This window comes from Falco rusticolus, chromosome 4 (genome assembly GCF_015220075.1).
Source record: "Falco rusticolus isolate bFalRus1 chromosome 4, bFalRus1.pri, whole genome shotgun sequence".
In the NCBI taxonomy this organism is placed as follows: Eukaryota; Metazoa; Chordata; class Aves; order Falconiformes; family Falconidae; genus Falco; species Falco rusticolus.
The window spans coordinates 66,943,263-67,061,993 of NC_051190.1; the positions used below are offsets into that span (position 1 = coordinate 66,943,263).

Consider the following 118,731-nt stretch of genomic DNA (forward strand, 5'->3'; position numbering starts at 1 on the left):
GTCTAGAAAGGTTTCTCTGTGAGCTGCAACCTACATCAAAAAGTTTATTTTCATGAAGAATCTATTGTTTATCAACATAATGACTTCATGAACTAACTCAAAATTCTAAGCAAAAATAATCTAATCCTTCAGTCTCTGAAGCACAGCATCCTCTGTTGCTATACAGCTTTTTTAGAATAAGATACATAGCGGTAAAGTATTATTTCCTGGATTGCAGTTACAAAGAGTATTCTACACTTTCTTTGGAAAAAGAAGGCCATATAAGAATTTTTTCGGTCTTTTAGCATTTTTCCCTCTTTTCAAGCTTCATTGACAGGGCTACAGGAAGTTTTGTAGCAAATACCTTTTATACCCTAGGATGTGTGGCAGCTGGGCTGGCTGATGGACTTACAACTCTGCACATTTTTCAGATGTTTCCTTAACTGCTTTTTAGGAACAGCTATTTTTATAGACCTTTTGTTACTTCTAAGTTGTCCACACTTTATGGAAATTTCTTCCCAAATGAATACGAGACAGTCTCTTCACTACTTCTGACTCGTTCATTTCTGTCCTTCCCATTTAATCTTGTGCTTATTTTCAGTTTCCCTTCCCTCTCTTTAAATCTGTCCATGAAAGGTTATTTTTACCATATTTTAAAGTGTAATGTCATTTTTTCTATCCTCCCATTTTAAAAATATTTTTATTTATGTACTTGTATTTCTTATCTTTCCATTTCTTAAAAGTAGTTTGTTGGTTTTTTTTTTTCCTTCTCATCGCTGTAGTTCTTTGTAGAGGCTTTTTAGTCCACAGTAGGAGTAAAAAATATTTCATGATGCTGAGAGAAGTGAATTTGCTTCTTCCTGCTTGCTAGCCTGCAAGTTTCCTCTCAGTCATGCGGGTTTCCTTGGCTTCTCATTAAGAAAAACAAAAAAAGAAACAAGAACTATGTGTTCTTGGCTTGTCACAGTATTTTATTACCTTGAAGGACAGAGATCAACTTGTTGGGCATAAAATGAAAACTTTAGAACAAGCAGCTTGGGTTTTTTTTCTTAAATAATTTTTATTTGGCATCACCTGTCAACCCTTTCATGTTGCTGAAATCTATTGCTGTCTTTGAAAAATCAGTCAACCTAAGCTGGTACGAAATCAGTTCAAAGAGATTTTTCTTACTTTATGATTTCTTAGAAGCTTTTGAAAGTGTCATCTCAAAAGAAGGATAATAAATACTTAAAATATGTTCCTACTCTCTTCTATGAAGCAATAATAATGGATATAAATTCTGGCCTTCTAAATATCACAACACAACAGCTATGTTGAAAGAATATTAGGAGGTTGAGAAATCACATCCTGAGAAGTTAGAAAGTGCCAACCAGCATCATTTTGGCTTTTGTGCACTTACACATGATGATACCGTTCTTAGTTAGGTGTGTCCACCCTTTTTCTTAAAACAGAACAAAGGTTGACTAACTGAGCAATTACCGTGTACTTGCTTTCTCTTTATGGTTAGGTGGGTGATCCACCACACAGACCTCTGTTATTTTGGCTTCTGGATGACCACTAACCGTAATGGATTCTCATCTTCTGTGCAAATGAAGTTGTAAGGTTTTGACTTGTAGTCTGCAAATATATTTTATTGTAAGGGGAAAAAGGAAAATAAGCGTCCTGGATCCATTCCATGATTTGAAATGGAATGTGTTCCTGTGTGCAACACCAGTCTGCTTGTTGTCCATAAATTTGATCCTTACTCCTAGCTACTCCTGCAAGTCCATCTTCTCCCACTTCAGCAGACTGAAGTCTATCATCTACTCCACTTATGGATCTCTGCCCAGTTTCAGTCTCCTTGTGCAGGCGGTTTTAAGATAAGATCAAAATTGTTATCTGAAAACCTCCATTTGGCTATCCCCTAACACTGCTGGTACTTGAACTCTAAAGACCTGGGATTCATCCCTTTGAGGTAGCTGTTGTGGGCTCTTACAGAGAAGAAATAGGAACTTATAGGGCATCAGAGATCCATTTGAGACTTTAGGAATTAAATTGCTGCCCAGACTTCTCTGACACATTGTCTTAACACCCGTCCACCCTGAATTTTATGCAAAGGTGTTTCTTAGTAACATAGTAACTGCTGTTCCAATTGCTGGCAGCATTGGTTTCAGATTATCTTCTCATCATTCTGAGCTGTTTCTTCTCAGATCTGCTCTGTTCCTTGGATTTTTTTCACCCATATTTATTTTACTTGCTTGTTCTACTTAGTTGATCTGGATCTTGGCTTCTTTACTATCTTAATTGGCATTTCTCCTTCCCCCCCAAAAGCAGTGTTTCAGCATTTAAAGATTTGACAGGTTAATGATGACAAAAAGGAATCTACTTAAACCTCATTATATTTTTCAACTTCAAAGAGTTTACCTCATATTTATTAATGTATCATCACAATGTTTAAGTCAGAATTATCACTGCTGTTTCAAAGCCAGGGAACCCAGATGCAGACATTAAAACCTAACCGTCTTATATATTTAACAGGTACAAATAGCCAGCAGGAGGCTTAATCTGGGGGAAGCAGGAGAAGTCTGGTACTTAGAGTTTTTTCAAAGCCTGTGATTGGTGTTGTCCAAGTTCCCCAAACTATTTGAGTGTGCTCTAGTCCAGTGAACTTAAATATCTTAATCACCTTTAAAAAAGCATAGTATTCTCAAAGGCTGCTGTAGTACTCCAAACTTGACTATCTAAACCAAAACTAACCGAAAACATTCTCTACCTGGTCTAAACCAAACTAGTACCATGCAGTAATACTTTACCACATTTGGGTGGATTTTCTCTAAATGTGATGTAAAATTCCTCCACGTACGTGCAAGAGAGAATAGCAGACTAACAATTAATGTTCTAAAACTTCAAGGATTATAGGAGGGAGGGAAGTATTACAGCTGTCTGTTCAAGCTGCTCTGCCCACAAAGGCTTCAGTTCAAAGCATTACAGAAGGCAGTGGTTCCCCCCTTTATTACATTGTATTGGCATTTCCACTTGCACTGATACATGGCAAAAGCATTACTGTACAAACACCTCTATTGATTTAATTCTGAAGATAAACTACATTGCTAAATGTGAAAAAATTAATATGCACTTTAATACTATGATTTTTTGTAGCCAGCTTATTACCCTAAACTACTAATCCTAATTCTAAGCTGTGCACGTTAGTGTTGTACATCATAACATTCTTAATCATGTAGGTACAGTCTTCAGTTTATTCTATGTGATAGTCCACTACCAGTCTTATAGTTACAGATGATGGAGGAAGAACGTTCTCTACATAATATTTATTCTAAATCATTACCAATGCAATCTTTAAAACAGTGTATCTTTGTCCATCGTAGGCTGTAAAAGAGAGAAAGTAATATCTTCATCAGGTATCATAGCTTTCATTTTTTTCTATTGTATTAATTGTTCATTGGTTACTAAGTTCTGTTTACTTTCAATTTGAAGTATAAACTAATTCTATTTCTTTGCTTTTAAGAAAAACTAATTCACAAAAGCCTGTAAAATAGAAGTGAGATCACCAATATACTTTTCCGTAAAATATTCAAGAAAACAGTACTTCAGAATATCATAACCTAGGATGTTAAGGTGCTACTCCACATGAAATATTACCTCCAACAAGTTAAAATGAATTATTTTTCCCAGTATTGTTTTAAAACTCGATATTCCAGATTGACATTAATTACTGCTGCTACAAAGTTTCTACAGTTTATGATGAAGTGAGGTTTGAGCAAAATTAATATACTCACTATGAGAAATAACTGATCTTTTCTGTGAATACTGAAAACAGTCTATAATGGGAGTTTATATTGTTGTCAGATCTCTTTTCTTTTTCGCCAGCAACAGATAAATCCATTGTAGTATTTTATTATATTTTTAAATGAAAACTAATAGCTGGTAAAAGCACAAACACATTTGCATATCAGAATGAATATTTTGTGTCTCTCCAAGTGGCATGTAATACATCAAGAACCATCGTATGCTAATTTGGTCTCCTTTGTGGTTCAGAAAGGCAGCGCACGCTGAATACAGTAATGGTTTTGCTTAAGCAACAGTTAAGACTTGTATGACATCAAAAGGAATTATAATTATTTAAGACCACTTGGAGGATTCACCTTTAAATTAATTGTATTTTATAGGTTCTGTAACTGCAAAACACTTCAGCTTTAGTAGACACAAAAAGGTGAAGAAGTACGTTTAAACTTCAGTTCCTGTTATCATGAATGACTTTTAAATTAAGTATTCTGAAGCACAGGAACAGTTATTTCAGATACAGAGACTCCAAGTGGAACACATGACTGAAGGACAGTATCGTATCATAAATGTACCTTGGTTCTAAAATGACTTTGTGCCAGTCTGTCTGTTATATCACTGCACATTTCATTTGCCAAGGTGAAGTTACTGTATTCATAAAACTGTGCTTATGTTCAAGATAACTAATTCACTTACATTTCCATGAAATTTGAGTTAAAAAAGAGCCTGAACTTTTAAGGTTTTTTTATTGTTTGGGCTACACTGGAAAAAGTTTTCAGGGCATCTACTTCCTTAGCTGTCACTTTCTGGTGAGCTGCAGAAACAGATTGGCAGAAAACCGCACATATACTTTAAATATATTTCTAATTGTTAGCATACTGTATAAACTTACACTGTTCAAATTTTAGCCTTAGGTACATGTAGAGAAATGTGGATATTTGGAAGGCATTACATATTCTTTGTATCCTCACACACACAGACCTTTTTTCGTTTTGCCATTTTTGGTGCTTTTGGCCTTAATACCACAGCAGCATCATGATTCTAAGCACATGATAGCAACACCTATCAGAATTGAAAGCTTAGCCGAACCCCATTTCCCCCCTTTCGCTTGCTCCCACTGCTCAGGAGCTGTGCTAATGCTATTCCACAGATTCTTTGTTCCAGCAGTGGATAGGGTGTTCCTGTCATCCCCTTTTTCCAGCAAAGGGCTACAGCACAACAGAACAGCTGTGCTGAGTGCAGGCTTACAGGAGATGGGGGTGTCCTGGCAGAGCACATGTGAGAGAGGAGGTTGTGAAGATGGAGACAGTCCCACATCACAGGATGATACTGGAAAAGGAGTGGCCCCAGTGCCCAATAATCTTGAAGCTGTGCAGGAAGAAGTCCTTTTCTTCCCCATAAGGATCATCTTTGTTGAAGGACAGATGGCTAGAAGAAGGAAAAAAAATTCCTTTTTTTTCCCCCTGAATGTCATATTTCCCTCTTCTCACCTACGTATTCTATACTTCCCTTCTTTTTCTGTACCTTCTCATCTCCCTCCTGCCCAGCCTGCTATTATCTTATTTCTGTCACACATTTAGATCGGAAAAGACCCTTAAGATCATTGAGTCCAACTGTAAGCCTAACACTGCCAAGTCCACCACTAAACCGTTTCCCTAAGCAGCACATCTATACATCTTTCAAATACCTCCAGAGATGGTGACTCAACCACCTCCCTAGGCAGTCTGTTCCAATGCTTGACCACCCTTTCAGTGAAGAAATTTTTCCTAATATCCAATCTAAACCTCCCCTAGAGCAACTTGAGGCCATTTCCTCTTGTCCTATCACTTGTTATCTGGGGGAAAAAAAACCAGAAACAGACACCTCCCTGGGCACACTTCCAGCTCACAGCCAGACAGTTGTTGGCCAACCCCCCCAGGCCCTTTTCCGTCAGGCAGCTTTCCAGCCACCCTTCCCCAAGCCTGTAGCATTCATTGCCTGGGCTTGTTGTGACCCAAGTGCAGGACCCGGCAGTTCTCCTTTCAACATACATGAACCTCATGCAATTGGCCTTGGCCCATCGGTCCAGCCTGTGCAGATCCCTCTGCAGAGCATCCCTGCCCTCAAGCAGATCAACACTCCCCCCCCCCAGCTTGGTGTCACCTACAAATTTACTGGGGGTGCATTCAATACCCTCATCCAGATCATCGATAAAGTTATTAAACAGAACTGGCCCCAGTACTGAGCCCTGGGGAACACCACTTGTGACTAGTCACCAACTGGATTTAACTCCGTTTACCACCGCTCTCTGGGCTTGGCCATCCAGCCAGTTTTTTACCTAGTGAAGCACATGCCCATTCAAGCGAGTTTCTCCAGGAGAATGCTGTGGGAGATGGTGTCAAAGACTTCACTGAAGTCCAGGTAGACAACATCCACAGCCTTTCCCTCATCCACTAAGCAGGTCATCTTGTCATAGGAGATCAGGTTAGTGAAGCAGAACCTGCCTTTCATAAACCCAATGCTGGCTGGGCCTGATCACCTGATTGTCCTATATGTGCTGTATAATTGCACTCAAGATGATCTGTCCCATAATATCCTATCTAAACCTCCCCTGGCACAACTTGAGGCCATTTCTTCTCATCCTATCACTTGTTACTTGGTAAAAGAGACTGACATCCACCTCACTACAACTTTCTTTCAGGTAGGTGTAGTCAGTGATAAGGTCTCCCCTTCATTTCTCCAGGCTAAACCACCCCAGTTCCCTCAGCTGCTCCTCATCAGACTTGTGCCCCAGACCCTTCACCAGCTCCGTTGCCCATCTCTGGACACGCTCCAGCCCCTCTGCGCCCCTCCTGCAGTGAGGGGCCCAGAACTGAACACAGTATGGAGGTGCGGCCTCACCAGTGCCCAGTGCAGGGGGACGATCGCTGCCCTTGTCCTGCTGGCCACGCTGTTTCACCGCCTTGGCCACCTGGGCATACTGCTGGCTCGTGTTCAGCCAGCTGTCCTCCCCTCTGACCCAGTGCCTGCAGGTCCCTCACACCCATTTCCCAGAAGAACTCCTGTACTTTCCAGAGACTCATTTTTCTAGTCTGCCTCCCCAAAATCCCCAATCCCACCACCCCTAACGTGCAGCATGATGACCATCTGGTTTGGGGCTAGCTGGGAGCCCTGTTCCCCCCACACCGAGGGCTGGTCGGGAAGGGAAGGCCTCGCTTGAAGCACAGTGGTGCCTGGGGAGCCCGCCCTGCAGCGCTGTGCCCCAGGGGCTGCGGGGCTACGGCCCGACGGAGCCCGCCGCCCCCAGCATCCCGGCCGCCGCCGCTGCTTTCCCGCCAACACCCCCTGCCCGGCCCCGCACTGCGCCTGCGCCGCGGGCGGGCGCTGCAGCGCCGGCCGCCCACACGCACACGGCCTGCCCGCGGGCTGTGACGCCACACCGCGCCGTCGCCGTGACGTGGCGGAGGCGTGACGCAGGCACGCAGAGGGGCGCGTTTGTAAGTTCCCTTCCCCTCGTGGCGGCGGGGGTTGCGGCCTGGGGCGGGCGGCGGCGGGGACGGCGTGGGGCGCGCTGCACCCGCTCCCTCCTGCCGGGCCGCGGCGGCGCGGGGCTGGGGAGGTCGCTCCCCTGGCGGGCGGGAAGCGGTGGCGGCGGGGCAGTGGCTCCCGGCGGCAGCCCAGTGCGGAGGTGGGCGACTGCCCCGGCCCGGCTCCTGGCGAGCCCGAGGGGTCCCTCGCCGCGCCCTGCCGCTGGGCCTCCGCGCCCCCGGGGCCCGCGGCTCGCCCGGTCACGGGGCAGCGGATTCCGCGCCCGCGGTGCAGCCGCGCCTCCGGCCGGCGGGGGGGAAGGCCTTCTCCTGCGGCGGGGTCCGCGGGCCGCCGAGGTGCGTGGGGGGCCCGCGTGTCTCCCGCCGCCGGAGGCCGGGGCGGCGGTGCGGGGTTGCGGGGGCGCTCGGTGCGGGGCGGCCGCGGAGGCGGCTGCCGGGCCCGGTGTGAGCGCGGCGCCGGGCGGGCGCCGGGGGCAGCTGTGGTAGGCGGCGTCTGGCCCCCGCCCGCACGGAAGCAGCGACAGGGAGTTAACGGCGGCAGTTAGCGGATGTGCTGTGTAATAAAGATCTGCAGAAAGGGTGTGTATCACTGGCTTCTGCAAATCGTGAAAGTTACTTCTACAGTTCACTACACTTCCCCTTCCCCCCCCGTGGCCGTAAGATGAGGGGTGGCGGCCGATGCCCTCAGGTTTTGTGGCGCAGAGCTGTGGGAGCGGTTGGCTGGTGTGACATCACCCGCCAGCGGCAGGCAGAGCTACGCGCTGAGCTCCTGACCCTTAGACCTTAGCGCGGTTTCATAAACCTTCGTGCTGCTTTCATAAAAGTGCAAATACGTTGTGCCGTCCTCCTTAGATTTGGGCAGGAACCTGGGAGCCGAAGGGGTTCTCATTTGCTCTCAGGCTGCAGCAAACGGGTGCAGTGTTTGTGCATAGCTGGTGCTGGGGCCTGCCAGTTTATGAACCCGCTAGAACGTCTTATATTGGTAGTAATGTAACAGCATATCACAAGTTTTAAGTGATCTGACGTGGCTGGTATTGGCACGATGTGGAGGGAAGTGTTTGAAAGCAGCTTAAGAGAGTTTTGGAAAGACTGGTAAAGTCGCCAGTGTGGCAGATTTGAAACAATGGGAGGGATTGGCTTGTTTATTTTGTCCGAAAGTCATGCTCTGTTAAATGACTTGCCTAGTTCTGTGCCTGAATTAAAATTGATGTGATACACGATACATCTTACCTTTCATTGCCAGTCTTTTGCTCTTCAATTTACACTGCCTTGTGCTCAAGTTTCTTTTTTTCCCCGTTAACTATATCTCGTTGAAGCTTTTTAATGTGTGTGTTGTAGTCTCAGTTCACAGTCTAGCCCTTAAATGCTGTGTAGGTTAGCAGACTTAGTTTAGAAATTATAGTCTTGAATTTGCATATTTGAACCTGTAATACGCCATTAAAAATGGCCTTTCATATTATCATTCCATAATAAAAAGGAAAGAGGAAGATAACGTAAAGTAAACCCACAACTCCCTTGAATCACAGTAGTTTCTGTGTGAGGCTTTTTGTTTTCTCACAGGGCATGCAGCAACCAAAATACTGAGCTGCTTCCCCCCTGCCCCTCCAACCTTATTGTAGCTAGTTATTTTCAGCACTAGTTAAGTTAATTTCTTTTTTGAAGTTCTTTTTATGCAAAGCAAAATATGTATTTCAGGGTTGAGTGTATATTTTTTTTCTGCTTCAGTAGCTAGAATAATTGGATTTTTTCAGACTTGATGTTCATAAAAAATGAGAAAGGAAAATGAAGAAAAAAGCTTACAACAGTTAAGGTGTATGTTTAATTTTTTTTTGTGACATGATGTAATGTTCTTAGTGTTTAATTAAAAAATATTCTTGGGTGTTGATAACTGGAGGACCAGAAGAAAACTAGCACTGTGGTATGGTTCAAATGTTTTTAACTTTTGAGCAGGCTGTTAAAAGTAATAGATTGTGGGGTAACTGAAATTTTGTAATTAAAATGTTTATCAAAGCATTTATGAAGGGGATACTAGTTTCCTTTGTATGATTCTCTGATCTCATTTGTGACAATATCAGGACTAGCAATGACAGTAACAGCATATGATGAGGTATTTCTGATTTTCTTACATGAAAATTTATATATATATATAGTGACTGTTATACGTACATGTTTTTGATACACAGATTCAATGATTATGCTGCATTAGATGGAAGGAGTGTTCCTCATTTGTGGCTTGGGGTGTTTCGAGGTCTTTTATGTGCAGAGGTAATATGTTATTTGTGGAAGTGCTTTAATGTTTTAAATGTCTGTATGAAACTGGTGATGGTTTCATGTATTTATTTGTACCTAAAGAGGTGGATGTTGTCAGGTCAAAGTGAAATGATCAAATGGTGAAAGTACAACTATGATCTGAAGTTGGCTGAGAACTATTACTGCAGTTGCAATTATAGAAACTTTGAGAGTTTTAAAAGTACATGGTAAAATCAAGAATGTGTGGATTTTATCAGTTATTTTAGCAATATTTATTCAAATATCATATATATTTTATGGTAATTACAGTATTTTGTAATTATCATACAATAACTAATCTGTTAATGTATGGTAAGCCTCAGAGGATGTGCTGTTGTACTAAGGCTAAACATGTTTTAGTAGGTTTATTATTTATTTATCACTTTCTAAAATGTATGCCTGTTTTGTGTTTAATATGATTTTCTGTCCTTTGCTAAATATGTTTCCTGAGGTATTGGAACTTTCTGTTTTTTGTTTTCCTTGAACTAGGAATTAAGATGGATGAAATATTTTATTGGCCATAGCAGCAGCAGGATGTATAAGGTGCGTATGTTGAAAGAATATAGTTCATATCCTTGCAGTATATTTTAATTTTTGATTCTATGTCTGTCTGAACACAGAGAAATTACATATGGTAAGCTAGGGTTTTTTTGGGGAGACAGATAAAGGTAGTTGACCTGCTTTCAGTTGTGGTAAGCTGCTACATGTTTAACACAAGGTTACATGAGTAGATGCAGACAGCCTTAGGTAGCTGTTGCATTTTAGTTTAGCATCCTTTAATGGAAATTTTACAGTGTTTCCTTTCTTTAATGTTTGTATGCTTTTTCTTTTGTAAAACTGGACTGAGAAATTCCCATGAAGTGTTTCAGAATCTTTTCAGTGTTCTGGTTAAATGTGATCAAAGAAGAAAAAGATTCAGTCACCATCTATGTACCTCCCTTTTTACATTTGAGTTGCTGTTTGTTGGTTGCTTTGTTTGTTTGAAGTTCTTTAACGTCATTGAGGGATGCACTCCAGTGGGAGTGTACTCCAATGAAACAAGTTGTTTTCAGGATTTCAATAAAAGATATTAGTGGTTCAGCAGCAGTAAGAGATTTTTCTATGTGCATCCTCACCTCCAGTCAAGTTAAAATGCTGTCCTTATTTGCTTAGACTTAATGCTTCATGTTATCATTATAATTCACTTACAGAGATCCACAACGTGTTTTTACTTTAAAAGATTTTTTTAAACAAAATTGAAAACAGGAGTATATATTTTTACAAGACTAACAGTGGCAAATAAGAGAACAGTGATGCTTGAAGAATAGTTCAGCACTTTCTCATGAAGTGTATTTGCATGTTGTTTTTATCAAAGTTGGATGAAAAACTTCTTCAGAATGTAATGATTAAAAATAGTATGTATAGCATGGATCTGTAATGATTTTTTAATTTTGTAAATAAAAAATTGTGATGATTTTTTATGTTTTCTCTTGCTGGTATAACAAAGAGGTTTTTTGTCAAACGTCAGTTTAAAATGGCATTTGGAGAATGCTGTCGTCATTGTATTTGTTCAGTGTTACTATTGTTTTTGTCACCTTTCATGAAAACACACAGAACAACTGGGTAGAAACCATCCTGTTCTTCGCGTGATATTTGCTAATTAAGTGTGTCTTTGACTTATTGTAGTACTATATTTGCAGGTAATGTTTTGTCCTTAATAAGCTGATTAAATCTAGTGTAAGTAATATTCAAGCTTTTTTTTTCAAGGACCTGATTTCATGGATATTTATAGCGTAATTAAACGTAGGAAATGTTATCATGGTTTGTGGAGCAATACATCTTAATCTGATAATTCTTCCTAATTAATATAAAAAATGTAATCAAAACACCATAAACCTAACTGTGGTAGAACTGTACTGTGTATTAAATAGGGATGTGAAAGTGTATAAATTAAGGAGAGACTATCTTTGGTTTGTCACTTCAGTGTGTTACCATTTTAGGAAAGAACTATTTCCCCACCTAAACAGTGAACTATTCTTTTTATCGTTGGTTCTTTCTTGCATCTTTTTGAAAGACTTACAGTACTGAAAGTCTTGCCTGAAGGGACACTAGCTGGTGTCCTGATACCAGAACCGGCTTAGTATGGAACTGTCAGTCTACTTTCCACTGCAAACATGGAAAGGGAGGATACGTAGCTCAATGCATCTTACAGAATTGTAATGCATTGCGGTCACTTTATTTGCGGTTTATTTTTTTGCAGAATGATGAGGGTTTTTTTCATGGGATCATGTAAAGGGTAAAATTATGCGGTACTGTGTAGTTAACATATATTTTTTTAAAGTTGGACTTTTTAGAGGCTGCTATAGGATATTAATTTCTGTATATGTGTCCTGCTGTTTCATTCTGTGGCTTAGCCCTTTATTGCTTTTCAGGAAGTCTGAGCCCAAGATTGTTGGTTTAGGAAAAATGTCATGGTTAATGCCAAGAAGTCGTCTTGTGCTGAGATAAGCTTCAGAGCTGGACTATCCCAGCCCTGCGGAAATACCTCTGTTACAGCAAGTCACTGCAGAGGCAGGGAGGCTGGGTATTCCTGTGGCTTGTTTGGGTATTTCCTGGGAGAATCAGGTGCAAAAGAGATGGAAAAGCAGCTGAGAAAATTTGATACGTATAGGGATTGTGAGGGAGAGAAACCACTCCTGGCAGACTTACTAGGACTTACCACTGAAATTGCTTTGGTATCTTCTAAGTTAACAGTTTCATGGAGAATTTTTGCACTTTGATTTTGGCTGGCAAATCAGTCAGAGCAATGTTTCAGTGTCTTCTGCATGAAGCCCTGTGTCATCAGTAACTGAAGGCTGAAATGTCTATAGGAAGTATTTAATGGCTTTACCCCACCTAAAAGCAGAAACCAAACTAAACAAACCTTTAAAAGGTGGTGTTTTACTTTTTTGGTGCTTTATTCATCTGTTGTAAGGGACAATTTCAAGGGATTCTTTCTTCTCTTCTAAGGACCTTTCTCTAGGGATGACATTCTGAAAGTGACGCATGGTGACAAATCACATCTTAGACTGATGTATGTTGTATACATGTGTCTTCGCCACTTCACTTTTTATATATATGTTTGTGGTTCTTTTGGATGAACCATAGAAAATAGGCATGTTCCTGTTACTTATTTGTCTAGTTTTGAGCACACTTCAGTTTTCTGCATTTCATTGATTTTAAATAGTAATGATAAAAATCTTAATTTTAATGGGGTTTTTAGCCTCCCTAAGTGAGGTTACAGTCTGTCAATTTTCTGTGAGTGCTTGTAATCTCAGATTTCTATCAGGCTGCTGTTTCAGTGATGTAGTGCTACATACACTAAGACATAAGCTTTTGACAATTCTTGATGTTGCTCAGCTCACTCAAAACAGAACAGGTGGTGAAGAATTAAGGTGGATCCATGGTTTTAGGAAGCAAGGCGATAAAGTTTAAATGCAGGCATTCAGTCCAACATCAGTCACCACTAATTGTATGCACTGTCCTAAAGGTAGAAATACATGAACCCCCAAAATACTGTTAGGGAATCAAAAAGGATCATTCTATTAAAACTGGCATAGTTCTGTTCTGTATATAGGCATACTTTGTGCATGGTGAATCAAGCACTTTGAAGTTATAAGTCTACTAGTAAAATGTCCTAAATTATTAATATGCATGTTCTGTGGGTTTTATTGCTTTTGTCATCAACACATTTTTAGGCTTTACTGAAGAAGGAAAACAAATTATCATTAGATTTAGAAAGAAGGGATTGTTCTGTTATTACAGGGCTGAAACTGAGACCACCCAGATGCCTTCAGCTGTTTTTTGTTATTTTCACAAATAGTTTGTTCTTTTAGCAGAGTGTTTTAAGCACAGAGAGTTGGGTCAATCACACTATTGTGTTTTTCCTTAAATGGTAGTATTGAGCAAACTTTACAATACTGTTTATGATCAAGAAAAAAAAATCTTAGACTTTTGATTCTCTTGGTTTTTAAGCTTTCAGATAAAAATAACAATAGGCAGCTGTGATTTCAGATCTCAGAATGCACCTTTTTCACGGAAACTTTGTCTAGTTTTGACTGCATGTGTACCCCTTAAGAGTCAATACGGTATCTGTTGTGTTTTATGGTATTTCAGTAAGTTAATTCAGGGATATTATATATTTTCTGCAGTTCTGGTAGGGTTAGTGGAATGTAGAATGTTGTCTTCCATATATACACTTGTTGCATTTTCTGCTAAAGTCTTAATTTTTCAAAGGGCAGGTCTGCTGTATTACATTACGAATTTGTTCTTGTACTGAAGCATGCTTGGTGCCTCATAGGAGGCCTAGAGGTGAAAAGTCCACATGATCTGCAGTTTAGGGCAGTTACACTTGCTTATTCTGTGTTTATGTTCTCATGTAAACCAGTGATTTTTTTTCTGGGAAGGTACCTTGATGGGCATATGATGAAGATTTGCAGACTGTAGTGGGTGAGATATGAGGAGAAAATTATGTGGAAGGATAGAAAACAAAGACTACCTGGCCCAAAATGATAAGTCTTCACATGTTCATAGTGTCACATATTCAGAGTTAGGGGGCTATGTGTCTCAGAGTCTTACTTCTGAGAGCTCTCTTAACTTCTGATACCTGTGTTTGTACTTGCAGTCTGAGTAAACAAAGTGTGATGGAGAATAGCATGGGGAATAAAATGCTATAGTAAAAGTCAGTATCTTGCGTATCAATATAGCATGCTGTCACAGTGTATGTGGTGCAGATTGCCTCCTCAAAAGGGATGGTGTAGAGTAGAGGAGATTAAGAAAAAAAGCTAAAAGAGTGATCTGCAGGGATGGAAATTTGCTTGTATAAAGAAAAATTGGAAAATAAATATTAGATTGTTTAGCCTTTGAAAGACAATGAATATGATGAAGTATAACACAAGTACACAGAATGATGAATGGTTTGAGAAAAGTAATTCAAGAGCTTTTGTTCTGTTGGTTCATGCTGTAAGAGTAAGGGGGCATTCTGTGAAATTAGGGTGGTAAACTGAGAAAGGGAACTTGAGAAAGGATATATTTCTTAATAAATTGGTAAGACCGAGCTCTGCTGTCTAGGGCTAATTTTAATTGGGAAAAATTGTAATAGAAACTGGATAATTTAGAGTGCAAGAATATTTACATAGGCTCAGGTTACCTTTTTTCCTGAAATAATTTAATCTCTCATCTTTTTGTCAATTACAAGATTCTTCTTTTCCAGTAAGTTTTAATAAAGCTCATCTAAAACCTGTGTCTTGATGGTGGGAGTAAAGGAAGAAAGTTTGCCATAGTTTGTTTACAGGAGAAATGGTTACAATGCATCGCTAATTTGTTTGCTCTCAGTCCCTGTGTTAGGTTATATCTACCTGAAATACACTCTAGGTAGTACGTTTAGTGCTCTTGGTAGTATCTACTGTTTTACTTGGGTTTTATTGTAAGTGGAGACATTGAGGAAGAATTTTTGAGGAGTAACGTCAGGGTCCTCATCAACTTGGAAATAAATTATATAGGGCAGTTGGTTTTGTGACTTGCCACTGTTCTGTTCAGCTTTTGATTTTTCTGTTGCCTGGGCTCATGCATTAAGTAGGTGTTCCTGAGTAATTTAATCCAAGTTAGTACACAAGTTTGTTCTGTACCTAAAGTGATGGAATATTTAGGGAGAGTGAGATGAGCTAACAGTGGCCTTCTGTTTCATCCAGCCAACTTCCAGCAAGTATGTAAGAAGTCATAAAAAATAGCAGTGGGGGTATCTTAATTAAATGAGCATGCTTGACGCTCTGCCAGTCTTTGCTCTTGGCATGGTTCAAGTCCTAGAAACTGTTTGCTTTCAGTCTCTATCAAACTCAAATTGAAAACTGTGATAAAAGCATCAAAAGCAGTGTTCAGCAGAAAAAGACTACAGAATCAGCTTTTGCTCATTCCCACTGAAATGCCCTTTTTACTCTGTTTAATGGAGGCTGCAGTTTTCACTTTTGGTGTGTTTAGCAACAGATTGACTTAAATTTGTTGTATTTGGCTCTAGAACAGCAAAGAGCAGATGTCAGGGAGGTGCTGTGGCAGGAATAAAAAAAAATCGGAAGGCTTATGGGAATTTGGCGGGTGAGGGGGAAATCTTCCTCCTTTTTTTTCCCTGCTAGAATCCATATTATAACATCTAGAGTTGGCATTCAATTCAAAACTTGCCATGTTGCAAGGGCTGGTGCATTGACGCAGGCATTCTTTCCCACAGATCAAATTGTGGAAGCAGAGTTTATTTATAAAGTAAAATATGCCTGTGAAATTATAATTGATTCCTTAATTATGGAGAACTTGCCTGAAAGATGGTAGCTTAGTGACCTGTGGGACATTTTCCTGGCTTAGAATAGCCACAATTTATACCGAAACATTTTTTCTGTATGATTCTTAAAAATGGAATTCCTCTGTCAAGGCAGAAAAACTTCAGTAACTGAGAAGTACTCTTGTTAGGGATGATAAGCCTAAAATAATGGTCAACATTTAAACATTATTTAGGGTTGGAACAGCTAAAAAGTAAGCTTTGCTATTCAGGGATTGTTGGTATTTGAGAAATACGCATTTAAAAGGCACCTTTACATGTTGCCAGTCTTTGCATAAGCAGGTGGGTGCCAGATGTATGTGCAATCCTGGAGAAGTTTGTTGCTTTGGTTTATTTCTTTTCACTTTTGTAATGAGCAGAATGCTTCAAAAGTTAGTGGCTGCTTTTCATATTTTAAGGCTGGAAGTATTTTTACCTTGATAAAGGGGCCATTTCTGAAAACACCTTGTGTAATTTTTTAGTTAGTGGAATGATTACGTGTTTATCTTTCTCACATCTTTTTTTTTCACTCATCATCTGCCTGCACTTCAAGAATATATATTGCCACTGTGTAGTTTTTAGATTATAAAAACATAAATGTGATGTAATTTGTAGTAGTTTTGATTGCAGGTTGCTATATGTGAAAGTTGTGCCAGTTTATCTGTTGTCTTATATGTATGATGATGTACTTAATACTTTGTTTTGGTGGTTTGTTTTTTTTTCCTGTGATGAAAAAGTGTTATTTATGCAATAATCTGGAGGAGAGGACAGTGTTCTGCTTTTCCTTGAGACGATGTTCCTTAATCTTCTGTTAGTGTTTCAGAAAACCATGTTGCCTCCTGCTTTAGGTCTTCCTATTCTAGTGGTGATTGTAGTAGCTCATTTTCTGGAGAGACAGGATTTGAAATAGAATATATCTTACTGTGCACTTAATCCGAATATCATGGGAAAAGCCTGAAATTTTTTTTCATAACTAGTGTACTGGGATAAGTTGTCAAAAGCATCACATTTGTAAGATATGTAATGTATGTGCTCTGTTCTCAGGGCTTACAAAGTCATGACTGGAGTATGCTGTTCAGATTTGAGAATAAATCTTCCCGTATTTTTTGTGATGGAACAATGTAAATGCACTGCTAAAATAAAACATGACAAACTAGCTTGCCTGTTAGCTGTAGCATGATGAGTTTCTTGGTTAGGTAGCTCATTTCAGTGGCTTGAAAGCGACAAGCCTGGAAATAATTGTGGTCAGAGCTGCTCCAAGAGGATTGAGTGAAGCCTTTTTGATTTCCTAAATGTAAAGGAAGCCAGGTTTAATCAACAGCTGCTGTGAGAGTTATTCAGACAGTGAGTAAGTCCAGTCCAGTGCGGGATTTTGCACTTCTGACCAGTTTAGGGCATGTTCTTTTTCTTAAGGTGGGATGCTGAAACTGTAACAGAGTTTGGTGTGTTTGATAGCATCATTTATATCTGTCTTGTACTTAATTTCTTCCAGGTATATTTCACCTGGCTTTCAAATTCCTTTGTTTACTGTGGTGTCTGAAAGGCTTTGTGGCCACGCAAAAAATATTTAGAAAAACTGATAAATTATGGACTCAGTATTTAAAGACTTTATTATAGGTAATTTAATCATAAGTATTTGTAAGGTTTCTTTCACATGGTAAGATTTCACTTTAAAAGAAGCATGAAACTGTACATTCCATTTAGGCTATATCAAGATCTGCAAGGATCATACCAGTTTTAGGTATTGTTTCCATGTTTTCGTGAAAGTTTTAAACCTGCATTTATGTACTAGCATGCTGTGAAGGTAGCTGTGTATTGCAAGGAGAGCTGGTTTGGGATATTATTAAGGTGTAATTGGTCCAATTCCCTGTAAAAGTTTTGAAACCTTTTAAAGGTGTTTTTGGATCTAAAAATCTTCAGACACTTGGTATATAATATTAATATTCACTGGAATGTGAATATTTTTTCAGTTTTGAGACACAAAAGCTTATTTTCATGTTTTCATTAAAGCAGAGCAAATTTTTGTTTGTTGTTAAAATCAAACTGCACTTACAGAAATGCAGATATTTTTGAAAGATTTAGCTGATCAGCTTTTGAGAAGCAGAAAGATTCCTTAGAGTAAGAATACTGCTAAATAAGTCGATGGAAACTTGTGACTATAGAACTGATTTGTTCTGCATATGTCTCTTCCTGTTTCAGGAAAGCTGTTCATTTCAGAAAAAACCCAAAAAAGTCAAGAACTATCAAATGTTGATTACCGAAGTTGTAAAGTAATGGGCTTTAATTGGACCATCAAAAATGCAAGCCAAGGAAACAGAATAATGTCTTGATGGCAGTATCTAATAATTTGAAAAGCATCTTCCCCCTAGAAAACAAAAAGTAAAAAATAGATCATCATCATCGTTTGAATGGTGGACTATACCAATATGCTATTGCAGCTGCCCTGTCTTACCAGGGAATTAGGACAGGCAGAGTATCCCAGGTCTTATTTAACTCTGGGAGACTCTGGTGATGGAAGAAATAATAATCTTTGACAGTGTAAGCCTTTTTTTTGTGTAAGTGAAATTATATCTTAAAATGTGTGCAGTTCAATAATGAAAATGGTTTACTTGAATTGTCAGTTTATAACATTTCATACATGAAACACTAGAAAGACCATTTCCAAAGTGTTTATTAATAGTTAAAATTTAATAAAAATGTATAGGTTAGTACTGGTCAGCACAGAATAACCATGCACGCTTTCTTGGAAGTTATTTACAAAGAAGAATTTCAGGTTTCCTTTAGCAGTCTCTCTCCGGTGCTCGTCTGTGAATGGTATAGTTACCTGATAATTCAGTCTTTGGCAGTTATATTTAGAGACCTGCTTTATATTGGGAAGGAGAAAATGGTTAACGTATATACTTGCAGTTAGGAAGAGACTGGGTGGGAATATTAACACACAAGTTGACTGACTGTATATGCCCCCAAAAGAGGAAGTTTTAATTTTCTGTTGAAATCTAGTTGTATTACAAACAATTTTATTTAGAAATAATAATTTTCAAAGCTTGTATCTTTGTAATTCACCTTTTCATTATAAAGTGGGTTCACAGACGGAGAACATGACATTCTTTATGTTCAGGTTTTTAAAGTTAATTGTATTTCTTCCTGGAAATAAGATGAATGCTACTAATCTCTCCATTAAAAAACATTATTACTAGTGGTACATTACTGGTTTTCAGATATAAATTCTGAAGATGTTCTGTAAAGAGTAGATGTGGACAGGTGGAAAATGTTGTTGATTTGCAAAGGAATCTTGTATTAGTGTTGCACGCTGTCATAAGCCACTGCTGCTTCAGGGTCCCCCAGATGTATCAGTTACACATTTATGTAATGAAAGGAATGCTCAGCTTCTGACACGTTGCCTACACTTGGAAGGTAAGGGAAACACTTCCCAGTGCTGTTGCCATCAATTCATTTGCATGGTAAGAGTCCTTGAAGTTAGCTCCTGGCTTCTAACAGACCTCAGAATGGTCAGTTCGTCTTGCTGAAAGAAAGGATACGGTTTTATGCACATTGGAACTGTCATAACTCACTGAAAAAGCAACAGCAGTATCACTGGGAGTGTTTTTGCTTTACGTGTACAAGTTGATTGAAGACAGAATATCTTGCAACAATATAGAAGTATTTTTCTGTCTGATCAACAGATGTTACATGCTGCAGAAAGATTTGTGTTGAGTTTATAACCATAGAAAATATAGTGGCTCATCTACTATTGCAGTTCTTTTGGCCAACATCTTGTATGGGTATTGTACTGTTGAATATTTGATTGCTGTGGAGACAGACAAATCTAGAAGTGACTTTAATCTCAGAAGAATGTGTATTGACTGGGAGAGTTAGTTCAGTTTGTTTTTGCAAATCTCCCACCCTTAGAAGTGAGATTAAGTTTAGTGCAGGAGAAAATGGAACTTTCCCTTTGTCTCCAGAATGAGGTCATTGGTGCTTGTCTCTTTTCAGCCTCCATCTCAGTAAAATAATAGAAAATATAATAGTTTCATATTTCATTTATATCTCCTGAAGAATGGGAGTTACAGTTACTTGTGTAGGCATAATGTCAGCAATGACTTTTTGGCCTTCTTGATTGTTGCTTCTTTACTGTACTGTATCTGCCCTGTTTGCATACCCATGCTTGAAATTTTCATGTGCTGCTTCTGTATTTTATTCTCTCTCTTTTTTTTTTTTCTCCTTTTTTTTTCTTCTTCTCTATTTTATTTATTCAGTGATTCCACTGAGCAGGTAGCTGGGTAGGCTTCAGTCATGCAGGAGTTGGTTGCATGTGTGGTGTTAGTGATGGCAAAGGCCCACCTTAGATGTGAGGGTAAGGAAAAGGAAACAATCCAACGGAACAGATGAGAAAAGGAAGTGTGATAGTAAAGGAAGATAGAAGGGAACATCTGAGTGACAAGGTGGAAGAAGAGAAGCTAAAGTGCTGGTATGGAGGTGCACTGCAAATATAGTACGTGATGCTGCTGCTCTGGTTCATAATTTTGAGAATAACTAAAGAAGTGTGTTGTTTAAAAAAAGAAAATAATTTATTGAGTTTTTTAATCACAAAAGCATCTTTCTGTCTCATTTTCTAGGTAGATCAGATATACTCTAATACACATTTTAGGGGAGCTTATTAGTTTTGTTTATGATAATGAGAATATACCCATCATACTTGTAATAAAAAAATTAATAAAACCAGTCGTGTTTTGTTGCTATATTGCTCACATCTTGTCTGATCAGGGTTACATGCTAATACTTCACAGCGTTATCTGTTGGTAGGTATATAAAGGACTACAATATGCCTTAGTGGGGAGCTTAAAAAAAGTCCCTTGCTTCATTAAAATAGTTCCCAGGTCTGTGTAAAGAGCATGCACATATGATCACTGTTTGCTTTCCAAAATGGTACTTGAAGGCTTTGTAGCCAGGTTGAACTACAGTTAAATTACTCAAATTCCCTTGTGTCCCTAGAGAATAAAATTGTTTCACCAACAAATACATAGGGTAGCTTGAGCCCATTCTGTTGAACTATAGGGTTTATTTCAGAATTTGGGAGATTCATTTTTATGGAATAGATAACTGAGAGAGTTAGCATTCTTGCTTGGATAATGCACTGTTTATTTTGGAATGGAGTTTCCCATGACTAAATAAGAACAAGATGTTTGACCACCTTCTAGGGAGGAGACTGACTGGTCAGCATAAAACTAAAAGAAAAAATTCAGAAGAGACAACTGACCATTCTTACGTGGTGTTTGAAATGTTCTCGTGTTTCTTCTGGGCTTTAATTATACTGCATATACATGGCAAGAAGAAAGACCAGAGGTTTTGTTCTTTTCTTGGAAGTATAGCTTTATCACATCATTGGGAATTTATAGTCTAGTAATATATAGTGTTTTTTCCATTCCTGCATTGTGCAATTGGTTTGTACAGCCTCATAGTTTGGCAGCCAAGAGCTTGCTTTTTCATGATTTTTTTTGGCATGAAAGGGTTACTGTTCACATTTCCTGTGTAATTCCTTCTGATCTTGCTGGGCTGTAATTACTTTCTTGATGTTAAACATTCCCAGGCTCCTATAACCTTCTAGCCTGCTTGCACTAGCCAAGTTTGTCCCAGGTGATCATGTGGGCGAACCTCCTGTTTTTAAGGATAAAAATCTCTCCTTCCTGTGTAAGATAGGCTACATACTCATTCCTTTGCTGTGCAATCCCAAGAGAAATCTTTTTAAAAATAATAAGAAGGTAACACATCGCTCTTTCAGTCAGATTTAGCAGCCAAATAGATGACAAATCAAGTGTGTGGGTTTAGAATTTGCTGAATCTTGATTGAATGACTGCAAGTTCACATTAAAGATTATTTTTTCTTAATACATTTGGAAAATAGGTTATGATATAAAAAAGGCAGATTTTGACTGTAGCTTCTTACTTTTGACCATATAATTGGCAAATCGTTTTAAGCTTGCTTGAATGTAGAACTACTTAGTTGAGCCTCCAGGTTGTTGGTTTTTTTTTCTTTTGAATTCTTTGCAGTAGCTGCGTATTTTACAAAAACTGAGAGGATATTACTCAGTTCTCTCTTTCCCACGTAGTTCAATTATGCTGTGTTTCTTCTGATTTTCAGCTTGTGTATAAAAGCAGTAAACACAAGGTATTATTTTCTTTTTAAATAGAAGTGACTGCATACTGCTGAAAAATGTTGGCTTCAGAGGTGTGGGAACTAAAGTGTTCTGTTCTGCAAAGGCACTGGAAGGTCCTATGTGCCACCGCTCAGCTGCTCTTCAGCTTTAATCTGGGGGAGCCACCTGTAAGAATGCAAGTGAAGTTTGCTTTCCATGACCTTTATGCTGTTTTCTCACAGTGCCAAGAAAGATGCGAGATGGTGGTGGCAGGGGTTTTTTTAGGGTGTGAGGAGTGGTAATGTCCTGATACATTGACATTGGTGTGTGTGGGGTTTTTTTTGTTACTGACAGTGTCAGTACAGTACTGTACTGGAGGTTCTGTGCACCATGGGTTCAAGAAGTAGCCTGTATTTTGATACTTCAGTCAAGAGCAATCTCATTAGTTTATTATCCCGTTACAGATAATTTTTTTTTTTTGTCATAATCCTAGTTTTATTACCTCATGCATTTAATTGGTTGCTTTGTGAAATTCTCAGGCTGCAAGTAATTGTTTTGTTTAGCTGTGGTATCGTGCTTGCAACTGAGATACTCAGAAGCCTTCCCAGTATTTGACTGACTGAAGTCTTGTGAATGCATAACTGTGTTTAAGCTCAGTGGGATTATACTTGGAAGAACATGTTGTGTAGGTAATAAATGTTAACAGTTTGAGCCCTTTTCTTAGGGTAATTCTTTTGCAATACCAATGCCTGTGCTTTATAAATAGAAGTTAGAGCAGCTGGTGTGCATGTTGTTAACTCTGCTGCTATGCTGTTGAAGGATAGGAAAAATATATTTTAATGAAAATGTCTTTTTAGTTTGTATCAGGAAATCTTGAATTTGATGGCTTAGTTATAATGGGAATGTGGTCAGTATGCTACTCAGTTCTTAATTTCACACTCTGTCATATAATTGGGAAAATGGCTGTCAGGTATGCCTGGTTTTTTTGTTGTTGAACCCAGAGGTTCTTACCTGGGATATTACTCAACACACAGAAATCTGGTGCTGGCATAAGGTATTTATACAGTAGTCATGTGGGAAAAAAACCCCAACACCATGAAGCACCAAGTGATTATAGCTTAACAGACAGAAGACGATAACTGCTGATATCTTGAAATTAAATTGTCATTTTATCACGGCCTGCATGTGGTCTCCAAGTACCTGAGATTTTGTAGGAAAGCTCATATGAAGAGGGCTTGCCTAATGCATTGAACACATTGCAAGTGTCCTAGACTTCCTGTGCAATGAGGTGCAGCAGGGTAGTGCTTTAGTTAAAGCTTTTTTCAAAACAAATTTCTTTTGACTTAGTTGAAAGTGAGTACAACTGTATTGGAGCCTGTTTTCCATCTAATAGGATGTACAGGTCATCTTTCCTTTCTCTTTAATTTTGTTCCTGCTTAGATGAAGACAGTGAGGAATTACAGGTTATATCGTAATTAAAGGTAACCGGTTTCAAATTTACTTTGTAAAGTGCTTAGAATGTAACTGACCTGGCTCTCCATTATAAATTTCACCTTTGCAGTGGAAAATACCCTGAGTAACAATGAGCAATGAATTTTCTTCCATGAAAAGTACATGGTTTCAGAATCCTGTGCAAATTACCTCCTGCTTTTTGTGTAGAAGGCATGTTACAGGATGTAAGCTGATGCTGTTGATCTTGTGTGTGTGTGCATGTTGATCTTCTGGCGGTTTAACTTAAAACTCTTTCATATTTAGATGTCTCGAATGTACGGGAGGCAAGGTGATGCATGTAGCTGTGATGCAGGGTAGAACTGGACCTAATCTGAAGTGTATGTAGTGCAGAGAAAGTAATTTTGGTTTTAACAAGTTGCTGTAGAATTAAGGAATAATTTGAATTAGTGAGCTTTTAAGCTTTCAGACAATGTAGTCAACTGTATTTTTATATTCAGTTCTACAAGTTCTCTCTTTGAGAAGACATGTAAATTACTGTTATGACAAAATGCATAAATATGTCTAGGATTTGATAGTAATTAATTCATTTCACTTATCTAAGGAAAGATTAGGTGCCTCAGTTTGAAACTGGCTATAAAAAGTAACATGTAAACAAATTTAACACACATCAGGTGTAATAGCACATTTCATAGAACTGCAGACACTTTGTTTTTAAATGCAGTGGTTTCTCACTTTCAACGTTCATAAACTGAAGTTTAGTCAGAGTGCCTCTTGACTAGAGTTTTAAGGGCAATTTTTATGTCCCTGGCTTGCTTGCATGACTTGAACAAGTATTAAGTACTGCTGAAATGTTGATTAACACTCCAATATGTTGTTTACCAGTGGTGTGCAAAAAGAATGATTGACTCTCTGAGGTTTCTTGGATTTCTTGTATCCTCCATGCCATGTATCCACTGATGGGGGAATCTCTGAACACATGCTGGTTGTGCAACTGTCTTTCAGGATCTTTCTTCTAGATACTGGATTTGGCGGGCTACTTAGATAAGTTTATGACTTCAAAATAGTTTTGTATTCCATGTCAGCTTTTTTGTGGACTAAATTTCATCTTTGATTCTTATTATTTACATACACATTACATACATATATATTTATATGTAAATATATTAACACTGATGGTTTTATTGGAATTGGCAATAGTCTTAATTCTTAGGTAAGTATTAAGCGTGCATAATATCTTTAAATTATGGCAGTCCTTTGTAAAGTGACTATGTATGTACTGCATTTTAATTTCTTCTGTCTTCCTGTGTATTTATTAATGCTTACTGACATGATGTGCATATTTTTGCTATTACTTATTCTTGAATTTATTTACCTATTTTAATTCCTATTGATGTTCTATATTGATGATTTAGGGAGAAAGAGGGTTGAAAGACAGAGCAGAAATCCCAGAGATGAAGAGGGACAAGGTGTGAGGATACTATGGTAGGCAGTAAGAGGTTTTAGAAATCAGTAATATCAAAGTTATTAAATCATTTATTTAAAAAGCATAGATGTTGGAAAGCAAAATTAGTAAGTTGAAAAAGGATGCACCAAAAGTAATATGCTCTTGTGGGTACCTATTATGGAATCGTCAAAAAATTATTTTGGAAAGGACTATTGGAGGTAATCTGCTCAAATACCCAGCTTAATACAGGGCTACCTTCATAGTTAGGTGAGGTTGTCTAAGGTCTTGTTTGGTTGAGTCTGGATCACCTCCATGGAGGGATACTACACAGCCTCTGGACACCTTTTTCCAGTGTTTGACCACTTTAACTGTGAATGGTTTTTTTTTCTAATACCTTGATTTCCCACTTGGCAACTTGTCTGTATCCTCCTGTTCCTCCTCTTTTGTAGCCTGAAGGACAGTCTGCCATCATATTCCATACACTCTCCTGTTTTAGGCAGGTGAAGACAGCAGTGAGATTCCCACCTTAGCTTTCCTTCCTACAGCTGAACTCCTTTTAAGTATGTCTGTGAGGAACCCAATCATGAGCACAGCCTTCTAAGTGCGGAATAGGCGGAAGTGTCCGATTCCCTCAGCTTGCTCTTGTGTATCTATGGAAACTTTTCTTGGCCTTTCACTTCCCTTGCTAGTTGCAATTCCAAATGATCTTTGGTTTGCTAATTCTATGTACGTGCCCCCAGGCAATGGTTCTGTATTCTTCCTGTTAGAGCTGCTGCTTTTTCTACCTTGTGTATGCTTCTTTTGTCTTGGAGCTCAGAGTACTGTGTTAATCTGTGTTGGCTTCTTCCAACACCTGCTGCATGTCAAAATGCTGGACCATTCTTTTACTTTGTAGAGGTTGACCCTGAATATCAACCAGTTTTCCAGAGCTCCCTTATGTTTCAAGGCGGCCCTTTCAAAGGGGTCACAGCAGCTAGCTTTCTGAATTAACAGAAATGTTTCCTCAAGTCCAGGACTGCAGTTTTGCTATTAGTCTTGATTACTTTTCTCAGGATCTTAAGATTCACCATCTACTACAGGTAAGGCTGCCACCGACTTTCACATTCCTGACCAGTTCTTTCTTTAGCTTCCCTGTCACTGTGGAAGACTGTTAAATCATGGCTGTATTTTCCCTCTCAAAACCTGTAAGCCCTCCTATAAAATACTGGCAACATACAGTAGGGTGGAATGTTGAAAAATTAGGCAATGCAGCTGTGGTTTCCTGTTCTTGGTAGGAAATAGGTTTTTTACAACACAAGTGTTAGAAGAATTAAATGCTCTTCTGCCTGTTGTTGCCTGAAAATGAAAGTATTTGGCATAAAAGTACAAAAATGTTCTTGAAATGTTAATAGAAACACATTTCTTAGTTTGTCAAAAATGTGTATGAGGAAGAGAAGAGGAATGGAACAGTTTGTCAGACTGTGCAGTTGCTACTTGAGACAAAGATTATTCTTCTGTTACACTACCCAGTCAGAATTTCTTGGTTTGAGCACTGCCTGTAAGGAGAAAAAACAGATATCCTGAGTAAAACTGCCATCTTTCGTTTAAAAACTGAAATGGGTATGATTTATGCAGCTTAAAGTTAGATAATACTCAGCTGTCAAAACAACTGTGCATTAAAGACTTGGCACTGAAAATAGTCATTTCAGGTTAGATTACATCTACCACTATAATGAGTTACTTGGTAGACTTGCCCTGGAGCTGGTGATGTGCACAAACTTTTTGGTTTCTGAATCATACCCACTGAGAAAAAAATGATTTGTTGTTTATCTGAAATAATTGAAACCAGTGCATGTGTTCCTACTTGTTAATGAATTGCAGGTGCCATTGTTTTGTTCTGGAAGGAGGAACAAGAAGATTAGGGTACTGGGGTGATAATTTTTCCACTTACACCTAATACTTAACAGTTCCTTTTTTTGTTTCTGGATGATTTATATATTTTTGAAAGTATCTCTTTTCAAAGTTCACAAAGCATGCTTTCAGCTTACACATGCTCACAGAATTTTTACTAAATAAAATAGTCAGTGATTTTTGAAGGGGAAAAACCCCTGTAAACACCCTGGCTCTTTCCAATTTATTGATGTTTACGGTAGTGTAACAAACAAGATCCCAGGTGTCTGTTATTTTTGACCATTTACAGAAAGCATGCAAGTTCAGTGATGAAAATAGCTTTTTTGTAGCTGTTACTGACTAGTTAAAACATTTTCTGTGCCCTGTAGATTAGCTAAGCCTGTCAGGCATGTTTTTTTCCTGCGTTTATGTTCAGTTTTACTGCCTAGTTCACCACATTTAGATACTACTATTTAGCAAATGAGGAAAAGTGGATTAAATATAGTGATAGATATGCTGGGATTTTTTTCTGTGCCAAGAGACAATGAAGCATCACATTTTTAACATTTGAGATGAAGTACACCCCCCATTTTTTAAGTTCTGTCTGTATGTTTAAGGCTTTTTAATTATATGATTTTAGATGGACAGTCATGAAAATAGAGAACTTCAAAATATATTTCACAATTTGAAAGGGATTAGGAAACAGGAATATACTGCATCTTTACTATACATGTGTTTCTCCTGTGTAGAAAGAATTCTGTTCTTGTCATCTGGTCTAAAAGTAGTTTTATTTTTTCTGTGTGATCAGCTAAATGTATATAAATATTGTCTAAATTTGTTACTTATTGGACGTTTCTCTTACAAGTCCTATCCAAAACTTTGCATTTCAGAAAATTAAAGCTCGTTCCTCCATCTTATTAAATGAATGTGGTTTCCAGTCTGTGGATTTTCAGCATCTTTAAATACAGTAGGTATTATAGCTATTGCAGTGGACGGTTTTGCAAATACTGACAAATTATGTATGCATGTAGCCTGAGATACCAAAAAAATGAGTTACCTATTTATCTTTAAAAATAACTGTCAGGAATGGAAATACCTTTTTTTTTTTTTTTAGATTAATTAAAGGACTGTCATTGCCATTACATCTTTCTATTTTAAGGTTAATTCAGTTCAGGTTTGTAGCATGGTCATTGACATTTACATGCTATGGATCATGAGGCCTGTATGCAGTAAGTGAATTCACACAGATCAGAAATATCTGTAAAAGAAAGGTAGGAAATGTCTAAGGGAGTTATCACTGTTAATTTTTCTCTCTCTGGCTCCCTTCCAGTGCTCTCAAAAAAAAAAAAAAAAAAAAAAAAAAGTGGTTGGGCTGGATGAGTGAATGAATGTTTGATGCAGATGATGATGCAGGTTGTTGGCATGCACCAGTATGCATGTAAATAATAAAAAGTTTACAACACAGATCTTAAGTTATTTCACTATTAGTGAAAGGCAAATGGACTTTACAGAGAGAAAGTGAATGTGATAGAAGTAATATGCAGGGTTTTCTGCTTCACTGCAAGGGAAGCGTTCATTTTAATTTTTACAGAAATGCATTCACTAATGTTCTTTCCTTATTAAAACTCTTATCTCAGTCTTAGGGGGTATCTTGTTCTTTGTCCAGACTTGTATATTTTTGCTATTAAATGCTAGTTTTTGAGAGAAAAAAAAAATCACAGCTTTGTAATGAAAATGTTAGTGGACCCAAATAACTTGTATTTTAAAACATTTTTAATGAGCATTTTACTGGGGGACCTCTGTGAAATCTAAATTGTCACAACAAAATCTTACAGAATTTTCTGTGGTCTTGTATATTAAACATTCTGTTGTCTCCTTTAACAGTTCTCACAAGTCAGAAGACAAGTAGAGTGCTATTGTGCCAGTGTTTTAACAAAATACATTGGAGGATTTTTGTAGTTGAAATTCAGATCCTAGAAAGTAGTCCCTTAAAACTCATTTTGTATTGAGTCAGGGAAGGTTAGGAGAGTTCAGCCCACTGCATGTACAGGGAGTTTGTGCTGATAAATCAAGTGGCCACTGCTCAGTTTACAAAGCTTCTAAAATACTTGTTTGTGTATGTGTGTGTGTGTATATATATATATATGAGACAGTTTTCTAATGAGTAAAAGCCGTGTTATTCTGGTTAATTCTGTACAGGTTTTCTTTCTGATGCATGTAGAATAAATAGTGCAGGTGTGTTAGGAACAAAACTTTGTGACCTAACTTTGCATATTAGGAGCCAAGAACAAATTCTGCATGCACGTATCTCCTACTTTAATCTTTAGAAGAAGAGCAAACTTTAAAAACAAGGAATACTTGAGCATAAGAATCAGACTAACTTGACAATTGCTTGCTGATTTAGATACTCCCAGAGCAATTAATCTCTTAAGAAAGATGATTTGTTTGGTTAAAACAAGGTAAAAAGGGGAGTGAAATTAGCAATACAGTTTAAGGAATGGGGAGCTGTTGATGGCAAGTACTATGTGGCTTGGAGACAGTTGGTTAAGGAGGTAAAGATATTAATAAAAATCTGTGGGCAGTAGGGTACAATAGATTTCTTTAAATATAGAGGGTGTTCTTGATGGATACAAAAGCTTAGTAACGATAGAAGTCCAATAATGGCCAAGGATGATAACTTTCTGATGTGCAGGAAAAGGCATAAATATTCAATAAATATTATGTTCTGTATTCAGAAAGAGACTGGATTATGCTTTTACATCTCACCTCCTCCATCATTAGTGATGGAAAGAACATATTATTGCTGTACCAGCAACTATTAATGTTAAATGTTTTTAAATCTGCTGCACTGACACCTACAGATACTAAAAAAAAAAAAAAAAAGCTTTGAAGCTATATGAATTATTAATTTTGAGTTTTAACATATCATGGAACAGTGGAGAAATTCTAGAATGCTAGAGGGGAAGGGGAGCTAATGTGCCCAAATTTAGAAAGTATAATACAAGCACCTTGAGAAGGCAGATAGTAGTATGCTGTCAGTGAAGATTTAAAGAATTGCATAATTAATGCTGATCCAAATGGGCAAGTCAGACCTTGAACTGCTGCGTGTGGTTACTCTGTGGGACAGCTCTTGCACTTGCCTTCACCCTCATTGGGTTTCACATATTCCTGATAGCTCTTTCCTCCAGCCTGTCTAGTTTCCCTCTGAATAGAGGTCCTGCCCTCCAGCTCCTAATTTTGTATCAGTTGCACACATGCTAGGCATGCACTCTATTGCATTATCCAGGTCATTAATGAAGATGTTAAATGGTGTTTGCCCCAGGATTAATCCCAGAGGCAATACCACTGGTAACTGGTTGCCAGTTGAACTTTAAACCACTGATCACCGCCCTCTTTTAGTCTGACAGTCCAGCTGCTTTCCCATGCACCTTATCATGCACTTCCCAGAACATGTCTCACCAATTTGGCTGTGAGAAGACTATGGGAGACTGTGTCAAAGACCTTCATAAAGTCAAGATGAATGACACCCACTGCCCTCACTTTATCCACAGGACTAATCATCTCTTCACAGGAAGTATTTAGGTTAGTTGGGTATGATTTACCCTGGATAAATCTGTGCTGGCTATTCCCAGCCTCCTCCCTGTCCCTCAGCTGAAAATGGCTTCAAAGGAGGCTTTGCTCCATAACCTTTCTGTGGACTGAGATTAGGCTGACTGGCCTGTGGTTCCCCTGTTCCTCTTTCTTGCCTCTCTTGAAGCTGGGTGTGCTATGTGCCATTTTCCAGTCTTTGGGTATCTCCCTTGATGCCATGACTTTTAAGAGATGCTAGAGTGCATCCTTGCTCTGACCAGCTCCCTCAGCACTCATGAATACATCCTTCTGATCCTATGGATTTGTACATGTCTGGTTGTATTCTGTTACTGAACTGCATCTCATTTACTGTTGGTAACATTATGTTAGTACCTCAGCCTTTTCCATGCCTTCTGTCACCTGGTCCCCCTCTCCATTAAGCATTAGGCCCACGTTTTCCTTAGCCTTTTTTTTTGTTGCCAGTATACTTGAAGAAGTCTTGTCACCTTTCCCATCCCTTGCTAGTTGCAACTCCAGGAGAGCTTGGCCTTTCTTACTGCTCAAGCATGCACAGAGAGAGTTGTCTCAAATAGTTAAAATTCCACTGAAATTTAGAGACAGTGAATATGACTACCAAAGTTTGAATCTGGCCATCATGTAGGAATTTGTGCCACTATTAAAAAAGAATAGACATTTGGTTGTTTAATTATCTTAAGTGAATTCTAACTTCAGTGTTAGAATTTGAAGACTTGACATGACTTAAGCTGTATAGGTGTCCCACAGCATGTTTTTTTATGGGAAATTAATGAGAAAGTACTGTGTGTCAAACCACAAAAACCTAGTTACTTTAAAAGCTTGGTCATGCTTAATTGTTTTTCTCTTGAAGTACTAATTCAGTTTGGTCTTGCTTAGTTTGAGATTTAACTGAATGAATTAGGAATACAAATATCCTTAGGAACAGAAGGCAAAGCTGGAGGCCCGTAGAGGAAGAAGAATGTTCCCAGGGTTAGCTTAGTCTGTGCACCACAGCTGGTTGCTGGACAGTGGCCAGGAATAATTCTGACATGTTTATTTCACATTTTTTCTCCGTGAATATGTTTTGAGGACACTTCATTAAGTGTGTCCGATAGTCTTTGAAGCTCTATGCATTTCACATTTTTCAAGCAACAAACAGGGTGCTGGATACAAAAATGAAAATTATATCGGCAAGGACTATTTGCACAATGACAACACCACAAGATAAGTGAGTGAAGGCAGTTAGACTTTGATTTATTCTTTTTTGTATGTTTATCTGTGTGAGGGTTTTTGCGCTGACAGTAATAAATCCTGCAAAAAAGGTATCATTTAAGTAAATCATAGAATATGGATATACACTATGTCTTGCAAATGTTGTCCTGTTTACTGCGTGGTGAATGGCATACCAGTTTGAACAACAGCTGCTGTTTTATGTTGTTTCTGGATGCTAATCAATCAAACAATGTCACCAAATCTAGATAAGTCTATGGAATATTTTTTTCTCTCTAAATTTTACAATTGGTATTAAGAAATGTGTTTATATTAGATTGTCTAGAAAATATACTTTGTAATGTTCTGATCACTCTTAAATTATATACCAGTCACTTTGGCCCAGCAGTTCCTTTGTCAATTGGGTCAGATCTCCAGGAGCTCCCAACCAGGGAACTGGGACATTCGGTGCAGGAGAATCCATTGAAGCATTAACAGCCCTTTCCCAGAAAATGAGAGGGATGTGACTGAGCAAAGAATGTGGGTGAACAGCTGAACTTCTCTGCTGGGGTTTGTATGAAATAGTTAGGGCACAGCAGCAGCAGGGAGGGAGGAGGATGCCTCCTCTGCATGTGCTCAGCACACAGCTGGGCGATGGCTTCTCTTGCTGCAGTTATCACAAGGGTTCTACAGCTGTAGTCCACTTGGGCTGTGGAAGTTGAACTGCCCTTAATTTTGCAAGCTAAATTTGACTGTGTATTGGGAATTCTTTTTATCGACAAGTATAAAATTTATGCAGTGTTCTTTAAAACGTAAGGTACTTGCTGTGGCAGAATTTATATAAAATGTGACCTTTTCATTTTTGCACTAAGTCTGGAACTCTGTGTTTTAGGAGGATCTTTCAGTGAGACTATGTTCTAATTTGTAAACTTAATATCTGATGATTCTTTCAGTGTAGAACTGTTTATTGTATGCTTCGGAGGCAGTAAATGTGGAAGTCATATAGGATTTCAGTTACTTACACCAGTCATTAGATTTTTATGGATTTTTAAGTGTGACCTGTTAAGTACATATTCCTTTCTCAACTTTGTGGTGCATAGGATCATATTTGGGAAACACAGGATATAATTCATAGTTGGGCAATGTTTTCAATGTTCAGCATCATTAAGAAAATCCAACTGGTTACATCTCTGGTTTTACAAGTATATGTGTCCTTAAAGTGTACTTTAAAAAAGCTCTCACTCATGCTGGAGCCCACCTGGACCTCTCAGCATTTTCCTCTTGGGAGGAATTGGCCTCCCTGGGACTGGACAGGTTAAAATCACCTTTACTGGCCCTGGGACTAAGTGGCAGGACTCTGGAAGAGCGTGCTCAGAGACTTTTTAGCACTAAAGGCAAATCTCTAGAAGCACTTGATCCTTCCCTGTTTGCTAAGAATCTAAAGACAAAAGGAAGCAAAAGAGACACTGAAAGAAATAAAGATCTTGCGTTCCTGGAAGCTCAGATTTATGAGTATGCTGAAGTTCTTGGGGAACAGAGACACCTTACTCATGAGAATGTGCAGCTTAAGCAAGCATGGACAGTGGAAGAGCGGGAGGAGGAGTAGGAAGAGCAGATCAGTGAGAGTGAAGATGAAGAAAATGAAATAATTTTTTCTATGTCTAGCTATCCAGAAGAAAAGGTCCTTAGCCCTGAAACACAGCCTAGGTTATCAATGTTAGAGGCAGAGTTTGGGGGCAGAATCAGTGTAGCCCCAAACCCGTTGAAAAAGTTCTTGGTACAACATCTGATTAGTTATCTGGTATATTTTTTAGTACAGGGCAATATGCAAGGACCAGCTGTGTCTTACAACAGTTGTGAATTCTTATTCTGCAGAATGTACAGGTTATTTTTGAGTTCAGCTGAAGAAACTAGGTCTTTTTCCTTAAATGTAAGAAACTAAATATTTCAGTGTATAATTTGTATTAAGAGCTTTTTTGGTTGAGAGAAATTAGGCCTTAGAATCTAGTTTGCTTTGATTGGTCTTAGGCATTGGGTGGCGTTAGGGTTTTTTTGGCACTAATACCCTTTTTTTCTTCCTTGTTTCTTTACCTTCGGCCTTAGAAATGTATGTGTTACAGGTGAACCCCCTTGTGAGGGATGTTCTCTTAAAAGTCGTTAGTTGATAGGCGATTTGAATTTTAACATCCTGTATATATAAAAAATATAAAAAAAAAATATACGAAGATAAAAAAAATAGTAATTTACATTAACATATACAATACTATATTGGCCTACATCATTTATTGCTTGATCGGGCAGTTGAAGGTTTCCCTTCCCGCTTTGTCCTTTATGCCATGTAATAGTAAGTTCCTTTTATTTATTTATTCATTCATTTATTTTTCTGTTCTTGAATGCTTGTTTTGCTTGAGTCTGTTAATAAGACACATTGAAGTAACTTTTTTAAAATGCAGTATGTTTTTTGTATGAGGGATTTTGCTGTACAAACATTATAGATGTCAGAATGTAGCTTTCTGACTGAAAGCAGACTTCTAAAGACAAATTCTTACAGAAACAACTGTAGATGATGCTCACTTTACTTATTTAGCACCATGGCAAAATTTAGTATTACACCCAAGTTTGCAGCTGTGAAGTCAGAAATAATTCCATTATTTGAGTCAGTATTGCAAAGGCAATTCCCTTTGTGAAGTTTGGAGTGATTTTTCTTTTTGTCTTCTTGCTTTTTGTTTATGTTGACTAGCTTTCTTCTAAGTCCAATGTTAACAACATGCCCAGACTTTATGAAACTAATAAAACCCCTGTACAGAATCCTTCCTGAATGACACGGTAAGTTTTATCTGAGGGATTCAGATTAATGTCCAAATAACCCAAAATACCATAGTCAAAATAGAAGAAGTGATTAAGCGGGATTGATTGTTTTTTATTTAGTCGTTACGTAATGTAAGGGTCAGCTATGATTCTGAGAAGACTTTAGTGCCACATGTCAAACTTAAGTCAGTCAGATTGTGCAAGTAAGTGTGTCATACTCTTGTCTTAATCCTTAAATCATTAATGGAATTTCTGGGGCTGTGTTACCTGAGACATTCAAATACATTTGATTGTGTGAGTTCTGAGGTATTAAATATCTCAAAAATATGTTAGGACTACCACATTAAGAACATAGAACACTTGCTTTCCTTTCAGCATTGCAGTCCTGGCTGGTTATTTCTGTAGTCTAAACTGATAATTAACAGAATGCTAAAACTTCATTTTCACCGGAAAATTGTCATTACGCTACCAGTAATAGCTTATTCCTCAAATGTCAAAGTTGAGGAAGATGGAAAAAAAGCAAGTAATGTACAAGGAAGGGTTTTTTTGAGTACCTTTTTAGCTAAATCTGTAGTGTGGTAAGAACATTGCAGCAGGAATTGCTGGAACCATCTGTCCCATGTACATGGACCCAATGTTTCCGTGATTTTTCAGGCTATCCTTTGTTGTCAAGTGGTAAATATAATTTGATTTTTGAAAGGCATTTGTTGAGGTTGGAGGGTTTCAAGATGCATGTGGACAAAGCCGTAAGTCCAGTGTTGACCCTGCTTTAAGCCGGGAAGTTGGATGGCATGACCTAGCACAGTCCCTGCCAACGTGAATGATTATGGGAATAGCTGCGTACACAATTGCAGATGTTTCTCTGATGCTATGAGGTTTTAATATAACTGCAATGAAATCTCTCTTTAGTATTTGTGATATTATTTATCTGGAAAGAAAGCTAATGTACTGCAGCAGATACATAATGAAAGATAAATAATGTGTTCTGTCCTTATTAGACAAAAGCGGTCATTAATTATGAACAACAGCAAAATAAAAAAGTCTCACAATTTAATCAGGCATTGCAAACTAAAAATCATAATGGTGTACTGCAGTTCCACTATGAATGACATTACATATTGCTAACAGATTTGTAGGATGTATAGATTCTGTCTTATAAAACTGCATTGTTGAGAAACGTGGCAAAACTTCTGAGCAGCCTGGATCCTGGCAATAAATTAATGCTTAGTTTAGGACCAGGATAACATGGCAGGTGAGGTGGAACAGGAATAGAAGGAATTACACAGTTTGAATTTTGAAATAAATTTTAGAGTAGTCATTGCCAAGTAAGAGTTTTAGATGTTTCTTTTTCTGGGGTTTTGTAAAAATACTGAATGAATTTGAATTTAAATTGTAAGAACTATTAACAACATAGATTTCATGTAGTGTCTTATAAAAATTAAATGAGTAGTTTGTATTTTCCAGAATTATTGTTTCCAGCTGCCCTTAAAATCCAGAAAAAAATGTAGCAATTTGTACTGGTTCATCATTTCACAGTTACTTTCACAATGGTAAGATCCAAGACTGTATTTTAAAATCCGAAGCTTTGACCTTTTAATACAGAATAATAGCAAAAATGTCTAATACAGATGTGGAACTTATACAGGACTCCAATTTGTGGAATTCAAAACAGTACTACTGAGAAGGTATTTACTAAGGAAAACAAAATGACAATCTGTCATTTCAAATTTGAAATTTGGAAAAAAAAAGATGGGTTTTTTTGGCATTCTACGAATTGTCTAATATTAGGTATAGTAGCAACCGTGCTGTTCCTTGCTCTTCTTTTTTTAGTTCTTCAGAATGGAGTTGTTTTCTCAAATGGAAAATAGTTGGGATTATTTACAGTTGTAAAAACTGCTCAACTACAATTTAATACATTGTTGTAAAAACTGCTCAACTACAATTTAATACATTGTTGTAAAAACTGCTCAACTACAATTTAATACATTTAGACTTTGTAAAATGAAGAATCCATATTGCTCCTTAACCTTCTCTTCTCCCAGGTGTACTTTGGAGAACCTTAGCTTTTATAAATTTTTTTGCAGGTCCTTGAATTTGCTCTCTTGGAGATACTTAGAGTTGTAAAACGAGAAGTACTGAGACTGTATGCTGGGTTATGTGCAATAGTAGAAAATGTGTGGAACATCCTCATTTCTTGCAGTGTGCGCGCTAGTCTTTTTTCATAGAATTGAAAAACCTTAGAAGTTAATATCAAAAGATTTATCTCCTCATGAAAAGCAATCACTTTTCATTTGCTTTTAATTTCAAGTCAAACTTGAAGTTGCCCTGTGTTGTTTCATAAATAAGCTTTCATTATCAGCAACATGTTACTGAAAGTAGCATAGAACCTGTCGTGTAGGCACAGTTCCACTCTGACAGATGGGCATAGTGCGGGCATGCCAGCCAACCATTCTATACATCACCTAACAGAGTATGAGGGGAAGAATTTTTGTCCAGGATTGCCACTGTGGCATTCAGTGCATGTAAGGCTTGAAGTTCAGGAAATGCACTTGGACTGGTCCATCTCATAGGATGACCAAAAATTTAAAAATAGCCTGGGTTTTAGGTTCTGCTGGGTTTGTACTGGGAAAAGTGACCAGCTGCAATGAGGCTTCTATTTCTTTTTGGCTGTGTGCTGAAGTCACCTAATGGGCTCAGCCAAAAAAATTCTGCCATGGTCACACGCTTCTCCCTGCTTAATTACCTAAGTGTGGAAGCATAAGCAGTATGCAGTTTTTAATGTAAGAAAGCTGTTGTTTGTGACTATGTGCATTTTTCTGGATATAGAATAGGAGGATGAGGATCTGCTGATGTAAGATGGAATCCTAGTGTGAAAATATTATTTAAAACAGAAAACCCTGAGTAAGAATAAATCAGACTTTTGAGACTAAAGATTTGGATGGTGAAATGCAGATATTTTTTTTGCAGGTTTTTAGAAATGCAAATCGGCTATTGCTTGGTCATTGGGGTTTGGGGTTTTGCAGGGTTTTTTATTTTTTAAACAAATTGGCTTAATGCCTTGTGCTTGATTTTATAAAGTAGCCAAGCACTGCAGGCTTTTGGCAAATATACTTGCTTGAACAAATGCTTTTGTGTGTTACACTAGTCTGTCTTTGTCACTTTTACCTTCCTCAGTATTTTTGCATAGCTGCAATGTTTCAATCTTGTGTTTCAAGTCTGTCTCAGCCTTTAAATACCAATGGGTTTTGCGAACTTTACTGGAAGTTATGCTGATATGATTCATTCATGTTTTTTGGGAAACTTGGTTTCATTTGAAATGTTTCTACATTTTGGGAAATGTTTGCATGGCACTGTCATTTACAAGATGGCACAGTATGTGAAAGAACAGGTGTGAAAAATTAAGTCAATAAAATTGCTTTTGAAATATAAATGGATGTTCATGGGCTTCTGTCAGAAGAACGTCTTTTCAAAACTTTTTCTTTTTAGCTGAATGTTTTCCTTTTGAAATGAAATGATGTAATAATATTTGACTAACACTTCTCTGCATGCTTAGTTTTAGACCAAAATTCATAATTAAGCTTAATATGAAATACTAAGATTTGATTTAATGCTTTCTTCCAGTACCTGAACTAATGTCCACTACATTATAAGGTGCAGTTGCCATTGAGAAGCCTTCTTCTTTTAACAAAAGTACCAAAAATAAATTCAGTTAGGGTCGTAGTGGTTTAGTTTAATACTGTTATGATAATAAGTACTATAATTACTTTCAGATAGTTCTTTCCCAGAGGATGCGATTTTTAGTTTTGATGTCTGCTTAAAGCATGAGAATGACAGTAAAATTAATGTCATAACCTTTACAGCCTGTTTGTCATTTATTGTGTAGTATCCTAAAGGATTTTGTGTAACATCTGAAATAAATGTCTTAGTATGGACAAGCATCAAATTAGGTTAATTGGGTTCACCTGATATTCAGATTCAGTCTGTCTATCAGGACACCAATTTCATATAAAAGTCCTATGGGTATCTTTCTGTGAAAATTGCTTTTGAATTATTACATGTATGTGCTGTGCTTCATTCTGTTGTTTAAGACCAATTTGCAGTGTATTCTTTTTCCAGTTTATTTGATAGTTTTTCTTCTAGTTGGAAATCATTTATCTTTTCATTTTGTGGCAGCATAAGGAGAAGTACAGGCATGATAGGGATTATTTTGTGGCATTAAGATAAATTTCACTTTTTAATTTTGTCTACTTTGCTTGAAATTCTTGTAATAGACCCCATCTTTGAGCTTTCAGCAGCAGACTTCAAGAGAACTGTTTTGAGTTCTGGAGTACTGTGCCTTGAATGATTTTATTTATTGTCCTGTGGTAGAGAACTGAGCAAGACAGATTTTAAGATTATATAGAATTTTAGAAGTTGTATCATTGGGAAGGCTCTTTGGAGAAAGAATTATGATAATGCCAGATAGAAATAGTCAGTATCATCTTCTGTATTTGGAAGGAACCAGTATTGGGCTCAAATATAACCAAAGAAGACTGTAAGAATGTTTGCCTTCTTCAGTGCTCAATAAAAACAAAGGGACATCCTGAATTATTAGTGGTGTCCGACCTAAAATTTGTTCTGGATATGAGAATTTAGCTAATAATTTCTAAGGTTGGCTCTTTTTTGAACATGAACGTGGCTTTTTATGGGAAGTAGTCATGACAAGCCAGATTTATAGTCAAATGAAAAAAAAAATATAATTCCGCTGAGAACAGGTATAGTTAACTTTATAGATGTTACATCCTTCAACTTCTGTACTGTGCCTTGATTCACAATTTCAGAACTTTTTGATAAGGCTGCACTTTGTTTAGGACATGCATCGAATGTATGTAGATATTAAGTATCTGCTAATCTTGTTAGAGCATAGCTGAAAGATGTCAGAAATGAGAAAGGAACACCAATAGTTGTACTTCTAGTGAAGTTGTGGTGGGACTGGTCCTAAGAATAGACAGTGGTCAAAAAGACAGTATCATTGTTGATAATTTCGAAAACAGTGCAAAATGTAGACAGGACAAAGTTACGTGGTTTGCTTTGTGTTTGTATTCAAAGAAAACATGCTTTAATACAGTCATACATATTAATGATGGATAGAAGAATCTGAAGGGGTGATAAGAAGAATCTTGCGCTGACTTCAAAGTCTTGAGCTGTTCAGTTTCCAAAAGGGAAGGTTACTTGATTAAATATCTGCAAAAATAAAGGATGGTGAAAGGTTCTTTGGTGTAACAACAATAAAAAAAAATAATTAATGAATGGCTAGAAGATAAAAAGTTAATTTGAGAAATTACAAATGACACTTTTTTTTTTATTAGTTAACAATAGCAGATCAATATACTAGCCTGTCAAATAAGTACTGTATTTTCTAGATCAAGACCATTATCTTACTGTATTTAGGGTTGAATTCAAACCAGAAATACCTCTGCAGAATGTTTGGATTTATATGGTCCAGTTTTCTGTCCTAGTGTTGGGGTTTGTGAATGCTCAGAGGAAGATGTAGAGCTTGTATTTCCACATGATATTTTAAGAATTATTGATCTGTATCCTGAAGTCTGGTTTACTTGCTATAATTCTAAGAAGAATTAGTAACTGTAAGTGAGGCACCCTCTGAAATGATCTAATGCTCCCTACAACTGGGAGGGATCATTAAAATCTGTAAGTGACTTCTGAATATTTAATTTTGAGAATTTTCATTTGAACACCATTTCTTACATTGTTTTTACAAGAATACTCATTGCTGTAACTACTTCAGTATGTTTTCAAGTGTTGGATATTCTAAAGTGGAAAAAAATTTCTGAGTTTGATCCTGTAAAAATACCTTGTTGAGCAATATGGCCTTAAAGAAGGATGCTTTGCACTGTGGGTGACAAGTTGAAAATCCATGCTGATTCCTAGAAGTGTTTTGCAATTCCAAAATTACATCAATGTGATCTGTTCTCTTCTTGTAGGTTACGAGGGAGTTTTCTATATGTCACCACAACATGAAACTACATGTAGATGAGCCGACATATGTTTGTATCCTGGGTCTGAGGGATCAGAGGTTGACTGCTTAAGTACCACGGACAGAGGCTCTTTGAGGCAGCCTGGGATCTGCTGATACCATCGGCAAGCCTCTGCCAGGAGGTGCTGTGACATACGTCTTATTACCTATGGCTCAGCATAGAAGATACAGGTACCAAAAAGCCTCACCTGTCTGCTGTGTGAGAGGTCTCCTCACAGCAGCCACACTCAATTTCCTTTTATGCTTTGGTGTTCAACTTCCTGGAAGTGGGATTGGTTTTGGCTCTTTTGTACTTTACTGCTGCCCATAGAACCATCTCCTTCTTGGAAGATCACCGTTGCTTTTTGAGAGTCATTTGCATGATAGTAAAGAAACATGTTCAAGACTTACTTTTGTGTTTGGCAGTTGCATCAGAATTTGCCCTAACTATTTTTACGTTTGTCCAAAACCAATCCTTTAGTGCTTCATGTGCTCAGAAGGGGGCTCTTGAGTGCATGTCTGGAATATTCTTTGTGTAAGATTCTACTGGCTGTTAAGTTGGCCAGGAAAGTAAGTAAACTCCAGCTGGCTCTGCTCATGGGAAATGTTATTGATAGCACTGGTATGAAAGCCTAGATCCAAGTAAACCCCCAAGTAGTTGGAGTCCCATCTGTGTCAGTCAGTGGACTCTTCTGTTACCTTCCCAAAGCCTCCAACTGCATCAGGAGAATGATAGTTCTATACCCAGTGTGACTTCTAACATGTCAGTGGTGGTCAGCCAAATGAAGTAATTATGCATCCATTCCAAAAGCTAAACCATTTTATGATAAACAAAATCTAAGTGGATAATAACACAATTTTGTATTGTCATTGTCATATTATACTGTGTCTTTCTTACTTGACTGTTGAATTGTGTTTTACCAAAGCTTGAGCAACACACTCTGACTGCACTGGAAAGAAATGGCCAGCTTTTAAGTTACTGAGTAGCCACTTGATGTAATGCCATTTTATGTCAAAGATTATGCATCAGATTTTGTGATAAATACCACTGTTAAATTCAGGAGAGGTGGCAGTGTAATATTTGCTTCACAAATGCAATCGAGTATCTTCATTGTAGCATCCATGGAAGATTCTGATTGTCAGTCAGTTATATAGGATCCATACAGTCACATTTTTGAAAGAAAGTGATTCCTTAACCCCAAATATTGTCATATTGGAATTCATGACATGTCCTTTTTTCTGGCTTTAACAGGGGGTTTCAATTACAAAAAGCCTCAGTTAGTTGTGTGATCCAGAGAAAGGCTTGGTTTAAAAATCTGGTGGTATTTTTGCATGAGGTATGGGCATACTGGGATCCATTCTGAAATATAATTTGGGAAAACTATTGCTGCTATTCTGTTTTTATTTATTTATTTATTTATATTTAGTTTCTGAAAAGCTATCAGAACTTCTAAATATCTGTATTTCTTCTTCCCAGGAACATCATTCTAACTACTAAAAGGCATAATGCAGAATCCTTTAACTTTTTCTGCAGGTATAGTATACTTTCTATACTTTTTTTGAGAAATAAGATACTTGTGAATCAAAACATGGAAGAAATTTCATCATCATTAATAAATCACTGTATAAATTGTCTACTATTCTACTCTAATATGGTTTTTAAAAAAAAGCCATTATACTGTCGCATTTATCACTTTAAACAATCGCAATAGCTAAAATTATTTTCTTAAGACATTGCTAATTACTGTTACCATCTATAGTTGAAACTTGAAATGTATAAATTTGCTTCTTGTTTGATTCAGCAGAATGAAGTGTTAAGGGCTTATTACTATATTTTAGTCCTCATATAATTGAAAATCGTTGTCATATTTGACCCTCATATAACTTGGGGTCAAATCTAATTGCAAGTTAAGACTACAAGACTAGCACAAACAATAAAATAAGTATATTTCTAAATATAAACTTAGATTTTTAGATTTTAAGTGCCTTTTCTCCAGCATTTATATCCTTACACTAACATTTTTTAACTCTGTTCTTCTATGTTTTCTCTCTTCAAAAGTATTCTTTTGTTGATTTAGTTTTCAGTAGGGTTAGTGTCTTGAATTTTCCCCACCATTATTAGTAAGGATATTTGGACTGCAACTATGTATTCCCAAGCCTCTAAATCTGTAGCCATAACTTTAATTTCCTTTCCCTTTTGATCTGTGTCACAATGCTAATGTTTAAATAGGATTTTTTAACTTGAATGTCATTTTTAATGATACTTCTTAGATGTGAGTGAATGGTTGATGGATATGACATAAGCTGTAATGGACCTTTCAGAACCATTGCAGGTTGTCAGTTAAGTTTCCATTGTCAGTACTTATGTTAATTAAGGAAAGCACTATATATTACTTAACTTGAAGCCTTGAGCTTTTACTGTCATGTAAGTTTATACTTTACCTGTTTTGTGAAGACTGAGTATTTTTATGGTACTGTAATAAATCTGAGGAAGCTATTCCAGAAGGATGTCATGCAAATTGATCTTAGTTGATGAGTTCTGGGTCTAATGGGACTATTCTTTCAAGGGAGACAGTACTTACTGTTGTGTAAAGCTATCCACCTTGCAGTGTGCTCTACGTCCATAAGCTTATGACTGAAATACTTAAATTGAGGCTTTTAAGCCTTTAAATACGAGTTTTCCTTTAAATAGGAATTTGACCACTGTTACAGTCAAGTGGAATGTGTTATCTTTACATTAACACCATTTCTGAATAATAAGAGGAGAATATAGACTGTGAAGCTGTTTGCAAAATTAAAACTGATGAATCATTTGCTTTGAGGTTTTTTAAAGACTTTTTTTTTTTTCCTAAACAAAAATCCATTCCAGTCAGTAGTATCCTGTTAATCAGCTTGCACCCAGAGTGAATTTTAAGTGACATCCATGCTGTAAACTTTGGAAGGGAGGGTTCATGTTAGAAATCATAACCAGATTGTGACAAGGAGCTATAGTAGAGTGAAATCGTGGTATTCTACAAATATACTAGTCTCAGTATATATATTTATTCATTTGCTATCACTCTTTTTTTGTCCTCATATCAGGTGTCACTTTAAATGTGTTATGGCATTTGGAAAATATTGAGGCTATTAGCAATTTATAATGATTTATGTACAACTATGACATTTGTACATTTCTTACAAATATAAGGATTGAAAATAAATGGTATTGGAAGTAGAACCTATCCATCAGTTCCATTCACTATAGCATTTTTGTCAGTCTTTCTATACTTTGAAAGTGCTTGTTATTTTTCAGTGAAGTATGGAAGTAATGGTTAGTGCAAGTTGAGTGACAGCATAAACCCTTCACTGCTGCCATTTGTCATGTCATAGCATGTATTTTCTGTTCTGTAATTTGAGACTTACTCCTTCAGGGCATCTATATTGTTATCAATTTAAAATATTTTATGAGAAAGGTGATTATCATTTGTATAACGAGCAATTGTTGCTCTGTGTTCAGATGTACTTTTCTGAATAATGTGAAATATTTAATTACTGAGATCACAATTTTTTCCTAGAATTATGAAATTATCATGGAAGAATCATGTTCTGTCACTCATACTCAAGCTAATATTCGCTGTTAAGCAAGTGCTGGGTTTTTTTATGGTGCTCCATAATGACATAAAACACCAGCATGCCTTAAGGAATTGAAATACCTTTGGCACTGTCAGATTTCTAAAACATTTTTGTTAAGATGACTCTAACATGAAATAATTGCGTACCTTATACAATTATTGTGCAAAATAAAAGGCTGTGCTAGTTTATTTAGGAATTTATTTCATACTTTTTTTATCTTTTTAAAATATACAGTGGAAAAATATATCACAGGCTGAAATCATAGTTTTGCTCCTTGAGTATATTTATTCTCATTTTTTAAAAAATCATACAGTTCTTTAAAAACTCATTGTATAGTTTAGTACATTTTGTATCCATGTTAGTACCGGTCATTTGGTGCTGGGAGATCTCAAACTTCAATTAGCCATGTAAATGTGTTCCTTAGCATCAACTCTCACTTTGCTGGAACCCCTGCTGCCTTTATATCATTAACATAAATGCAGGTGCAAATAGCATTTATGTACTTTGATAGAAAGCAGTTGGAGACATTTCACTGTGGGACATGACACTTTCAGATTGTGTACATCTGTTCAAATAACGTATCCAAGCCAGTGACATGAATGCAAGGATAAAAACATCTGCCCCTGAGACCATTTGCCATACGGCAGATGCTTACATCTTTATTTATGCAGATGGTTTGTGTGATGAGCTGAGCAATGATGAAGGTGAGAAAGTTTGACAAAGATTTCAGGGTATTGCTTGGGATGGGAAAATATGTTTGTAACAGCGCTTCATTTTCAGATGTCTGCCAAAAGAAGAACATCTGTTATAAATACTGATGTTTTTAGTAATATGGATGTGTTATTTGGGGCATTAACTAGATCAACACAAAATCAGTAAAGGATTAAAAAACCACCCCCACTCTTGCACAAAAATTGTACTGCAGCTATATAAAAGATACTAAATAGTTTAATAGAAGTAATTACTTTTAACAGAAAGCTAAGGCTCAGCTGCTTTGCTTGAAGATGTTCTCAAGCTTATACAAAACATTTAATTGACTGTGAAGTTTGCAAAGGTATTTTCATATCTGAACGTGAAGCCGTTCAGAGGTTGCATGCAGCGCTGTGAAAGATTTCATGACTTAGGGGATTTTTCAACAGAGGCCGTCTCCAGCGTTGCAGAATTAAGAGACAGATCGTTTAGCCTTTTTGTTGTTTGAAAATTACTGTAGGGTAATTGACGTGAGTCACAGATGTCAGCTGAGCTGGCACGTCAAGGAAGGACCAGACCGTGCCCCGGCGCGGCCGTCCCCGCCTCGGCGAGGCTGCCCGGCTCCGGCGCGGCCAGAGGCAGCGGTGACGGGCGCCCGACTCCCCCTGCTGGACTCCGCGCCAAGGGGCTCTTTGTCTGCCAGCACGCGCCAGAAACACGTGAATTTAATTAGAGACGTACTGATATTTCAGCACACGGCAAGTTAGGGGTATCATCTATGGCCTGCATTCCTGTTGAGCACATTCCTGTTTTCATTCCCTCCTATGCTGGCACCCATTAGAAGTGTTTGCTGATAGATCATTTATCAGCCGTGTATTCAGTCAGTTCCCTTACAGCACATCCAGGACCTTCTTTTGAGAACCGGTGCTACCTTTTAACAATAAGTGGCTAGCGCAGCCAAGCTTAGCAATACCAATAAGCATTGCAAATAATTGTAATTATGCACAGGGGGAGGAAAAACATTTAGATACTGTAATTTAAATTGTTTTCTGCTACATCCTACTGCTAGAAAGGCCTAGGTATGTTCAGATTCAGCAGTAGGTGATAATTTTATATGTTCTGAAAGCTAATGTCTTCCTAGCCAGGACCATAGTCTTTGTGAAGATGTTTTAGTTTTCTTATGCTACACAGGGCTGTGTCTGTCTTTGAAAAAATGCACGTATCTATTTGAAGTACTGTGGAGATCCTCTAATCTTTACTTTTGTTTTAAGCTGTAGTGGAATTGTCTACAGGTGACGAAGTTTTGCATATCTCAGCCAGAGCTGCAGAGTCCTTTTTTGAAGAAATTTGGGTCATGAAGAAGGAAAAGGTGGAACAGCTTGAGCAAAAAAAAACCCGGGATAGAGGTTCCCCATTCAAAAGTTGGATCACTTAGGTCATTTTCAAGAGAAATGAGCTGTTTAAAAAATCCCTCAGAAAATACTCTCGCAACTATCATCTAAATCCAATAATGTGTTCTGTATTCTGGCTCTCTCTTTCTTTGGGGAATGATACACCCTGTGTATAGTTCATACTGGAAGACTCAAAATAGGCCAGGCCAAGATTGACCGTCTTCTGATCCTCTGCTCATCTTCAGTGAGGGAGTACTTTCCAAGGTTTGTACTACAGAAGTCACCATACAGATGTTTTCAATGCCTCAAGTAAAATATACTTGCTTTATTGAGCCAAAGTGGTGAATTATTTCTTTGTTTTCTGTTGTATACAGGCTCTCTTCAGAAAGAAAGTGCTCTAATTTTCACCAAAAAGAAATGATACTCTAGAAAACAGAATAACAGTTTTTCTCTTCTGTTGTGCTCTCTACTTGCACATCAGTGTTTACAAAAAATAAATTTTCGGACTAAGAGGCATAATTCCCTTACTGCAGTCAGACATACGTGTTTTCTCTCCCATGGAGGGAAGGGAAGAGGGTTGACTCTCAGTGAAACAAAGATAGCTTCTGTTCTCAGCTTGTTTGAAAGGGGGGCAAGAATCTAGTTAGAAAATGCTTATGATATATTCATAAAATGGTTCTACTTGACCTATTTGTGCTGCATAGTTTCTGAAGAATTCTGCCTTCGTTTTTGTAGCAGACTTGGTCATTATTGTTTCCTGTACTTAAGGAAAAAATAAGTCTATTAATTACCACTTACATTAGGCATATCAAGATTTTGTCCAGGTTAATGTGATCTTGATAGACCTTTTAAAAAGGACTTTATATAGACATAGACTTTACAGTGAATGAATTTACTGTTCAGGTCCGTATCCTTCTTGAAGCTCACTAAAATAAATATCAGCTGGCAGTTCTCCCAGAGAAGAATTTTTAAAAATGCAATTGCAATCTTTTCTTTTGAATCTTCTGTTTATCCCCACCTTCTAAAGTGCCTAATTTGTATTTGCAATGCCATTGAAGGTTTATGAATTATGAGTTTGTGACCAGTGGTTCCGTCACCTCCCTTCAGCTATTTTCTGAACAATTAGTTCCCCCAAGTGGCTGAGTCACTGAGGCCTTGCTTTGCAAATCTCCAGGGATGGTGTCCTCTAGGGAACAGAATGACTGGGCAAAACCTATGGAAATAGAACACTGGATTTGCAGTGATACCGAAATAATTTCCATTCTACTCAACTGAGTCCTGTTGGAGCAGCATGGTTTCTAGATAATGCCCACTTGAAGTTCAACATGGTTGATTGCTGAAACTAATAGAGGCATATAGAAGCTGAAAGAGAGTCTTTGATGATCTATCTAACCGTCTCTCTCAGACCTGAGTTCAGTGCTCAGAGAGAAAAGAACCAATGTTTTAATCTTTAATAGTGATTTGTGTGGTTGCAGAGGCCAGGCACTATCTCAAGCCCATAGATTTATCAGCATAAACCTTATTCCTAAGTTCTCTTACTGCCATAGTGGGGAAAAATCTGAGATTTCTTCAGCTGTAAAGGTGGACAGAGTTATTAGTGATTACAGATGCTTTATGTCTAGTTCTGTTTATGTCAGTTTTCATTTCTTGATCTGAAAATATTTTCATCTGCTTAAAACTTATTATGTTAACCTTAATATGAAATGAGTAGCTTACAACTTGAAAGACTGTGCCTTCAAAAAAACCGAAATCTTTTAGTTCATAAACACTGCATGAGAGGTGTTAAGAGAACACTTGGATGTGCTAATAGATGTATTTTATATTCATTGCAAAAGAGTGTTTAAAAATCTCTTACATATGTATATTTTGACTGTAAGGTAAGACTTCCAAGACTTTCTTCCTTTATACAGTAGCACAGAAGTGGCTGTTTTTATAGGAGGTTGTGTTAAGCCTTGCATTGCCCACATGCTATATAAGATGTTGCTTTTTGAATATTGATTTACCCACATGTAGCTAGTACATTTGATATTACAATTCAAAAAAGTTACCTCAAAGCTGTTGGCCACTTGTTATTCCCTATAGGAATAGTATTTAATGCATATTTTAAAAGTTACTTCTGTTGGGACAGTACAGAGATATGTGAAATCTAAATGTGTGATAATTGCAAAATGATGTCTTAGATTGTTATTGTTGCTAATGCTGATACTATGCTATTTAGATGCCTTGATTTCTTGATGTGTTAACTTTTGTTTAACAGGTCTGCTTTTGCATGGGTGTTGTTTTATGTTAGACTTTTTAAGATACTGGAGCCAAGATGCTGGTGAGATTGTGTTGTCAGAAAGAAGCCTTAATTGCAGAAAGAAACCTTAAATAGAATCATAAAGTCATAGAATAGTGTGGGTTGGAAGGGACCTTTATAGGTCATCTAGTCCAGCCCTTCTGCAATGAGCAGGGACAGCTTCAAGTAGATGAGGATGCTCAAAGCCCCATCCAATCTGACCTGGAATGTTTCCAGGGATGGGATGGGATGGGGCATTAACCACCCCTCTGGGCAACCTGGTCCAGTGTTTCACCACCCTCATCATAAAAAAATTCTTCCTTATGTCTAGTCTGAATCTAACCTCTTTTAGTTTAAAACCATTAACCCTTGTCCTGTCACCACAGGGTCTATTAAAAATTCTGTCCCCTTCAGTCTTATAAGCCCCCTCTAATTATTGAAAGGCTGCAGTAGGGTCTTCCCAGAGCCTTCTCTTCTGCAGGCTGAACAGCTCCGACTCTCTCAGCCTTCCCTCGTAGGGGAGGTGCTGCACCCCTCTGATCATTTTTGTGGCCCTCCTCTGGACCCGCTCCAACAGGTCCATGTCTTCCCTGTGCTGAGGACTCCAGAGCTGGACGCAGCACTCCAGGTGGGGTCTCACCACCATGGAGTAGAGGGGCAGAATCATCTCCCTCAGCCTGCTGGCCACACTTCTTTTGATGCAGCCCAAGATACGGTTGGGTTTCTGGGCTGCAAGCACACATTGCTGGCCTATGTCCAGCTTTTCATCTACCAGTACCCCCAAGTCCTTCTCCTCAAAGCTGCTCGCAATCCCTTCATCCCCCAGCCTGTATTGGTATCAGGGGTTGCCCCCACCCAGGTGCAGGACCTTGCACTTGGCTTTGTTGAACCTCATGAGGTTCACATGGGTCCACTCCTCAAGGTTGTCCAGGTCCCTCTAAATGGTAACCTGTCCCTCAGGCATGGCAGCTGCACCACTCAGCTTGGTGTTGCCTGCCAACTTGCTGAGGGTGCACTCGATCCCACTGTCTGTGACATTGGTGAAGATACTAACCAGTGCTGGTCTCAATGTGGACCCCTGAGGGACACTGCTTGTCACTGACCTCCCATCTGAAAACTGAGCCACTGATAACTACCTTCTGGATGCAGCCATCTAACCAATTCCACATAGTCCACCTATGAAATCCATATCCCTCCAATTTAGAGAGAAGAATGTTGTAGGAGGCCATGTCAAAGGCTTTACAGAAGTCCAGAGAGATGATAGCACGATAATGAAGCGACTCCTATGTGTACTTTCAGAAAACAGAGGAAGCAATCTTGGAAATTGGGAATCCTGAGTTACCCAACAGTAGAGATGATTAATACTTTTTCTCCATTCTTTCTTTTTTATTGCACAATTATATTAGGTACTCATTTTATGAAAAGTAGGTCTGTATAAACTTCAGGATTTATCAATATGTGATTGATAGTGCAATTTGGATGTGTGGGGGGAAAAAAAGACTGAATTAGACAGGAAACTGAAGAACTTCCCTGAATATGAACCATGTATCCATGATCTTGGATTACAAGTTGCTATTAAGTTATTATTATTACAAGTTATTATTAAGCTATCTCTCCAAAATAACTGTTTATGTCAAAAATAGTTTTAATTTATTTTCACACTGAAAAACATTGCTAGGGATTTTAAGGTTGAATGTCTGCTTTAATGGGAGTCCAGTTAATGTCAATAAAAACATTTTTATTGTGTAGCTTTGTTGTTGTAATGCTCTCTTCTGCTAAGAGTCTTTTGGAGACTATTTAAGGAATCCAGGAAGCATCTTACTGCTCACAGAATTTCTTGAAATGCGTTATATTCCTAATCCCTTAAGATAATGAACTTGCACAGACTTCCAAGCAAAGAACTTTCTAAATGATAAAAAGCTTAGTGCACAACTAGCAAAACCCCATTGATGCTCAAATCAGAATTAATTATATATAGCTTTAAAAAGATCTAATATTCCCTTTTAGAATTCCAACAAACTGTTTTTACCTTCCTCCTGTGGTATACCAGAACATCTTTTCTAAGCATATTTGTATGTTCTGTATTTTAGTGCTTGTGTGAATGATGTACTGTGATTTTCCAGTCCTGCATTAGAATGCTTTGTTATATTGTTTAATTTTCTAAGCTATTTTAATTCCACAAAAGGACTCCTATGTAGACATAATTACATTACTATTTAAATAATCAAGTACTAAAAAGCTAAGAAATGCACGATATGAGATTATCCCTGTGGCTTAAATGCTTCTCCTTTCCAAATCACATGTAATAGTAATGTTCGTTACCCATTTTAAGTTTGCATTTAATTCCCATATCCCACCCTCTTTGGCCTAGACACTTTCCAAGTCTCGTTTATAGTTCTCTTGTCCTTTTCCTGCTTGCCCTCTGTATATCCTAGTTTCTCTTCCACACTGTCAGCTCAGCAGTTAAGAGACAAGGAGAGGCCATTCCTTTGTTCTAACTTGGGTGTTTGGACCTAAAGCTATAGTTTTAGGAAAAATGCAGCCCAGCCTGAAGCAAAAGCATGTTCACTAGAATGTAATCCTTGGGAAAATTAGCTGCTTAAAGTATCTGTTGAACACGTGCCAAGAGCTTACAACTTTGCTGGATTTGGGCAGCTTGTCACAGACAAAAGAGACGTTGCTGTGTCAAATATCAAGGTCTTTGTCTATGCACAGGTGTGTTACTAGATTCTTTTTTTTTCTGTTTTTTTGTTTTTTTTTTTTTTTAAATGCAGACATACCAGGGGATGGCAGGCATTTTCTGTTGAAATTAATTTTAGAGAATTATCTGAGGCAAATACCCAGAACAGAACATTCCACCCAAGTAGTTATTATTAGGCAAAGAGAGAAACAACTGCAAATTAATTGTTATAATGCATAGAGTTGGGCACTCCTGATTTGTAGGTTTTATGCCCAAGCTTACCTCATATAGATATGTGGCAAAACTAGTTTTGAACCGAGAAGGCCAGATTCAATTTTCTAGAATATCTGCGGTTCTGTGGTTTGCATGGGATTATGGAAAGTGTAAGTCATCATAGAATGTATTCCCTCTATTTAAAAGCCTCACGAAAGCTACTGAATCTTCATCTTCCTGAGATTTTTGTTTTGGTGCTGTTGACTGTCTGCCATGACACTGAAGCTAAAGCATCCCATCTGTTTACCACATTAACCAGCTTTACTCAATTACTAAGCTATCACCTTGCATTTGCTGTGTAATGTATTAGATTTTAAAACATTTTTTGAGGAGAGAAAAATGGCAAAGAGCAAAAAGCAGTAGCTTTCTTAATGCATTAACTGGAAATTAATGTTTTTATTGCCTTTTTCTGGATTTTTGTTGGTTTTGGGGGTTCTTTGGGGTGTTTTTTGTCCTGGGATCTATTTATAACTGACTGAAGCACTTTTGCAGGTGGTGTTTTTTTGCATGCTAATCCTGCAGAGAAACATTGTGTCCAACAAAGTATGCTGGGTCAGCAAAAACAAGAAACTTGTGCTGGAAAGGCAGTATCCACAGGTATTTGGTGTGTATGGAGATTTGGCAAAATGAACAATTAACTGTCATTGACAGAAATAAATGTAGTATTGTCTGTTAGAAAGCTGTACATTTTTTTTTCTTTCCCACAGAAGAGATATTCTTCCTTTCAAAATCAGCAAAAGACTCAGCAATGTAAACATGCATTTTATTAATGATATTTCATTAATCTTTTTCATCAGTATTCTCTCTTTCCCTTCAAAACAAGATAATCCTTTTTTTTGTGTTATTTTCTGTCACTTGTCCAGTCGTACACAAATTAAACGCATACCTACACAAGTGAGGTCGTCCTCCAAGGATTATATAAAAAGTTAACACTATTACGCAGTGGTTTCTGGAATTTTGGTGGTTTATTTTAATGTTCAAAATAGACCGGATTAATGGGGAAGATTAAATTACATCTGATGCCTTTTACAGGGTCTGAGTTCAGCAGTGTTACGTGCTTTACCTAGGGAACAGACTGAAGGAGGTATAAAAAGAAGGCAGAACAGATTGGAGTAGGGCAGACTTGAATGACTTAGGAAGGAAGGGGAACCATGAATGAACAGCAGCCCCATGGGAAGACTTTCTTTCCTCCAGGGGACTCTTCTCAGCATGGCTATGTCAGAGACTTTGATGCATCATTGATTTTTTTTATTGGGGTATTACTGTCCAGTCCTCTACAATTTTAAGGTTGTTTAGAAGGGATGAAAGCTTACTACATCCTGCAAGTTACTCAGTGATTTGATACTTGCAGGTACTAGCATGGTAACCTTTTTATTAAAAGTAATAGTAACCTTTTTGCTAGCATGGTAAATATTTTAACAGAGATTTTTAGAGTAAATGGATTGAATTGCATTTGATGTAACTTTGTGCATAATTATTTATGTCTACCTGATGCCCCAGCTCCATGCCTGTTTGAAAGACTGAGAACATAGCAACTGAAAATGAGCTTCACATCATTCAGATATTAAATCTGATGTTTTCATTTATTTCCTTTATTCTTAATGAAAGTATTAGAGAAAGAAAAAATACTGCATTCCGCTGAAGGACCTGTAGACTGACTTGCAGAAAGAATGTTGTCTAAAACCCAGGACCATCCTTAGAAATGCTTATTGCAGAGCCTCCCTTGACTGAAAATTCCCCTTCTCAGATACAAGACTTCATGTGTTTGCACAGGCGTGAAGGCCTTCAGGCCACAACTGTCAAGTCAAAATGAATCCTTTGAATTGGAGACAAATAATTTGGAAGTTATGGAATAGAATTGGAATGTCCCTGAAAGATGCATACTACGTTTCCAGGTGGCCTTCTGGTAGCCAGACAGCCAGAGCATATTCAAGTCCTTTGGTGTCAGGGTGGCAAAGACATGAATTACTATAGCAGTTTCTCTGTGCAAAGGAAACTGCTGAAACTTCACAAAGTATAAATGGAAAAAATAGTTTGGTCACTGATGAAGCACACTCTTGTTAAGGTCAGTAGGACCTTCAGTCTGTGAATTGACTGGCTGCTTTTTCCTGATCTAAGATGCTAAATAGGTTTCCACCAGTTCTTCCAATTAACTTTTGCAGTCCACGGGCAAAATCTTAACCAAGTCTGAAAGATCATCAGACAGATAGTCTGCGTCTAGCCCATCTTTGTATTTTGACACAGCTGCTTGTATACAGCAGCTGTGTTGGATGAGAGGGAAGTAAACAGTTAAGTATCATTTGCTTACGAGGGGCACTGCAATGAGTATTTCTGCACTAAACTATCTAATGTAAATTTGAGGAAAGAAAGAAAAAAAAAAAAGCTGTACTAAAGGCTGATACCAAGCATAGCTTGCCTGAAAGACATACTGATGATAAAACTGCGCTAGTTGGAAAAGGAGTGTTTGCATAAAATTCCCTTCTCAAACAGTTACATGAATGCTTAGTATTGTGTTAACTGCATAAGAAGAATATTGATCTAAATGGACCTTGTTTCAAAGAGCATTTTGTGGTTCATAGTCATGAAGGTTATGGCTTCTAGAATGGTACTTTTTTTGTGGAATGCTGAGAAAAAATGTGGAGAGCTTTTAAGAAAAGTTATTTTACTGCCTAATTTTGCAGTAGGCAAGTCAGTGTATTTGAGAAGCATATGCTTATTTTTAAAGCTAGTGTCATGCATTATTTCTACAAATATTTCCTTCTAACTTCAAATTAACCTTTTTTTTTGTGATGCTTTGGCTGCCATTTCTGCATTTTTGTGGAGGTGACATGTCCACAGTAAAAATTCTGGCTTTTCCTGAACTCATATAGTTTGCTGCCGTTGGTTGGAGAGTGAGTGCCTTATAACTGCTGAACTGCTGGCTTTCCTAAAAAGTTTCTGCAAATCAGTGAATGAGATTTTGAAATAAAACTGGAGAGGTACAAGCCAAATGTGAGAAAAGATGGAAGCTGCTTCATGTTGAATATTGGGGCAAGCTGAGTAACTGCTGATTTGCAAAAAGTTTATAATGTCGGTTTATGTTAAGCGTAATCTGGAAAAATGAGAGCAGACTCTGTCCCCTAAAAGAAAAATACACTTGTCCTCTCATCTGCTGTATTTAAGCTGTACAATTTGACCTGTAACTAGCGTTGGAAGTTCAGGGCTGGTTTGTTTAATGTTTACAATACTTCACATCATTTTATTGTAATTCTTGGAAGTACTTAAAAGTGCTTCCTCAAAAGCAGCAACAAGAAGATACCCTACACGAAACAAAAAATAATCTGAGTTAATATCTGAATTAGTATTCCTAGCAGTTGAAATGATAAAGGTTTCTATACTTTTTATATATATATAACGATTGTAGATTGTAAAAAATGGAAGCTCTTAGTGAGAAATAGTATGTGCTCCTAGCTTTTGTAGAATAAAAAGGGCTGTAGGGAGATAGAATTTTAAACCTGCCATGTTTCTGTTTTTGTTACGCAAACTCTGTATGCCTGGCTTTATCCCTGTGTATAGGGATCTCTTTATATTTGTGTAGGGTTTCCATGTGTACAGCAGTCCAGTCTGCACAGAATATCTAGAAATCTTGGACACCTTTACAGACATTGAGCAGAAAGAAAGTTATGGTGGTGCCCAGTAGTTTCACTTAACTGGAGGATCGAAGAGGTGCATAATAGACGTGGGGTTTGATACTGTAGATGACAATAAAAGGATCAAAGGTTTATGCCCTGCATAGTTGTTACTCTATGAATCTGCTGCATAAAAGTTTTGAGAAACATCAGATCTACTGTGTACACACTGTGCAGTTTATATGCGATTGCTCAGTGAGTCTAGCATGTCCTGAAGGCAGTGGATTTACTGCACATGTGCATACCATGAGTGCGCACATGTATCTGTCCAGGAGTTCTGGTCATGAAATATGATAGCTCTGTAATTTACAGTGCATGTTGCAAAGTGTGTGACGTCTGAGAAGGACATCCAGGATTAAGATAAACTTATTGGAGTTTCCAGTGTTGGTAGTAATTCACAGTTACTTCTCCATGTCCATCACCATGTATGATTATATCTGTAATGCAAGGCTTTAAAATGGTAAGGAATGGAAACTTCCTTATGGAATTAACCTTACTGCAATTTTTCAGGATCCCAGAATCACTTACACGTACCCTATTAAAATGTGATTCTTAAAGTGATTTTTTCTTATATTGTTGCCTTCCTAAATTGCCTTTCTGCTTGGGATCTTTGTAGTTGAATTCCCAGTGATTGAGATTGTTGGGATTTTATGGTTTTTTCCCCCAGGAAACCTCTCCCAGTCTTTGAGAACTGGAAGCGTCAGCAGTTGAATTTGGGAGTTGGTAATGAGGTTGATATATGAAATTATCAACCAATTATGGTACAATTAACTGTGTATCAAATCCTTCTTTCTATGGAGTGCCTGAAAGGTTGGCCTGTATCTCTGCTGCTCAATGCAGATTATTTGTTTTACTTAATTATCCTCACATTCTTCTTTACTGAAAAGTCTTTGTGACATTTACCAACACAAGTAGAAACAGGAAGGAATTGTGATACAACCTTGATAAATTGCACCTTTCAAGAAAATTTTTGAAATTTTGAAAACAGAGCAGTAGTTCTGTTGTGCATAAAGGCACGTAAGCATGTGTGTGATTGGGTGTTTAACAACAGTACATCTTCTCTCAAGTCCTCTTTGATTTTATTGCACAATATTTGCATGTTTTATAGCAGTAATTTTTTTAAAGGCTTCATCAGGTAAGCTTTGGTCTGTATCTGATAAAACCCACAAATTCTAAATGTTACAGAAACTCAAAAAGACAGTGTGACTCTGGGTGAGAGGTATGATCAGAGCAGGTGCTCAGAAAAGTTCTGCATCATGGAGTTTAAATCCTGTCCTGTTATTTCTTCCAATTGAATATTGCCAGCATGCTAGTGGAGCTTTTCCAGGGCAGAAGAGGCTTATAAGTGTATTTGTTCTGAAATGCCACGTAGTTTCTAACCTAGAATGAAATACCCATTTAAGATCAGACTGGGGGGGGGGGGGGGGGGGGGTGTTGTGTTTGCATATCTGTATTCAAGCACATTGCTTCAGGGAGTATTTTTGTTTTGTCCATGAAACTTTTGTAATTCTAAATTTAGTGATTGTTTAAATACCTGAATGTTTTTAATGTTTGTGTGTAATAGTATCCTTTGTAAACAGTTTTATTTTTGATACAGTAATTTTTTAAAAGAAATACTATATATTATATTACAGCTTTGTTATGTTGTTATTACAGATAAACACAAATCCCCTTTGGATACAATACAGAGTTTTCAGAAGAAAAGTCAGTTTAGGACCATTGCTCCAAAAATGGTACCAAAAATTTTAACATCGGGAGTGGTTTCTTGTCTTCAGCCATCTTTGTCTGAGCAAAGTACACCGGTTTCAGCTGCAGTGTCTAAACCATTGGTGGTACCAACTCAAAACTACGCTGTCATGCAGGTGGCTGGTCATGAAGGGATTTTTTCTCTGTTGGCTGTGCCATATGTTGCCCCTACCCTAACGCAGCAAGTCCAGCAGTCAAATGTGGCCCCTTCTGAAAACCTAAAGCTGCCTATCCCTCGGTACCAATCTGTAAGAAATAAATTGTTGAGTGACAAAAAACTGACACAAACCTCTGGTTTGGGTGCACATAACAAGATTCCTACCAAAGCATTGATCTCATCACAGACTTCCCCCATGACTACTTTAACTGAAGACTGTCCTGAAACTCATTCTAGTCCAGATTCAACTGAGCAAGAGATGCTAGCGGACCGTGACTCAGCTGAAATTGCAGTTGCCACATTAGTAAAGAAAAGCAATTGTGTGCAATCTGGATCTCCTTTAGTGAACAAAACTGAAATTGCTAACAGTAACGTTTCTGGGCCATCTGTAGTTAAAGACTCTTTATCCAAGCCAGCAAGTACAATTAATCCCATGAAACTAAGTCTACGCTCTGTGAAGACAGCATCTGAAACCACAAGAGAGTCATTCATAATGTCTGAGAAACTAAAGGAAAAACCCACAAATTCTGCAAATTCTGTTGCTGTCCTGTCACCAGCAGTTTTTGCCAGTACAGTACAGATGACTCCATCAGCACCAAAAGGAAAACTTCCCATTTTGCCTTACTCAAGGATGAAAAATTCAGCGTTCTGTAAATCTAAGCAGAATACCAGTGTTACAGATGTGTCTGGTCCTTCACTAAGATCAGAATGTGAAAAGGTACCAGCTTTGGTGAAAATCTGTGATGTTCCTACTAAAGCAGCTGATAAGCGATTAGCTGTGTCATTTACACAAGTCCCCAGACAAACCATTCGAGAAAATACCTTCTCTGCATCCAACAAAGTGGATGTTGACAGTCTTAAAAAATTCAGTGGTGCAGCCTCTAAAAGAAGAGGCAGGAAAAGAAGAGCCACAGATGATTTATTGGCTTTTCAGACCAAGCGAAGGAAATGCATCATTAATAAGTTTAGAGAAGGAAGAGAGAGGGCGAAAACTGAACTTCAGCCGCCTGAAGGTGAAAAAGCAGAGGCAGTGAAAAAATACCGTAGTATTAGACCAAAACCAGTGGTAGTTGTGCAGGCTTTTGCACCGCTGACTTCTGCAGCAATAGTAGAGACACTGTCTCCTGACCATTTAGACCAAGATGTTTTCTTAAATAGTTCACTTCCCAATAAATATTTAAATTACAAGCATAGTGATGCTACATCAGCTAAATCAAGTGATTTAAGTAGAAATGCATGTTCAGCTGTACCTAAGCAGTTGCATAAATGTCATGTTTGTAACCATATCTTCCAGTTTAAACACCACCTTCAGGACCATATGAACACACATACAAACAAACGGCCTTACAGCTGTCGAATTTGCCGGAAAGCATATATTCATTCTGGAAGCCTGAGCACGCATATGAAACTTCATCACAATGAAGGCAAACCCAAAAAGCTTGTGTGCTGTGAATTCTGTGCTAAAGTTTTTGGCCATGCCAGAGTGTATTTTGGCCACCTCAGAGAAGTCCACAGGGTTGTTATCAGCACAGAGCCCTCTACTAGCGAGCAACAGCTGCAAGATGCTTTAAAGAAGAGAGACACAAATATTGAAGAGGCAGAAGAAGCAACAGAGAGGTGAGTGTTTTCACTAATAAATCTAATGAAAACAGGATTTCACGTTGTCAGTGGAAATTCATAAACATCGCCATCATGAAAATTGTTGCTTTCTTCCCCCCAAGTGAGATTCGTAATGGTTTAAATATTTTGTTAAGTAATCTAGTCAATCCATTAGACCATCCAGTATATTTTAGCTGATACATTCAATAGAAATTATTAGTGACACTTGAATATCCAAAATAATTTTGCATATATTCTAGTAATGCCCAATGTACTGCCAGTGGAGCTATTTTGGTCGGTTGATTTCTCACAGCTAATGCTTTTTCTGTTAATCTGCACTGTCTTCTGTGTCTTGCCCATCTTAGAGTTTTCCCCAGAAGGTAAGTGAACCAACTGCAATAAGTGAAAAGCAATTCACATTTCAGTATTAGCTTATAGTTTGTTTACCTTGTTAAATATCAGTATCCTGTTTCCTTCTCTGGAGTGCTGTGAGCTAATCCATCTTGTGTGCTGCTTTTGTGATCATTTAGCCAAGTAGAAATGTTAACATTTACCATATTAAGATAGTTAGAACATTCTTTGGTCTCTGCATTATGATTTTGAGGTGAAGTTTCTTGACACATTATAAATGTTGGCTTTTTTTGCTTCTTCCACTGTGCATTTAGTTTCATCGAAGTATGCTTTATTAAGCTCAGGCTTTTAACCTGACACTTCACTATGACACTACCATTCAATGTTACGCATTTCGCTTTGCATACCTCCACTCTGTGGGGCATCAGTTAGAAATTTTTAAGGTATTGAGCCTAAGAAACACCAGTGCTTTTCTTTCAGCCTTACTAACTGTTGTACGATGAATCATTCAGTTTATCTGTTTTGTTGGATAATCTGTCTGATGTGTATAAATACACACAATATTATGTGGTCCTTCTCATAGCCCTTGTTCTCATGGCGGGCTTCAACCTACCAGATATCTACTGGAAATACAATACAGCGGATAGGAAACAGTCTAGGAGGTTCCAGGAGTGTGTGGAAGAGACCTTCCTGACACAGCTGGTGTATGAGCCAACTGGGGAGGTACCCCACTGAACCTGCTGTTCACAAACAGGGAGGGACTGGTGGGTGATATGGTTGTCAGAGGACATCTTGGTCATAGCGATCATGAGATGATAAAAGAGTTCGGTTCTCAGACAAGTAAGGAGGGGAGGTCAGCAGAACCACTACCTTGGACTTCCAGAGGGCCAACTTTGGCTTGTTTAAGAGCCTGGTTGACAGAGTCTCTTGGAAGATAGTTGTGAAGGGCCAAGGTGTCTAGGAAGACTGAACATTCGTCTTAAAGGTGCAGGAGCAAGCTGTCCCCCTGTGGCAAAAGACAATCCAGCGGGAAAGAGGACCAGCCTAGCTGAACAGAGAGCTTTGGCTGGAACTCAGGGGAAAAAAGGAGAATTGACCACCTTTGGAAGAGGGGGCAGGCAATTCTAGAGGACTATAAGGATGTCATGAGATTATGCAGGGCAGACATTAGAGAGGTGAAAGCCCAGCTAGAGCTCAGGCTGGCCCCTGCTGTAAAAGAAACAAAAAAATGTTTTTACAAACACATTAGAAACAAAAGGAGTGTCAAGGACAATCTACATCCTTTACTGGATGCGGCGGGGAGCATTCCCACAAAGGCTGTGGAAAATGTTGAGTGAGGTACTTACTGGATGCTTTCTTTGCCTCTGTCTTCAGTAGTAAGACCAGTTACCCTCTGGGTATTCAACCCCCTGAGCTGGAAGACAGGGATGAGGAGGAGCAGTGTGAAGCCCCCACAGTCCAGGAGGAGATGGTTAGCAACCTGCTGCTCCACTTAGACACCACAAGTCTATGGGGCAGGATGGGATCCACCCAAGGGTACTGAGGGAGCTGGTGGAGGAGCTTGCCAAGCTGCTCTCCATCTTTTATCAATAGTCCTGACAAACTGGAGAGGTCCCAGAAGACTGGAGCTTAACCAATGTGACACACATCTACAAGAAGGGCAGGAAGGAGGATCCAGGGAATTACAGGCCTGTCAGCCTGCCCTCGGTGCCAGGAAAGGTTATGAAGCAGATCATCCCAGGCACCATCATGCGGCATGTGCAGGACAGCCACAGGATCAGGCCCAGCCAGCATGGGAAGACAGGTTTATGAAAGGCAGGTCCTGCTTGATGAACCTGAACTTCTACAACAGATGACCTGCCTAGTGGAAGAGGGAACGGCTGTGGATGTTGTCTACCTGGACCTTAGTAAAGCCTTTGACACTGTCTCCCACAGCATTCTTCTGGAGACCCTAGCTGCTCGTGGCTTAGATGGGTATGCCGTACCCTGGGTTAAAAGCTGGCTGGTTGGCCAAGGCCAAAGAGCGGTAGTAAGGAGTGTTACGTCCAGCTGGCAGCCAGTCACAAGTGGTGTTCCCCAGGGCTCAGTACTGGGGCCAGTCCTGTTTAATACCTTCACTGATGATCTGGACAAGCGGATTGAATGGACCCTCAGTAAGTGTGCAGACAATGCCAGGCTGGGTGGGAGTGTTGATCTGCTGAGGGCAGGAGGCTCTGCAGAGGGGTCTGGGCAGGCCGGACCGATGGGCTGAGGCCGGTTGTATGAGGTTCAACACGGCTCAGTGCCGGGTCCTGCACTTGGGACACAACAACCCCCGGCAGGGCTACAGGCTGGGGCAGAGCGGCTGGAAAGCTGCCGGGCAGAAAAGGCCCTGGGGGTGCTGGCTGATGGCCGGCTGAACACGAGCCAGCAGTGTGCCCAGGTGGCCAAGGCGGCCAAGAGCATCCTGGCTTGTATGTGAAACAGCGTGGCCAGCAGGACAAGGGCAGCGATCGTCCCCCTGCACTGGGCACTGGTGAGGCCGCACCTCGATACTGTGTTCAGTTCTGGGCCCCTCACTGCAGGAGGGACGCAGAGGGGCTGGAGCGTGTCCAGAGACGGGCAGCGGAGCTGGTGAAGGGTCTGGGGCACAAGTCTGATGAGGACCAGCTGAGGGAACTGGGGTGGTTTAGCCTGGAGAAAAGGAGGGGGGACCTTACTGCTCTCCACAGCTCCCTGACAGGAGGTTGTAGGCAGGTGGGGTCGGTCTCTTCTCCCAGAAAATAAGCAACAAGACAAGAGGAAACAGCCTTGAAGAAGTTGCACCAGGGGAGGTTTAGATTGGATATTAGGAAAAATGTCTTCACTGAAAGGGTGGTGAAGCATTGGAACAGGCTGCCCAGGGAGGTGGTGGAATCAGCATCCCTGGAGGTGTTTAAAAAATGTGTGAATGTGGTGCTTGGGGACATGGTTTAGTGATGAATTTGGCAGTCCTGGGTTAATGGTTGGACTGGATGATCTCAGAGGCCTTTTCCAACCTGAATGATTCTATGAGGAGGTTTCTGTGGAAATCTTATTTTGATTAGCTTAACTTAAACTAGGGACTTGCTAGCTCCGTGTGTATATGTTTCCTTCACACTGCAGGGCTATCCTAAATCAGTGAGAGGGGCTGTCCAATTGTAAACTATGTATTTAAACTTTTAAAAACTCTGTTACAGAGTTTTAGGAAAAACCCCAAACCTTTGAAGTTTCATTGTTTCCATCCTGGAGTGGGAGGTGGGACCTGTGGTTTTGCCTTAAATTGACCTTAGATCACTCAGTGTAAACAAGTCAGCTCCTCTCCTTAGTATGCTACAGGTAATACTCATTTTCACTTCTCTAGCACAGAGCTAGAAGTATTTGGATTGATCTCACTAAATCTGGATCTTAAAAAAAATGTTATTAACATTTTATTAAAAGGTTAGTGCTGTTAAAAGATTTTTTTGTACCAAGGCCAATTTTGGAGGCAGTTCTTAGACTCAGCAGTGTCAAATAACATTTGGTTTCAGTTGTTTCCTAACCAGCCTTATTATTATTTTATCTCTTTCTTTTTTTCTGTTCCAAATAAATTAGACACTGTAGCAACACTATCTGTTTTTAATTAAAAAAATGATTCATGAATGTCATCTCTTGGAGCTTAAAAGGACAGAAATTGTGATCTCTATTCTGTGCATGACTAATACTGAAATAGTTCATATTTCCTTTTTTTAACAGGGGAAACAAGTGCAATTTTGAGGACCTATTCCATAACCCAGGAGAAGTGAAATTACAGATCAAATGTGGTCGATGCCAGTTTATTGCACAGTCTTTTGGTGAAATGAAGTTTCACTTATTGTGCTCTCATGGAGAAGAGATCCAGGGAAGAGTAAAGGAAGGAGTTTTGCAAGGAAATAGAGGAGCTAAGGGGGAACTAGTCAAACATACAACCCACTTCTGGAAACAGCGCAATGAGAGAAGACATTTAGCAAAATGCAGTGCCCATGAGGAGGAGTTTTATACTTTTCCAAAACTGAAAAGACAGATACACTTTCACCATCAAAATAATGTTGATACATTATATAAAAGCGAACTGACTCAGTCAGGAAATGGTGAAGCAGACAAGGAGGTGCAAAATGTAGGTTTTGATACACCGAGCAAAAAAATAGAAGTTTGGTCTAAAGCGGGCTATAACTGCATTTTATGCAAACAGTTTTTTGGAAGGAAAGAGGATCTTTTTAATCATTGGCAGAGTCGTCATAACTGTGAAGACCCTTCCACTTTATGGACAATTTTTAGTTTGTTAACAAAACAAGGAATTATTAAACTTTCTAATAATGGTGACTATTGAAGCTGAATTCTACAGTGCTATGAAAAACATCAACTACCTTACCAAATTGTTTATGGTTTTTTGCTGTGTTGCTAAACTAACTCAAGAGATGTATCACTTCAGAGGCGGGGTTTTTTGTTGGGTTTGTTGGGGTTTTCTTTAGTTAGCTAACCTTTATTTTGTAAAGTAGAAAATGTATTTATCCACTACCATTCCAGATGGGTAAATGCAAGCCAGTTATGAAACATTGTACTTAAAATTCATGCTTAAGGAATTTAGCAGCAGCAAATACTCAGTACTATTGGTTCACATCAAGGAAAAAGATTTTTAAGTTAACTTATACTATACACACAGAAATAAAGTAGTTTATGTGGAGTAATCTCAATCTTGAATGAAATGACAAACCAGACTGGAAGTGTAATTTCAGTCCCAACAGTGCTTTGAGATTTTATGGTAAATACATACTTCTGTGCAGTTCTCTGAATCATTTGAATGTGCATACATGCAGCCAGCACTCTAGAGCTTTGTAATCTATAATCTAAGAGCTTTTAATCCTTGTTTTCTTGATTTCAGTGTCTTCATCCATGTTCATTACTGTCAGGTTTGTTCTTGGCAGGTCTTTCAGGTATTACATTCTGTTCTGGTAAGAGCAAGGATCTTTGGATTTTTAAAGTGAAAAATCTACATGTATTTTTTTGCCTGTAGCTCTTTGGGTTGAAGATGAGTTAATTGCCACCCATAAAGATGGAAACCTCAAAGCTTGACTGCTTTACGAAAAAGTAAGTTTGTTTTAAAAATAGTAATGACTTGGTTACTTCTGGGAAGTTTGTCGTTCTGCAATAGACTGCGTGTTTCACAGTGAACTTTTAGCATATTCCTTGCACCTCCTGTGACAGCAGCACTACTGCTGCCAACACCATTAGCGCTCTGCCTTTCACACTCTGGGTATATGGCTTTTGTACCTCTGCAGTTGACCCAGTCTGTGGCTTTAAAGGGAAATTGTTCCTTCACTTCTAAGTCTGTGGTGCAGGTAATGAAGCTTTTTCACTTGTGTTGCCAAATTTACTGTACTAGTGGAATTCTGTGCAGCACTTTAACATTCCAATGTCAGAAGCCAGTAACAGTTATTTTCCCAGGATGCAAAGCTGTAGCAGTCTGTAGTGAAGCAATAAGGAACAGTGCATTCTGTCCCCCCCTGCTACAGGGCAGGCATGGTAAGTGACCATTTGGGCATGTCAGGGGGGCAAGTCAGTTCAGGCTGTAAGGAGATGGGATTCTGGAGCTCACTTTTGATGAAAAGGTCATTGAAACCATTGAATCTCGTTTGAAATTGGTGTTTAAACTGCTTTTACTTAAAGCCTTATGTACCTCTGAATTGTTTTGGGAGCAATAATGGAGGCAGTGTAAGAAATCACTGTATCACAGTGCAACAGATGTCAGAGCACTTCAGAGGGCAAACTGAAAAATACACCAGGACTGTCTCTACAGTGCTACTCTGTTCATTTATTCTTGTAGTCAAACTGTAATTGAAGGATTGCAATGATGAAAGAGTCATTCCTAAAATGTCCTGGGTCGCCCCGCACTGTTTTGCAAAAATTGTGGTCATGAGAACATGCAAAGGGATCTAAAAATGTTGTGTTTTCTGAGTGGGATTCCAAAGGCTGTAGCAATATTTTGTGTATGTGTTCTGTTTTAAAACAGTAAAGGCAATTTTGATGAGCTAACAGTTTTGAATGTAGTATTTTGTGGTATGGTGCTTTGCCCTGGAGTTGAACTGTAAGACTGGAGCCAAGAAAAATAAAAGACAAAAGGAAAATGCTTATGGGACTGTACAGGTGCTTGGTAAGGTGGAAGAATCCCTGTGGATTTCCAAAACTTCCTTCCTGCTGTCGGTTGTTATAAATACATATTTGTGGTTGTTTCTTTTGTTCCATATATTACTTTTGTATGCTGAACTACTTTAAAAATACTACTTGTTCTTATTCTTGACAGACACACCCATCTTTTAATGCTTACAATATATTCATATTTATTTGCAAGGGATAGATGGAGGAGTATGGCATATTTGGAAAGGAATAGCTAATTTTAAAGTCAGTGTTTCATATCAAACTGAGACTGTATTTAACCTTGTAGAGTGTGTTTGCATTTTGAAGCATTTTTTCCCCCAAACTTAATCCTTTAACTTTCAAAATCAAACAACTTGGTGTTTTCTCTGAAACAGAAACATGAGAACAATTCCTCCTTCACGTAGTTATAATACATCAAAGGGAAGTTCATTCCCAGCATAAAGAATGCATTTGAAGAGTTGGGCAAAAAACATGTAAAAGGTTTGATCTAGTTCATTTTTTAAATTGGCCATTAAATCACCTTTCTTGAAAAATCACCCATCCCTTGATCTAGTTTAGTATGTGCTGAAATGAATGCAGCTCTAAGACAGAGTCTCTCCTGTTCAGGAGCAGCACCAATGATGGCAGAGTTGTCTTACAAAAATATTTTCAAAAAGTATTTGTTAAAAATGGTGGTGCATCAGAGCCAGTGGTGTAGATACGTCGTTTGGTGGTGATTATCAGGCAAGAAGAGTCACTCCCTTTCATTTCCTGCAGGAGGAGAAGGTACAGTGATGATGGGAGGAAGGAGGTTTGGGATAAGGGAGCGGGTTGCATGTTATTTCAAATGGAAATTTTCGTGTACAGTCTTCATCGTATTGTTACGCTTCTCTCCCTTTCTCTAGTCCAGGCCAAATGGGTAAAGGGGTCTCAGCTTTCAGCAATTTAAAACCTGAAAACATGTTTTAAAGCATGGTTCTAAGCCACTTCTCAGTGTCCTCATAAATGTTTAAAATTAGAAGCCTTTTTTTCTGAGCCTGAAAGCATTCTTATGTTTCAGGCTATTACGATTATGGTAGATTGTGAAAGGTTGGGCTTTTTGAAAATAGCTTTGCATTAAATACAGATGTGTCCTTTGTTTAAAATGTGTTTGTTTTGCATTTGTGTTCATTTTGATAACATTTTGAGGTATAAAGTGAGCCTTATTTACAGCAACGTTAAATAGTGCTCCATGTTTGCTGTTCAGCAGAAGGGTTGTTGTGAATACAGTTTGCTGTTTACCTTGAAGCTGGACAAGTTAACATCTGATTTTGCACATAAATTATATTTTTAAATTGTTAAAACTAATGTTATTGGTTTTGTAGCTGTAGTTTTTTTCCCCTCTGATTTTTCATTAAATCTTTGTTTCAGCTTCACGGTTCAACTTTAAAGCTGTTCCTCACATGGAAAGTTGTTCCTTCATCATCACACCATAAATAATCAAAGCTGGAGGAGTTCCATTGCTTCTCTGGCTTGCAGAGTATTGCCCTTCTCCAGCTGCAGAGCTACAGTTTCCTATGGCTAACTTGACATAGTTGCTGGCAGTAAATGTTTTACTTCATTTATTTATTAGAATTTAGATGTCTGCTGTTTAGTTCCATCAGAGTTTCTGTCATACCTTATTAGATACTTATTTTATCTGCTATTCACTGAGCTCCTTAGAGAAAGTGTCGTAAGAGGGATGAACAGGTATTTAAGAGAGCAGATTTCAACCCTGACTTTGTGCAGATGATGCTGACGTTTGAGAATCACCAGCTTATCTGGGCTCAGCCGTGTAGCGTATTATATTTCTACAACACATCCACCTACATGTGCATCTATTTTGGAACGAAATGTATACTTCAAATTCAGCTGTCAGTTATTATTATCAAACCTGTACAATGTAGGTTTGTGATTATTATGCATAAAGATTAAAATGCTATTAACTGTAGTAGGTTTACTTGTCAAATTCCTTATAGCTGTGAAAAATGAAAATCTCTGTGTGCTGAGTGTGACACAGAAAAAATGTGGTCTCATGAAGAAAATTCTGATGGCTTAAAGGTTGTCCTCATTTCAGTGTGTGCTTTTATAGCTGATCTGTCACATTGTAGGATTTTCTCCACGTTTTATTAAATTGCCGTAATTTTTCTTGGTTAGGAATACTGAAGAAGACCTGAGCCTGCAAGCAAGTTTCAGGAAAAAATGTGTTTACTTCCTTTCTCTGTACAGGCAGACATGTCCATGGAATCAAAATAGTGTTGGTGGCTTTACAAATACGTGCACAATGTGGGGCAACCTGCAAGCTTTGGGCTTCAGTGTATGACTTTGTGTGGCTGACTGTTCTGCGGTTCCAAAGTAGAAACTGCAAATTTGAGTGTAAAAATAACTTGGTTTTCAGACTTGAGTGAACTTCTAATACCGTATTGACAAACCTTCCAGAAATCCAAAAAAATGACAACAGCATACTTCTCTACTTGTGCTTTGTTTGACAATTTTATTGACGTAGTAGTACCAGTGGTGTTCTAAAATATGATAGATCTGGTGCTGTCGAGTACAAAGGAAGCTTTCTCCCTTCCATTTTTTTTGCCTTTTATTGACTTTTCCATGTAAGCATTAGAAGTGATGGAATGAATTATGATTTCTGCTGCTGAAAAATCCAGAAACATTATTCTGAAGTTATTTTGCAGGAACTTCCAATTTTAATCTAGAATAACAGATGAAATCAGTGAAAAGAAAATTTACTGGAAAGAGACACATAAGCAAACTGTCCCATATGTGGATTTCTCTGCACAATTATACCACTGTAGATGAAATTTCTGAATGATAGGTCTTCTACTGGTAGGTACTTCGTTCTTATGCAGTGTTATTTCAAGTGGCCAAGAGAAGTAAGTATTAAAAAATGTCCATACCTTCTCTTTGACTTGAATTTTGTTAAATATTTCTACTGTTGTGCCAGTCCAGATCATGGTCCAAACGATGTAGATAACTCAGACGCTTTCTAGAGGACTCACAGCATAATTCAGTGGAGGGAAGGCAAAGAAATATGTGAAGGAAATAGTAATAATAAAGGTTGGCATAACGTATTGAATGTAAGGTCAAGCTCCGGTATGACTAGCCTTTGATGGTCTGTATATGTGGAAGTGTCCTGGAGCCTTAGTCTGAACTTCTCGCTTCTACCCTCTGTGGTTACATGGTTCCAGAGTCTGCTCCCAGTTGAGGTATGTCAGGCTGGAGTACCCTCGGTCTCCTTGGGCACAAGCTCTTCCAAATGGTGTAGCTGACTTTGTAAATGTCCTTTTGGTGTCTCAGCTACACGCTTGTAGTTCGGTGAGCCACATGCTGGCTGCTGAGACTAGCTGCTGCCAGACTTGAAATGTGGTTACCTGGTTTTCTGAGGAAAGCCATCTTTTAGCTTTAGTCCATAAAAGTATAATCAAATGCTGCATCTGTGCTTAGCAAAACAGGAAAATGGCTCACTCTGTTTCCTGCAGATACAAGACTGATGAGTAGTAGGAAAGAAAGTGAACTCTTTCTACAAGAAAAAGCAGCTGCTAAATGTGATTTGGAGTCTTTATATCTAGCAGTTGTAAAAGACTAGAATGTCCCATTGCCTAGTTAGTCATAGAATAGAATCACAGAAATTCCATAAAACTGTCTTGATGCAGATGTGATGGTATAAAGCAGCAATTCAGAGTTGCTGTGACTGAGGTTCTTCTTTCTTTCCTCTTTCTTTTCCCTCTTTTTGCCTTTTTACTTTTGCTTTTTGTATTGCTCTTCCTAGCCACTCTGCCTTTTCAGCATACTCTGTGAGCTGTTCTGGCTGAATGCAGTTCATAAACGTGTAATTCAACAAAGTCAGCGTTGTCTGGCATCTTTGCTAGCCAAAAGCCCGGGATGGAGTAGTTGTGAGTTCTGTTCTGCAGAATGTTTCAGAAAAACATTGGTTGCAGGGGACCCCAGAGGTCAGCTGGGCCAGTCCGAAGCAGGGCTTAGCACCAGCCTGGGAGCAGGACAGTGTTTGGCTTTTTGATAACCATTTCTGCTGCTGTTCCCACTGGTCCCTCAGCTGTGGTGGAGTTGTGAGCGTGAGCAAGGTGCCAGTGTGGTAGCTGATACTTGGAGCACTGTCACAAGTGAGTGTATGTCAGTTGTAAAGACAGCACAAAACTTGGGACAAAAAAAACCCCCTCCTAAACCCAAATAAAGTTAGAGTTTCAGCTGGAGATCCTTCAGTAGTGAGAACTTAACTTTGGCACAAAACCCTGTTGGTTTTGTTGTTATAGACCATGGCCGAGCCTCTTGTCCTCCTGCACAAAACCGCTTACGCTCCCTTGACTGCTCTGCTTCTTCTGGGACTTCAGGCTCTTTGCCTTTCACGTGCAGTGAATATACTACTTTTTTCTGCAGTTGATTTAGGACAAAAGTAAAGCGTTTTATTTCCTGTATACTAAGAAATTTTGTGCAGCTTCAAGTTTAATCTGACTTCTGAACATAACACCCGATCAAGGAGATCAGTATACCTTCCTGTTGCTAGAAGCAATAAATGACACGGTGAGGGAGGAAAGCAGTAAATATCCCTGTGACCATACCTTTGCAGCAGTGCAGTTGCTTTCCACTGGAAGTACAATTTCTTCATGTTTTTAGTTAAAAGCTTTTATTAATTTTAACTGAAGTAAATACGCTGCTGTACTTTGCTATTCAAATAAATGCTTTTTCAGCTCTGAGTCCTTGGAGTTTGAATCCTGTCCAGCCGTTTTCTGCTATCTGCCAATTCCTTGCTAAGTGCAAACTTGACAGTCTTGCCAATAAATCCACCTTCATGCCATTTAAAGTCATCTGCCGTCTTTGCTCTAGAGCTAATCAAAGTTTGCGAGAAGACATTTTTTAAAGGGAACTGGCTCTACAATTCAGGCCATTTAAATTGTTTAAGTTAGTTGAAAGAAATTGCAGCAAACTATAGACAAGTGTTACAGACAGTTTGAAAGTTCTCTTACTCTCTTTAGTGAATAATTGGAGAGGAAATTTTCCAGGGGAGAATTCGTGGGTTTAAGCTGCTTTATGTGCTGCTTTCCTAATCCACTTTTTTAGACTCTCCTGAGCACAGTACAGCAGAGCCCAGCCGTGCTTCCTAAGTCAGTTGCAGCCTGTTAAACTCAAAGCAGCATTTTATTTTTACCTTGTGAGGCAGCTGGGTTGATAAATGGATGGGATACTGGCACTCTGGGAGACAGCTGCGATATCTGCACAGGGTAATAGTCTCCTGTCTTTAAAGAGCAATGTTTCCAGTGTCTTATACGTGCATGCATGATCACATGCAAAATTTTAAAAGGGTTAAGTCTGGAACATTTTTACGTTGCGTGTAGGTGTCACACTGTAGGGTGCATTCCAGTTGTGTTTCTTTCATTAAAATGCAGTAACAGTGTCATTATTTATTGCTAATATATCTGTGGCTTATCTGAACCCTGAAATACACAGTAGCCACCTGAGTTCTTCCAGGAAACTGGATTAATTGTTGGAATTTCTTCTAAAAAACATACTACTCCTGCTGGTTAACACCACATGTAGGGTTTAAACAATATTTCTGAGAGTGATTTATTGGTCCAGCAGAAAAGTCTGGTGCTAAACCTTTCCACTGGGATTTGCTTACATTAGGAAGCAATGCAGGTGGCAGTCTATTTCAACATAGAATAGATTTTTTCCCCTTCCTTTCTGATAAATGAAGTGCTTATGTAAGGTGAGAGATTGAAAAAAATGAGAAGCCTGAAGCCCTTAGAGGATCTATCTGAAAGCTCCACACGTGGGCAGAGGAACGCAGGGTAAATCTGATGCAGTTTCTGTACCTGCTCGCCTCAAGCATGAAGGGAGCCTCCCGGCTGTGCCTCGGCTGTCCTGGGGATGCTGCGCAACAAAAGCTCTGCACCGCAGCCAGGAGCTGGCATTTAGCAACATTTAGCGTCACGTATGGCATAAGAGGGTATTCTGATGCCAGACTCATTTTGTCCATCGCTAGATAATAAATCATTCCCATACATCCGTGGTAGGCATCCTTTATTCTTTGAGCTTTTGTCTTGTGTTTTCATTTTGTGCGTAATAGACAGGATCTGGGTTTGAATTAGTGCTCAACAAACTGTCTGTTCTGAAGCTTTGTTGTATGCGAAACCGCGCCCTTTGGCTACCGTTAATACCTATCTTCTTTCTCCCAAATGATTCAATCGTTGTCACTTAATGACAAACGTTTGATAGTTTTTTTGCTGATAAGTATTCTATGTAAATCTCCTAACAGTGTCATATTCTTAAATGACTGTAGTGCTTGATTAAATTGGCCCTTTTAAAAGGGATCCAGGTTCACCAATAGTGTTTCCTGCAATGCGCTTCTCTAGAGAAAACCGATCTGACTTCTGTAGTCAGAACCAATTAGGCTCATCCTTTTTTCCCCCTTCTCTCTGCAGCGTTCAGATGAATCACATTTTTCAGGCACAGTTCAAGCAGCCTGTCAGGTCTCTGGGGCGCTCTGCCTCCTGGGCTCCGCATTCCCACTGTCAGCTGTGAAAAATAATTCCCCTTCTGCACTTGTGTCCAAGGCAAGTAAGATGATAAATCCACAAGTTAGATTTAAGAGGGGGGGGAGTACATTATTGTTTACTCAGCATTGAAGAAGGTTTTGTTCTAGGAGATACAGCTGCTGTGAGGCATGGGAAAGGGTCCTGGACTTTAAAGGTTCCTAGCTCATGAAGTTATTAGGATTCGTTCTCGCTTAAAGGAAAATTTAGGGGTTTGTTAGTAAAAATATTTTTAGAGTACCTAAAATTTGGCAGTAGTTTTAAAAAACTCCAGGCTGGAAGAAATTAAAAAGAGAACGAACTGTAAACACAGCATAATGAAGCCTTGAGAAAAAATCAACAAAAAAATCCCCAACATGTGCAGGCTATCTAAATATAAGTAACTACTTTCAGGTAAAATTCATGATGGAGTGGACTTGCTGTTCAACTGCCCTGATGTGAAACTGCAGTATTATTAAGAAGAACTTTCAAACCAGAAGAAAACATTAACTCTTTTAGCTTTGGAGGACTGAGAAGAGCAGTTCTCCCTGAGGTAGGAGAGAAGTGCTGGCATGAAGTTAGTCACTTGGAATCATTGCTCAGGTCTCTGCAGCATTTCTTTGCAATGTTCTTTTCTTTGCCATAATGCCATAGTAGGGCTTTGCTGTGGAGAATAGATGCGAGAACTTTAATTGCTGTGAAGTCTGTGAAGCAATTGAATCTTCAATTTACGGTGACAGAAGTCTCCAGTTAAAAAAAAAATATAAAAAAGAGCCATTATAATGAAGCCTTAAGTCTCTTGTCATTCACCTTTTCATCTTTCAAGTTTCCTGCCCCTCGTTATATCACTGTGAGATTTAATACGCATCAGTATCAATTCAGCACAGCCTTGCAGCATCCTTGCTCTGTACAGGCAAACCCTGTCACTAGTCTAATAAACCTTTAAATGTATCCAAATCCTTCTCAAGGGTTTCAGACAACACAGCAAACTATGCTTTGCTCACTGTCAAATGGAAGTGATTAATTTATTTCTAAATGCCAAGCTTCTGAAAAATAAAGCGGCATAGTAAATGCAGCCACCTTCCTTCTTTAACTTGGTTTTAATAGCTTGATGTACTAATGGCCAGAATTGTAATTGGGTGGGAGAACTTTGAGCTGCTCCATATTTCAACCCGTGGAATATTAATATTATATATTGGAAACATTTTCGTAGACCACAAAAGGCTAATGTGTGTCAGGAGTGAGATTCATTCAGCAGGGGCCAAGGTTGCCATGCATCTCTGCTCGCCTGCTCCCAGGTAAGCCAAGCGCAGAGCCAGGAGTCCTGGTCCTTGCAGTCCCCTGTCCCAGCCTCTGTGTTTCCCTTGTGACCATAGCTGCTCAGACTTGGTTTACACTGCTGTTGAGCCGGCGGTGGGTGGTGGGCAGGGGCCACGGTGCTGCCCCCAGGCAGAGGAGCTTCCAGGAGAAGCTGCCTACAGAGAGCTGCACTGTAGCCAGTGCCGGTAGGTGACTAGAGCGGATCCTGCGAAGACTTGCTTTTTAGACATTTTGGGTATTTCTGTGGCAGTTAACGGTATTCTCATTGCAAGCCTCGGCGGGACCGATGCCCACGCTGTGAAAGCTGTGACCACCAGCCCCCTCTGGCATATGATGGTTGCCCATTAGCCAATGGCTGTGGCACTGGGCAACTATACATGAGCATACAGTGAAAAGGGAGAATTAATTTGAGCTGTGGGGCAGTGTACCTTATCTGTTCTCATTAATTCATGAGAAAATTTTGTGTAGCAAGAAAAATCCTGTTCCTTGTGCTGATCACAGTGAGCTGAACAACAAGACAAGAAATCCCAGTAGAAGAACCTTACCTGGGCTTCAGTGAATGTCCTCACTAGTAGGTTATTATCCTGCAACCATCAGTAATTATGGGATGAAGAGTGAAGTTCTGTCAAGAAGCCTAAACTGAGAGGAAAACCAAGGAGTAGTTTTAGTTACTTTTATATGAAGAAAGAGGTTAAATGCTGTATGCAATTACAATACAAGTTGGAATAAATTTGCTTGAACTCACCCACCAAATTGAAGTTTGCAGAATGTACTGAACCAGGGCAATAAAACCTGGAGGGGAGTTGAAGAAATTCAGAAGTATTTCCAGAGCTGGGTATTTGTTAAGAACAAAGGTAAACAAAGATAACTGGAAAGGTATATAATTTTTTTGTGTCTGCCAAAGTCACTGGAAGGGATGAAAAGGAAAGAGTATTTGGTTCCTCATCTCAGGTTAAATTCACTGGGGAGCTTTTCTTCCCCTCCTGTTTGCTTTTTCCCACATGGTCACACCCCATGCGAAGGGTGCACAGTGCACAGGCTGCACTGGTGCCTGCTGCAGTGGGGTGAGGGGTGTGGGCTGCTTGGGCAGAAAGCAGAAAAAAAATCCTTGTTGCTGTTTTCTTTACCAAAATCTGTAAAAAATCTCAGTCTTTGCAAAGAGTAGCAGTACTTAATACTAAATAGAAAATACTGGTTGAAGAATGGATGGCCATGGATGGCCACAGAATGGTTTCTTTCTTGTGGACTTGAAAAGTACATTGTTTGCTTTAGATTTTTTTATCATATGCAGTTTTCCTACCTGTACTATTGGTTATTGATTAATGTTTTATAGAAGGTCTGGGAGAAATAGTTAAGCAGGTCTGGAAGTATTTTTAGGGATTTCAAATAGAGAAAGATTGAAGTATGCTTTGAGAAATAGCCTTGAAAATGTAATAGCAGTTTGGTGTTCAGGTGTGCTGTGGCAAAGAGTGTTTTGTGTTGTCCTAGCTGTATCCCCCTCCTGTCTGTGTGCAGCACTCCTTTCCAGCAAAATCCCAGCAAATTCCAGCAATATTCAATGTATAAGAAACTTTAAAAAAAAATATTAGAAATGAACAAACAAAACACCATGTGTTTTTTTACTAGGTGGTAAAGCTGAGCGTCAAAGTTGGCTGAAGTGCACCCTTGGGCCTATAGTGGAATCCCTTGTCCTTTGGGGGACGTATATCCACTGAAGGGGAGCAGTACAAGCACACCAAGCCTACCACTGTTATTTCAGTGCTTTCCATCGCTGCTGAGCTGCAGCCGTCCCAAGCATGGCATTACCACCGTCAGAGCTGTTTGCAGGCTCCTTTGGTGTCCAAATAAGAAAAACATGACTCATTGCTGGGAACAGAATACTTTTTATCCCATATGAAATGTTTCGCTAGTGAAATCTGGTGCAGGCTTCATGTTAAAATAGTAACGTAAAGTTCAGTTTGCTGCACTTTGATACTTCAGCACTCAAAGCGCGTTGGTTAAGGAGCAGCGGCGGGGAGCACGCAGCCCTGTCCTTCACCCCTGAGCCCTGGGACACCAGTGCCAAAGGGGGAAAGGATTCTGAAGATGGTGGAAGGTTGGGAAGAGCAGCTCATTGCTTTCACTTCCCACCTGCAAGGATGGCTTACAGTCTCAGCCAGGCTTCAGAGATGGGTACAAGGGTTCACGTGGTTTTATTTCATTGTCTCTTGTTCTCCGCATTAGCTGTGGGTGTCCTGAGCTGGTGCATGAGGACAGACCAGCTACCCCTGCAAACAGCCCCAGGGGCTCTCGCTGCCGGGGGGGGTGGGGTGCAGGCAGTGGGGGGAAATGGGGCTGTTTCAGCACCTTGTAGAAGAAAGCCTGAGTGATTGTGGGTGACGCTCAGAGCAAAAGGAATAAACTTCTCAGGTCATAAAGTTTGATCTCCTTCCTTACTGCCTCATTGCTCTGGTAGCTCGTAACCGTTGTGAGCTAATAGCCTTCCTCTTTCGCTGTCAAAGCCAAATAACAAGTCCCCATGTGAAAGCTACATTTCCACTTGCGTGTCTCCAGGTGCATGATGTAGAGTTGGTGCAATCAAATTTAATCCGTTTCCAGTATTCCAACCCAGAAAGTCAGCTACGTCTCATACGTAGTATTTCGGTGTTCCCATCACCCTTACAGTACCGACTAACTCTGCCAGATACACAGATTTCTTTACGATTCTTCTACCTGTTTAATAAAGATATTAAATAAAATAACTTGAAATGTTGAACCTTCCAAAACGGTGGTACCCATCTTTACCTGATGGCTGCCGTCTCAGCACAGCCCACAGCCGTCTTCTGCCCACCACAGAAGTACTTGGTTGAATCACCAGTTTCTGTATACACCTCCTCACTGAGGTGCCGGGAGCTTACACCCAGCACACCCCACAGGGCAAAGGGTCGGTTTGTCTTCACTGAAGAATGGTATGAGATTAGGTTGAGGGTAGACGACTTCAGGGGGTGTGTATTTACAGGTTTTTCATTATCTTTTGGCTTCATAAATGTTTCCAAATCGTAGTTCAATATTGAGGGCAGACTAAAGTGGGTACAGTTGTGGAGATTGCTCGGATTTCCCTCTATGTGATGTATTTTTGGCTCACATGTTTATGCTCCTTGGTAGATGTTTTGCAGCAGAGACAGGCTGGTCGTTCCCAGTTTCTGTGCGACAGAATCTTTTTCAGGTGGGATATGGGCACTTCCAGTCTTACATTCACATTCCCATTTAACTTCCTTTGCAGGATCTAACTGGGTTTGTCCACATCCCTACACCTCCTTACCTGTAAGAGTTCACTTTGCCTTGCCAAGCAGTTTTGTTTTCAGTAACTCATTCAGTGCTTACTCCTGCCTACCCTCTCTGAGGTGACAGGGCGAGGCATCTTCCTTACAAGCTTTTTCTCTTTGGGATGCTGGTTTTTAAATAGCATTTTTATGTTTATGGAGATAACATTATGTTATGTGGCTTGTGCCTCATGAGTTCTTCAGCTCAGCTGATGACATTAACCTGTTTCACTGATTTCTTAAAGCTTCACATTAGAAATTGAAAATCTGATTCAGATATTTGTGATTGCTTGGGTTTTTCCCCCTTCTACTTTAAAATAAATCGAGTCATTATGAAGTGGCATCGATGTCTTACCTAGACAGGCATCGGCTAAGACAATTTAGCTCAATTCCATAGTGGGTTTTGGCTTGTGGAGCAATACTCAGCCAGGCTCGGTATCAGGTGGGTGCAGAGATCCCCACTGTGGGCAGGGAAACTGCAGAGCAGAAGGAAAACATTAAGAGTTTTGAAACAGTTGTGGGAGACTCTGCACGATTTATAGCCTTCAGGGGCCTGTGAGAGGTTTACGAGGCTGGAAGGTTTCTGGGGAGCACTTTTGTGTGGGCTTTCGCAGGTGGCTCCCCTACATCATACATCTCCATTTGCTGGAATTGCCTTATTGCTGGAACTGGTGCTGCTTTGGCTGGCTGCGCGGCCGGTCACGGCTGTCTGGGGAAATGGGCAGTTTTGCTGTTCTCAAGTCCTCTGCATCACCAGGAGGACAGGCAGGCTCCTGGCATGTGGCATCAGTATCAGTAATCGGTGAAGATCGATAGACTGTTTCAGAAAACAATTGTTTATAAAGTGCCTGTGCAAGGCCAGGAGAAAAATCTTTGTATGCAGGCCAGCCTTAACTGAACAAAATCTTTCCTCCAGGTGGTTTTATTTTTCAGTGAAACTTCTTGCAACAATACAGAAGATAGCAAGTGACGTGCTGCAAAAATCAGGTTTTATGTCTGTTCTCTTTGACTTTTCATCAGAGGCCTATTAGATGTTTTCTGATGATCAATTTTTATAATCCCTTTAAATAGCAACAACGTCATTTTAAGTGGTTTATTTAGTGTAACACACAAAGATTGTAATGAGCCAGAAACCTCTCCAGGAACACTGGCCACGTCAGTGCCTCCTTTCCTGAAATTATCTTTCTAGTCATTCGGAGCCCACTAAAGGTATCGAGCACAGCTGGAAACAGATGTCCTTGCCAATATTTTGTATGCTTTTCATCCATTGACCACAAAGGCTTCATTTGCCCCGCCCCCCCAACTCACTCTGTGACTCTCTGGGGAAGTAAGCGCAGGAATTTGCAGCTCCATGCTTGCAGTCCACAGGTGACTGCAGGGTTTCCTTCCGTGGGTGACCTGTGCAACGCAGGGGGAAATGCAGCCATGCAGGTACCTGGCTGGTGTAACCAATTCATGACAAATTAATTCTCGCAGACTGCCGCGTGTCCGTCTTGCAGGCTTTGGGTCAACGCTTTCTGTGAAAGTGAAGTCCATGGCTTCCCCACCCAGCCTGGCTTCACAGCAGCAGGTCCCAGTGCTGTGTCCCAGCCCATGCTGGACAAGTTGGGAAACTCCCACTCTTCTCCTGGAGGGTGGAGGTTACTCCGATTTTCCCAGGCTTGCCTCAGTGGCCATCCCAGACATGTTGGTGTTCTGCTGCCTTTCTTGGCTGTATTTAACACTTTTTGGCTTAACTCCCACTGCTTTTGGCTTTGGCTGGAAATGAAAATGATGGAGACAGAGGCCTCTGCCATGTGCTCATATGCTGGAGGCTGTGGGGCTTCCCAAATCTTCACAGGCCAGAGCATGTCCTATTGCATGTCCCACCTGCAAGGTGATGCTGCTGAGGCGAGCTCAAGCACTCAGCTTCCAAAAGCATCCCTGCTGGGGCTGAGAGTCATGAGTATTGACAGTATTTCACTGAAGCCTTTATTTACTCAACTGGTGCAAGTATCACCAAAAGTTTATTGCAGAGGGGTGGATGAGGGGTGTTTAAAGTGGATTTCAGAACTAATACTGGAGCTGATAATTCAGTTTTAGGAATCACAAAATTGTGCAGTCAAAACTTGAACAAGGAGCTATTTGGTAACATGCAGCATGATCTGCCCATCATATAAATGCGTTATCCATCCTTGAAGAGGTTGCTCTACCTGTGTTTTAAGGAGTGTACCTGAATGTAGTTATTTCTCTCGGGCTTTGCTCTCCTGTAAGGTTAGCAGCTGGAGAGCATGCTTTCTGATCATATTTGGTCTTATTTTTAATTCATTTCCCCCACCTTAAAGTATTCATCAGCTGCTGTAACCTGTTGTTTCGGACAGCTGCCAGATCCTAGCTGATGGATTTTATTGATTTCTGACTCTGATCTTGAAAATCTTATTTCAAATTCATCACCTGCCAGGGCTGTACTGGGAGCCTGAGCTGAACTGCAGCATATTAGGGGTGAGAGAGCTCTCTCATGGGCTTTGTAGTGCCACCAGCTGCAAAGCCCCTCTGCACCCCCTGCTGAGGAGCAGCCCACCCTGATGCTCTGACAGATCTCAGAGAAAACCCTGACCCCTTCCCCTCCCGCAGCCCCGTGCATGGCTGTGCCAAACACCTCGGCATGCCAGCACCAGCCGTGCCGTGCCGCATCGCATCGCAGGGGAGAGGGGTCGGCAAGCTGTGCACGGCAGATGCCAGGCACCGGCTTGGTGGCCCCAGCTCGGCAGGTGGCAAGCCCCCCATCCCAGCCCACCTCCAGCCCCGCTCTCCTCACACACAAATTATGGTCCCGTCCTCTCCACTGCAACGGAAAGCCTGAAAACCTGAACCAGATGCAAGGTTTCACCTGAGTTTACAGACAGCCTGGAAGCAATAACTCTGGGAGGTATAAACTGCTCCTTTCATCATAATAAGATGTTAACGGGGGGAAAGCCCCACGGCTCCAGGCAGTCCCCACGGCTCCAGGCAGTCCTCTATTAACGCGGCTGCAGCAGCTGGGAAAGAATCGGTTTCCGCATAAGCCCACCCCCATGCATCCCCCGTGCCCACGGCTAGGGTCTCCAATCCACACGGGGCTCCACACCCTGAGGCAGAGGGTGCCTGGTCATCCTCCCGATGGCTCAGGGTCCCCCAGGTCCTGAGGCCGCCAGTGAGGGCTGTGGGCAGCGGTGCACAGTGCTTCTCTGAGGGCTGAACAAAACATCTGTTTGCCATCACTTTGGGTTGTTTATAGCATTCTGATGCTCCTTTTGCAACATTTTGTTTGAAGGAGCCTGGTGATACTCCCATACAGAATTCAAGAGAAATGCAGCTTGCTCCTGGTTTAAGTATTTCAGCTAAGGTTGCCTGATAATTTGCGAAGTTCGCAGAGCACGCTGCCCTCCAACGCAAGGCCGGACGCAAGGGCATCGTTCCCAGCTCTCGCACTGCTGGACGCAAGCCAAGCTGCTCTGCTCTCTCCCTTGCTTTCCATGGGAAGGGATGTCTGGGCAAGACCAAAACCAAACTGACCCTTCTTTGACTTGAAGTAAAAATTTACAACTTTGGAAGCAGGGCTGCAGTTTCTCGACATGCAACATGGGGTTAGAGAAGCAAAACCAGCCAGTGCACCCCTCTGCAGTGCTCTGTACCTGTTTGCTTTTCCATCGTGGCAAGCCCACACATGCAGCACATGGCTCTGGCAGCACCAAGGTAAGGAGGGAGAGAGGTGACGTGTTCTGCTGGGCAACCTTATCTGCTCTGGTTGTACTGGATTTTCAGCTAAGGGTGACTGTGAAGGATAATTACCATCATGTGTTACCTGAGATTACAGGGTTGCTTTCCAACTAATGACACTAGGAGAACCAAGCAGTTGTTAATATTTAATCAGACTCTTGGCTTAACAATTGGATAAATGAGGTGTGTAATTACACAATTATAGAAGACATTTCAGATAGGAACTGTGCTGTTATTAATAGCGAAGGTGAAAGCTGGTGAACATACACCACTCAGTCCCATCAAGCAAGTTGTTAAAAAAAATCTCCAGCATGAGAGTCTAACAGCATGTCCTATGAGATGGTAAACAAAGGTTTCAGCTGCTTTTGAGATAAAAACTTCCTGCTTGGCCAACAGGTTTCAATGCAAGAAAAATACCAGACCAGATGTTTTGTTGATGTGGCAAGCTGTAATCAGGGGTAACTGGGGAACATTTAAATACGTACACAGAGTACACCACGTGTTTATGGCCGTGCTTTATGTATCATTTCTCAGCAGTCAGGCAATTATTTTCCCTAGGTAATTCATTTTAAATTTTATAGGAAACAGAGATGTACCTTTAATTCAGTGTAGTACTTACCTGCCCAGTGGAACTTTTCTTTAAAATAAATATTTGTTGTGTAGCACATGCAAGGTGTGTTTGATCGCAAAGTACCATTCAGAATGAAAGTGGAGATGCTGTCTATAATAATTTCATTAGTCTGTTCTTTTAATCTTGTGCTTTATCTCAGCTCCTGAAAAACATTTTATTTTCTCAAGTGAGCTTGATTTGAAAAGATTGCAATAGTTGCAGTTCTTCAGTGCTCCACTACAGTGAGCACTAACTGTAATTCTCTCAAGAGTCAATTAGTGGGATACTGGAAAGTTAACATAAAAATCAAAGAACTTATTGACCAGCATGATTGCAGGTTAGTGATACGAATCTGAATAATGTGTGACATTAAGTCTTAAAAATACTTTGCACAATGCAATGAGGCAGCATCCAGGTGTTAATGTGGTTTCTCAAATGGGAGGTTGACGTTTGTTGGCAGATGCTGTGGGCAATAGTGTTTTGATCCCCTCCTCTTCCCAACTAGCATTCCTGAAAAATCTGCAGTGATCCAGATCTGGATGCACAGACATTGTTGAATTTCTCAATGTCTGGCTCTCACTGTGACTAGATACCACCACCTCTGGAGTATGCTTTGAGATCAGGGGAAGAAATGCCCTGTCAAAGTCACATTAATGTTTTTCTTCTAGACATATTTAGTAAGAAATCATGTAATCAGAGAAATGGCTTGTATGCTTACTGCTTAGCTGGTTGCTGGTTCTGTGCCAGTGGCTGAGTTGCACCATGAGCTGTCAGGTCCTCCTGGCATGTGCTTGCGCATCGGTTCCTCTTTAACAATTTGTACTTGGTGTTGAGCTCATGCTGTGAAACGAGCAGAACCCTTCTCTTACAGTGATGCAGAGCCAACAGAGATAACTACGAAAATAAGCTCTTAGCCCCAGCGAGGTTAAGATTTACCTGTATGACATGTTGCCATAGAATTATAAAGGAGGTATAAAGCAATGCACAACCAGAATAATTTCCTATGGCATGTTACCTGGTGATCCAGCTCAGTGCAACCTGGTTTTCATCCTCTTTCTTCGTTGCCTCACCTTGAATCCACCAATCCTGTCTTACCCAAACTGGTCCCACAGAAATAATTTTCCTCTATTCTGACTTTGTCGTGCACCTTCCTAAGTCTGCACCTCTGCAGCCCTCAGCCTCACTTCTGAGTTCTGTATAGCCGCGGCCTTCCAACCTCCTTGGCAGACCTCTCTTGCTTGTGTGCTATACCCACCTCCTTATGCTTCCCCTCCCTTCTGGTATTTTCATTATGTTGCCACCAAGAACATCTTTGATGAATAAAGAGACTTGCAGCTCTCTTTCCTTTTCAAGACATGATTTCTCTGATCTTCTGTCCCCATGGGCTACCTCCAGATTCCTGGATGAATTATAGTTTAGACACTCAGGAACTTTGGAGCTGTACTGTTTGAATATTGCCCAAACAAGCTAAAATATATTGAACCTGTTTGGTTAAAACACAGATTTCCTTTTCTGCTGAGAACCCAGCCTCATGGTGACTCCATCCATGAATTGTCCAGGCTGTACATTCCCCGAGGAAGGACCACCTATAGCACTTGGCTGTGGAACACTTCATGTCTCTACAACCCTGTATGAACAGATTTGGGATAATGAAATAAGCAGCGCACAAGGCTTCTGGCTCCCACCCCACAGACGCACGCTAGCCTGCCCTCTGAGGGGCAAGCCCCCAAGTGGTGAAATCTCTTTTGGCCAATTCAATACACAGTTCTTCAGTGAGCATCAGGAAGACCGGTGCTGGCTGGTGGGTTTGTGGTGGGATGAAGAGAGAGCTGCCTACAAGGTCCTGCCTGCTGGGAGCATGGGCACCATGACACATACTCTCCTGTAATGGGGTCCAGCCCCCTCTCAATGCACTACTTTAAGAGATGGTTTCATTGCCTCTAAAGCTTTTTTTTTTTTTCATCACATCCCGTTAGTCAAGACATGATCTGTGCCCAGTGCTACTCCAGCAGTCACGATACAAGTCCCTGCTATTGGCTTTTGGGGGAAGTCCAAGACTGACAGAGGGACTTTTCCAGCTAAGGCAAGAGAGATTTATTTGTAAATTAACATTTGTGGCACCTTGAAAACAGAAAATGCTGTGTATGTACTTACATATTTTTCTAACGCGAAAGTGGCTTGCATTCAAACCTTCTGAAGCCCTAATGACTTGGCCTGTGAATTCCTGATCTACTTTATTTACAAAATTAAAAATAAAACAGGAAGATATTGAGTCCTGGCATCTGAAGAAGACTCCTCTTCTCCCACATGTTGGGGTATTCCCTTTTGTACCTCTTGGAGATTTTAAGGACTGCAGAGTCAGTGCCCATAAGGTACTTACAGCATGAATGCATAAAACCTTTATTTAATTAAATTGTTGTAATATGTAGGATGTTTCAAGGATGCCACTTTGTGGATTTCTGCAGACTGGGCACGTTGATAATTTATGTGCTGTCTGGCTGCACATGTTGCACTGGGTTATTTACTCTTGTTCTCAACTAGAACATGGACCATGGCAGCCTTTTGCCTCCGTGCACTGCTGCGGTGAGACAGGATGCTTTGCAAAGGCAGCACACGCTGACAAATGCTTTCTCATGTATGTTTGAAGTGGTGCCACACATAGATACACACGGACAAGCAATTCTCAAAGAAAGACAAGTCAGTGTTATGGAGCTTGGGCATAAATTTAGCTTTTTGCCAAGCTGATACCTCCATTTCCCTAGTTGTGATTTGCAAAGGCAGTTCTCGTGGGTTTCATAAAATCAGTTTGCTTCCGTCTTTTTCTTTGAAGAAAGGCACTGTCACCCAGACCTCACAGAGCTCTCAGCTGGATGCGCATGTTGGCTGCCCTGTTTGATCCCCACTGAGCTAAACGTGTTTGTTTACATTTAACCTTCTCTGAAGGGAGAGTGCATCCAGCAACGAATCATCAATCCATTCCAGACCAGGGGGATCCTTCCATGGGCTTATCCCACAGCTCCCAGAGGTAGTATTCAGGGCACTTTATAACAACTTAGAGACACCAGCTATTCCTCTATGTGATAACTCCTAGGGGAAAAAAAAAAAAAAGAGGTTGCACAGAGTATGGCTAAACTTCAGGGCACATCTTACCTTTTAACGGAACTCTAAATAGCAAAAGTATCTGCTGATGTGGGTGACGCTGGTCAATGGAGAGTAATCAAACGGCTTACAGCCTTGCTTTGAAGTTTGAATAAAGAAGGGTTTCTTTTGGTGCTTCAAATTCTGGTCAGGGCAGGGGCATGTTAAGTCAAATGCAGTCAATTAGGTGCAGAGAAGCAGAATGGCTGGGGAAGCCCAGGGAAAGGGAAAATGAGCTTGTATTTTGGCAGGGAGGTGACCGCAAGCCTGAACTCACTTCAGCATAAAGAGACAAGTGAAATAAAGCAGTATTGGGTCCTGCAGGACCCACTCATCTTTTATCTGTAGATTTTAATTTCTATTTGTAAAAGAATAGATGGATGTTATGTGACATTTTTCTAATGCTCCAGCTGTGGAAAACAAACCACATCTGGCACATAAAATAACAGTGAAATTATCTGAAAGCTGTAATGTTCTTAAAAGGAGCTAGAAGTACATGTTCAAATAACTTGATGGAAAAAAATAGATCCAATTTGTGAGATGATAATACGTAAATTTAAAGGGAGGGAAAAATTAAGCCAAGAGAAACATTGCACTTCAGAGATTTCAGATAAAGAAGTTCCTTTCCACCAAACTTCTCTGGGCTTGCAAGGCATAAATTACACTAACAGCATTTAAAAACAGGAATGCAATAATCAAAGAGCAAAATTAAAAGCTCTGTTCATGTTCCAGCCGTGCAACAAGTGTGTGGCAGATGTTGGAGGCCTATGGTTAAGAAATCCCCTGGTCTGGATGCACAATTTCCAGCATGTCCTGCACAGCACGTCCTGCAGCACGCATCTGAAGGTGGGTTGTAGCAAACATACTGTCAGCTTTGTAAAATACACAGTCCGTGCGAAGAGGAAATACTGCAAATCTGGCAGTGACACTTTCCCTTGTGTTTCTCTAACAAAGCTGCTATTTCATAGTGTTCTGAATGAGGAGCCACTGGTGCCCGAGAGCTGTCACACTCCATCTCGGTGAAGACCTACCTCCTTTCCCAGTTCCTCTTGCGCTGGTGCAGAGGTTCCCAGTGAAGCACAAGGTAACTCGCCTCATCTTAAAACGGAGCAGTTCACCTTAACTGCAGCTGACGTGTGGGTTCAGAGGATGTATCCCTGCTTTCGTGGTCCATTATACCCTATCTGGGTGAAAAGACCGATGCTGCCAAAGGCAGAAAGGAGTAATAAAAGTAAAAATAGCATATTGAAACACTTTAGCTGAGGGAAATTGTCAAAAGACTATTGATTTGTTTCTTTGTTTTTATGTTGAAGGTGATTTCTAAAGCTACAGTTTGATAATGTTCTTAAAATATGTCAGACTTTACACATTAAGTGGTAGAAAAATACCATGCCTCCTACGCTCACAGCAGTGGGAGAAGCATGTTGTGATGACTATATAAAGCCCTTTCTGCAACTGAGTTGTTCTTAATTTAAATATATTTATCTACCAAACAATAATAAAACATCAGTCAATACCACACACAGATCCCAGATGAATGCAAGACTGAATGCAAATTAAAGGCTTTGCTGACAGCCTAAACAAGAGGGTTTTTCATGCAGGTCTGCAGGCTTAACGTTAAGGCTCGGGTTCTCATTTAAACAAACTCCCCTTTACATCACCTCTGCAGTTGCAGTGGACCTTACTGTGGGAGTAAATTACACGCCCGCTTAATCTGAGAGGGTTTAGATTAAATGTGAAGTGTCATCCTGGGGGTGGAGGGGATGGGCTGGCTGGGGAGAGGGAGGTGACAGGGTGAGATGCTGCATACAAGCTCGAGCTCGACATCAAATCGGATTAACTACTTCTGCTCTGTGTACATTTTATTCCTCAGAATAGCTCTGAGTCTTGAGCTGAATCCTGCGATGGGAAATGCTGGTTGTCCACACCTTCTCCCTCCCATTACTGAAAAGATTAAGAAAAAGTATGTTCACATCCACGTTTCCAATACATTTATTAGTATGAAAAGTATAAAGTTTTTGGAGTCCAACACTGCAAGAGCAAAGCACGAGAAGGCAGGTGTAAAATGTACTGTTTCATTTCAGTGGCAGCTGCGGTTTAATTTCTGTGGCAGAGTGATAAATGACAGGAATTCACAATTTTCTCCCAACTCCCTTGGAAGATGTATTCTATAGAATGAAAATAGAAGCACTGAATTATTAAGAATCATCCCCTCTTACATATGAAAATGGCGTGGTGTCATGTTAAATACACTGTATTAAGAGGTCAATTAGAGACTTATTTTGAGTTAATGGGAATTCATTTTTTTTATTTTACATTTCAAATGCAATCTTTCAAGGTGTACTGGAGATTGAAGGAACAGAAAATAAAGTAATCCTGTTAAAGGCAGTTAATGCTTGCAGAATGCCTGAGAGCAATGCCAGCGGGTGGGAGGGTACAGTGGGGCAAGGGCTGAGCAGACAGTGCCCTTTTCTTTCCATCTACATTGATTCCCCTGTGTGTGTGAGTGAGAAACGCTATTTTTTTTAGTATATCCCCTGTATCTGAATAGACCATAAAACAAAGGAAAATATGCTTGGGCCCCGACTCCCAACCACAGCCCTCATTTCACTAAATCTTACAGCACTTTCTTTAAATCCTGTTTGGTTCAGTGGAAACTGAGTATATACAAAAGTCCTGAGTGCAATATTGCAACTGGTCAAGGTACAATTGTTGCATTAGTCACTGGACAGTTGTTCAGCTGCAGATTTGCATTGGAATCAGCTCCAAAGGGAAACGGCTAGAAAGAGCTTCTCTGCTCTTCAAAGGATTTGCTGCTCCCATGATGCCCCTGATATATTAATGCACATGAAAAGTGGCTCCCTCCGTGTTACAGGAGAGGAGGTGGCTGCAAAAGGGGAAGCCTCTGGACCAAAGGACAAGTCAAGAAATGAGGCAGTAGGAGTATTTTAGGATCTGAGGACAGTCCTGCCCACACATCCCCCAGGACCCTTGCTAACCCCCTCCTTCTACCCTGCCCAAGCACACATCTTTTTTGGCAGATGAACTGGGGACCTGCATTCAGCTGGAAAATCAACCTGAGAAAAAACCCAGTAGGCTGGTTTTCTTCCAGTTGACTTATTCTTGCCCACGTGGCGTAGCTGCTGCCAAAACAGATATATATCTATACTCTTCTTTCGCCTGGTCTCTAGATAAGGTGCACACAGCACTTTCGTATTAGGAACACTGTTTATGGTATAGACATGCAGGATGGCAATTTTTGCCACCTAGCTAGAGATGATACACACAGTGCACAAAAGGGGACACATTTATGCTGTACAGAAGAGCCTGGCAATGGCTGAGCTCGCAGTCACCCCTGTGCATGCACACTGCTGCTGCAGCATCTGCACTGAAGAGGCTGTACCCCTCCCCAAACAGCACCGCTGTACTAACACGGTCCTCATGGCTCCATTTCTGTAGCAAAGCAGGCATAAATCCCTCTTGACTCACCTTGTCTGGTCACAGTTCAGGTCTTCAAAATGTTTAGGGCCAACAGTTTCTTTTATTTTGGCGATTTGCTCCCTCCAGAACCAATGAATAGTACCTAACAAAGAAAAACACCAGATCCTCAGCAACCCCCAGCACTTGTATTTTGTAATTTGAAAACTATATTGGGTGTAAGGTTAAGAATGTTGCATTTCCAGTTGGTTGAACCATGTAACTGGGTAGGCCTCTTCTATCTGTAGCTTCTGGGACTAAAGGGTGGATGTCAATACTAACATTAGGAGGAGACTTGTCATCCAGGGCTTTGCCACAGAGCCTGCATGGCTACCTCCTGCTGCTGCTACAGCCAGATCCTGTGCTGGAGTGAAGCTGGCAACCACACCAGCCCTCCTGGCTTGGGAATACGAGCTACTCGCTTTCCTGTAAGCTAGGCCACAAGACCGTTCATTTTCTGGTACTTTCTGACTCTTGATGTTATTCAACTGATTTTTCCTTTACAAACAACAGGGGGAAAGCTGGGAAAGCTGTGGAAAACAGAAAGGAGAAATAGGTCACACTAGAAATTCTGAAACCTCAGCAAAGCTCTTGTTTAAAGTGATTAATTCAGTGACCTCTGACCATGAGGCAGACCTTCGATTTGCCAGCAGAGGATAAAAGAGTCAAGATCTGAATGAGTAAAGAAGGGATGAAGGGTGAGTTAATCCAGTAACTGTGAAGGAACATTGGAAATAAAAATACTCAATAGATATTCTTCTTCTCTTTAGTCCTTCTATTGCATGCAGTTTGTTTCTGGATATGCTGGAATATCAGGTACATTTATATTCTTTTTGATCTCCACCGTTTGATCCAGATCCAGCCAGCAGAGCAGAATGATGCTCTTAATGCTATTAAGTAGCACAGTCTGCATTTATTTATTTTTTTAGGAAAGAAATGAAAAAAGTGCTTGCAAAATGGTACAGGTTTAAAAGGAAAATAAGGTGCTCCAGCTGCCTACAACATTTCCATCTTTATTTGCTGAGGTTTCTCATCCTAAAACACACATTTTTTGTGATGGAAAGTGACAAAGTGGTTAGTGGCATTGAACACTTTTGCCTGAGTTGCCGGCAAAACTCTCATGCAGAATATAATCTTTCATCTATAGTTATAAGCCTGTAAGCTGCTTATACTATTTTTACTCTAAATTCACCTTTCATTTGGTTAGTCTTCAGCCATTCAGACCAAATTTACACTTGGAAGTTCCCTAGTAATTTCCATTTAACACCATTAAAAGGTGAGAAAGTAGTCTTGAAATAAATTGTCTCAGTAATACTCATATTTTTGCTGCTGGACAGTAAGCAGATACCTCATTTACAGTATCTAATCTCCTTCATATGATAGCTTTGATCATACTATTTTGTCCCAAGTAGAAAAGAAGACTTGTGGGAAACTTATTTTGAAAATCTATTTTCCAACAATGCTAATGGCATGAAAACTTCTCTATAATTGTCTATGCCAGTAGCACTTTAAAATGAGAGAAAGAGACCTTGGAGTAACATAAAATGCCTGATCGGTACCTCCTATAGTCCATTACTTAGTTAAGGTACAATTGCTAAAGGTTCACATGTTACTTGAACAATTTTCCACTTTCATGTGTGGTTTAGGTTCCATTTTACAGCAGCAAAATATCAGGCTATTACTGATTATTTGATTTTACTGTAAGGAATAAATGAAGAAGTAAAGATAAAATGTACAATAAAACCCTTGTCTTCACAACATCATAAATGTTTTAAGATTCAACCAATAATATATTAGGCTTCAATCCTTTCCTCAAATAGAAAAACACTTCTTAAAAGTGTGTATTAACTCTTATTTCTTAAGTGCAGGGGGTTTTATAGTTCTCAAAAAGGAATCCTGAGAGAACTAATAACTCTGTTTATGTCCGCACAGCAAAACTACCATTTGAATTGTCTTTGATTAAATCATTATCTTCTTTTTTTCTGCTTTATTCCCTTCGGAGACATAAGAAGACATTAGTAGCAAAGATAAAGCTGTTGAGAGTCCAAGAAACAAAAATGGGAGATGATTTATATTCAGCTGTCTGGTAAAGGATTAGAAAACTGAGTAATTATTTTATAATATTATAGTAAAGGATGAGGTAAAGTTTTGGCTTTTGACAGGTATGGTGTGATAAAACCAGAATTGCCTATAATTAATATTTATTGTCACTATTTACTGAGAATGCTGAAGTGCGTACTGATTTACAGGGAAATCTACAGATAAACCGCCCCCCCCAGACGGGAACTTTATGTAACAAAATAAATCCTAACGAAACTGATGACAGTAAGGAGGGTCTGTATGCCTCCCTCCCTTCCCAAGCAAGAACGCTGCAGCTCCCTGGCAGGCAAGAGTTTCTTGCCTTGTGCTAATTAAACCCATTGCTGATTTAGTGTTTGCTCGGCTTGGCTAGATATGTACCAACCACCTGAATTTTAATGCTACTCCATTACAGTTGCAAGGAATATTCCGCTTAAATCCAGAAAAAAGATGTCAATAGTTGGTGTAATATTCAACATCCTCCGAACACGATAGCAGGGATTACACTGACAATAGCTGCAAGTGCGAGTAACAGAAAAGCATTGACACTATATCAATCACAACAGAGCCTCGGCGGCAGTTAAGATTTATGATGTCAACCCTATAATACAGAGCTGTTAATGAAAACAGAAGATTGAAACAATACTGATTTACTGGGTCAGGCACAGTAAAGGCTTTAATGAGAGCATCTTCCTGGGGAATGGCTACTTGGGGCTGTTCCAGTATTGCAGGACCCTCAGTAGTTACAGCCCTTACACATTGCTGCTGCTAGAGTTTTAAATGGAATTTTGAAAAGTTTACGTTTTCCTCAAAAAAGGACTGTGGAAATGAAACTGCCGATCTTCAAGTATTAGCTTTTTGGGCTTAAATTAATAGCAAAAGAGGCAGAAAAGGACCATTAAACACTGGAATGTGTGGTGTTCAAAACCAAATTTAGCATAGAAACAAACAGGGGGGAAAATCATATAACTATGCAAAAACCTGGCAGGTTATAGGGGCTTATATTTTCAGAAATAATGATACTCAGGCCTCTGAAGTCCCCTATTGCGCAGCCAGAGACCTGTCCCATCTTGGCCGAGCCTAATTCAGGAAAGGTTTGATTTGATATTCAGACCCCAATTGCACTCACTGCCAACATTCAATTCAGTAATGGTCCGTGTCTTAAAGAAATGCCAAAAATCAGACAAATCTCCAACAGATGCAGGCACCTTTTCCCTGCCACCCTCATGGCTCACATGCCCTCACTGGAAGACCAAGGCAGAACAAGTGGCTGTGATCGCTTTCAAATGTATAACATTTGGGAAAAAAAAAAAAATAATCACAAAATTCCTGAACAAACCTCTCAGCACAACCTGATACTCTGAGAAGCTGTTTTTTAATTTGAAATACTGTATTCCTAGTGTCAAGGTCTGGTAAATAGGGAAGGCACAGCTGGTTTGGAGTAATCGTAAGTAGTGATAAACAAATACACCTCTCTACTGACTCCTCCAGAATCATTACATATATTAAGCAGAGTATGTGTGCACATGTGCAAACAGTTTCTCAAAATAAGACCTCTGTCCCCGGGGTGCTGGGGCTCAAGCCCCAGCCTGGAGGAGTGCTACTGCAGGGAGCAGAGGTGCCTGGAGAAAGGTTTCAGTGCTAAGATGTAACGATTTTCAAGGATAAGATATACAGCCCGTGCCAACAGGATTAGATGATGATTCAGAGCAGGAGGAGCTGTGCTTGCCCACCTCCGGCAGACCGGCATGATGAGCAGATGTCTCAGTCCATGGGCCTAGTGTCCACATAAGAAGGGGAAAGCGGGGCCACTGCAGGAGCAGAGCCTTTCCCCTCTGCTCTGCTATCAGCAGTTTATCACCTTTCTTTGCCTGTGATAGTGTCAGTAATGTCTGTCACCACATGGATGCCCCATCCCCTTCCTTAGCCTTAATGAAGGAACAGAAGTCACTGGAGACAGTAGTACCCAAATTTCCATCTTTTTCCTTAAATCTGTCCCTGCTCTGACACCTCCAGGAAGCTCATGAGCTGTGAAGCCCACTGCCTGTCATGCAGATGACTGTTCCCTGGCTGTCCTCCAGACTATTGGGAGTCCATGGGTGCCTCCTGGCCAGCACACACCTTGGTGCCCCAGGCACCCTCAGCCAAGGACTAAGGAACAGCCTGCAGGAAGGGCTGGCGGTGGTGGGAGGGTATCGCACACCCCCAAGCCTCATGCTTGAAAGATTGTTTTTAGAGGAAACCCTCTGTGGATCAAGGTGAAGACTGAAAGTTCTCCTTATTCCTCCCATGTCCTTACGGGCACAGCAATCACATGCAGCGGACTGGACCCCATTATGCTTGGCCACCTGCACATAAAAGAGAGATGTTCCTAGTGCCCCCGCCCCATGGTTCCCATCTCAGATTTGATGTATTTCTTCGTGACTGCTTTTCTACCTTGAGAAGAGTTGTTGTTAACCCCATAGTGGGTTTTGGGTGGTGACTGTAACTGTATTTGAAATGTGATGCTAACCGTGTAAGTAGATGCAACACAGTTAATGGCTCCTTGCAAAACTGCTGTGACCCACAAGCATCAGTGCTCTTACTTGCACTTAATAGCTACAAAGGTCAAAGCTGCAAGGGAAGCTGCAAAGACTTGTGTAAAGGACACAGAGAAACATGTAGCTGGGATTAGACTCCAGGAATTCCTTCTTTAGCAGCCTTATTATTAATTGTTGGACCCAGCCCTATTCTCCAACATGGCTTTTGCATGCTTCGTAAACAGACGAATTTTCCAATTGATCGGCCAATAATTTGTCCTCTAAGATTTGTGCACAAGTCAAGGCAGCGTGACTTGGGGATTGAGGTGGATTGATTTGTCTTTGTCAGCAGTATTTAAAAAACTGACTTCAGTTTCAAGGCACACACCTAGTAACAGCAAAGTCAAAGGGTGGTCATGGCTGGGGAAAAAAGTGTTTGACATTTTGCTGCCGTAAGTTCTTCTATTTTGGTTATATTATAGCTTAGTTTGTTTTTTCAAATTCTCTTTATGGTAATATAAAAAGGAATTCAAGCTGAAATAGTTACCATCTGCCTGAAAGAGGACAGGAAAACATGGTTACGAAAGAATGTCTGAAGTGTGGAGCAAAATATGGCCCTGCTAATGGTAACATTTCTGTCATTAACATTAAAGATTAAAGGCTATAATATACAGGAACATATATTGCATGGCTTATCACATTTTTAATGAAGGGTTCGGTGTTACAGCAGGCAAGCGCTGAGAAGAAAAATGTACCTCTTGGATTTTATTTTCTCCCTTGGGAAACTATCCTATCATGATTGTAGCCTGTAGGATCAGCCAAATGAACACCAGGCAGTAAGTCAGCAGTCCCCAAAAGGTTAACAGAGCTTCTTCCTAATGTTACAGCAATGATTAAAAAAATTAGCTCACATTAACCTTTCACCTTTTGGTGGATGGTTCAAATCTAGTATGAGTTGGTAGTGATTGAGAATGGTTACTATAAGCTTGATGGTTTTTTGGTGGCTTACCCAATGCGAGCGGGTGGTCTCACGCTGCTTCCCAGGGGAGGTGTGTCTGCCCAATTAAAGCTCCAAAAATACTGGCCTCAGTTGGTGCTAACTGGAAATCTCCCTGACAATTTCAGCAGAGACCCCTGTGTGCGCACCAGCACCAAGCAAGCCGCTACAGACCACGGCTGCAGCAAACGCCACCCTTGGACACTGGCTTCCCAGAAAGGTTTTGAAGTCCTGAATCTTTCATTAAAGCAGGTTTTCCCATGTTTGGTGCTGAGCCTCCCCAGGGACCTACTTTAGCTTTAGCTCTTTCACCCTCCCCCCTTCCCCACATTCCCCAGGTCCTCCCAGGGGTGCTCCCTAACTCCTCATCCCCACACATAGGCCAGACCAGACCTTTGTGTGTGGGTCTTTGTTGTGTGTGCGTGGGAAGAAGGCTTGGACATACAAGATTAGGGGTCTGCTCCCTTCAGCTGCAGCTGCAGCAACCCATTCACCCCCTGCATCTGTGTATTTCATCCACCTCCAGCCCCTGCCCCTTGCCCACTCCCCCAAACCAAGATCCACAGTGTTAGCATTTCCATAAGGTGAAGACTGCAAACAGGCATTTGCCATAAGGTAGCAGGCACAGTATGGCCAAAGAGCATGGAAGTCTGGCCCAGTGACACGGACCCAGAAATACAAGGTCCAACGTGCTCCCTAAAGTTCACCGTGAGGATGACTAAAGGCGACATGAGCAAAACTCCAGGATGTCCTGGTTCCCCGTGTGCCTTCCAGTCTTGTACCAATTGTGAACATTTGATCATCAGCATGCACAAAACCAAGCTCTCTGCAAATCCTGCTTGTTTTCTGTGGAAAATCTTTTACCTGGTCTAACAAACTATTCCCCTTCCTCTTCTGTTGTATTTTGCAGCTAGAAAAAATTATCAGGCTCTGGCCATGTGTATTTCTTGCTTCTTGGGTGAGAAAGAAAGCAATCAGCACTCAGGGTTTTTTCCTTTCTTGGGTAAATAGTTCTTGTTAAACCAACCTAAGTAAGGTGATTTGCAGTATGGATTTTTCCCATCCAAGTTATTAGAATAAGTTCAGTCAGCACATTCAACTCTAGTCTCTAGTGGTACATAAATTTAATGCAACACTCCACTCTCCTTCAGTATTTTTGGTGTATACTCGAGTTTTTCTTGGCATGGAGAGAAGCGGCAGGTGGAGTGATCAGAGACTTTTTTCCATCAAAGTGAGATTAGGGTTTTTTTACATCCCTTTGTTCTGTAAAAGCTGTGGTCTAATTCACTACAAGCTATCTAGGACTGAGAATGCCATTTCTTTACTAATTTATATGTTTGGTTTAAAGCTGTTCAGAGATCTCAATGGAGTTTTTCTATTTTTAGTATCCTGCTAAGAATTTTTAACCAAAGGGGTTTATACACAAGAAGGGCAGGTTTTGTTGTGATTTCTTTATTTTTGCATTACATTATCAAAGGCAAATAATTTCCTCTTTCTTCCCCCTGATAACTTCTTATGTCAGCAAGAGAAAGTGGGACACCCAGGCTGGCTTGAGGCGATGGAACCCCGCCAACATCTGTTCAGGACAGCACTGATTGACTTGAGCCCAGGCTGAGCTGGGTATGTTAAGGTTAAAATCCCCCAGTGCATGTGAGGAAGTGTGCTTGGGAAGGAGAAATAGGAGAAGGAGAAATAGGATTTGCAATGAGCTGTCCTCTCCAGGAATATACTAAATAGAATTCACCTGGCAAAGAAAATTGGAGAATGCATGCAGCTTTCTTGGCAGGTGCAGAGAAGGCCTTTGACATGATTTAATGGTATTTTAAAAGGCAGGCACTAGAAACAAATGGGAGTGCGCTGGGATGAATTAGATGGATTAAGATTCAATGCGATAACCTAACAACCTCAGGAATAACTAATGACCTACCCTAACAGAAATGTCTGCCGGGTAGGGAACAAGGCAAAGCTGTTCACTTTAATGATTTTTCTGGCACCAAAGCCTCTCATTTGGGACATTCAGCAAGAGCAGCTTGTAAAAAGTATTGGCCAAAGTCCTCAATTTGTGCAAATTGTCTTGGTTCCTTTGGCGTCAGATGTACGACCCTCTGCCCCACTGAAGCATCTGCCTCATCTGGTAACAAGACAGAAATCAATGCAGGCCTAAATGTGAATGATATATTGATGGTTGAGACACTCTGGTTTATAGAAATCCTTTCGTAATATCAAGAACAGGACAGCCTAGAATTTAACTTCCAGGGGTGCTAGGGACTGCCCCAAATGTTTTACGTGTGCAGAAGTGACAGCAACGGTTAGAACATCTGAAAGGGGGGTGACTGTGGCACACAGACATTGGTCCAGCAAGACTCCTTTCCACAGTAAGAGCGATGCATCACTCCTGTGGCATTGGAAAGTAAGAAATGAATGTCAGTGTACCCAAGAACTGCCCTTAAAATGAGTACTTTGCCTCAACTTCTTTTCAGTCTGATAACTATTCACTGTGTCAGTTCACAAGGAAAATTATCATGATCTTGGCTGAACAAACTTAAAAATCTCCTAGCATATCAATTAACAAATTGTATAAGAGCATTGCTATTAATTTGTTTAATTGAAGTCCCTATTTCTTACCAGTGCCAGGCTGATTTAGTGCCTTGAAGGCCACAGATACTCTGCAGAAATGAAGAGAATGAGCTGGTCACAGGAATGAAAATCCTTTTTCTGCAGTCATTTACAGGATGACAACACTGGGACAAGTGTCCATAAATCTCAGCTTGGCCACCTGACTTGCAAGCAAGCCAGAGCTACAGAGGACCCACCTGAATGGCGGAGGGCTGTTAACTATGCGCTGCGTTCACTGCAGCTATGAGGGGCTGTGGGTGCTTCCTGGTAAGGAACCTAGGGGGAAAATGAGACCTCCTGTACATTCAGACTGCATGGTGAATATCACAGTAGCATGCAAACATGGCTTAAATCTCTCCCACAGCTTCCCATGGGATTAGAGCAGCCCTCCGGCTCTAAGTAGCAGCAGACAGCACCACTCCCAAGGGACCAAGCATATATTACAAATTCAAGTGGGATGGGGTGAGAGCAGTTCCTCCCTTTTCCTATGCTCTTGTAATGTATGTGCTCTGTACCAGCAGCGGCTGATATTGCCTTGCACAAGTCTTTCTTTCTTATTGCAAAAAGTGTTACTAAGCAATGAAGAGCTGCACAGCCATTAAGCCCTTGATGGTGAAAAAGCATCTACAGTGCAGATGTGGGTGTGTGGCCAGCTAATTGCAAATCGTGACTGTGTATGGCACACGCAATTTAATACAGTTGAAAGTTTAGAGCCTGACCTTCACAAAGGCTACATAAAAATGCTTCCCCTGCTCAGCCTCAGCTCACGATTTCAGCTGTGGCACCTCTGAGGCACTGCCCTAGGTGTGGAAGATGTCTTAGTCCTGCAACAGGGTGACTTTGTGCTCTATCAGCTGTTACCGGCTCCTTTAATTACTAACAGGTATGTTAGAAAGCATCCAAATTGTAATCAGACTGAAACGGACTTACAATGATATCTGATCTGGGAATTTAGTCCAAAGCTTTCCTTTTCCATGATGGTTTTCATTTCCTGTAATTTAGAGCTGGAAGCATTTATGGAATATCACATGGTTTTAGTTTACACAGGAAATCAGCTGCAGTTGTGGGAAGATACTGACTTAGGGGTTTCAGGGTTTGTTTTGTTTGTTTTTTTTTAAAGAAACTAAGATTGCTTCAGAGGAAAACATTGCAGACTTCTACCTCTGCTGTTTGAAGCCCGTATTCTGAAAAGTGATCTATGACTATATAGGAACAAGCAGTTTATTTCTGTTACATGATAATCACTTAATGTGAATGAAGCAATAAATGCCTTTCCTTTTTACATTGAAGAGATAAATGAAGTGCAGGAAAAGATGTGGAGGAGGGTGAGGGGAAGGGATGCTGGGCAGCTGCAGCAAGAAAAACCTCTGAAGCAGGAAGTATCAAATAGAGTGTGCGTGAAAAGCCTGAGATGACCAAATCAGATTAAAACAGGAAAAGGCGGTTATGTTTCTTGAGTCACAGCCTGCCATTTTAATCACTCTCTGTGTGACTCCTGGGGAGGGGATGGGGTACTTCAGGAATAACAGCACATGATACTGCACCACCCAGACCACGCTATAAAGCAGTCTCCATTCCCAGGGGTGAAAAGCTGGTTCTCCCGATGGTGCCGAGCATGTTTCTCTTATGGGTTGGCGTGCGAGTGCTGAAGTTTCGGTCTTGGGGGGCAAAAAGCACTTTTGAACTGCATTCCTAGGGGTAAAATTTCTTCTCAATAAAATTACTCCTCTGAAATTGCCTGCAGAAAAGCTTGGTGTGCTCTGGCTGGGGCTGGGCAGGCTGGCATTCCTCGGGGGGCAGGCTGCAAAGTGCTGGTCGGGACATATCAAAGAGCAAGAAAGGCAGCAGGATGAGGGGTGTAAGCTAGCAAACTGAAATAAAAATTCACCTCTTCCCAAAGGCAGCTCTGCCCACTCCATGGGTCTCTTTAGTGCCAGAGTAGAGGGAGATGGTAGGCTGCAAGAAGAAAGAGATGGACCACGTAAGTCAAGAGCAACTAATGAACCATGTTGGAAACACCGTCAAAATCAAAGGGCTGGATTTGCAGGACGGCGAGAGCAGAGGAGTGCTGGCTGCTTGCTTTCTGCACACAGAGGTACATTATGATTTTAAACGAATCCAGAACAGCTGAGGCATTTGTGGACTAAAAGCCAACATAACCGTGACCGTCTTAATCATCCCCTTGTAAAATGAGCAGCCATATGCGTGAAATCAGCCCATACATTTTATGGAATATCTGTTGTATGCTGGACAAGTACTTGGACTGAGGTTTATTTTCTCAGGACTTCAACTCCTGAAATATAAACCATGTAACCTTTCTCTTCATAAAACCGGAATTTAGAGAGGGGAGGGGGAATTCCCCCAAGCTTTGCACTGCGTGGCATTGCCTCTCACGCGTTGCTGCACTTGACAAAGTCTAGTGCTATAGTGGATACTACAGATCCTTCACCATCCTGCATGAACAGCCCTTGTCATGGCCGGGAAGAGCATTTAAACAAAGGTGGCATGGCTTATAATATTTGTTAGCGAGGTATCAAAATATTTATGTGCACATTATTTCTTTGCTACACTTCTCAAAAGGGTGAGGTTAATCAAAAGGAGCCTGTTTCTTGTCTTAAAATCTTGTCCCAAGATGCCTGTTCCTTAATCCCCAGAAAGCAATATGTATTTCCATACTGGTTGCTTCTCATCTAATTGATTCAATATCAGAGGCAGTGTTACACTGTGTTAGGATTTTTCAAGGCAGGAGAGTTCCTCCTTGACTGGGCTCTGGTTCTGCAAGGCTTTGTACATGTGTTCAATCAGCAGAACCGTTCATGTGCATCGTTACTCACACGCGTGGGTCTTTGCAGGACCCTGGTCTGAATGTACTTTATGTTGTACCGTATCCTGTAATATATGACATTGTCACTGGCTTATATGTCATGAGTTCCCTCAGCTCCTGGAGCAAACTGTTGGAAGCCGGGTGGTTCGTGATGGTGAGAGAGCACTCCCTGGACTCATTGTCTCATCTTGGGCTTTTCCATTTGTTCCACTTTCATCTTGCGCCGTTCTGGTTATCTAGTGCTTCTGAGGACTTCAGGCTCATTTTGCGCTCTCTTCTCCTCTCTGAGGACCGTATAACAACACCAGGGAAAATGCCACAGCCTGTCCCACCATGTTCAAGCTGCTGCGTTCATACTACCTGGCCAGCACCAAGACAGCCCCAGAGGTCTGCACTAGATGGAGACGAGGGTAGGGTGTGGGATTCAGCGTACAAGAGAGAAAGGAAGATTATTCGATTGGGAAAATCAGTTTGTCTTTCTGGGTTTTTGGCTCAAAACCCAGAGGACTCCCCGCTTCTCCAATTTTTCCATTTGTTTTCTGGAGCACTGAAAAATCTCTGCTTCTGCTTCTGCTTCTAGACGGGGCCATCGTCTATTTTCCCATCTCTGCAGAGAGTGAATTGAGGTAGGCTGGGGGTTTCTGGCCACTTCCCTGACCTGCCTGTGGTGTAAAAGCGTGTGCAGGCCAAGAGCTGGAAAAGGCAGGGTCCTCTCATGGTGTGAGGGAAGGTCAGCTCAGGAAGCGTGGCCCTGAGAAGGGAATAAGGCAACCAAAGCAGACTGCGCCATATCCCATGAATGGTACTGGAAGGGAAACATGGCCAGAGGAGATTACACCGCCTGCATGGGAGAAGATGGGATTTAGCACGTTATTTGGAGAAAAGGATGGTTTTGTTGGGAAAGGTGTGAGCAACTGTCTACATGAGAACAGGATTCAGGGAGCAGACTGATTTAGGAGAACAGGTACTGACTTTGGAAACCAGAATGATTTTGCACTTGTGGATGGTGAAGTGGGGCAGCCAGGAGGGCAACGGAGCCACTGACAGACCCTCCCCTTCCAGAGAAGAAATCTTTCTTCTTAGGGATGTCAGCAAACAAATCCTGCTGAAACAAAGATTTGCTTTTGGGCAACAGAAAATTATTTGAGCAAGAGGAAGGAGCTGATTCAGAACATACCATGCAACTCAAATGATAGGGGACTTTTGAGAGGATGCTGGGGGCCCCAGAGCATCCCTTGTTGTCCTCACATGCTGGATGTGGGCTTGCAGCAGCAGCTGCCTGTGGCACTGGCTGACCCTGCCCTGCATCAGCCTGGGGCAGAGCCTGGGGGCAGAGACTCCTGCCCAGACACAAACAGCGAATTCTGGGGAATAGGGCATGGACCTGGGATGCAGATCAATATTATTTTGTGGTTGATCTCAGTTTCAGTTTTTCTTCACCTAAGGGATATTTCCTGGATGCTGCAAATGAAGAAAGACTCCTGAGAAGTTTAATCACAACTTCTTGAAATGTGAATTAACCCCCACTTCGCTCCCTCCCTTCCCCTCCTCTTGGGATCAGCCTCAAAGCTGAAGCCAAGTACAGGCAGGACCTCTGCGCTCCTGCCTCTTTCTCCAAGTCCTGTTGAAGTGCCTTATCTTTAACTAGTCTCTGAGAAAACAGCATCTGTTGGAACATGATAAATTTGTGCAGATGTATTTACCATCCTGAACTAGATTTTAAACAAATTGACATTTTAATATGCATTTATTCCTGTCGCATAAAAAAAACCTGCTGGTATTATGCCAGAATGTGATATATAATGATGTTGTTTAGCGGCAACTCTGTCATTTGGTGTTGTTGACAGTAAAATAAATTAACATAATAAACATAATTTGTTCAAAAACAGCTAAGTAAAAACAGATGGTTACAATATTTTGGCAGGACCCGTTAGCCCAGGTTTACATGTGTGTTTAGACGTTAGTTCTGTTTGCAACATATGTTACATATTTTCTTGATCCCATTTAATATGCAAATACACACCCTCTTCCACAGTTGTATAAACAGGTCCTTTACAGCCTAAGTGACGGGGAGAATGGGGGGAGTGGGATTTTTTCTTGCTTTTCTGTGTCAGGACCAATTCTCAGCTACGTAAATGGGAAAGGAAAGTAGCCATAGTACTGTAAGAAACAAATAAGACAGAAGGTGGAGCGTAACAACATATTTGTGTACTGACACAATGGATCTATTACTGGCTGCTGATACCTACTTGTGTAAGGCGCTGTTTTGTTGCTCACTCTCCCAAGCACACCAGAACGTGCTGTCCCCATCGGGCTCCGCAGCCTCCGCTTACCTAATTCTCACCACACTGGCCTGCACCCCAGCAGGATTAATGGTCACATCTAGTCCCATCCTTCCCTCCATCCTGTTTGTGATGGCTAATGTGAAAAAAATAAAGGGAGAAAACAAGCTGCTCTTATAAGAGAGCCTGATACTGGAATGGAGCAAGCTGGGATTAAGTTATTCTTTTTAACTATTTCTAAGATGTGCCTGGACTTATAAAGGCATGGGAATACTAGGAAATTCTTGCTAATGTTCAAAGGTCACACATCTGTCGGTCATTTTCCAGGTATATGGACGTGGTTTAGTGGTGGACTTGGCAGTGTTAGGTTAACGGTTGGACCAATGATCTTAAAGTTCTTTTCCAACCTAAATGATTCTATAATTCTATAGCAGATGAAAGTAAACTTTGTGCTGCAAGAGAAACTAGGAGCATCATACCTGGGCATATTTTTAATGAGCTGTATATTTTATATAAATTGTATATACATGTGTACATGTACTTAACATGCACCTAAGATGCACCTTTTAAACCACAGGTCCAGAACAGAAGGAGCATGAAGGAGCATGTGTCCATGGGCATGACGTGGACCATTGGTGCCTCTCGGTGCACAGCTGCTTCTGGAGAGCTCTGAGCTAGAAGGCAAAGGTGATCTTCAGTGCCATCCTGAGAGAGCCCAGGATGTGCTCTCAGACTGCACCAACCACACCGGGTGAGTAGAAAAAGGGGTGGTGGGGTGGGGGTGATGGTAGTGCCAGTGGTGTGAAGGTGTGAGCTAAGTAAGTAGTAAACTGTGCACACTTCAGGGTTTAGTGCAGGTGCAAGCTTCAGTACTAGGCAACCTCAGGTTGTCCCTCTACCCAACTCTGTAACCCTCTTTCTCACTCACCTCACATTTGCAGAAGGAGTATGGCTGTTCATATCCCCTTTTCCACTCATCCTCCCCAAAATCTTCTGCACTCCCTTGGAGATCTTCCCCTGCTCATCTCCTCCAAAAGCCAGCAAATGTCACTGCCCGATTACCCCTCCCCACACCGGCAGCTCTCCCTGCCTGCCCCAGCACCTCCCGGCACCCTGGAAGGCAATGCTGGGGAAGGGTCTGGGCCACCCTTCTGCCTCCAGAGCAGAAGGGGATGAGGGAGAGAGGGGATAATGCCCTTAACCTCTCCAAGGAGGTATGCAGTCCATTGTTGCAGAAATACGTGGCATGAGGGAGCATTTTCAGAGGTTCCTCAAAATGTCACTGCCCCTTCCTTGCATGGCTCTGCAACATGTCCAATATAAAATATTATTTGTGAAACTTCCTTTTAATTGCTGTTTAATGGCTCCTAATATATTTCAAATAGGCATCTGCAAGTTCATTTTGACATTTATTAGAAGCCCTTAGATACCAATTTAATGGTGATTTTATGACAAATGTCTGACCATTAAAAATGTGATGGTTGATAAATTATAATGTGATGTGCTTTTGAGCACTGGGGAATTAGACTGTTTCCAAATGTGACTGTTTTTGATGTTGTAAATTAAATTTTATTTCTAATTGATTTATGTTTGTGGGCTCTGAAAGTGAAGAGTACCGAAGTTGAAGAGTTAGTGGGGAAGCAGTTTCTGATGAGGGTAAACATGGTCAGTCAAACCAGCGTAGGTCCTGATGGCTTGATTTGGGTGAAGGAAGGTGTTATTTGGAATAATTTGCTTTTTAGAGGAACTGCTTGATCTCTTTTATCAGTGTTCCAGTAAGTACTTTCCCCTGCATTAGTCTGATTATTTGTTTACCACTTTTATTACGGTCTCACAATGTAACACTCATCCTGGACCACCATCCCTTTGTGCCAGAGAAAGGACAAGCATTGGTCCTGCCCAGGCAGGCCCACGGCTGAGGGAACAGGGAGACAGAATCAGCATCATAAACAGCAAACGCTGATCTTTAGAAAGCTTTTCATAGACATAGTGGCAGAAGAGATTTTTAGAGATAATTGGCAAACATTTACAGGAGGCTCCTTGCAAGCACAGGAGGGTAAATGGTAGAGGAGAGAGCTGTGCAAACTAAAAATGGGTGATAGAGGCTGCCAAGGGATCCCTAAGCTACAGGGTTCAGGCGGATCATGGATGTGGTTACCAAAGGAAGTCTCTTTCTCAGGTTGCATGGAAATCTCACATTCACATGAACATATGCACAAAGCAATGGAGCAGAACCATCAGTATATCTCAGATTTCAAAGTGAGTACAAGACCTGCAGATGTGGGAAAAAGATGCTTTCTCCCAGAGGGCCCCTGACTTTAAGGAGAGCAAATCGCTAAGGCCACTGTGTGTGCCCACATGGAAAACAGTACTTCTTGGAGACAAACTTACAAGTTGAAGGACATGTTGTCAGGAAGGCAGGATACCTTCATATACACCGTTCATAAATCAGCCATGGCATGGGCTGTACCCTGCCTGCCCCTCCACAGGCTCACGGCTGTCTGGAGGATGCAGCCCTGCAGCCAGTTTGGGTGAGGGGGCCATGCAGGTCTTTCCCCATGCTGTGGAGGCAGTTGTCATCCTCCAAGCCTGGGCTGTGAGCCTTGCTCATCTACTTTGCAGCACAGCATGCAATGTGCTTGCATTTTAGTAGCTCTTACGCAGGCCTGGAGTCAAAACTAGTGTCCTTAGTAAAAATGTGCATCTTCTCAACTCTAATGCTAAGCCACATGGTTTTCTAAAAAACCAAAATTTTTTGTTAAACTAGATGCCCTTTTCTGTAGGTTGCAAGCATAAACTAGAAGAGTTCTGTGAAGTAATTATAGAGTGTCAAAAGCTCTGTTAGAAAAGATTTTTTCAAATCTTCCTGGGCAGTGTTTCCCACCAAAGAGTCCATTTTGGCTCCGTTAACTTTTTTTCTTGTCTATTTTTAGTCTTTGGATTTTTTTTTTCCTTTGGGTGAATGCCGTTTTACCATTGCGTAGTTAAGGGTGGGGGTACTTGAGACAGGTCATGCAGGAATAATAAAGGCTTGAAAAAAGCATATTTTGCATTTCTACCACCATGGTGCACCTGAGGGTCTTCAGGTTTGATGAAGCTGAGCGTTGCTCTTCTTGACTAAGGGCTTACCTCTGCCAGGACCACTGTATACAGCACTAAGATGGGACTTCACAGCACATTTGTCATGACATGTATGCCCTTGGAACCGTACACAAACTGCCTGTATACAAGAGATCTAAGAGCACCTTTGGAAGCAGCCACTCACAAGTGCATCCATCTGCCTTGCGTTTGGGCTAACCTGGGGAGTTAGCTCAAGGTAGCTGGAACACGTTAAACTTGCACTTCAAAGCACCCTGCCAAAGTTCCCCCCACTCTAGTAGATAAACCCCAAAGCGTTAAACGGCTTGTTCCGGGACACAGAGAAAACAGAAGCAGACCCAGGCTGAGCCTGAATTCCCTGACGCCGAGCGCTGGTACCCTGCGGCTGGCTGAAGCCCAGCACCACGCTGCCAGCTCACTGCTCTGCCACTGCTCCCCCAGGCACAGGGCACCTCCCGGTCCTCTGCGGGCTCCTGCGCCTCTTCCTTGCCTTGTATGGAGGTCCTCTGCGCAACAAAAATTGTTTGGGTTGTGCTTCTCTGGCCTTTTTCTCCCTCTCCCTCCGACTTTTCAGAGAGGGAGAGAGCGAGAGAGAGGTGCCGGCCAAAGCTGAATGCACCATTCCAGGAAAGGAAATACCATTATACTGGCATCATGAATGAGAGGGATCCTAGCGCTGTATTTAAAGCAAAGCATGAGCCCGGGTACATCTGGGTTCTGTTCTCAGTCATGCTCCGGGTTTTCTCTGAAGTTTGCCCTACTTACTCAAAGTCTCTATGCCGCAGCCTCTCTCCCTGTAAAAACAGGGCTGTAATATTTTCCCTGCATCTTAAAAGTATTGGAGTTGTGAAAGACTTGGATACTTCAGTGCAGATGTAATTAAAAATGCAAGATAGGGTGGATTAATTATACCCCAGGCCTCTGGCAACAGAAGCCAAATGTCTTGTTCTGTGGTTTTATAAGGCAGAAATATGTGTTTGGACCATGCTGTGTCATCAGGCTCTGCTCCCTGGTGCTGATGTACGGGGGCTGAAGCAGGGCTGCGGGCTGGGAAAGCTGCAGTGGGGAAGAGCAGGGACAGGAGCTCCCCCACAGCCTGCACTGGAGTTGCTGGTGCTGCTGCTGCGATTTACTTAAGCACAAGGGCCTCATTCGGCAAGTAGCTGAAAACATCTGGAGTTGCTGAGCAAGCAGGGCAATGACTCCAGCCTGGCTTTGTAATCACCTCAGCATCAAACAGCCCCACTTCGGTGTACAGGGCAGGTCTGGGGGGGAGCGGTACATAGCCATGCACAGCCATCATGCTTTCTCCGTGTGTGTATGTGTGTGCACGACTGCAACACGCACACCCTCTGGCCTATATGCCTAGTGGTAAACGACCAACCCAACTGCAGGTTCAGCATGCCAGGGTTAACCTCTGACTTGCTGGCAGCCAACGCAGCTCCAGCCCTGTGCCTTGTTTTGAGTCTAGGAAAAAAACCCCACAACCCTGTTTGATTTGTTCCTGTAATAGCAGCTGATCTGGGCTGGATCTTATCCAAGTCTTCATGTGATTATATGGCCCAATCCCCACAGTATGTACACAAAGCTATTAAAAAAAGATGAGACGTTTTAAAAATACAGTTGGGCTTTAAAAAGGCCTACTTAAATTGTAAGAAATACTGAACTTCTGCCAGAGATTTTGGTATTTGGGTGAAAAATGAAATCCCCTTACAAGATCTGTTACATTATTGAGCAATCATAAGTATCCCTAGTTAAATAATGAAAAAAAAATGGTTTTACTGGTCTTCTGCTAGTGAGTTGTCAAGAGAAAATAGAACAAAATATGCCAGTGTGTGAGCAGTGAAGCAGAGTTCCTGCAGGAGGGGAAAAGCCCACAAGCAGATTGATGGCCACGGTGTGTCTCTCTCATGTAGAAACATGACAACGTAGAGAAAAGAGGCGGCAGGGGAGCTCACTTGCAGTGTGCATAAGAATTGGCAAAGCCCTTATTTTCTCTGGATAACTTTTTCCTAACTGAGCAAATGCCTGCTATAGAAATGTCAAACATTTTCCAAATAAGGTTCCAGGTATAGAGTGTTGACTTTCATATCTGAGAAATCACTTAAAGTGCAAACTTTGTGAGCAGATGTCAGTATTTTGAAGCTGCTTGACATCATTAAAGATGCAGGTGGCACGTTGGCACGACGGACTCAGCTCTGGGCAGCGATGGGCATTGCCTGAGAGATGCAGTATCTTATCACTCTTCCCAAAACTCCAGTCATGCTCAACGAGGAAAGCCAGGCTAAGATCAGTTATAAATCTCAAAATGCATATTTTTAGTAAAAATTACATGCAAAGTCCAATTTAAAAAATTGTAATGATATTGATGTTACTGGTGTGTATGTAATTTTTCACGTGTAACAGGAAACACACCAGATCTTTCATGTCGGCTGAGGCCAAACCTAGCAGACTGTGAAACTCTAGAGAAGAAAGGGATTTTAAAATTACAGCTTTGTCTCCAGCCTCCTGTTTTCTTGCTGCCCCCAGATTTCCCCAGGTGCCTTCTCATTTTCATCAGCTCCCAGCAGCCAGGACCTTGTCATCTAATATGTTTTTAGAGTGTACCGAGTAAAAACGCCCAGTACTCAATGACCAACACAAGCCTGGTCAAAGCTGCCTTGCAGGGTCTTGTCTCTATGGCCAATCTGATCCTGCAATGTGCCCAGCACCCTCAGCTCCCCCCTCACTGGCACTCTGCTGAAGGTGGCTCTTACAATCATAGCATGGTTTGGGTTGAAAGGGACCTTTGAAGGGCAGGGACATTTTTCACTAGACCTGGTTGCCCAAAGCCTTACCCAACCTGGCCTTCAACACTTCCAGGGATGGGGCATCCACAGCTTCTCTGGGCAACCTGTTCCACTGCCTCACCACCCCCATCATAAAAAAAATTATTCTTATGTCCAGTCTAAACCACCTCTTTTTCCATTTAAAATCTTTTCCCCTTCTCCTGTCACCACAGGCCCCTCTTCTCCACTAGCAGCAGCTTTTCTTTTGGCTGCATCTCCACAATAAGAGGGAAGGGAGAATGGCAGAACGTAATGTCCAAAGGAATATTCATTCCCTTCCCGTGGGCCCCCAGAGCACCTACCAGTGAGGCTGCACTCCTGCTCTTCCTCACCAGCAATGCTCTAACTGGAGCAGGGCTGGGGGAGCAGCTCTTTGCAATTCCTAGACCAGTGGTTTGAATGCTGATGCTATGCCTTCCACTTAAAACAACTCCCAGTGTCTCTAAAACAGGACTTGGGGGGCACCTAATGTGTTTCTTTGGCTTTTGTCGTTTGGTTGGTTGGGTTTTTTTTGTGTTGGCTTTTTTGAAGTGTAAGTGCTTTATGTCCCAGGTACAAACATCTGCAGGGCAACAGAGGCTGCAGCAGGACCATGCCTGTTTCCAGCTGACAGTGGGTGAGACAGATACCTTCTTGCCCTCCGCAGCCTGCACAGGACAGTGCCGGTGAAGGTGGCCCAAACAGGAAAAATTAGTGTGTATGAGCTGGGCCAGCTTCATGCCGGGTGGCAGCTAAAGCAGACTGAGACTGAGGTGTTTTCCTTAGGACTACTTTGTGTCAGGCCCTGGGGCCGATGGAGCTGGAAGGGATTGCTTAAGAAAGAATGCCAGGAGAAAGCTCTGGAAAGCACAGTATGGCCCCATAGGTTTAATCTGAACCCTCTCAAACCATGTGAATTTGGCAGGTTAAGTTTCCAAGTTCATCTGGCCGAGACACTGAGGAATCAAAGCGAAAGAAATCTCCTTTTCACTTGGTTCCAGGTGGAGCAAGATAACTTGTTCTGGCAGCCTTTCAGTGTCCCAGAAATGTGTAATGATGTATGCCGAAGTGCGTGCCCCTACCCTCTGGGGCAGAGTTCAGCATCTGCAATAAACTTGCATAGCCTAAACCGTGCCAGAACAAGAGGATGCTTTTCAAAAGAAGCTGGCGAGTTCTCACCATTGCCTTCAGCAGTTGCAGTTCAGCCAGCTGATTTAATAAGCGACTTCAATGTATGTTCCACTTCCAAAAAAACAGATTCTTCTTTACTATTCAAAAGGCAACAATCAACCTAAGGAAAAAAAAATGTTTGCAAATATGATTGCTTCCTTCATACTGTGAGTTACGCTGCTTTCCTGCTCAGCTGGCACTGTTTTGACACGTACATGTGAGTATTTAACATGCTAATTGAATGCCTTGTGCCACACAGTTGCCGGCCCCTTTTAGCACTTACTGGAAAATTCCCCGAGGAGCCAGTGCCCGGTGCCGTGCCCGCACTGAGCAGTACCACTGCCGCTGCCCGCGGCCACCTCGCACCAGGACGGAACCTCAGGGCAACATGCAATGAGCCCAAGCTGCGGCCGCTGCAGGTCCCCTCTGCTTCCCTAAGGGATGCCTGGGGCAGCAGAAAACGAGAACTGAAGGAGAAACATTAACTCTGGTGTTCTTTGAGGAAAACCCAGTGAAAAAATAATTCCTCAGTAATACCGGGAAGAGTAGTTCACATATGGAACGTTTAGCAGTGCTGAGAATCACCTCCACTTTCATACAAGATAAAATATTACAATGATTTATTAAATGAGAAACCTTTCGATTATATTTAATGAGCTTCCATTATACCAGTTTACTGGGAGAGAGACAGTCCTCATTAAAATCGTTTCCAGAATTAAACTGGAAATGTTATTAGACATATTTGGGGACATAAAATTCTCATCTATGGGAAAGGCATGTATTTGTCTGAATGTGAAAATACAAAGTTCCTTTTAAATGTGAAGAAGATGACAGACAGCAATAGCTTAGTGTACCAAACCGAAATTTTAGCTCTGGTCAATGCTTATTTTCAGGTTCTGCGCTATTTCCCTCAGCAGTCTTGTTTTCCCATTAAGAAATATGTTAGATAAGGTTTGGAAGCAACTAGGTAAAGAACAACTGAGTTTGCAGTAGCTGCTAACTCAATTCTGTAGTCTGAAAATAAGGGATAGAAGGGTTTTGTTCCAGAGAAGCGCATTGACAGCTTTGTGCTCGGCTTTCAGATCACCTCGGGCTTCTTGTAGAACGATTTATTTTTCACTTTACTCTGTATTTGTTAAATGGCTTGTGTGATGCATTATAAAGGCTGGAAACACAGCAGCAAAATCCATTTTCCTCATGTATTGCTGATCAGCAGCAGCATGAAAGCCTTGGCACAGCCCGGCAGCGGAGCACGAGTGAGTGTCAGACACACATTTCTTTCCCGAGTTACACAAGAAGGGAAAACTTATTGAAATGTTTGTGTGTTTGTGTTGGAACAGACAGCTTGACAACTCTGCTTAATGACACGAGAGGACTTCTAGCAAAATTTAAAGCTACTCCGATCGCTAATCTCGTCATGAAGAAAGTTGTGGGCTTTTTCTACTTCCCCAACTCCCACCGACTTCATTGTCCATTGATGTCAATAGGAATGAGTGCCCTGGGTGTGCAGTGGCGAGTCTGACATTTTAATGAGCCCAGTACAGGATGTGAGCAGCACTGTACACCCCAGCCCCTGTAGATTACACAGATTTAGGGGAGTGGGAGAGGAAAAGAGACAGAGAAGGGGGGGGGGGGGGGGAAACCTTTTCTGCTTAGCTTTACACTGACTGGAGTGGAGAGAGCCATCAGCAGGGGATAGGATTGCATCAAAGTCTTGATTTTTTTTCCCCCCTTAAAAATGCCAGTGAAAGTCAGAGCCTGCAGAGGGTCTAAATAAAATGGGTGAAAATTTGAGCTTCACTTCTACTGTGAGGAAAAATTAGTGGTGGAACAGGAGCGCCCCTTCTCTGGTTTGGTCGTTGCTGCAGTCCCAGGAATTAATTACAGCTTGGCCACTGGGTAACACTGGCCAATAAACACTCCCAATATATTGTATGGAAAATTTGTTTCTAGATTTCTTTAACTGTCTCAGAACATCTTTTCCTAACAAATGTACTTGCTCCATTTAAATCGCAGAGTGCCTGGGCAGTGGCTTTATTCAGAAAATAAATACGGCGTGTAGAGGAATGAAGGCAGTGGGTTGGTTAGCATTGATAATATGCAGCTGTGGCCTTGTTTCAAAGGCAGCGGGTTGATAGACATGGGTGATGTGCAGCTGTAGCTCGTTCCTGCTAAATAGTTAAATAGGCCTGAGGAGTGTGGGAGAGGGAGGCTGGATGGAGGAGGAGCAGCCCAGAGAAGGCAGAACCTGGATGTAGCAGAGAGAAGGCATGTGGTCTGGCGGATGGAGAAACAGCATGGACAGTAGAATTTAACTTAAGGTAAAGTCTTGTTGCAGTGTGCTAGTTTTGTTTGTGCTGTGACATGGTGGATGTTTGTACTAAATTTGTTAGACAGTCATGCTGCAATACAGCTCAGGGCACATGAAGTTGGTCATCTGAGTTGCCTGTGTGGTTGTGGGACCACAAATGACACCCAAGGGTAACTTCAAGGCAGATGATGAAAGGCAGGAGGTGTGGCTTTACCTTCTGTATCAATCCAAGTGGGAGGTGAAGGGGCTGATGCTAGTCTTGTGAGCCACCTCACCATTTGTAAGATGAAGCAAATCTCTCTGAAACTCTTGTTGCTGTTTTGCTCTTTTTTTTCTCTTTTTGTTTGCTGTGCTAGCCAGAGCAGTCTGCAGCACTGGAACATCTTGTAACTGACAGCAGTGTGCAACGTGGCTGATGGCCACGTAGGATGGACCTCTCAATAGAGTGGTGTATGTATCTCCTGCCTCTCTAAAATGGTCCAGCCATGTTGGGAAAAACTTCAATATAAGGCTCTCTTTCCTTCCATGGATGCGAAGGGGTCCAACCAGACCTCACTCTCTGCAGGAACAAGACTGCAAACAATCTTTATGCCACTGACCCCCAGTACGAAAGCTCCTTTTGGAAATGTGCAAAGCCTATTTGCCTCATTTCCCAGAGGGCAATCGCCTGATGCTGGATAGAAGCAACGTTTTGTCACTATCACCCTGACTTAATTTGAATTTCATTTCCAGGAAGAATGCAGTGTGTGAGGAAATCACTTTGCTATTGCTGGCATGCTGCCAGTGACACAAGTGATGATAGGTGGCTGCTGCTAACTATCCCTTTTTATGTCCTCTTGGCCATCCTCAACAAAACCCACATGGAGCAGGGCATCACACGTCCTTCATTGTACAAGCAGGGAAAAATCTGGATTATGATAAGCAATGTCCCTCATCAATGTGGGAAAAGTCTTGTCACACACTTTTGTACTCTGCTTGCTTCTGGTGGGAATTTAAAGCAAGGCAATGAGTGTAAGTTCTTCTACAGAACAGCAAGCCTCGCAGAAAAAGACCTGAAGGTAGAGGAGCTACCTCGTCTACTTCTCCTGTGGTGGACTGCTCTAACAGCACACGATCTTGTTTTGATAGCCAGAGCAGTTTTGTATATGCCAAGGGGACTTCCACCCCTACTTTGGGAAACTACCACCTTCTGTTACTTTGTACCTGTGTCCTTGCATAAAACACATTTTTTCCTGTCTGTAAATTCATCCCATTACATCTAATCTTAACCCAAATGAGCCAGCCTTAGTGTTTATAGCCTTCAAATACTTGCAGAGGGTTATCATATCCTCCTCCTTTAGTCATCATTTGGAAAAGTTGTTTATACTGAATTCTTTCAGGCTTTCCTCATCCAACGGTTCCCTCCTGCCTCATCTGTGGTGGTGCTCTTTGAAAGCCCTCCAGCCCATCTGCATCACCCCGGGCCTGAGGTGCGCAGCAACAACTGCAACAGCCCAGGTGCAGCTGTGGCAGAGCCCTGCGCAGCCCCAGCACACCCTCGCCCTGGGATGTGATACCTCAGTGGGCAGCTCTGAGTTGCACAGGCTTGTCCTGTTCCCACGTTGCAGCAGTGGCCACTAACTGATGTGCCTGCTTTCCAGGTTTCTCTGTCCTATTGACTAGCAGTGTTTCAGATTACTTCCCCCACAAGTATTAACTTCAGTTTTCCCAGGCACAGCCTAAGTTGGTTATTTCTTGCTCGTATTTCTAACCTCTCCAGCTTCCCCCATATTATTGCTACATCATCACTCACTTGCTTTCAACTGCCTGGGCCAAATTACAGAGAAAGCAGAGATGAGCCAGGATGTGTATCCAGGTCCTCTACCAGTGATTTTTGCAAAGAAATCACCCAGGCCACAAGATCCCATGTCTCACGAGTCATACTGACAAACTGTGGGTTGGCAAATGGCTTTTCTCTTTCCATCCTACCTGGTTACATGGGCAGGATGGGTAGCGGTTGCCAGCTGACCCATGTGGTCACAGGGGCTTGAAGGGTTCCAACTACTACAAGGACCTGCATGGTGCCCCTGAGTCCTCAGGGGGGATCATCAGGTATTTTTTCCAAGCATTTATTTGAGGTTAGACACAAAAATGAATGTATCCTTATTTTCATATGCCAAATGCTTAAAATTTCCATCAGTGATTTTGGCCATCGTGCTACCTAAAGAATGGAGATCTGGGCATGATTTGACCAAGAGCAGAAAAGTTCACCACCTTTGAATTTCACCTTTGCAATTGCTTTCGTGTGGGTGAATGAATTTCAGCAAGTTGGAATTGTTTGTGTGCATTTGTGTGTGTGGTGTTCTGGTCTTGGAGGCAGAGACCAGGCAGAGGGACACCAGTACTCCCCGAGAGCACAGAGACTGAAGGGGTGATGACAAGGGTCACCAGACAACTATGGCCTTACTTGGGAGTGGGGTGGCCTGTGCTTTAGCCAGCAAGCTGTTGCATATTTTCTCTCTTCAGAAATAGCCTGAATCACCTCACACCTACCTAAGCTGCTTTCCAGGAGGTGACCTGCTTTCCTGAATCCAACTATTTAATCAAACCAGGCTTTATTTCTGTTTTAGTTCTTTATGTAAAGTTATTCCTGGTTCACAAACACTTTCAGCAGCTGTTCATGGCCTTTCATCATTGCACCTCTCACTTCCTCAGGGCTTTTTCCCACTCAACCACTGAGGCATCATGTCTGCCAATGTGAAATCAGCATTCCTAACCTCACTCCCTTCAGCTTTTAGAAAAATGGCTCTTTAGCAGGAAACAGCTTACATTTCAGTAGACTGCAAATGATTCTGCAAACTAATATTTACTAAAGTCGGACTCACCTCTTGGAGCATTCCAGTACCCAGCTGCCTGACACCTGGGCAGGCAGGGCCAGCTCCAGGCAGTGGCTGATGTGATGTGCCCCCCAGACCCTTAACACTCAGTGCTGGAGTGCTTGGTAGATGACACAGGAGTCACCTGCTCAAACTCCCCCTGCATGAGCCCAGTCCCCTTGGCTTTTCCCCTGCCCCAGCAGGCTGGCATTGGATGGTTGGGAAGATTACCTGCAAGGTAAAGGTTCTGCAGCCCCTCAGGCCTGACATCAACCCCAAATCTCTCCATTGCTCTGATTACAGTGTTATGGGGCAAATAGAAGCTAGTATTGGCTTCTCCAGCCTAATAGCAGCCAGGTCTGGTGGGCCTTGCTCAGAGGTCATTAGTGGAGACCCCTGTGCCTTGGAGCTCCTCGGGGAGAGGAGGAAGACCCCAAGCTCCTGCACAGATCTAGGCGGGAACGTGAGGAGTCCCGCTGCAGTGGCCAGTGCTCAGGGCAGGCCTCCTGTGCAGAGTCCTGGGTTACTGGGGAAACTTGAGCACCTCTAGACTCTAATTGTATCCAGTGGGATTCTACTCTCCTCATTCTATAGTTGAGCCATATCCCAGGCTCCTTTATGGTCAGTAGTGTGAGGGAAATCCTTCTGGATACAGTTAATCTGACTTGATATACATGCCTCCTTCTGGAGGCGGTGATTCCAATCCTAGAATGCAGCAGCTGAACCAAGTAGAGCTCTGCTGACTGTAGATCTGAGCAGTGGTGGTTGCTTCCCCACAACCTCCTCTTAGCCCCTGTGTGGAACTGTCAGGTGTACTCGGGTGCAAGATGCTCTGCAAGTCTGAAGGCTGAAAACGGGCAAAAGGAAGAGTGTGCAGGCAGGGCACTGCAGTGGTCACAGAGACAAAGGCATTTACAGCTGCTTCCATGCCCTTGCTTACCCATTCCTGGCCATCTCCTCTCATAGGCAGGAGCTAAAGCTGAGGAACTACTGGGGCTTCAGCTCCAGGGACTGCTGCAAAAAGTGAGGAAGGGACATTTTGAATGATGTAGCTGTCCCGGCTCTCAAGTTGTGCTTACCCAACACCAGAATCGGGGGAAACAGCCCAGAGGCATCACAGTTGGTGGGCTGGGAGTCAGCGTAGGTCCCCTGATGTCAGTGCAGTGCTGTGCCCAAGCTAACAAACTCAGGGCTTATTAGCTCAGGTGCAATGCCAGGCAAATGTGTCAGTACTGCCATCAGACCCACTGGTACGTCTGTGTAACACCAGGCTGCACCTCGTGCCATTACTAGCTCTCTGTGCATGGGCAGCCCTGGGCTGCTGCCTGGTTCGAAGCGTACAGGGCTCATAAACACTACTTGCTTCAGGCCATGTGTTCAAGACCCACCTCCCTCTCCCTTCTATATATACGGTAATAAACCCCATGAAAAAATCATAGCAAGTGAGAGAGCAGAAAGTCCAAGCCTGGTTTTGGTCACCCATTTGGGTCTATGCCTTGGAAAGGAGTGAACTGCCGGCAACCATCCAGCACGAGTGGTTTACCCTCACTCTGCTAGTTCCCATGTCCTGGAAAAACGTCGTTCACTTCTCACTTGTTGTTAGATGCTGCCTGCCTCCTCCTAGGTATTAAAATGTGTCTTACAGGTTGAAACTACTGTGGTCCCAAAATGCTTTCAAGAGATATGATGCATGCAGGTGACAACACACTGTCACTGGTGTAACGGGGCAAGAAGGCTGCTGTTGGTTAGTCCATTTAGCCCTTCCTAACAGTATTCCCATTGCAAGGTAAAAAGCAATTGAGTATTCAGCACATAAGGTGCTTAAAAATGATAGTGGGGTGCGTGTGTGTGGGGGGGGTGTTTTCTTTGCAAACTGCCACGCTGTGATCTGGCTGAGTATTTCAGCAGCAGAAAAAAAGCCCCTCTCCAACTCCTCTGTCCCCAAGCACCCAAATAAGGGTGTATGTATGCAGCACAAGCACTGCTCTAAAGCCAAGCCCCAAAAGCTAGCAGGTGCTTCTCCCTCTCTTTTCATCATGTGAGCATAGCTGATGTCTCCTGCCAGTTTCAAAGGCAAGCCCACACAATGGAGACAGGGGGCAAAGCAGCTGGGGGGGCGGCAGGGAAGGGGCACGGAGGGGGCCCTGCTTGGCAAGGTGAGCGGTGCCTGCCAGGCGGCCCTGCCAGCTCTCTTTGTGCAGCTTTGGGAGAAAAGGGGGGAAGGAAGAGGCGACAGCAAGTGAGCGAATTCAAAGCGAAGCGGCTGGGGCCAGCGAGCCGTGGCTGATCTGTGCCAGCTGCGAGCCACTGCTCTTCTAGTCAATGCGCCGATTATTCTGCTGGAGTAGGGAAGAAAGAGCCACTAGACATGTGCGTGTGTTCAGGGCCGATGGAAGAGGGCTGCGTGGATCTACCTTACCCGTGCTCACTGACACGCAGCCAGCACAATTTCTGTAGCACCCGGCGTTTGGGGTATGCTCTGTGCACCCCCGCAGCCCGGCCAGCCCGAACCGCTGGGTCCAGCGGGAGAGGAAAAGGGTGGCCACCCTCCCCACGCCTGTCCCAGAGCAGGGAATGCCACGAAACCCAACCTGTGTCCCCAGGGGGTCGTTGCCTGAGCTGCCACAGGGGACCGGCTCTCAGCACTAACTCGTTTAGACCGGCTACCGGGTAATTTGCTGGTGGGGAACACGTTTGCCCCTGACATCGCCCCAAGCGTGCCAGCACGGAGGGCAGTCCCCTCCTCTGTCCGCTGGGCCGTTGTCCCCGAGGGGCCACTCCTGCTCTCCTGGTCAAAGGCTAGGTTTGCCCTTTTAATGTGCCTCTGGATGGAGGAGCGTGGTCCCTGTCACCCGCAGCTGCTGTCCCGAGGCGGGATTAGCGCTGCCTGCGCGGGGAGGTTGGGTCAGGACAGCTCTAAGGCGGCGCTGGGATGTCGGGGGGAAGTGCGGCTGCTAAAGGCTTTTGATGAGGGGCTGGCGCAGCCTGGTGATGCCCCTTGGCAGCGGAGCTCCAGGGCACACGGCGGCCGGCGCCGGCCCGCGGGACCCCCCGTAACCCGCCAGCCGGGGCTGCGGGCCGGGCACCGAAGCCCAGCGCCGGCAGCCGTGAGCCGGTGGTGAGGAGGGCCCCCTGGGACGGCAGCAGCCGGCGCACCCGGGTTCACCCGGGTGCTGCCTCCGCTATCCGACAGCACGCTGGCGCCGAGCCCCAGCCCGCCGCCCGGCTTGCACCGCCGGGCCGAGGTTAACGTCCCTGACCACAATCACCCGAAGCCGTGGAGTGAAACGTTACGGCCCTCGCTGGGGCGCACGGCAGCGAGGCCTGCCCGCCCCCGCCGCCCTGCTCCCAGCACAGCAAGCGGCCGCGGCGAGGTCCCCCGCGGCTGCCGGGCTCTGGCCCGGGCCCGCCAGGCCCCGCTCGGCCGGCAGCGCCAGCACAGGCCCCGCGGGCAGCGCGGCGGCGGCGCCCCCTGCCGGCGGCGGGGCTCCATGGCGGCGGAGGGAGCGGGCCGGGCCCCGCGGCGGGGAGGGCCCTGGTTCGTCGCGGAGGTGCGGCGGGAGGGAGGCGGCCCGAGGGGCGGCCGGGGCGGGCTCTCGGGGTGCCGGGCACCGCCTCGCCGCAGGGCTGGGGGCTGCGGACGGGCACGAAGAGTCCCCGAGGGCCCGGCGGACAGAGGCGAGGCGCCCCCAGGCCCGCAGCCGGCCCCGGCGGTGACCTCGGGACGCTGGCCCGAGGCACCGGCTGAGAGGAATGGCTGCCGAGCGGCGTGTGGGCGGGCGGGGCGGCGGGGCAGGCACGGTCCCGCTCCCGCTGCCCTGCGCCGCGTCCCGCAGGCGCCTCTTGCTGCGGCCGCAGCTTAACGCGCGCCCGGCCATTAACCACGGGTGCCGCCGGCCGGCCGTGTGGGGCAGCGCAGGGCCTCAGCGGGCCCCGGGCCCGGCCCGAACCACGGGCAGCCCTCGGGCCCGGCCCCGGCTCTAGGCCCCGTGGCTTTTAAGCGCCCGTCCCGATGCAGGGCACCAGGTGAAGTCCCCTGCGGCAACACAACGGCCTGCCTCCAGCTCAGGTTTAGCCAGAGGAAAGGGCTGAGCCTCCAGGGGGCTGGTGATGGCTCACACCCCTACCCCACCACCCCACCCTATCCCTGCCAGCCCAGTCCCTTTGTTGGAGAATGCTGCTTTAAAGGTTCTCTAATATTCCTTAATGAGTTTAGCCAAGAAAAGGGAAGGTTTGGTTTGATGTATGCCCTTCAGGAAGGAACAGACCCTTAAGAGATCCCTCAGGGGACTGAGCGAGGATGCCATGTGCCCAAGTGTGCTTCCACAAGCTCTGCTTTCACACCCCGTTGTGTTAAATAAGGGCCATCTCGTTCCAGAGATATCACCTGGAAGTGAATCTACTGCTACCAGGCGCTCGCAGACCACTGCCTGTTCTGTCATCAGAAATGAGGCAGCTGTGGTAAGAGCCTCAGATGCAAACTCTCATGTTCTAGCACTTGGTCTTAGAGTTTGTGAACAACAACAAGTGAGGTGTGTTGCGTAAGGCAGTATCTTATTTGTCCAACCAATGTGGGCTCCTCATAAACCTCAGCTTACGGAGTCTTTCCACATATTCTAAGGACAAACTGTAGATCTTTTCCTGCAGCATCTGCTCTGTCCGAACGGGTACCAAGACCAGTGGTGGTTCCAGAGGATCTCACCTTCACAAGTAATTCCTGAAGGGCTCCAGCTTGTCCCTCTGTTGCTCAGACTGTGGGCTTTCAAAGTTCATTCCTGTTGCTGCCCTGTGTGATTTTGGCTGGTCCTTCCTCACATTACTGCCAGCCTTGGGTGCTGCAACCTAAAGGCAATTCTGCAAAGTCCATCTTGCAAGTCTTTGCTCATCCAGCAGTCATGTGTTGGCAGAATGCATGGCTCTATCTATATCAAAAGGCATTGCAAAAATTGTCTGTTTTGCTGGAAATTTTGATAATAAAGTAAAACAGAAGCTTCTGGATAAAGCCAAAACTGCAGACTATTTCTGGTAGTTTTCCTTTTGTGAAGTGTCCTACGTTCCTTACTATTTATTCCACTGGTCTGGTCTGGTATGGTACGGAGGAGCACAATTCTGCTTCTGGTCTGCAGCCAGATTTGGAAAATTTTTTTCTGAAGTAGAGAATCATCTTTCCCAGATCACTAATAAAACACTTGGAAAGAACTGGGGGGGGAAAAGTACACCCCCCCCCCAACTGTGCAGTAAGGTACCAGTAATTGTATTCCTGAAATACAAAAGTTGGAATTGTTAAAAAACAACCCCACATATTTAAATTGTAACACTCCAATGAAATGAAGGTAGCAGTCAGTCGGAAAAAGAAAAGCATTAGAACTAGCTGAGATTTTGCTTGAAAACTACTTACATAAATGACTTAAGTTAAAAAAAAAGCTATAGAAGTGAAATGATAAAATATTGCCTGGGGCCCCATAAATAAACCAAGCCAAATCAATTACTTTTCTGTCTATAAGTCATGAGTCAATTTATAAAGTATGGAGTGAACGAACAGAAGCACTTATAATAAAGTGTTACCACTTCAACAACATTATTATATAAATCATCCAATTTCTGGAGCTAGGAAGCAGGTGCCTTTCTTTGCAGCAACTCACCATTACCTAGAGTAGCAATGGTATTGAGGCTACTATATGTTTAGTGGCTGCATGAAGACAATTAATAGCCCCACACATAAACAGTTTATACAGCAGATTTCCAAATTAAAGTGATTAAATACCAGAGTGCTGCTATCACAGCTCAAGCAGCTCAGCAATTGCCACTGGAGAACATGTGCTGGCTGGGAGAGCCTGGAACCCACCGGCTGCAGAGGGTGGGGGCTGAGCAAACACCACCCTGCAGGGGACTGTAAAATTGAAGCTGAACAAGTGTCAGGTAGTAATGTGGAAAACGGGGATGCTACAGGGTGCTCCCTTCTGCCTCCCCTTGCTCTTCCTGCAGCGCATGTGCTCTAGGACTTTCTCTGGTACAGTAAATTGGT

The 118,731-nt window shown here is 41.5% G+C and overlaps 1 protein-coding gene across 9 annotated transcripts; it reads left to right on the forward strand.

Moving 5' to 3' along the window:
• The first annotated feature begins 7,127 nt into the window (after nt 1-7,127).
• ZNF438 (zinc finger protein 438) lies at nt 7,128-64,903 on the forward strand. 9 transcript variants are annotated; one of them, XM_037382974.1, is made up of 9 exons: nt 7,128-7,235; nt 9,470-9,551; nt 10,065-10,118; nt 27,686-27,762; nt 40,379-40,602; nt 41,888-41,944; nt 51,827-51,931; nt 56,659-58,522; nt 62,588-64,903. In XM_037382974.1, exons 6-9 carry the CDS (start codon nt 41,917-41,919, stop codon nt 63,198-63,200), a joined length of 2,610 nt encoding a protein of 869 aa, XP_037238871.1. In that variant the 5' UTR covers nt 7,128-7,235; nt 9,470-9,551; nt 10,065-10,118; nt 27,686-27,762; nt 40,379-40,602; nt 41,888-41,916; the 3' UTR covers nt 63,201-64,903. The 9 variants fall into 9 exon arrangements, with proteins under 9 accessions (XP_037238871.1, XP_037238879.1, XP_037238870.1 ...); XM_037382982.1 differs by lacking the exon at nt 27,686-27,762 and having other exon boundaries at nt 56,659-57,623; nt 58,200-58,522; XM_037382973.1 differs by lacking the exon at nt 27,686-27,762.
• Nucleotides 64,904-118,731: the final 53,828 nt, after the last annotated feature.

Excerpts from the sequence above, each read along its gene's own strand:
- ZNF438 (XM_037382974.1), top strand. The coding sequence starts at position 41,917 with ATGCAGAATCCTTTAACTTTTTCTGCAG. Across the intron at positions 51,932-56,658 it reads TGGAAAGGCAGTATCCACAG|ATAAACACAAATCCCCTTTG; the intron begins GTATTTGGTGTG and ends TTGTTATTACAG. Across the intron at positions 58,523-62,587 it reads GCAGAAGAAGCAACAGAGAG|GGGAAACAAGTGCAATTTTG; the intron begins GTGAGTGTTTTC and ends TTTTTTTAACAG.